General features: G+C 38.4%; 2 protein-coding genes across 3 annotated transcripts; one reads left to right on the top strand and one right to left on the bottom strand.

Annotated features, from left to right (window-relative positions):
- Nucleotides 1-49,444: 49,444 nt before the first annotated feature.
- LOC131677448 (beta-alanyl-bioamine nonribosomal peptide synthetase ebony) lies at nt 49,445-130,814 on the top strand. 2 transcript variants are annotated; one of them, XM_058957281.1, is made up of 7 exons: nt 49,445-49,850; nt 110,746-110,984; nt 127,597-128,058; nt 128,279-129,337; nt 129,406-129,799; nt 129,885-130,148; nt 130,213-130,814. In XM_058957281.1, exons 2-7 carry the CDS (start codon nt 110,855-110,857, stop codon nt 130,544-130,546), a joined length of 2,643 nt encoding a protein of 880 aa, XP_058813264.1. In that variant the 5' UTR covers nt 49,445-49,850; nt 110,746-110,854; the 3' UTR covers nt 130,547-130,814. The 2 variants fall into 2 exon arrangements, with proteins under 2 accessions (XP_058813264.1, XP_058813265.1); XM_058957282.1 differs by lacking the exon at nt 49,445-49,850 and adding an exon at nt 71,117-71,505.
- A 6,242-nt stretch (nt 130,815-137,056) lies between these two features.
- On the bottom strand, nt 137,057-143,308 carry LOC131677447 (negative elongation factor A). The gene is made up of 5 exons (XM_058957280.1): nt 143,057-143,308; nt 138,907-141,655; nt 138,534-138,700; nt 138,303-138,458; nt 137,057-138,223 (listed from the first exon to the last, which is right to left on the bottom strand). The coding sequence occupies exons 1-5, from the start codon at nt 143,264-143,266 to the stop codon at nt 138,011-138,013; spliced, it is 3,495 nt and encodes a 1,164-aa protein (XP_058813263.1). The 5' UTR covers nt 143,267-143,308; the 3' UTR covers nt 137,057-138,010.
- Between the last annotated feature and the right edge of the window lie 871 nt (nt 143,309-144,179).

Genomic DNA, 144,179 nt, shown 5'->3' with positions numbered 1-144,179 from the left:
CCGCGTTTTCGCTATCGACCACCCGTTCATAATTCTTGCGGAAAACTTCTCTGAGCGGTGCAAATTGTGTCCGGTTTGTCTGTAGAGAAGAATGGGAAAAGAAGAAAACGGCAGATGCATTTCATCATGCTAGAGTGATATTTATATTTGGTTTGAAATAACACAACAAACAATTACTTCTCCTTTCGGTTCTTGAACTGATGTTTGACTTAGTTTCTAAAAGCTATTAGGTTCATAGGCACACACTAAACAGCAAAACGAACGATACCTTTTTATAGCACAACGCACGTTAATGGCCGCTTAGTAAAGGAATAAACATTGATGAACTACGACTAATCTTTATGGGCAAATAGGTACAGTTTAGTTACTTATGAGGGTCGACTTTACATTCTGATAAGTAAGTGAATTGTCTAAATAGATAATAAAGCGTATGATCGCTAAACGATAATTACATGAACTAAAATCACCTTAGTATCACCTATATACACTTAATTTTTTCCTGCCAAACCACAACATTTTTCTCATATTTTAACGAGATCATAAAAACTGAAAACTCAGTACAGTAAAAGTGACATTTGTTTGCAGACATTTGGGAAGCATTTCGCTGAAAATCACCGAATAAATGTCACTTTTCTGATGCATCAGTTCAAAATTTTACTCAATGCACGATTGTGTGGAAATTATTGAGTTGAATTCAGTGCGTAACATACGAACCTAACACGGTAGCCCAACCACGTGTAGCACTCATCTTCTAACGATAACCCATAAGTGAACTTTTCCCACGTGTAGCCGACTACGCTATTACCACGGGCTGGATAATATAGCGTGAAATCTCGGAACTAACCGAAAATTTAACACAGCCTTTTTATTACGGCAATTCGTGGGCGGCATCGTTTCGTTGTGGGTGAAATATCCGAATGAAACTGTCATACCTGAACTAGACATTCTGTCCTGTGCTGTACGCCGCCGTCGTGTTGCGTATGAAGGTATGTACTGTGCTCACCTCCAGAAGCATTCGGTGGCAACAATTCCGATCCGACGCTGGTAAATTGAGCAATTTCCGAAAACATGATCTTGTTTTATTTCCCCTTCACAACCGGATTCCATAAGCTACGAGTCGACACCAATTTATGGTAGGTAGGTAGGTATCCAACAACAGAAGCTGAAGCTTCTCGCGGACATATGGTGCTACGAGTTGTGTTGTGACACTAGCAGAGTAGGCGGAAATACCGCCTGTAAACAGTGTGGTAGCTGACACCTTCTCCGTGAAGGAAGAGTTTTCGCTGGATACAAACCAATTCTGTTTCTGGTGTGTGAGAGAAGTGTACCTAGTGATGTTGCTTTGTCTGTTGCAGTTACAGCTAAGATGTGTTGTAATTAGGTCTTTCGACAAATTGTTGCAACAATATAATTTCGCTCGAAGCTACCGGATCTACGCGCTGGATCGCAATTGTTTTGTTCTGCAAGTACTTATGATTCTGAATAAAAGCGAAATGGTTTTTTAAACCATCCGAACAAAGTAATGTAAATAGCTTTTTAATGTAGAATACATTTAAGGTTTCAATATAGGGGTCCCGTTTCAAAATATCGGCTGCGGCGCCGCGTCAGATTTTGAACGTTAATAACTTTTATCATACTAAACAGAATGATTTGATTTTTAGGCCAATTTGTTGCAAATATGTTCCTCTATGCTGTATTAAAATTTGAAGTATGTATAACATGCACTAATAACAAAAAAATGTGTTTTGAAAAATCTTTCGAAAACGACTCGGAAAAGTGAAATTTTTCAGCCCATTCCGCACAGAGCCGTCAAAATCGTGGACCAACCGAGCAATAAAATAATGAAAAGTTTATATATAGGTCCACTACATGTTTGTTTTATGATTATTCGCATTGGGTTGCTTGACGAGAGCAGTTGGTGGGGGAAAGACGGCATATTCCTTTGGTTAGGCCATTAGAAGCCGGACGGAAAGGAAAGGCTCATGCACGGCACGAGAACGAGCGAGAAAGCGATAGTAGTGCATATTAGCGCGATTATATAAATATCTGTCGGTCGGTTTTTCTCATCATTCGTATTCGTTCAAGCACTAGCAAGCAGCCAGTCCACCGAAGGAAAGCAGTTGGCGATGACGACGGCGGAAAAAGTGCCCCAGCTACTGGTGACTCATCGCAACCCGATCAGGAACTGTCGCCCTGCAAGAATTTCGCCCCAACTAAAGGGCAACAGAGAAACTAATCTGTGTTCTAATAAGAGTTAAACGGGCTCACCGTGTCCGCGGGGAGTGCGTCTGAATTATGCTCCCGCAATAAAACAATAAACGGTTCTTTACAGGACCAATTAATTGTGTTGTAATAAGAGTTAAACTGAAATTTACATTTTATGGTGCATAACAAATAATTTTCAGAAAGCTATATAAGAAATATGATGTGTGGAAAGAAAGAAAGAGAATTTAAATTATCCTCTCTCGCTCGTTTTCGTGCACTGCTTTTTCATTCCTTTCTGCTGCTACTACCATCATAACTAAAACGAATGTGCGTGTTCCCCCACCATCTCATGGCCAGTGTTGCCACAATTGCATGTCGCTATAACAATTTGAATTATTTTATTGTTCCTCTCTAGTATTGATAAAATATAGAACGTGCAAAGTACACTAGTCGCATGCTTTTATTCGAACTTTTTGGCAGCCTCCGTTGATTAACTGCATAAATCGATTTGTTTGTGCAGCTCCATGCTAGTAGAAAACTAAATAGCCTTTATCAGCGCTAACAAATAAGACAAAAGAATTTAAATTTGCGAAAATCTTCTCCTTCCTTCTTTTCAAATCTGCAACATTCTTTGAAAATATTGTTGGAATGTTGTTATTGAAAAACTGAACATGCAAGTTTGCTAGCACTGGCCACTAGATTGAAGGCGATGGAAAGACAGAATATTCGTTTTGGTTATGCTAGTATTGGTAGCCGAACGGAAAGGAAAGGCACAGGAATGGCACGAAAACGAGCGGGAGAGCGATAGTAGTGCTTTCTCGTGTTTTCATATATGAATATTGGTCGGTTGGTTTTTCTCATCATTCGTATTCGTTCAAGCACTAGCAAGCAGCCAGTCCACCGGAGGAAAGCAGTTGGCGATGATTACGGTCCGCAAAAGTGCCCCAGCTACTGGTGGCCCATCGCAACCAACTACCGATCAGGAACTATCGCCATGCTAGTATTTCGCCCCAACTAAAGGGCAACGGAGCAACTAATCCGCTGGCTAACATTCCAGCGTCTGGTTCGTAAGGTTGTGTATTACTTCAAAGTCGAGCTACGCTTACAAAACTCAGCCGTAATGAAGCCAGTGATGCCTACTTGGTCGGTTTGTGGGAGTGGGCGTAAATTACAATAAAAGCAACGGTTCTTTTCAGGACCAATCAATTGTGTTCTAGCGAGAGTTAAACTGAAACTTTCATTTTAAGGTGTGTAGCAAATTTTCAACAAGCAACATAATACGTTGTGTGGAAAGAAGTAGCTTGCACATGGAAAAAAAAATTAAATTATCCTCTCGCTCGTTTCGTGCACTGCTTTTCCATTCCTTTCTACTGTTATTATCAGTATTACCAAAACGAATGTGTTGTTGCATGTGTTTAAGAGAAACGTTGAAGTCGCATGCTTCTATTCAAGCTTTTTGGCAGCCCCCGTGAACTAACTGCATATGATTTTTTTGTGCAGCTCCGTGCTAGTAGCAAACAAAATGGCTCTACTAGTGTCTGATTCGTGAGATTGTGCAGGATTTCAAAGTCGAGCTAAGTTTATAAAGTTCAGCCGTAATGGTACCCGAAGAAGCCAGTCTTGTCGTTTTGTTCGAGGCTACAAAACAGTTCGCTAGGCACGTAACTATCATGCCAAAAATATCCAACGATCCAGCGCATCACCATCAACACCAACGCCGATACCAAAGGTTCTTTTCAGAACCACCGTTATTACCATAGAGAATTATTTGAAAATTTCCCATTCAAACGTGATTCTGTTGAATATTATTAGATTTAAATTAACGTCTCGAATTGAAATCACGACGCTCTGGTTATGTGACAGACATTACCCACCCATCTTTTTTTATTGTGACCACGACTAACGGTTTAATATAGACACCCCATTTCAATATTTCTGAAGGAACAGAAGGTCGAGTTTGGAAAGTTTGTAACTTTCATTGTACTTAACCAAATTACACAATGTTCGCACTAATGATTCAGAAATATGATCAGGAATCTTCTGTTAGATTTGTAAGTATGTATAATTTACATGAATAAAGAAAAATTGATTTTCAGGAATCAATTATTATCTGTTCTTCCATTGGCCAGTACTACGCGACTTCCTCATGCTAACAATTAATTTCATCGTTAGCCATCTCCCTCACCAAGGCCAACAACGCCAACAAAACTGGTACCTTTTCAGGACCACCATCATTTTTGTAAAGAATAATTTGAAATATTCCTCGCCCAAATCACCTTTTGTCCGAAAATTCCAATGAGTATCAACATATTTGAAGAACGTGTTCCTTATGTATTCTACATCTCTCCGGTTATGTCGCAGACATTACCCACCCATCTTTTCAGCTCGGAAAACACGCTTCTTGCAGATGATAGCAAACTACAACACTATGAGATAATTCACGACAACGATTTTACAAAGTGTCTATGTCCAGTGAGTAACGTGTGGGTTCAAAGCTAGCCGCATCTAGTCAATAAAGCAACAATAACAGGGGAAAACGTTTGCAAGCCAAGCTAAAATAAAAAGGACACTAACGATCACTAACAGTAAACAATATTATCGGAGCTTTTCCAAAGGAAACGTGACAAAAAATATCGTTAGCTACATTCGACTTTTGCCAGATTTGAAATATATAACAATAAACAAGAATTATGGCAAAAATTAATTTCCCATCATTCGATTAATCGATTCAAACTTTAAACTCGTTTTTCTCGAAATCAGTACTATGCTATATTTCTCCTAGGTGGAGAAAATTTTTTGGGTAAAGAGCTATTTTTTCTCCACTAAGGAAAAAATTGTTTAAAACACTTTGCGCGTAAAGGACACGAAACCTATAACTAAATTAGTTATTGGAGGCGTTTCGAGTTCCTCTCATCAGAATCCGACACTAACTTAGTTAACGGACTAAGCCGTCAGACTTAAGAAAGGATTTCGGAGTAGATATTTCAATTGTAGCTGATCTATTACAGGGCCTTTAGTGTAAAACTGCTTGTTTTAATATCTCGCAAGTATTTTGAGATCCTCTCCGAAATTTTTACACAATATTTTTAACATGATTCAATTTGCTTATAATAACTGCAAAATACATAAGTTATATAACAACAATTTACAGCCAAGTGAACATTGTGGGACGAATTTAAATTTTAGTTGTAAGTCTTACATAGAATGACCCATTTATCAATAATTCTAAAATGAAGGCAAAATTACATAAATCTGCTATTAAAGAGCAAAATTATCGTAAATCACCAAAAATCACAAAACCAAGAAAGCAGAAATCACAATAATAATATAACATAAATAACAAAAATAGCAAACATAATTAAATACAAATGTCAAAACAGTGAATATAACAAAAACAGCACATACAACAAAAAATAGCAAAAATTACATGAATAGTAAATATAGAACAAAAACTCACCAAATTAACAATTTAAACAAAATATGGAAAAACTATAGAAAATAATGGAAAAAAATCAAAAATAATAGCAAAATGACCAGAAATCGCAAAAAAAAAGCAAAATGTGAAAATAGCACAAATGGAAAAAAAAACATCGAAAATAACAACTATGACAGGAATAGCAAATACAACATAAACAAACAAACAATAGTACAAATAACAAAATTAATAAAAAAAAATAGCAGCAAAATAACAAAAAAGCAAAAATATAAAAAAATAAATACAAAAATGCATAAATAGAAAAAATAGCACAAGAAGAATCGAAAATATCAACAATACCAAAACACCAAAAATAGCGAAAGTAACAAAATTAGACCAAATAGCACAGAAGTAATTTTTTTTGAGTAAATATCGAGTTTTTATTGATCGATTGCGTCAATCGAATACTATAATTCGTTTATTTGGCTCATGGCGGTAACTTAACCTTTCCATGCCCAACCTTTCTCTAGACAATGTAGGGTTCCAAAGCTATTTTGCCCTAAAACTGCAGTGGTCGAAAAATATGTAAACACTGTTTTGATCAAGATATGTGCTTCTCTCGCAGTGCTAGAAGCTACATAATTAAGACCTTCTGATACTCAATACCATTCTCTTAGAATATTTATAATAATCCGACTGCATGAAAATGACAGACTAAATTGTTAGGTCTTATCAGTTTTTAATAATATTTCAAACCAACGAAGATATATCGAAAATTTCAATTGTCGTCGTTAACTCAAACAGTCACTGGCAGCACTGTTTCAGCAAAATGCAAGCAGACCAATGACAAAAACTTAATTTCTTATCAAAACCAAAAAATAAAACTATTTAGAAACGTTATAATAGGGGGAAGTAGGGCAATTCGAACCGCCGGCCAATTCGGACCCTCAGCTGTTTCTCAGCTATGGTAATATTATGAAAAGTGTATACATCATTTTCATGGCTGTCATGTAGCTCTGTTCTGTCTCACAAAATATTGCGGTTCTTAGTTTTCGTGTGTGTGCGCTAGGGGCAAATGTTACTTCGGGGCGCTTTTTTTGAAAAAAGCAAGATTTTTGTTGGCAACAACAATTAATTAAATCAAGTACATTATCGTGATTTTGGATCTGCCGGATAATATCTTTTATTTATATCCTATTTTGGGCGAGACTATCAACTATTACTTAGGCCAAAACAGCAATTTATTTCTATTGCAAGAAATCGAAAAGAAATGGGTGGTCCGAATTGGAACAGGGTTGGGGTAATTCGAACCTTTCATGTACTTTTGCGCAGAACCTTTTATACACCATACTGTAATAGATTTAGAAAAAAATGTGCGCAATTGATCAATTCATCAGGCTTTTAGGAAAAAATATTTATTTTTGATTCGGTTGACACGTTTCAGTTCTACAGCTCATAAACCCTTACTAGGTCCGAATTGGCCCAGTTCCCCCCACGAATCACGTTTTGGTTAGAAAATGTTAGTAACATCTGTGAGCGCATATAGGGTGCCAATACTAACTTTACAAGAAAAACAGATAGAATATGTACAACTTTAAAAGACTTTCTGCAAAATCCATGTTCTACAACTTTGTAGAAGACACCTAATGTCCATCTCTCTCCTTTGAAAAAATAATGTTTGCTCCCTCTAGGCGGTAACATGTGGCACTAAAATTTTCTAATCAAAACATGACTAGTGTTACATGCTATCATTCTTCTAAACATACTTTGCACTTACGAGACACCAGTGCAAACCCGCGGTCATTGGTATTAACTTCCTCACTGATGGTACTGGTTGGTGATGTTGGGGTGCTGGATGTTGCGTCGCCAGTTGCTATTATGGGCTGAACAGCTGCCACAAACTGTTTGTTGCTCAAGTGTGTAACATGCCAGGGTAACAATTTAGCTCTGGATGGAAAAATATCTATTGTTTGCTACTCCCTTCGTAGAGTGTATTTGTTTGTGCAACATAACTCACCGCTGTTCAGTATGCTTGTTCATGTTTTTGGTTTAATTTTTTTTTTAAATCTTAAACATGAACGTTGTTTTTTAGTCCTGATAGGTGTAGTAAGTTAGGTTGTATAATAGATAATAAATAACATAGGGCTTAGGTAGGTCACCGCGGAGAGCACCATGCGCACATTATGCCGCACATCGGGGACGACAGCTATGCAGTCTGTGCTTGTTTCGGTTGAGGTGGAAGGTGGCCATCGTTTTTAAGGGAATTATTGATGGACCACGACCTCGAACAGACGTCCAGAATATTTTATTTTCTTTCGAAATAGTTTTCCGCCATCGTAGCAGATAGTTGAGTGCGCGCGTGTAACAGTAAAAAATCCTGTCGCAAAGTTCCGGTTCGTGATACAGTGGCGGATCTTTGAACAAAACCAAAAACTGTTGCTTAAGGTCAAGCGATGCCAAAATCACAACAAAAGTTCGGTTATGTTCGGCTATGTTCGGGTTACGTTCAGCATCTGTGTGCGGCTAGAACGTACTATACCGATAGCAGATGGAACGCACACAAGCGTATCGTTCAGCAATCAGCTGACTGATTTTTGCACCACGTGTTTCATTTGTTTTGAAAAATAAAAAGTTACAAATTTCCCAAACGGATCAAAATTCCGTAAAGAGAATCTGTTCATCTGCATGTGCTAACATGCTTACATACAGTGATACAATGTCTAGGCAATCTGAGATAAGACATTTAAGTTACAAACGATTTTGTCTTGCGCGTAAATGCAATGTTTTGATTTTGACGATGAAATAAAAAGAAGAAGCAGAAACGACGGCAGCCATTTTAGCTGCCACCTTGTGACTCTATTCAGCATGTCCTTAATCTGGCTGAAGATCACATGTAAAACCTAATTTTGGGGTGCTGAGTTCATTTAATGTCGAAAGTTATAAAAAATAAAAAAAAAATCATGATGAATTATCGAATCTAGTATATTGCAATTTTTAGGATAGATCTTTTTTTCTGATTAGTTATATCGATAACAACATAATAATTGGATAAAAGTGCTTTTAATATAATAAGGTGTTCATTTACGTTTGATTCAACTGTTTTTGGAGCTTATCACCACGAGCCTAAATATACCAGGAAAAAATAAAAATATCATGGGCAAACGAAACCTTACAATAAATAATAAATAATATGTAATGTAAACTATGAGCACTGCACATATTTTACCATGATTTTTGAAAAGAATTCTTTGTGTAAATAGGGTAGTAATATTAGCCATGTAATATCCTGAGCACTAAGAATCAGCTGGAAAGTTTGTCAAAATAGAAGGGCTTGTTCGCGAAAAAATCTAAATATGTGAAAATGGTTTTCAATAGGATGAACACCATACTTTTTTGCAATTAGAAACCTGTTCGTGAACTCTCTCAACTAGCATGGTAATATTTGATACTCTGAAACAATATACAGGATGTTTGGTTCATGGTTAAGAATCTCTCGAGGGGTGATAGAGGATCAAATTTGGGGGAAAATCGTTCTACTCATACCATCAAATTTCAACTGTTACAGAATTATTTTACTTTGTCATCAATTGAATTCTTTGTCCTTAAATGGCACTAAATCAAAAAGTAATACAATGTATACTTCAAGTCTATTAGTTTCATTGGAAAGGTGAGAAAATTTCATATTGGGGTCCTCATATCCTAGTTATTGGGTTTAACTGACATTTTAGATAAAAAATTGCGTTTTTATCGAATTTTCATTTTAATGCGACGGGTTGTTCGAAAAAAATACATAATTTGTTCTTTGACGTGATACACTTATCTCTTCTTGTTTCCAAGTGTTTGGGTTACTTGGAGATTTTTATCTTATTTTTTCTTATACTAGTTCAAAAAAAAAATTATGTCTTTGTTTCCAATAAAAAAAATATACAAATATCGTTTAGTTAAGTTAATTTAGTATTCTTTTAGAAGTAAATTTGCAAAGTTAGTGTTATTATTAGTGTTTTGTGAATAGAGAATCAAAATAGTAATTAACAAACATCACCATTATTATTATCGAAATGATGCATTTCAGCAAGTTTTACAATTCCTTCTTCGAGTCTATATCATTATTTCTTTTCGTTACATTGCAAAAACGGCGACTTCGAACCCACTGCATTTCTGTTTATCTCATGTATCTACTATTAAATTGCAGCGAAATAAAAAAGGGAGAGGGATAAAGTGTCAATGAATTAGTTGGAAAGAATAATAAATTGTGTTATTAGTAATTAGGCAAATTAATTACAAAACTCCTCGAAAAACTTTATTTTGAATTATTTTACTGTTGAAACGTCACTTAAAACACTTAACGAAAGGATATTTTCACATAATTTGGTAGAAAGTTTTCTTGACTTTACAATGAATTCTTGTTTATAAGAATATGAAGCATATTTTTGGGGTAGAGTCTTTTAAGCACTTACAAGTCGACTACAGAAAAGGTTTCAAAAAAATCAAAAAAATGATAAGAGTTACGAATACTATGTTGAAAAACAAAATATGGGTCGTCTTGAAACTCAACTTTTAGATAGTAGCTATTGTTATGTTCATTACTCATTATTGTGAGAAATCTTACCAAAACCTCATTAAAACGCAAACCTTTGACTTCTTTACCACTAAAAGATTTAAGATTTAAAAACACTACACTTCTAGAGCTAAATTAATTTAAAAATCAACAGATCAAAAACTCAATTAATTCTGTAACAATTAATGGTTTCAATAATTTTGAGAACGATAGCTTTTCTATATTGTCGCACCATTGCAAGATCATTTAACCACGAAAAGTGCAAATTATCGATTACTGTTCCTTTTCAAAACTGTCTTATACTTGTATGTTAATGTAAATCTGCTCCAAACTATAAACTAATTCCAAAATAAGAAAAAAATAAAGAAACAAAATGCAAATTACACATTATATTCTTGAAACAAACTTGATGTAAAATAGTACCGTTTTCGAAAAATTGAACACATAGTCATCAACTACTAGGTAATCAAAAATACGGGCAAAATTAATGGGACAAAGAGTTGCATTCGATTACTAGATTAATTTTTCATAATCTATAACCTCTTATCTATTAACTTCATTATTATATTACATATTTCGAAGAGAATTTTTGTCACAATGATTACTGACATAGTTAACCCCACTTTTTGACTGTCCAAAAATACTGTTTGCATGGACATTGAAATATTCGTTCAAAGTATAACGCACAGAATTTTTTTTAATCTCTCACTATTAAGTGAGTCAAAAATCTAAGAAAACTTATCAAAATGTAAAACTGCAGCAAACCCGCCAATAAATCTGTGAAATTCTTCAACTTGCTTAATGTGTTCCATATTGCTCGTGTATAACAAATGTTTTCTGGTATTCTTATTGTTTGCACAAAACCTCTGATTCACTCGAAAAAATTCCAAAAAAGCGCAACTTAAATTTTCTAACTTTTCACGGCTTTTGTAGTAAAAAGAAAAAAACGAAACATATCTTCCTCATTTCCTTCTTCAGCAGTTTTTTTCTCACTCAAAAAATAAACAAACAAATCTTCCGATGCACTCTCTTCCTAACTTCACGCACATCCCTTTCACGACGTGCATTAATTTCCTTTACCTGATAGATCAATGACGCCAGAAATCCATAATCCAACTCTGCAACGATAGCAACTGTCGTTAAACTTCCAACGCACTTTTAAACTTCATCCCGCCCTGCTAGGCGATAAGAACATCTGAACCCCCATTAACCAATCGCCAGTCGAAAATCCAATTTATTCGATCTTAAAGTACCACAAGTCACAGGTAGAAATAGATTGAGGAAACCATGAATCCAAAAGTAGTTAAACACCAGAGATAACCAGATCAGCCACCGGAAACTAGACACACCGGCGCGCGAACACTATGTACTGCCGAACAACTGACGCTCTGCTCAAGAAAGAGCATCCGACCGTTTCGACACTTGAATCGAAACTGAATCCGGTGCTGTGGTTGTACCGCCTTCTCGACCATAGCTTCGAGTGAACAGCCAAGCCACCCGCTTCACCGGGCCACACCGGCACCGCCGCCTGGCTTGGTCACATCGCGTATTGTCTCGACGCACGGTCGTAAAAGAAACAACACTTGCCTAACCTACCGCGCGCGCCGGAGACGGAGACACGGTACCGTACTGATTTTGCTGCAACAAAACAAATGCCGCCGCCCGGTAGCAGTAGGAGAACGCTTATCACCCACGAGAGAATGTGCTTATGTAGCGTGTAGTGTTGCAAGCTTCAAGGCGCGCGGCTGAGAATGTCACGCCGCTCATTAGTGACGAGTTTTCTTGTCACGCTGAATGCGCGCCAAAAGCGAAACTGCTCGAATCGTGCAAGATGAATGCGCCACACAAAATCACGCTTATCATTGGCAGTTTTTTTTGCGTTTGATTCAAGATCATTAAAAAGAGATGCGGATATTTAACACACACACACACACATATATATATATATATATATATATATATATATATATATATATATATATATATATATATATATATATATATATATATATATATATATATATATATATATATATATATATATATATATATATATATATATATATATATATATATATATATATATATATATATATATATATATATATATATATATATATATATATATATATATATATATATATATATATATATATATTATTGTATTTTTGCGTATTGTTTTGCTAAATTTCAAATTAAGTCATTTTATTTTATCCAGGAAATTTCAATTTTACAGTTTTGCTGATTCTTCTTCATTACTAATTCCAGCGAGTTTTAGTAACTTTCTCACGTTTTCAAAGAAAAGAAATGAGTTTCTCAGAAACAAAGATGAGAAACATGTTATGACCATCAGGATCTAAAAGCGAAGCGGTCAGAGTAGCGGTGTTAAACGCCACTAATAGTTTCGTTCGTCAGCATTAGATTGAATTCGGCGTTTCTCTTGTAATTGATGTTAAACTTTACTAAACGGTTGAAATTATCACAACACTAGCTTCAATTAGCCGGCAAAGATCCATTAAAACCCCGCTACGTGTCGTCTAGACCAGACAAATTCAATGCTGCTAATAACGCGCTCACAGCAAAGTCCACCAAAGTACAACACACTCCACTACCCATCGTCTGCGGCTAGGCCAGCCCAGTACGGCCCGGTTCGTCTAATGGTGTCAAAAGAAAATCGAGACGAGTAAAAAATCACTTGTTTGGATAGATTCCATTACACGAATCGATTCGTTTTTATTTTTATATCAGGTTTCCCTCAACCGAAAGAGATGATAAACGATTGGTTTTTTTTGCACTCCTTCCTATTTTGGACATCGAATCCGCCGAAATGTTCCCAGCTACCGAATCCTGCCACTAGGCGGGGGGTACAGATGCATTTTTCGTGTATTCTATCAAACACTTATCGCTCGCTAACTGGATTGTAGTGGGTACAGGGGCGGAAAAGTTCCCAGGCATCACTCTTCTTCAATGGCGCAGCAATATGAGAGGGTATCACTTTTTTCCAAACGGGTGAAAATTAAGTGCCGAGAATAGATCTATTAGGTATGTGTTAGGAGCGTAAATGGGGACATTTGAAACGACGAACTCGATAGTCAATTGACCGAGGGGGCGATTTTCAGGATCTGAGAAACCCGCCTACATGTTATTTCGAGTTTGATCCAGTTACTCAAATCGATTGGTTGCTTTTACCGCTATCAATAAGGTTGGATTCAAATTAAGCGCCAGTGCGCACCCCTTTGAACAAGAGGACGCATTGGTGTTCTCCGATTTTCATTAAACTTTCAACTTTTTTTATGTATATGGGTCATTTCGCGCGAAGTGACCAAAAAGAATGCAAACTTGAAATCGACCTTATGTATTTAACCCATTTTCGCAGAAATTGTTGTTCTAGGGCCATTATAAATAATGGTTAAAACAATCATAATTTTTGTGTCAATTGAACCACCCCTCGACCATAGGAGAACCCCTCCCCCTTTGACCAATTTGCCAAACCCTTAATTTTCTTTTGATTAAATCTCCAGTTTTGTTTACTCTAGAGTCAACCCTCGAGAGGTTTTTGAAAGAAATTGTTGAAGGAGTCTAGAAAAAATATAGAAACCGAACTGGAGCTATAATCTAAAGAAAATTAAGGGTTTTGGCACCTCCTCCAAAGGTCCAAGGGGTAGTTCAATTGACACAAAAATTTGGATTTTTATATATTAGCCCTAGGAAAACAGTTCCTCCAAAATGGTTTCAAATCCGTGAAGGTCGATTCTGGCCCGTAGCATGCGGTTGGTCATGGGCGCCAACCTTAGAGGGGCGCTGAAATGTTGATCTATTTTCTAAAATAAGTAAAGATAAATCATAAATTATTGCTCGAACGATGTCCACCTCCTTAACCCTTAAATGCGCAAAGTTGTTTTAAAACAACATAGCGAAAACCATCTCAAAATTAGCGTAGTAACGTATTAAAGCTGTGGGAACATTTTCAGAATTTTTTTGAAAAAAATGGTTAGCGCCATTAAGGGTTAATGCTGTAGAATAGAAAGTTAGATCGTTTATCATCGTGAAGAAAACTCCATCCCAAACCCTGAGAATTGAAGTCTGCACCAAGATGCATCTCTGGTTGAAATGTTTCACCTCAATTTTCCAAGACCAGGAGCTGTTTTCTATAGCTTATTGTCAGCGCTTCCTCGAGCTCGCCTCTCAAAAAAATGATAACATCTACAAGGAATCTCATGTTCCTATATTTTTAGAAGCAGCAACAGGTGTCTCAAAAGGGGATCGTATTCTTATATTTAGTGCAAAAAATGACGCGCGGTATGAACACGCAGACGAATCTTGTCGAAGAACATTTAATTAGGCAACACAAAGGCAGGCGCGATACGAGTTTGAAGAAACATACAATTTCGTCCCATCCTGTGCGATCTTTCATAAACTTCACTCACTGGAGAAAGGGGTCCTTGAAACAGCCAACCCTATTGACCCGATGCATGATCAGATCGAATCAGTAACCACACCATCGATCTCAACTATGTATATGGACATGTAAACACGATTGTCTAAAACTTTTCAGTAATGTCAATTAGTTGTTTTAGACAAGGGATCACTATTTTGGGACAGAAATTCCGAGAGATATTGTGATCGCCTATCGTTACTCGTTGTATGGATGGATGCTAATTCACCAGTTCACTGGTTCCAAAAATTGTCTCCTCAGTTTACTGGTCTTGATATACAGTCTCCTGAAGAAATGTCTCGTCCGTCTCCATCCTTCCGTCAACTGATGCCACGCATGTACAGTTCAAGATTTGCGGCTAGAATTTACATAAAATGAATAACAGTCAAACACGACCGTTGTGCAATCGAAACTTTTGGATATCGAGTATGATAGAGGCGGGTTGTATACCCCAATAAATGGTTTGCTCAGTAAACGATCCTCTCGTATAGTCGTCCGAAAAAATCCGTCCGTCGCCTTTAAACATTTAGCCTCAACTGCAGTGCTTTCTTGATGCTCTAAATTAAAGTCTTTTTTCGGGGACATTGAATTAGGGTTCAACTGAGAAAACTTGGGAAATCGGCCATTTTGGAAAACGAAAAAAGCAATTTTTTTTCACACACCTTCACAAAAATCAATCAATAGTACTCTATCAATGCCCCGAATGCCTTGATTCATTTTCATGAAGATTTTTAAGCATTACTACCCGGTTAGATTGCCTTAAAGATACATAACTTTACATTCTCCGCTGCATATTCACTGACACTGCTGCTGGCGCCGACAAATGCCGCAACGTTAAACAATTTCCGGTCAAGGACGCTAGACTTGGGCGAGCACTGAAAGTTTGATTTGATTCATAAACTAAGTGCAGGTAAGTCACATATGTCAGGATATATGTGTGCAATTTCCAAGCTCACACAAAGTCGAACTGAAAGGGGCGCAAAACGGAGGCTCTGCCAAGGGCGCAAGAGAACCAAGGTACGGCTACTTCGATTACTTCGCGCGAAATAACCCATATATAGGATGGACAAAAATCACCTTAGTAATTTAACGTGATAAAACGGGCATCGATAATAGCTCCGAAAAAAAGGTCGAAATTTTAAAATTTAATTTTTTATTTTTTTTCTGAAAGGAATTTGGGCGGGTTGAAAATAGAATATAACTACATTTTTCCAAAAACTTAATATTTTCAAAACATCTTTTTACTCGAGGTTCCTTTTCAACCCATTTTTCATTCCATCATTTTCAGACACTTCAGACAATGTGATGTATTAGAGTCCTATATTTCGCAGTTAAATCTGGGGTAGAAATGCTGCTACGTATAAGTTTGCCGAAGGCAAACTATCTATCGAACAAATAGTTTTATGAACAACTGATGACATAAAATAATAGTCTGCATTCAACTACCGAAGACAACAGCCACGTTACTCACTCTACTCTCTACTTCTACCCAAACTAGTGCAAAATGAACGATAAAACAATCACTCCTTTCGACAGTTCGCAGTTGCAGTTTTCATGTCTTGTTTACATGTCTTTAGATGACTTTTAGAGGTTTTGAAGTCAAATATTTTAACTAACATATCAAAACACTAGATTTTATTATTAAGATATATCTTTTTTATACTTTCAATTTCAATTTTCAATTATGACTTTGACTTGCGAAATTTAAACAAATTTCATTGCATTTTTTCTCAATTATAACTTTGATTCATTGATATCGGAATTCCAAAAAAAATATAACAAATTCAATGTCGTACTCCAATCTTAAAATAAAATTTTCAGAATATTATTTGAATTTTAAATTATTACTGCTAAAATTATATTTATAGAAACAAACTCGTTTTTTTCTAAGAAACACCTTAAATCTGGATTAAAAAAGATGGGTGGGTAATGTCTGCGACATAACCGGAGAGATGTAGAATACATAAGGAACACGTTCTTCAAATATGTTGATACTCATTGGAATTTTCGGACAAAAGGTGATTTGGGCGAGGAATATTTCAAATTATTCTTTACAAAAATGATGGTGGTCCTGAAAAGGTACCAGTTTTGTTGGCGTTGTTGGCCTTGGTGAGGGAGATGGCTAACGATGAAATTAATTGTTAGCATGAGGAAGTCGCGTAGTACTGGCCAATGGAAGAACAGATAATAATTGATTCCTGAAAATCAATTTTTCTTTATTCATGTAAATTATACATACTTACAAATCTAACAGAAGATTCCTGATCATATTTCTGAATCATTAGTGCGAACATTGTGTAATTTGGTTAAGTACAATGAAAGTTACAAACTTTCCAAACTCGACCTTCTGTTCCTTCAGAAATATTGAAATGGGGTGTCTATATTAAACCGTTAGTCGTGGTCACAATAAAAAAAGATGGGTGGGTAATGTCTGTCACATAACCAGAGCGTCGTGATTTCAATTCGAGACGTTAATTTAAATCTAATAATATTCAACAGAATCACGTTTGAATGGGAAATTTTCAAATAATTCTCTATGGTAATAATGGTGGTTCTGAAAAGAACCTTTGGTATCGGCGTTGGTGTTGATGGTGATGCGCTGGATCGTTGGATATTTTTGGCATGATAGTTACGTGCCTAGCGAACTGTTTTGTAGCCTCGAACAAAACGACAAGACTGGCTTCTTCGGGTACCATTACGGCTGAACTTTATAAACTTAGCTCGACTTTGAAATCCTGCACAATCTCACGAATCAGACACTAGTAGAGCCATTTTGTTTGCTACTAGCACGGAGCTGCACAAAAAAATCATATGCAGTTAGTTCACGGGGGCTGCCAAAAAGCTTGAATAGAAGCATGCGACTTCAACGTTTCTCTTAAACACATGCAACAACACATTCGTTTTGGTAATACTGATAATAACAGTAGAAAGGAATGGAAAAGCAGTGCACGAAACGAGCGAGAGGATAATTTAATTTTTTTTTCCATGTGCAAGCTACTTCTTTCCACACAACGTATTATGTTGCTTGTTGAAAATTTGCTACACACCTTAAAATGAAAGTTTCAGTTTAACTCTCGCTAGAACACAATTGATTGGTCCTGAAAAGAACCGTTGCTTTTATTGTAATTTACGCCCACTCCCACAAACCGACCAAGTAGGCATCACTGGCTTCATTACGGCTGAGTTTTGTAAGCGTAGCTCGACTTTGAAGTAATACACAACCTTACGAACCAGACGCTGGAATGTTAGCCAGCGGATTAGTTGCTCCGTTGCCCTTTAGTTGGGGCGAAATACTAGCATGGCGATAGTTCCTGATCGGTAGTTGGTTGCGATGGGCCACCAGTAGCTGGGGCACTTTTGCGGACCGTAATCATCGCCAACTGCTTTCCTCCGGTGGACTGGCTGCTTGCTAGTGCTTGAACGAATACGAATGATGAGAAAAACCAACCGACCAATATTCATATATGAAAACACGAGAAAGCACTACTATCGCTCTCCCGCTCGTTTTCGTGCCATTCCTGTGCCTTTCCTTTCCGTTCGGCTACCAATACTAGCATAACCAAAACGAATATTCTGTCTTTCCATCGCCTTCAATCTAGTGGCCAGTGCTAGCAAACTTGCATGTTCAGTTTTTCAATAACAACATTCCAACAATATTTTCAAAGAATGTTGCAGATTTGAAAAGAAGGAAGGAGAAGATTTTCGCAAATTTAAATTCTTTTGTCTTATTTGTTAGCGCTGATAAAGGCTATTTAGTTTTCTACTAGCATGGAGCTGCACAAACAAATCGATTTATGCAGTTAATCAACGGAGGCTGCCAAAAAGTTCGAATAAAAGCATGCGACTAGTGTACTTTGCACGTTCTATATTTTATCAATACTAGAGAGGAACAATAAAATAATTCAAATTGTTATAGCGACATGCAATTGTGGCAACACTGGCCATGAGATGGTGGGGGAACACGCACATTCGTTTTAGTTATGATGGTAGTAGCAGCAGAAAGGAATGGAAAAGCAGTGCACGAAAACGAGCGAGAGAGGATAATTTAAATTCTCTTTCTTTCTTTCCACACATCGTATTTCTTATATAGCTTTCTGAAAATTATTTGTTATACACCATAAAATGTAAATTTCAGTTTAACACTTATTAGAACACAATTAATTGGTCCTGTAAAGAACCGTTTATTGTTTTATTGCGGGAGCATAATTCAGACGCACTCCCCGCGGACACGGTGAGCCCGTTTAACTCTTATTAGAACACAGATTAGTTTCTCTGTTGCCCTTTAGTTGGGGCGAAATTCTTGCAGGGCGACAGTTCCTGATCGGGTTGCGATGAGTCACCAGTAGCTGGGGCACTTTTTCCGCCGTCGTCATCGCCAACTGCTTTCCTTCGGTGGACTGGCTGCTTGCTAGTGCTTGAACGAATACGAATGATGAGAAAAACCGACCGACAGATATTTATATAATCGCGCTAATATGCACTACTATCGCTTTCTCGCTCGTTCTCGTGCCGTGCATGAGCCTTTCCTTTCCGTCCGGCTTCTAATGGCCTAACCAAAGGAATATGCCGTCTTTCCCCCACCAACTGCTCTCGTCAAGCAACCCAATGCGAATAATCATAAAACAAACATGTAGTGGACCTATATATAAACTTTTCATTATTTTATTGCTCGGTTGGTCCACGATTTTGACGGCTCTGTGCGGAATGGGCTGAAAAATTTCACTTTTCCGAGTCGTTTTCGAAAGATTTTTCAAAACACATTTTTTTGTTATTAGTGCATGTTATACATACTTCAAATTTTAATACAGCATAGAGGAACATATTTGCAACAAATTGGCCTAAAAATCAAATCATTCTGTTTAGTATGATAAAAGTTATTAACGTTCAAAATCTGACGCGGCGCCGCAGCCGATATTTTGAAACGGGACCCCTATATTGAAACCTTAAATGTATTCTACATTAAAAGTATGATGCATTTTTTTGTAAATTAGACTTTCTACAACTTCATTAGAGGTAGTATGGCACTATCTAATATGGTTAGAAAGTTAATTATTTGATCTTGGTAAAATACGGACTACCATAGCTGTTGTTCAAACAAAACTACAAAAACTGCTCCAAAGACAAAATAAGGCTAAATTGTTCAAGTTTAGTAAAAAGGTAAATTTGCATTCTGGAGGTCTGTGCAATGGAATTGGTATAAAAATGATATAACGATTGTTTTATAAAGAAACCTCAGTAGAAAATGTTAGTATAGAAGTGGGCGCATTTTTAATTTATTTCACTTATTTAGTAGAACACAGTCAATTTCCAACCACCAGATACTCAGGAAACTTCTGCTTCTGTCCAAACTAAGACAAAGCGTAGTATCTTCTGTGCATTATCTGAAGAACAAAGGATACCGTTACTTTTAATCTTGCCTGCACCGAAAAAAAAAATCTGTTCATAAATTCATGAACAAAAAATCACAAATTCGTAAACTGAGCTATTTTCGAAAATCGTGTTCAAGTCCCTGAAATTATGAATAAGAAACCTCATATTCATGAAAGTATTTGTGTTTTCCAAAAACTAGTTCGCGCCAAAGCTATGGCGTTAAATTCCAATGTTTGGTTGGGTTACTGAGGTTGCTTCCTTCCCTGGATATGTTTAGTTGTTGTTGTGATTCTTTTTCATAATTTTGGAATACCCCAAGGAATACACTAGTTTGTATAAAACTTTAAAGTATATCAACTAAAAGAACCGACCGACATATAAACGATATTCATGATTTCAGTAGTTACGACTTTCGTAATTTCTCACCACGTTACCGTGATATTTTATTTACGAGTTTACTATCCTTTTGCTTCAGGCAGATTCGAGCGATTTATTTTCATAATTTCAGGACCTTAGTCACGATTTTCGTGATTTATATTCACGTGACTGTTATATTTTATTCTCGAGTTTTGTATCAAACTTTTCAGCACAGTGGTTTTTCACGCCAAAAACGTGCGAAAAATCATTCGCCCGAAAACGGTAAATCGTACGGCAATAACAGCTTCTAGGAGGTTTGATGATGATCAAAGACCTTCATGTTGATGATAAAGTGAACGTGATCTATTCTCATTGAAGTGAGATATTTGCTACATTTTTTTACAATGTATTGAAAACAAGATGAAGTCGCCACAAATGTCAAAAAACATCTTCGCTGAAGACCAAAAATCTCTATTTATAGTACACTCGATGTTACTTAGTTGTTTGTGAATGACCTCCTAAAACTTTTATTTAACACAACTTCTAAAATTTCGTAGATAGAGGTTCGGTACATCCCAGAAAGTTATTTGTCCTATCAAGATATCTTTCCAGAAGAGATTATCGGTCTATCTAATGCGATTTAAAAGTTGTTGGATATTTTTTGGTAAATTTAACATAAGTTTTAAAAGTACTTTATAACAACATTCGATATGCTAGAGATTACTGAGTATGAAAAGTTATGAAAATGTAGAGCCATAGTACTCAAGTGAGAGCAAAGATGTGAAACATACAGATCGGAAAACTAGAAGTGGAAGAGTCATTAGGAACAGGCTTAAAATCTTATGGACTAATCTTTTGTTTTCTGCTCGAAAAAGTCGAGCTTAGGCAGTAGACACAGTTGGTTGACTTGAGTGATTCGTAGTTATGCTGCCTAAGCTCGACTTTGTCACGATTTCCATAACTTCCATTCACGTCAGCGACAGCATAATGGTTTGAGCATTGGGCCAAAGTCCCAAGGGTTGCAGGTTCGAATCCTGCCTCTGGGGGAAATTTTTTCAAATAATTGCTTTCGTATAACTGACCATTTTGATCTGTTTTCCCCTTTGGATACCACTAAAAAATCTTACGAAAGCACTTCCTAAGACAAAATAAGGCTACATTATTTAATTTTGGTAAAAAAAAACAAATTTGCAATCTGGGTAGTGCAAGGATATTGTTAAAAAATGGAATAAAGATTGGATTGTAAAGTGACCCCAGTAGAAGAAATTGGTATGAAAGTAGGAGCATTCGTTTTCAATTTATTTAATTTGTTCTGTATGCACTTAAATTTTATTTTTTTTATATTGTAACGACATATAATTACCAAGGGACTGGAAGGTGAAGTATTTTTCAAATATTAAGAGCCATAGTACTCAAGGGAGAGCAAGGAACTTTTGGCATTAAATGCGAATCACCTGAGTCTGCGGCATGTCCGGACAAGCGTAAAGTCAATTTAATGACTTATGCTGTCGGAGCCGACAAAAAGCTAAGTAACCGGGAAACTCTAAGCTTGTTCATTGACCCTACTCCACGCTTTTCTAAACTTTCTTACTTCAAATCCTTGCTCTCCCTTGAGTACTATGGCTCTTAATATTTGAAAAATACTTCACCTTCCAGTCCCTTGCTAATTATATGTCGTTACAATATAAAAAAGGAAAAAGATTGACTCACTATAAGTCGTTAATAAAAAAGAAAAAAAGAAAAAAAAGCACTTAAAAATATTTACATCTCGCAAGATGCACATAAAAAGATCGTCACAATTCACTTGATTTTACATTCAAGAACATGTAAAAATGCGCGTCGTTCACAATTCTCCACGAATTCATACATGCATCCAAGTTTTACATCCAGAGAGGCACAATATTTTATTTCACATGTCAAAACATATAAAATTTCATTGTTAGACAGTAAATACGTCGCAATGTTGTTTACATCAAATCTAATGTTCATTTTTTCTAAGTGTGTGTAGTTATATGGTTATTCGCATATATGTAGAGAAAATATGCTATTAGTGCAAGCGTCATGTCCAAGCAATGGGGGTATTGTTGTAATCTAGCTTGCACTTGAAATGTTGCCCACTTTTAAAATGTCTCTGTTCTACTGCATTTCACCTGTTTCTGCCAATGAAATGAGTCTAGCTCGAACAAGAAATGTTGCCTTAAGTTTTTTATTTGTTAACTGGGACTGAAAATTAAATTAATTGAACAACAAAAATCAAAGATTCTTATTCTGTGTAGCATCCACAAATAGAAGCACTCATCGACAAAAAACTAAGTAAGATAGGGTCATAGAAACAGGTGTGCTTCGGGCGTTTTCCGTTTTTGCATTGTATGTTTTTAACCTTTTTCCTCGTTTAGATGGAGGGATTTTCTTGGCACTCAACATTCGTTTTCACATTTCACCGTTGCCATCAGTGTCGACTACTTACCTATATGGTTCAGACAGTGAATAATGGAAGATTTTGCTTGTCTTCTCGTTAGTTTCCTGAGGTAAGGTCTTTCATCACCGAGGAACGAATCTTCAAAGTGGTTTTTATGCCGTTTCAATTGAAGTCGGTCAATCGTTACTGGCACGGGAAGCTTTGACGTAGATGAAACATGTTTAGGAGATCGAATTCAACTAATTTTTTAACGGACCGGTGGCATGACGTTCCGACTAACGATGACGGAAGCTGACTATAGTACCTATATTCTTAGCTGAGCGGAGAAACTGACGGGAGCTAATTTCACATGCCGGAGCTAGTCGAGCATGACGTCACATAACGGTTTCCTTTCGGATCAATGAGGGAATGGATTGCGATTATGATTGATTCGTGTGTGGAATTCTACACCTGAAAATTTTAAAGTATTTTATTTATTATAATTGAATTATCTGTCACTTTAGAAATTTCTTGAAAAAATTATTAAAAGGAGTGGAACTTCCAATTTTTTGAAGAAATAATAATATATTAAATTAAACTTTTTTCTGATTTGGACTCATTGGTCCTTATTGTTTTATCCACGCCTGTAAATAAATTTCAAAAAAATGTCTTTTTTATTTTGTTGCTTTCTAACTTGTTATAATGTTCTGCGGTAGCCGCGTAACGTAACGAAAAAATTCAAATTTAACTTAGCAGATAAATTCTCTCACAAGTTGATTTGGCAAGGCTTATGAAGATGTGGAAGAAAAGTCAAAAGTTTCACCACTGAACGCACACCTTTAGAATGAAAAATGTCTCCAGAAGAATTATTCATTCATTCATTCAATTACACGAAGGTACCGTGAAGATCTGGCCCGACCTGCCCATCTACCATTGCAAACGGAATGTAATAGAATGGCAAAATAATGTAAAATTGTTGATAAGCAAATTTTTCAAAGGGACGATAATCTGGAATTTTTGGTGGTTGGATAAACCAACAAATTCTTCACATTCTATTCCCTTCGAAAAAGTTTAGAAAATTATCAAGCGTAAATAAAAAAAACCTGTTTTAATCCACCTAGAGGTGCAATTGTGCCTTTTTCATTTCTCCAAACTATGATTTAATAGCTGGTTCGTACAATATAACATTATGGAAATGTCTTTCATTCTTATTACACTTGGTAAGTATATATAAGAGCACCTTTTTGCATTCATCGCGGTATCGGTTTGAATCGGAGTTTTCTATGTGATCGCACTCCACAACCCGTAACTCCGGAGCCGGAAGTCGGATGGAGATGGAATTTAAAATCAGTTTCCAGGGACGCAACACCTTTCATTTGAGACTAAGTTGACCAAATCGGTCTAGCCATTTTCTAGAAACCAATATAATCGTTATTCTGAATATAAATGCTTCTGGATCCGTTGATGATGGCCAGTGTGGCCAAAGAGACTTTGCATGACTGTTGGTGACCTAGATCTACAAATTCAACAGTTGTGTACATTTTGGAAAAAATTTCACCTTCTTACATTCATCGTAGATCGTGCTGCGTGATCGTACGTATCACCCTGTAATTCAGGAACCAGAACTCGGATCCACACAAAATTCAACAGCAGCTTTCTTTTAAAATCAAGTTTGTCAAAATCGGTTCAGAAAAATCCGAGAAACCGATGTGGACAAATTTTGTTTTGTAACCATACTCTTCAACTCGTAATCCGGAACAAGATGTCGGTTGAGAATGAAATTCAATAGCAAACTATGGGAATATTATACCTTTCATTTGAATCTTAGTTTGTAGAAATCGGTTCCGCCATCTCCGAGTAACCGATGTGGACATATTGTTAACAAATCCGCACATACACACACATACATACATACATACATACATACATACACACATACATACACACAGATATTTTGCGATCTCGGCAAACTGAGTCAAATGTTATATGAGACTCGGCCCTCCGGGCCTCGGTTAGAAAGTCGGTTTTTGGAGCAATTGCATAACCTTTCTGTATGAGAAAGGCAAAAGAATAATATTTAATTAGCTTATTCAGCATGAGTTCAATGTTATCTTCATGTGATTATATTTCGAAATGTTGGTGGAATTGGTTTGAAAGTGAAGGGAATGGGGGGTTAATAGAGTGGGAGTGGAGGATGCGTCAGAAATCCTTCATCTTATTTCGGTATACGGGGTGGATGAAGGAAATGCGGGCGTGAGGGTGGTCCAAGGGGAGGGGAGTGATGAAGGAAGGAGGTGTAAGGGCAAGGCGGTGGGGGGGGGGTTGTGCGGCGACGGAATACTCAACTGCATATTTTGCCTTCCATTTGAGACTTGGTTTGAGAAAATCGGTTCAGTCATCACCGAAGAACCGATGTGACTTTAATTGTGGAATATGGCCGGAATTCCGGACTTCCGGAATCGTCAATAGTGAACAATATATTCAAAGAATGTTTGATTGGCAATCAGTGATCTAGATCTGCGATTAGAAGTAATTTGGTGACCATTTCAATAGTTTTTAGCCTCTGAGGTATTACGATTGTACCGATGGGAAATTCCAGTGTATCCTTACTAACACCCCTGTAACTCCGGAAGCAAGAGTCAGAACCGAATGAAATTCAGCAGCAGTCAATGGTATTACTGTATCTTTCATTTGAAATCAAGTTTGTAAAAATCGGTAGAGAATTCATTGGGGAATGAGTGTGATATTAGCTTAGGAACTTGGTGGGCTCCCCGGGGGCGTCATGAACCGTCATAGGTGGCCAATGTGGTCAAAGCTGCTTTGATTGATCATTAGTGAACTAGACCCGCAAACTAGAGTAATGTTACATCAATTTTAATATGTTTTACATCATTTGAATATCATGGTGGTACCAGTTTATATGGGAATTTGCTGTGTGACCGCACTCTTCAACCCGTAACTCCGGAACCGGAAGTCGGATCAACTAAAAATTCAATAGCAGCTTATGGGAGCGTTATACCTTTCAGATGAAACTAAGTTTGCGAAAATCGGTTCAGCCATCTCTGAGAAAATTTTGTGAGTTTAAATGACACACACACATACACACACACACATACATACACACACAGACATTTGCCGATCTCGACGAACTGAATCGAATGGTGTATGACACTCGGCCCTCCGGGCTTCGGTTAAAAAGTCGATTTTTACAGTGATTGCATAGCCTTTCTTTATATGAGAAAGGCAAAAAGTGTTCAAACTTCAAAAAAATCTGATTCGGAGATGTGGAGGAAAAAGATTGCCGATAATGTAGAGAGTAACGGCGCTGAATCCCTCTGGATAAGGACTTGACACGTCTATCGTTTGTTTACCTTTTATCTGTCAGTGTCAATCCAATCGAGCACGAGACCTATCAATGGCCCTCGTTCCAGAAGGATTCGAAGCGATTTTCTTCGGATTGAGTGCTTTTGACAGGTCTCGTGCTAGATTGGAATGACACTGACAAATAAATAATAAGAAAAAGATAAAGATGGCGAGTCTTTATCCAGAAAGATTCAGCGTCTTTATTGGAGAGTACCGCTATAAAATATGTGAAGCATTCAGCGGAAAACACCGGCTGACGAATGATTTTTCTTCTTCATGAATCAAATTTCTCAATGCTTCAGACATAGATTGGTACCTAATGCTAATCGAGAATACTGTCACCCGGTTTTTGTAAGCGTTCTCGAGACTTGCCATCCAGTTTGCATTTCAACAATGAACTAAGCATTCCACAAACAATACCGGCGAAGGACAACGTTAAGCTTTGAAAATAAAAACCCTTTTCATTTCAATCCGAGATTCACCACCATCATCCAACGCTGCTTGCGGCATATTCAGAACGATTCCCTACCATTCCGTCGGTTTTGTCGGATATGATTGATAACATATGGCGGGGCCGAAGGAAAAACTGTTGAATGCTCGCCGGAAAGTTTTTCCTCACACTGGCCAAACAGTCTGCCATGCCGGTAATGAGAGGAAAAAAAATGTGTTTGTGGCTGTGATGCAAACGATGATACGCTAGAAATGGAGCGTGCTGCCGACGTTGATCGATGGTAATTGGAATGGTTTCAGTTTTTCCTAGCCGGCGAGGTATGTGTTCACTGTTCATAGTTCATTTTCAGTTACTTTTTTTTCGAACTCGCAGTGTTACCCGTTCTTACGGGTACTCCGTGCCGTCGGAATAGATTAAAACACGACGCACACAAATTAATTACTGTCAAACCGAGCAGTAAATATTGGCATTCTTCCGGACTCGGCAATAACTTTGGTGCCATTTATTGCGATCATATTGGCCTGTCAGATACGGATCACACAGTCAATTGAGCGTATAATGTATCGTTCGGATAAAGCGTATTTTTGGTGTTATTGACGTTACTACAAGAGAGAGAAAGTAGAAAACAAGTGCGTAACTTTTCCAAGCCAACAGCAATTTTACTGCGAATTTGATTGATTGTGTCATTCATCTTTAGACACTTGACAGAGCAATAAGAACTGTTCGTATTGCTATTCATTGGCTGGTTTGTGTACATGTTGACAAATACGTGAACTAGTCGTTTGCAGTGGTGATTGAGTGGGTGTTAAAATGAGTTATTCATATGTGTGCCTCAACCATTATCGTCATAAATTCTAATTATTTACACGTCTATGAGTTTGGCGTAATATTGTTTGTTTAGGATAAACGATTATGTCGTTATGGTGCAGACTTGTCGTTTGATGAGTTCAACGAGTTAATCGAAATCACTTTTCTACTAGAGCCCAAATGCAAACCAAATATTTGTTAAAATATTTCTCACTATTATCTGGGGAATGATGTGAAGAAGAACTGTGCAAAGTTTGAACACGATTGATCCAGTATATTTTTTGTTATGATATACAACGCAAAACAAGTTATTGACGAATTGAATTGCCTCCGGAAATTCACTCTAACTCTTTAAATTTTCAGTATCGGGCAATTGAAATTTTAGGAAATGTTATTGAATAGTAGCATTATTATACAGACATTGAATGAATATATTAACACTTTCTGTATCGCCACATTTTAAAAAAATGGCGCCTTTTTAATGAATTAACATTTTGCCCCTTAACAAACTTTTTGAGTCTTCTTTGGATTTAACAAATTGATGAGAAAATGGTAAAGAACAAACTTTTTGAATCTTCTTCGGATTTAACAAATTGATGAGGAAATGGTGAAGAAGATTGCTATATCAAATCACCGACGGTTAACGGTCACGACACTCACATGCTTTTCGATTGATACGCACCGGTGTAGTGGAGTGCACTGATTTTGCATGTTGTTTGCACTTTCGAGCAGAAGTGCAGAAAACTCTGTTCGAAAGTACAAAACCAGTGCACTCCACTACACCGGTGCACTGCCATCGAAAACGGCATCAGTGTGCTTTCTGCTTCTGCCTGAGCTAGCGCGAAGCGAATGACAAAAATCGTTACTTTTACTTTGTATGCCTTTTCTGAAGAACAAAAGAAACTATTACTTCAATTCTTACCGTAGTGATCTGTCGAGAAAAGAGAAGCGCAGAATCAAGACGTGGTGCTCCAGGCAAATACCATGGCTGTTGACTTCCGGTAATTCCGCATAAGACCGGACATCCCAAATAACAATTGAAGTTTTATAGCACGCTACAAGTGCAATATAAGTTTTATCAGTGGCTATAAAACTATGATTAAAGCACAATTGTTACTAGGGATTCGTGATGTGGAACATTTGCTGAATGTGAAAACGAAGCTTGGGCTTACTGAAGTCGCCCATATTGAGCTCTATCCAGTGAGGAATTCGGTGCAGAAAACGTTAAATAAATTGGCCCAAACGAAAAAATCCGTTTTGCCTAACAATTTGAAACACATGGGCGACAACGATTCAATCCAGATTTCCATATATATATATATATATATATATATATATATATATATATATATATATATATATATATATATATATATATATATATATATATATATATATATATATATATATATATATATATATATATATATATATATATATATATATATATATATATATCTATATATATATATATATATATATATATATATATATATATATATATATATATATATATATATATATATATATATTTATATATATGGACGATGGAAAAATTGAGGATCGCATACAAGATCTTACCACTTGCACAGTGGCCATTGATATATTCATGTCACATTTGGGAGAAATGGAATGCAAAGGACATATGGATGAACTACTTTATGGTATTTCATATAGTGTTTTGGTCACAATAACGAAGTATAGTAGAACGGGGTCATATAGATATAGGGGTACAATAGGAACATGACATCGCTCGTGTTGCGTGAATTCGATACGTGATATAGGACATCGTTGACAACTGTCATTTTGGCTGTTACCGTGGATCAGCTGTATTAGTTACTAGGGTTGTGGTACCGGTAATACCAGTACCGAAAATCCCGGGAATGCCGACCCATTTTTGGTACCGTAATACCGGTACTGAACAAAAGCCAGTACCGGTATTTTCGGTACCATACAATTTTTTTTATGAAAACTCTGTAGGGGGACCTGTTTCAAAATATCGCTCTGCAAGATAACTTTTAATTATATTAATTACCTTCTAGATAAATCGTTGAGCTAACACCTTTGTGGGGGAATGAGATGGGGCCATCATCATAATAATTCTAGAAGTTAAACATTACTAGCTCTCTTTGTACTGAACGGTATGTTTAAATTCTTGCTTTATTTTGTCGAAATTAAATTTTAACGATCTTGCACTAAATTTCAAAATATTCACATCTAGCGTAAAATAGACATACAAATTTGCTATGATTTTTTTATTAGCGACATTCTGATTGGTTTCTATTATTCACTGGGTGGCGCGTAGTAAGACTGTAGTATAAGTCATGTACGTATTTGGTTTGCTCTTAAAACTTTATTTATAAAAGAACGAACAGCGATTTAGTAGCTAACAAATTTAAACTTGGTGCACTACTTCAAATGGGGTGTATTGTAACTATTGGTGATTGGAAAATTCAGCAAAACTCCATAGTTTATAGGAAAGTAAGGAGCCTTGGTATGCAGGTCAAATCCAATTTACAGAAAAGCAAAAGAGGAAATGCGAGCGACCTGCTCGGATTTACTGCCATTCTCGCTTTGATTTACAGTTGTTAATAGGGTTTCGTATATTGACCATCTGTTGAAGTCGACAAAACTCGCACCGCTTAGCACTTATTGTTTCAAAGTGGCCTATATTTCGAAATAAAAGAAGATGCTGCATACGAAAAATATCTTCTACTGAAATGAGTCATGCCATTCCAAAGCAATTAAAAACAATTAACATGTTTTTTTGATCAGCACAAGTCAATCATCTGAGGATAAGGTCATCAGTTTGAGTATTCAATTTCACTTTGAAGCTTCTTTCGAATTTTTTAAAAAAAATATTCGAGTACCGGTACTTTACCGGTACTACCGGTACTGAGGGCTTCAGTACCGTAGTACCGGTTCTCGCTAAAAAGGGTCGGTACTGCGAACCCTATTAGTTACGACGTCGTTTATTTTTTTCGCGTGTTGTTCTGCGATAACCAGGCATTGCATTTATCGCTCATATGAGTAAATGCGCCCGGATAGTTTGCTACTGCGACAATAAAAACTCATATTTTCACACGAAAAGTTATTGGCACTCTCACAACTTCTCCGGATAAATACAACGTGTTATTTCTCCGGATAAATAAAACAGTCGGAGAATGAGTGAATGAGATTATCACGGTATCATTTTTTTGCTCGCTGCTTTCCTGTCGTTATTTCAAAACACGAAAAAACAAGTCTATCATACTTCTTTGCCGCTTTTCTTTGTAATTAAGTGTATTTTTTTAGGTTTTTATTGATTTCCACGAAATTAAAATTTTATCACCTTCTCCGGTGAGAAGGAAAAAGTCAAATAAATTTTATCCGGAAAACCATTCTCACGCTATTTGTGGAGACGGAGAATTTTGCAACTCATCTTATCTCGGAAAAGTTGGACATCGGATAAGCTTCTTCTCGCGTGAGTGAGAGAGAATTACAATGCCTGGCGATAACGCTTTGTCTTTTCGTTCTCAGCACACTACCCATGATCGCATATTTGTCCCGTTTTCTATGGGTTTTCGTATCTTTATGGGACTGACTTGCGATCATAGGCAGTACAGCACATTTAATTTATGTAAAACATGGTCAACTGCGTTTTTTCTTACGCAAAAATTAAGAGGGCGTCGGGTGTAGTGGGCACAAAAATGGATTTTTTTATTCGCTTAATTGTCAGTATTGAACTTCTAGAGCAGTCTTTCGTAATCTCGGTGGCCACGCTGAACTTTTTCCAATCTATTGGCCACAATTTTCAGAAAAACTGAGAGCGGCAAAAATACAGTGTAAACAATACACTCTAAACCACTTCTACCCAAATTTTCAAGAGAAAATACCCAATGGGTTATTATTACAGCGTTTTTTTCGTGATGCAATTTAACCCTTTAATATAGTCTTTCTCGAAACCGCGTTTTTCAAATTGGTGAACACGATAACTCAAAAACTAATCAACGAATTAACTTGATTTTTTTATTAGAATGCACAATATATGTACCCTGTCGATGAACTACAGAAAACGAATAAAAAAAATTCTTCCTATTATTTTGTAGAAAAGTAAGCTAATTTTACAAAATATGAGATTTTTCGGTTTTTATGAAGCCATTTTCCGAAACTCTTCTATTTTTTTCACCAAGTAACTACAACTCTAAGTTTTACAAAACTTATTTCAGTTCCTGTGTCGGACAATTTTATCAAGAGTTATCGTGTTCGCCTCGGCGCTCATCGACGTGGAAATGGTTGGACATCTACTCTTGGAATGCTAGCATGTGTGGCTCCGCGTAACTGAAAACATTTTTTTTTCATACACAATGAGTGTAAAAATAGATCTTAACATTACACAAAAGATCCACTGTTTCCTTGCCTTCAAAGTCGTAAAACAAAATAACTTTCGGTTTGAGTACTTTAAACCAGACGTCCCCCTTAATGCTGTACACGAGTTTTTTTGTATTTTTCGATATTATTGGTTTTGAAAAGAATAAACATGAAATATATACTTGTGGGCACAATAGCACCGACGAACCGACGTGCCACATGGAACAAAAAATGCGTCAGATGTTGTCCTAATTGTTTAAAACAAAAAAAACGTTGTTACACTAGCGGCATCTGTATAATGGTTCGCGTGGTAGTCTTCGTCGATAACACAACAGTATGCACAAACCAAGGTGTATCGACGTTGTACAAGGTATGCTAGAACGAACAAATTTTCTTTTAGCACGTTGAAGATCGTTTTTCTAGCTTTTTAACAAAACAAAACTGTCTGTTACAAGCAAAAAAGTAACAGAATACATGCATTTTCAATGAGTTCTGAATACTATTTTGATGCATATTACCACTACATACGCAGCTGGAGGAATTTCTCACCTTCTGTAATATCAATATACTTATCGAGAAGCCTTCCCAGATTCAAACATGGCGGAGCGATCTGTCGTAGTTTGACAGTAGTGATCGCTTCATTTCGAAACAATCGTTATTTTGTATGGGAAACTTTTCGAATGCCTCTGTCGTGCAGGTTCGTCGGTGACTATAGAACACTACTGTAATGTAAATTTGAATGATTTGACAGGAAAATGGTGCATGAATAAAGTCAAAAAGGAAGTGAAGAGGACATAAAGAATGCAATAACAGCTGTTTAAGATAGCGCTAGTATTCAATCTACCTCTAAACAATGCAAAGTTCCGTTCAAAGCATTACGTGCTCATGTGAAAGGCAAGTGCTCGTCATCAATAAAAGCGCATCAGATATTTAGCGTGAGTTAACAATAAAATAATTTAAGGTGTTGTTGAAGTAGATAATCGAAGAAGACAAGATCAAAAAAGAGAAGGAAAAGGAATCCAAAACAAATGCTTCGAAGGGCAAACATAATCGTCCAACAGCTATGTAACTACGTGAGCCGAAATGCACAACTTCCATTACACACTCTGGTGATGACGAGAGCACCGAACAAATCATTCACAAGTACAAAACCAGACGCAGTTGCTAATTATTTTGAACAATTACTGCCTTGGGCACTTCTACAGGAATACATGTCACGTTTCCAAACCATTTTTTTGTTTGGTTTGCATAGGATGGCGGTAACGCTTTCGGACATGACGGCACAGGTGGCCACATTGTTTCTATATATAAGTGCGGTTGTCATTTTTATTCAACAAAGCAAGATATGAAACAGAAAAACATTACAAAATGATATAGTGGGCTTTTCTGTTTCTGTAAGTTTTGTTTCGGTTCGGTCATAATTATATTTTATCGGTAGTCGAGATAAAAAGTGTCCCTAAGTGGTTTAATCGAAAATCAAACTCAAACGAGGTCATACTCGGCCTTGTCTCTCTTTCCATCGTGCGCCAAAAAATCAGGATACTCCTCCGAATGTTTATGTTTACTTCTAGGGTCCCGGACAATATGTATAATTCAATATTAATTCGTCAAAAGGGCTAAAGAGCTTTTTGTAAACAAACTTGTTTCGCTCATTATTCCGCTGCAGAGTGGAATTTCATGAAATATATGCGATAATCGAAATTTTTACCCTTTGTAGAAGTAATTTCAATTGTTTTCTGCATTGAAATTATATTAAATTAAAAGAAATCATCAAAATAAAAGTATGTTTATAAATCTTATTCGCCCTTTTGCAAAATTAATATGGAATTTTACTAGTATAAATGTAATACAATCAAAAGTAATAAATGTTCCCACCTGTCTTTCTCTTCAAATTTCGGGTGCGTGCGGAAACGAAGTGACACATTTGGCTTTGTTTCAAAATAACTTCACTAGCGCCACATCCGGTGAGATGGCGCATTTTTCATAATTTTTGCTGGTGGCTGCGTTTTCAAATGCGCACTCTATTTTGACAAGTTGTCTGTACAGTGTCAACTTTCACAACTCGTCAGCAGTGTCAATTTTGACAAACGGATTCATCAGCCTTGAGTTTCACGGCTATCATGTATCCTGCTTATTTATTTTCTTAATAAACTTATTAAACTACAGTACCTAAACTTAGACCTAAACGATGTTTGTTCACACCTGATTTTGGATACAAATTTGTAGCAAAATTTAGCACCAAGAATTGACAATTGGTAGCTACAGCTGCAGCTGCGTTTACCGAAGAAATCAGTTGCAATCCACCTATCTTATTAGTTACGACTAGATTGAGTATCGCTGATTGGTTTTCCTCCGCATGATAATCGCCCAATTACATTATAAGACTGATTAATTGCCATATTGGTTGACCGATTTTTGTTTGCCGATTGCGAGTAGCGAATAGTTTTGAATAGCAAATGTTCTGTATCCACATTTCGAGTTGAGTGCCGCTGTTGAATGGGACTACAGTTGACTGTGCGAATCCGTACCGAAATCAGTTTAGTTTTTCAACTGAAAAACAATATTTTTATTTGACGTTCAATTTTAGTTGAGAGCAGAAGTGAACGCCTACCACGATCAAAAAATTGAATCTGAAGGACGGTTTGTCAAGTTTGGCAAGACTGATGATTTGTCAAAATTGACATTGGACGGACGACTTGTCAAAGTGGGGTGCGCATTTGGGAACGCAGCCACCAACAAAAAGCTGAATACCGTTTTTTTACATAGGTGTTGAAAATTCATCTCGTGGTACGTCTATTTATCTGGCTTACTCTCTAAAAATAATTGCTAGTGATTTCCACGTTAAACAAAACTCGGATATAGTGCCAGATATTCGCGAGATTAAAATTTCTTATTTAAAGCTGTCCGCATACGAGGTAATTGGCCACCCGTCACATAAAAATATTAATTATGGATTTTCCTAAGTTATCTAAATTAATTATGGAATTCGCGATTCGACTTCGTATCGTCAGAATCCGACACTAACTTATTGGCAGGACGCCGGATTAACGCTAGCTCCAAACACGAAAACACTATTTGAGTTTCTGAGCAAACCCCTAGTCCTGCGTGATATCCTCCGATACGGCGCAAACTTTGTCCTGTCACTAAGTTAGTATCGGATTCTGATGAGACGAAGTCTAAAGACAAATTCCATAAGTAACTTAGTTATAGGTTTTGGCACAAATGTGATTTAGAATAATGTTCTCCTTAGTGGATGAAACAAATAGTTTTAACTTAAATTTTTCTAGGCTAAGAAGAAATATAGCATAGTGTATTTTTTTAACTATTTTAACGTGGCAACAGCAACTACGTGTGAATAGTTGGAACAAAATCCATAATGAATAATCCTGTCTGTGGGCCGTTTAAATGGTAATCAAGCATGCTCGGTAAAAAAAATATTTCAATTTGTTGAGAATGATTTAGCCGAGAAGAAAGTTTTTGTTTGCGCATCATTTCAAACTCAATATACTATATTACACGAGTTTAATTTTTCTGATATGACGAAACGTACACAGAGCAGCCATAGGACTAACTGTAATGATTTTGTTTTGTCTTCTAATGAACAAAATTACATATTATTCATTCAATCAAATAAGTATCGATAGATGATTGCTTTCACTTTTCACACTTTAGGAAGTTTGAAAACGACATGACGATACAGCGAAAAGACTTCAAATGGTAATCACGGAGAGCGACTAAAATGTTGCAACTAGTTGGCTCTATAAGTTAATAAGTTAGGATAAACGTTTCGATTTGTCTTCAGTATGTGACATTCTCTCGTTCATTTTAATTAGTTATGGAATAAAAAGGAACATATCAGAAATCAGAGAGAAAAAGAGCAATCGAAATCAACTCAAGATTGCTACTTCTATCTATTTATACATTCAACACGAATGCTTTCGGAATTGCGCTCTGATATTCTCATTTTGGTTAGAACGATGCGACATTTTTAAAGCATTTATGTATTAGGTACAATTACTTTAATTAAAAATGTTTCCCAAATGATGGTAAAGCAGACCGGCAAGTATTATTACATTTTTCAAGAAACCGAATATCTCTTCGAATCTTAATTAAACTTGTGAGAAAATTCAAGAGCCAATTATGTTTGGTCAATTCAAATACCAAAACGCTTACTGAGGGAATCGAAAAAGAAGTGCCTACGCGCGAACCCAAAGACAAATGAGCTCCAAAAATTCTCATTTATAATGTTCATAATCTTTAGTTTTACGGACAAAATTTCAAACTTTTAGTTAGGTGGGTAATGTCAGCAACATAATTGCGAAGTTGATAAAACCACCATGTAAATTATAGAAGTGAATTCAACTGCTAGAAAGAACTAAAGAGTCAAGTTAGTTACGGAATGTGCGTTTCGACTTCGTCTCTTTAGAATTCGATACCAACTTAATGACAGGACTAAGCCGGATTGACGCTAGCTTCAAAAACGAAAAAGCTATTTATATTTCTGAGCAAATCCCTAGTCCTATGTGATGTCCCGCATGAAGAGGAGTTCTGATAAATCTTATGAGGGGTATTGAAGTCGAAAGCTGGTTTGGTTTAGCAATATGCACTATGATATATACTAGAAAGTGGTTCATAAAGGGTGTCCCACATCAAATTGCATCACGGAAATAACGCTGTAGAAAATTACCTAGTGGACCCACCAAACTTTTAAACAATAAAATATAACCCAGTAGTAAGGTTTTGGTATATTTATTTCATTCAACTTCTATACCGTAAACGTATGCTCGCACCTTCCGCTTAACTGAGCTCATTAGGTTCTGTATCAAATCTGTCTGCAGCTTCTTCTGTACGGAAATCCACTTTTTTCTTCATGTTTTCCTCAGGTTTTGACCTTCTTGGGATGCTTCCGTAGTGCCTGCTTCATATTTGCCCAGTAACTTCTACGGGCCTTAGTTCAAGTGCGTCCTTGGATACGAAAGTGACTCCATTTGAATAGTGATACGGAGCTAGATCCAGCCAGAAGATAGTAGAGTCCTCGTTTTTCTTCAATAGAGGAAGCAGACGCTTCTGTAGACACTCCCGTTTACAGTCCCGGTAGTCACGAACGGCGCTCTCAGATGTCACACGAGCATATCGCTTGCCAAATCATGTTTGCAAACTTTGAATGTTTCTGCTACCTTACATCCTACTAAGCATCGAACTTGTGCTGGGTGGTGCCCCGGAAGCTGCCGGAAGTCCGCCTTGACAATGATGAGACAATGAAGCTTCGTCAGCATCTGGGTGTACATTAGGATTCAGATTAAACACTTTCACTACACGCTTAGGATCCTGATCACTAATAGAACATCCATTCTGATCGCATTTCTCCTTCCGTTCGATGCTCAGAGTTTGGTAGTAACGCACGACTCACCGTTGACTGCACGATTCCGAGTTGTTTTCCGATGTTCCGATGAGAGATTTGAGGATTTTCCAGGCGCTTGCGCATAATCAATTCGCAACGTTGCTTCTCGGGTGACCCACTCTTTCCAATTTTCGAGCGATAAAAATATAGTCTAAAAAATACACTCTAAACTACTTCTACCCAAATTTTCGATATTCAATGGGTTATTTTCTACAGCGTTTTTTCGTGTATAACTGTGTATAACGTTTCGTGAGACGGGTTATAGGGTTTGATTCTTCTATATCTTGCAAATGGGTAGTCTAGAATACTCTGCATTTTCAAGCATCATCAGGAAGTGTCATATTCGGATAGTCCTAAAATACTTTGAACTCTTGAATATCCGTTGTTGTAACTAGAGAAAATTGTAACTAGTAAATAAACCATTCTTGTAACTGGGAACATATTTGTAGCATTGACATTCTACTGTCACGTTTCCTTTTCAAAATTTTATTCTCTTTTCAGTGGCTAACTCAAGCCATCATACATTTAATACATTTATGTATTACATTTTAAGCCTCTCCCGAAACGAAATTCTGGCTACGAGTCTGCTTTAAAAACAATAATGTGTTCACGATCAAATTTCTATAAATCGATAGACCCGCATAGTTGGCGACAGGCAAGATCTAGGGTCAAATTTTCAAATCAAAGGTAAACATAGAATTTTTAGTTTGCAAGTAATAATTTCTACTTATTTTTAAGGAATACTAATGGAACTATGATTCCATTATGATAAAGATACTAAAAATAGCTTAAAATACCTGGAAAAAGTTCCAAACCTTAAGGAGTCCGTCTTAGGCACAGTTCCCCTAACGAATAAACTCAAGCGTGGCTACTCAGCACTGTTTTGTCTTTACCCGAAATTACATGTGTTCCAAATTTATTCAAGTCTTTGAAACGTGCCCAAACGAGCGGTTTTTTTTGCTCCGCCCAGCCCAGTTTGTTTACCTACGACGGCTCCCGACATAATCCATGCGCACGAAAACCGCCAAATAATTGCTTGCAAAATAGGTATCAATTTCATATCTTCGCACGCACCGCAAGCAGCAGCGTTCCGAGAAAGAAAGCAGTGCGCGAAACGTAAACCGCCGCCAAGGCAATAAAAAAGATCTACCTCAATCGAATGGTGCCGTCCGATGACGGCCGGGGCGAGTGGAATGAACCTTTTTCGATGCAGCCTCCCTCTTTGACCTCTACGTCTGCCGAAGTGCGAAGCGGGCGCACGGTTGGCAGCTGCTGGAGGACCGAGCGAGCGAGTGTGTATGCGTTGTTAACCCTCTCTTCTCGGTCAGTCGGTTGCTGGGTGAGACGTTCACACAATTTTCTGGTTATCGCTTTTATTGCAACGTTTAAGTGGCATCATGTGTGATGTTGTCGTGTTTTGAGTTAACGTTTTCGCACGAATATTATGGAGGACGCCCGGTCAGTCGTAGGCCTGCCTCTTATGCGGACGCATGGATGGTGGATTCCCCGAGAGGTGGATTTATAAATGAATTATATTTGAGTCGGTCGAAGCATGGCGTCACAATTATGACGAATTATTCTCTTTAGAATTCTACCGAGCTGTGTTTTCTGGAATCATGACACAAATAGTAAAGTGACTTCAAAAAAGAATTTCGATCTATTTAGTCACATGTACGCAAGAATGAAAAAACTGAACACGTTAACATCATGTGGAAATCTATTGAATTATTTCAAACCACAAACACGTGAAATGCACACGATTGCCACTTGAATATCCATTCGAGTGTGAGAAATATAGGTTTCAAATGAAATTCATGCGAACATGGTGTGAAAAGCACATCAAAATCATAAGAAATACCATTAACTAAATTGTTCAAATGAATTACACGTGAATTTCACTTTGTTTTGCTTATAGATTTCATGAGCAGAAAGAAGAATTGGTGATTCTCGCGTGTTTTTTTTAAAAGGGCCAATAAGCATACTGTCAAAATTCACTTTGAGAGGAAATTCTGGACAAACCATTAAGCGCCGATTATAAATCACAACAGTAGAAGAAAGAGAAAACTTTTCTCTTTCATAAAATGTTAACATCCATTCTCGGCGAGCTACGGTTTGTCCGGAATTTCCTCTCAAAGTGAATTTTGACAGCATGCTTATTGGCCGTTTACAAAAAACACGCAAGATATCAATTGTTTTACATGTTTTTATTTTTTTAGTCATGTGGAAAGTTCATACTTTACGACTAAATAGCATGGCAATGAACATTCAATGGATAAATATGTCGTATTCACGTGGAATTTGTTTGAATTCAATTTGAAACGCCATATGAAATGCTTTTTAATGGATTTTCATGTGAAATTCAAAGAGAAATCATTTATTTTTCTTTTTAACGCACATGAAAGTGATGTTTAATTGCATATGGTTTTATCGTGTCGATTATTTTCCGTGTACAGAATAACCGGAACGGATAAAACGGAACGGAAAAGAATACACTGTAAAACTGGAGTCTGGATACAATATAGAGTCCCGTACAGAGGAATGCGCAACACTGCGTAGAATACAGACTATTTATTTTTTCTGGCAACCGGAATATTTGCTGTAACTTTGAGTGACTTCGATCAAATTACAGAATAAATTCATCTGTATCGATTTTGTTGGCTATTTTCGGCAAATTTGAGACTAAGAGAAACGAAAGTAATGAAATTGAAAGACGGATAGGTATTCTAGAGCGAATCAGTTATAAACATAGAACGGAAAACTAGAACTAGGCAGGCTCATATGGGCATGATCGAAAGGAAATGTGAAGAATTCTTTGCCTTCTGCAGAGTATCAATTATCATGTTTTACCGGCCGGCGTCGTCGGTAAAACATGATGATGAGTTGTGTTCTACCATAGACCATGCGGTAGACTTGGGTGCAACGCCCAACTCCTACTCTGCAGAAGGCAAAGAATTCTTCACATTTCCTTTCGATCATGCCCATATGAGCCTGCCTAGTTCTAGTTTTCCGTTCTATGTTTATAACTGATTCGCTCTAGAATACCTATCCGTCTTTCAATTTCATTACTTTCGTTTCTCTTAGTCTCAAATTTGCCGAAAATAGCCAACAAAATCGATACAGTAGAACCTTGCGGCAATTAAAACATAGTAACACAGAATAAATTCATACTGAATGAAAAATTAAGCACTTTATCGTGGCAAACGAAACATCCCAGCGAAAATCATTTCAAACATTATTTTATCTGATTTATTTAAGGCTAATTAATCAATTACTAAAGTGTTTAAATTTATTCAAAGAATTCGATCCAACGCAGGACTCAGGTCATTTGAAACGGATTTATCTCGGATGATCGTGACACTCATATAGAACAGTAACAAAACCATGTAACTGTGACAGAACAATAGCATTTGCGAATCTATCAATGCAAAAAAAAGCCTGATAGTCGTTCAATGGCACTGTAGAGGTTCGAAGAATCAATTAAAATATGTATTCATCACGTTATTGTTAACTTGTTGATTTTAAGCAAAGTATATAAGAAATGAGAAAAGGTAAATATATAAACAAATAGTGTTTCACTCGTATTATTGCAATATTTTTACTGCCAATAACAATACTCCCCTAGCGAGCATGCATGGGGGCATAGCTAAAGAAGTATGTTTGTTTACTTTGCACGATATGTAGCCGGTGACATGTTCGATAGGTAGAATCGGCTTCATTCTGTGCGAGCCTTTAAATAAGTAAACAACGCCTTTGTCTAAAACAATATTACTTAAGCTATCAGTATACACAAAACAAAATAGACTGCACGGAATATACACTGCAATTATACTACATTTGTACAAAATGTATGAAAAATGACTTTCGGTACTAAAATTTTCAATTTTTTGGTGTTCTGCTGAGAAGAAGAAATTACCTTTTCAGCGGTATGCTATGTAATGTTATTTTGGTAAAAATACTATGCTGTTTTGGAACAACATGAAAACAACCATTATTTTTCCAATTTTTTCATGAGAAAATATGATGTTCGAAAACATTGCTTAAAAAAATTCATACTCTTAAATGAACCTACAGCATAAAATACTATTTATATTCATCACTACGCATTCGAACTTTCTTCCTCTTACAACACGATTAAACTGCAAAAGCAAATATTAATCATCATATAAATAAAGTTGAGAGAAAATAAATTTAAAGGATTGTCGGTTTAACCTGGTATGTCTAGAAGATGGCACTTTGCCAAGTGTTTCCAACCAATAATTTATAGTGAAATTAATGTTTTTGAGGCGCTGACCTTGAAAATATAATTCTACTGATAATTTCAGAAAGAAGGTTAAGCTTAAGGTGTCTGTTGTACTCATAATTATTCATAATTTTTCGCACGAAACCAATTCATAATCACAACAAATTCATCCATAAAAACTCTATCCGGAAACCAAAAATTTGATAATCTTCGCACATTTACTATACTTTTCTCACGCAAACTTTAAGCTGTTTATGGGACACGAGAGATTGAAAGGCTGAGATTTTAGAGGACCTTTTAGGTACTTTCAGCAGCAAAATTTGAATTTAATTTTGAGCCAGGCTGCTTTCTCGCTACAAATGGTTGCAACGCAACAACGAGATGTTGCACAGCATGACAGTAACCATATCGCACAACTCTACATGATCGCATGTATTGTGACTAGCTGAGCTTTACAAGCGCTTGCCTTATGGTAAAAGCTCGCGTTTCGCCTTGGTGCTTTCTGCCGGTGCGATGTCTGGCGACACATATTGAAAGCATCATTCGATGCTAACTGTATCACGGTGCGAAATGTATCCCTGACTCCAACTGAACAAATCGGTGTACGATGAAATCTCGACAAACATATGATTACGGCCTAAAAGCCAACTGTCAAAATCCACTTTGAATGGAAATTCCAGACAAACCGTTACTAGTCGAACACAGTTCACAACAGTTTATGAAAGAGAAAACTTTTCTCTTTCGTTTATTATCAACATCTGTGATTGGCGTGTAACGGTTTGTCCGGAATTTCCATTCAAAGTGGATTTTGACAGTTGGCTTTTAGGCCGTAATCATATGTTTGTCGAGAAATGGAGTAAGATAACCTGGAATCGTTATTGGTCAAATCATTGACCTTGCTATTCCCGTTAAAAATGAAATGGCGCCGAATGATTTTGGGAGGAAAACGAAAAAATTTGCACCGCCAAAACCGGTTGAGGTTTGGTATTTCGTGAGGAAAACAAACCAAACTCCTTTGGTTTAACTTCGCATCTGTGGTTGTAAATGAGCTGTCAGAAATCTAAATAAGAACTAAATTTATTGCCTGAATTATGTTCGATTTTTGTTACATTGAAGCCCATGGACGCCATTCTTCTTGTCGTTGTAGTGAAGTACACAGAAACGCGGAAACGAATTAATGGTTCGGAATGCAAATTTAGACGCAGGTGATTTTTTATTAAACATGAGTTGATTTTTTTTATCAAACGATGTATTGAATCGTATTAGCGCTACGGTTTTTATACACTCGAATAGGAAGTGTTAATCATTGATGCACCCATTTCTTGCTTATTAGGTATTGCTGAATCATGCCTTCGAATTCATAGCTTGTTAATTTACCTGAAAATGATGTGGGCCACTTTTTGAACATTCATTCTACGAAATTAAGCCTAAAACATAGTTTGTTTGATCGATCAAATCTAGAGAAAATTTTCAATAGGACGTAAGTAACATTGAGAGCCTCTCTTTGTTTACTTTCTCTTTCGTTTATTACGACGTCATTGCAACACTTTGCACTAATTTTCCAATACATATCGAAAGCCGACGGTTTTTACTAGAATATTATGCAAAGAGTAGAGTAGTATATGTTGAAATGCCTGAGTAATGAACAGAAGAGAAAGACCCCAAAGAGAATCTCTCATTGTTACTTACGTCCTATTCTAAATTTTCTCTAGAAATAATCAATACGGCTTCGAAAACTACGCAAAATATTTTCAGCCACTCTAAACCGCAACGTGCGTGGGACTGTATGAGTACCACAGAATCACGATAGCATCAAGGGTAACACTGTCAAGACAGTAATAATCGGAAGAGAAAGTAAACAAAAAGCGGTTCTCATTGGTACGTAGGACCATTTGAATAATTGTGCTTGAATTTTGCATGGGTTCCCAGCGTGAAACAAAGAGATTTTGAATGATAGATGGACATTGAAAATGGATCGTCTGCCGATTTGGGTAGGTTTGAAATAGAAACGTGGTGGGGATACAAATTTGCCCGTACGCAAAGTCAATGAAAACATTCAGATAGAGAAATCTGAAAAAATGAATTTTCGATCGTTTGTCAAAAATGGGTCTAATCGAGCAACTGTCTATACTAATATCGTTGGACGTGTTTTCGTGCAATATCAGACTAGGCTGTTTTTCCTACATTGTTCTCTGTTTCATCGTAGAAAAAACAATTTCAGACCGCACTTGCTTAAACATGAAGTGTAGTTGATCGAACAACTGGCTAATGCCAAACACTTTCGCGAGTATTGGAGTGTGCCATTTAACACCATAAACACTGCATGAGTATGTCCAAAATGAAGAATCATATAAATCTTAATCTTGAATTCGTTTTCAGACGACGTCCAGTAATCCTAAATCATGCTGTTTTTGTGTAACTTTATTGTATATTTCTTGTGCACACAGTTTCGTAGATCATTACTGAGTTTCCACTTAATAGATCGCTCTCCTTAAAAAAAAGACGTGCATAGTTCTTCCTTCTGACTGCATCAGGTAGCCTTCGGCGATTCTTTTACAGTTAATCCGCGAAGTAATTTGCTGCTTGCTGAGATTATTTAATGCGAAACGCGATGATCAACAAAAACAGTTTAATTATTTCCATTGCAAAAAAACGAACTCCAGAAGCTGATATTTCCTTATTTTTGTTGTTACTTCATGCAACTTCGATCTCGTTATTTGGTTTTGTTGTGTTATGCCCACTAGTCCAATTGAGTAAATTTGAAATGTGCATGTCATCTGCCGTTTTTGACATTAAAAATGTCTTACTCCACTATCTGGGGCTAGGTGTCATTCTAAAATCTAAACTATCTCCCATGTAACGAAACTATGTAAGGTTTGCACGCTTATAACTCCGATATTACTAGATGGATTTTAATCATTCATACACCAACCGATTCAGAAACACCTAACTTAAACATTGGTAATAATTTAATATCTCCCCAATAAAAGTAGACTTTTGGAAATTGGTAAAATTAAAAAGTTCACGAAAAACGGGAAAATTACCATTCGTGAGGCAGATTTCTCAGACACAGCCGTCAAGAGAGGGCAGCTTAGTTGCTCAATGAAACACGAAAAGTCATAAATAGAAGCAACGCATGCCCGTTTAAATCAGTTGTTGCTCTTATCCCATACGAACAACATCGTCTCCGGGCGATGCAATAAGCGCTATCGATTTTCGGTAACGTTGGCATTTGCACACACTCGCACCTAAGTGACTAAACCATATACGGTTAGTTTATAAATAGAGGTGACGCGTACCCGTTTGAATCAGTTTTTGTTCTTATGTCGAACGGGTAAGATCATGGCTGCAGCGTCTGGGCACTACAATAAGCGGTAGACGCTATGCATTTTCGGCAGCGGTGGCCGTGTGCGGATTTGTCGGGTACCAGCACGGTGTCACAGAATGATTTGCAAAGTGGGTGGGTGGGGTGGTTTGGATTTAATTCAATACGGTGTGTGCTGCTTAAGAGTGTTGCGTTTGAAAAAAATATATTTATTTTTATGCATGCGTGTGCGTTGTAACTTGTTAATCCATGTTTACGGCGCTTTGTAGCTGCGTAGGGTAAAGAGGCTATTGGTTTCCATGTTTCATATTTCGGTTATGTTTTTTATCAGTAAGGCATCTGACAACGTGCGTCTGTAGTTATTGCACTGTTCAGCAGCGTAGTATTTTATATAGGAGAGTACACTCAGGTTTCTTTACGCGGATTTTGAAATTTACGCGGTTTTCATTAACGCGTTTTTTTTTAAATTTACGCGGTTTTCTTTTACACGGCCTGTATCCCCTGCGTGAAAAATCTGAGTGTAATTGCATCGGAAACAATCACATTCCCAGCAGAACTTTTTGTTTTCTAATTTCAAACACTTTTGTTTCGTACTGCACACAACGGAAAATTTTAAAACAGAACTTACCGTCCAAGCAACAGTTTAAGCGGGTGTTCTTTTTCGATTAAAATTCAAGCCATGTCTTAAGCGTTACTGGACTTAAAATTGTTTTCCCAGTTTATCCAGTCAGAATATCTGTCCTACCCTATGTATTTAAAACACAGTTCTAATTGCGTTTTAAAGTATACAACAAATAGAACGGTTGGGTATACTAATTTAAATTTTAAAATAAATCTGTTTTAAATTATGAAACAAACCGCTGTACTGAAGATATAATTATGTCAGTCCTATTACCACATAAAACACCTATATAACATAAAACGCTGCAGAATTGGTTTAATAATACAATGTTTACACTACAGAGTTATAACACGTTTTAATAATTAGCAACAAGAAAAATGTCACCAAGATAGCATAAAAACCCGTTTTAACTGGTAGTGCGAACGTTGTATAACAATGTAATTTATCAAATAATTTCATTTGTTCAACCACTAATCGATCAAGAAATACTTAACCTTAAGATTGTTTACTTAAGTGCATTAGTACATTATTGAAAATTTAAATGGAAAATGAAATTTCATATTTCATGAAGAATCTGTATATTTCCGTTGGCGGGCGTGGGCTTCCTCATCACAGCTCTCAATATGGAACTTTTCTTTTGAATATATTTTCTGGACAGACCAGCCTATTTTTACTAGATGAATCAGCCAAATAATGCCAATCACCTAGTGAGATACTTGATTAATTGTAATAATAGATTACCGTTAAATGACCTTCAATAAATTATGTTTTAATGGGGAGGGTATATAGCAAATTGTAACATATGAAAACAGGCGAGTGAACAAGAACGTGAGTCGATATGTGTGTGGATAAAATTCATTTGCACGCTCTTATAAAAAGCTACATTTTTAATGTCACCGTGGTCGTGTCCTGTACACAACCCTTTAATTTTTTTTTTTCTGTTAGACATAAGAATCTTGAATCAGTACCTATATGTTCCAGTTCATAGCATCCTTTCTTAGGTGATCAATCATAAAAAGCGAAGCATTGGTATTACATGCCGTAGTGAAACTTGACCTTCTTAATGTATAGAACGATTGCAGGGCTAGTGCTACGATGTTTCTGACCACTAAGAATCCTCTTCCTGGCTGGTGCTCGAATATACGACAAGTGGTTTAGGGCTTAACTTAGAACACCTGAAAAAATGGCCATCTTTGAAAACAAAAAAAGCAGTTTTACGCGCTACATTTCATGAATCTGAATACTAAATAACGTGTGTAAGAATATACTGCTTTTTCGTCTTTCAAGATGGTAGTTTTTCCAAGTTTTCTCAGTTAAACCTTACGAGACCAACGCCTAACCCTCAGAACCGGCACACCCGAGTATAAATGAGTATAAATTCACATCAAGATAATCCATAAGTGTGGTAATTACTACTAGTGACACTAATTTCAATAAGGTGTACGGCGTAGTAGATTTTATAATACCAGATTAATTATTAAATCGAATTAAAATGTTTGGAAAACTTCAGCAACATTTAAAAGGAAACACTATTGTAGCACATGGAATAATAAACATATTTTGGAGATATTGATGACATATTCAGCTTTTGAAGACTAACAATATGAATTATTAAAATGATGATGTTAACTATTGAGACATTCGAGAAATAATCGAAAAATCGATCAAAAATGTTAAATTTTAAATTAATTACTTTGAAAAGGTTACTTAACCTCATTAGCTGAGACATGAAAGGACATCATTCAATAGGAAATTTTCTCAACTATTCAAAGGACCCAAAAGATATGAAATAAAAAGTATACTTTTTGAGTTAGAGGTATTTTAAGATAACTAAGTTTTTAACACAAAAAGTTCAATAACGTAGTAACGGTTGAGATTTGATGGTATGTATAGAACGATTTTTTTCTCCAGATGTGACAGTCAATCACCCCTCGAGAGGTTCTTAACCATGAACCAAACACCCTATATATATATATATATATATATATATATATATATATATATATATATATATATATATATATATATATATATATATATATATATATATATATATATATATATATATATATATATATATATATATATATATATATATATATATATATATATATATATATATATATATATATATATATATATATATATATCTATATATATATCTATATATATATATATATCTATATATATATATATATATATATATATATATATATATATATATATATATATATATATATATATATATATATATATATATATATATATACGCTTCTCATAATATTACCATAGCTGAGAAACAGCTGGAATCAGCCAGCGGTCCGAATTGGGCCACTTCCCCCTATATATGTCCACATTGAATTCAAAGTAATACGCTGACTAAATGTATACCACGCTTGCTTGCCGCTTCAATTTACTGTCGTTTGGAAAGCTACGGCAGTCATTTTGGTTCAAGCGAGTTCACGGCACTACAAACTGTTTGCGCCTACAGTCCGTCGTTTGAAATCCGTGCGCGGAGACGTTCGACGTGGAGCAACAAATTAGTTACAAATGGCGGGCCATTTTTTATTCTCGATGGATTGTTGTTAGCTACTAAAAGTAAAATTTGTACTTCTTTTTTGCGAATGAAAAATAGGTCAAGAAGAAGGTCAAGTTGTTTTAAACAATTCATAAAAAATAAAGTTTGTTTCTGAAGATACTCCGCCAAGTTTTCGTTAGCAGTAATAAAAATAAAAAATACATTAAAATTAGGCATTTTCGAAAAATTCCACAATATCCTCACTACTGAAGCACCAAATTAGCGTAAAAGATTCGGAGAACAAATTTCCAACTGTTGGACAATATTCATTTCTATAAAGTATTGTAACCTTCTACCCTAGTTAGGGAACAAAATAAACTGCAGTATTGTCAATTGCAAGATTATAGACCAGTGCAACAAAACATGATGTTTTCTTCAAGTTCGTTTACCGTGACGGATCCATAACACTGAATCCTTTTCCATCTGGTCACAAACAGAGTCACTTAACCAGTTTCTTGCGATTCATGATTGGTTTTCGATTCTTTTTTATCTCTAGTCTCCCAAGCCATTCTTCGAGGTCTACGAATGCCCACACTTCGCTGCGCGTGGCAATTCCGGTGTGGGTATGAGCTGCAAGTTGTCTAGGGAAACCTGCGCAATAACAACCTGCTGACTTGAAGCCCCCCTTACGCCCGATCCGTCAATCGTGTGTTAAGAACAGCACGCGACTTGTCAGTCCGCTCATTCCACAAATTCTGCATGACTGCAGAGCGCCTCTCAACCTGACTGATTAACGATGAATGCATAGATTTATTTTAGCACCTTCGCTTCGCTATGCGGTTCGCGTTCTTTTGTGGTGCTCGCGAGCAATGCGAACGAACTGGCTCTCTCTCGAGTAGCTGGGCAGTTGCCGCTCTCACAGTTTGTTGTAAACTTTGCTCTGTTTGGGGGGCTTGCTTAATCCGAATACTTGGAGGTAATCAACTTTGCTTTTCGGGTGGAATGTAACTCCACAACCCAAAACACTGATTATCATGCATTTAAGCATGATTTTAATGTGGTTTTGCATTTCAGATTATTTGAAAAAATCAGTATAACCTATCTTTTACTGACTTTACGTTACTTTTACTGACCGAGTGTACGTCTCTTTGTTCGCTAAGGTATAACGACACATAGTAAAGAGGCATAGATAAAGTTCACATCACGGCATTAAACAACTACTTATCTTCAATCCATGTTTAACCAGATTGTTTTAGCGTGATTCTCTCCTTCTACTGGTGCGCGTCTTGCAAGACACAATTTTCGTTCCAATTTCGTGCTACCATTTTTCTCGGGTAAGGAGACCGGTGCAATAATGTATTTCATCCATAGACAGAAATAGTTTGGCCTGTACGTGTATAGTGCGTCTGTTCAAGTTATTGGCTCCCTGCAATCCGCTCGCGCTCTCCGCATTAACGTCCCGTAGAGATGCGACCGTGCGCGGTCCGGTATCGGAACAAAACACTCCGCCTCGCTTGCGAGGTTTGCCACCACCGCCGTTGCTCCTGCGCGTCGATGATTCAAAGCCTTCAAAGCGCGCCAGGTCAGCTTTAGAGAGGTCTCATATAAAAGCAAAAGAACGTCGTTCCACCTCAATTAGTTTGTTTTTCCGATTCCGATCAGAAGCACGCGTTTCTCGTCCCACGCTTCCGCCCATTTGGACCCAAACAGCTAGCACCCAATAGACGACGACGACTATCTTGGAGCGTTCAACGTGATTGGAGTGTTTTTTGTGCAATCGAGGCCACTCGCTGTCAATTGGTTCGGTTTGTTCCCGCAGATAATAACCAGTCGAAGAGCTTTAGTGTGAAGTGTGAAAATATTCTGGCTACTGAGAAAAGGCGCATTCTGTGAATTGAGTGAAAAAACGAAAATACGAGTGACTGAAAAAATAATTCTGTTGAAGAACATTTTCCTTGAGTAAAAGAAAACTTTCTGGATAGTGACAACTTGTGCAGAATAGTATCGTTGGCGGCTCTGGGCGAAAACAGCAAAAGTAAGCGTTTTTTATTACTCCTAATCGGATTATTTACAATCAAAAATACCTGAGGTGATTATTGATGTTAGTCCACATTTTATGTGATAGCATTAAGTTGTGGGTTGATGTGCAATGAATAAAATTATTTAACACAGCCAACTAGCTATTTGGGGAATGCACCAATCACGGTACCAACGATACACATCAACAGCTTTTAACTAAAAAACGTTGGAGGGTACATGTGGAACACTGGTGCAGCGCTAGCACATCAAAAGGACGCTCCGAGTAAACCTTGGAAAAGAGAAGTGGCATGCGGCGAAATACACGAATGAGTCGACCATCGAACAAAGATTGTCGATCTTTACGCTTTTTCATTGTTCGTTTAGAAAACGATTATATGAATTATGATCTTCTTCTGTGGTATGTGATCTGATACCTGCTGGCAGCAGTAGTCTATACTAAATGACACTAGAACCGCCGCGGAAATTTGTTCGTAATTGTTCGCTCATTGTGCACTAGATTTTGGGCACAAACTTAGCAGTTCGCAGGTACGCATAAGTATTCGATTGGATCGATGCAAAATCGGAGTTGGTGATCAAATGGTGGAATTTGTACTTCTTTTCTGTGATGAGTTTTTTTTTTGGAATGTCTTTCACATTGTTTTCTGCGTCTTTTTAATCATTTTAAGCTGAAATAGAAAACTGCAGTTGTACATAAAACTCATAATCCACACTTAATTAATGAACTTATGCATAAATGTTCATGTTTACCGCATATTATTATAAATAAGTGTTATGGACAACAGTCTATTAACAGTTTACTGAAATTTTTGGGCAATGAAATTGTGGTGAAATTTTTCTGTCTTTCGACGACAAAAAATAGTTGTGTATTGAAGCATATCATTTGAAAATGTGTATTAAAATTTTCAGAGCTGCTGGAAATTTTTCATTAATTGCATTTGGTAGATATAGGATCAAAATTTTGAGAGCAAGTTCAGAATTACGAAGCTGTCGATAATATATCTTTGAGATTTAAGGGAAAAAATCAATTTCCAAAATTTGAATTGAAGACTGCTACCAAATAGAGAAGACCTCACATAAAACCCCATTTGATAGACTCCAGCAGACGAACCAAATCAAATTCGAGTAAATCTTCTTAAACATATTTTTGTTATCCTAAAGATGCAAAATACGTTAATATAAAAATATTTTCTCTTTAATTTTTGCACTTGAAAGACTAAATGACTAAATTTTACTAAATAATCAGAGAGACCTGACCCTGGACATAACTAAAGAAGATTTTTTAATGGCTTTGGTCTATAAAAAAGAGAAAAAAATGTCCCTACCTTGTCAAAGTCCCAATTTCGTCAGCCTAAAATACAGCAAGAGACTAATTTAAAAGGGTCTTCACTGCATTCAGAAAATTAACGAAGTCTATAACCTAGAATAATGTAAAATATGATCGCGTACGGTTGCCAGCTATTGAGTTCATCTTTAAATTTGTGCAAAGGCGATTTTCAGAATTAGATAGTCCCCTGTCGCTATTCGCTAATAGCCATAATTTTTCGAACCTCGAAAAAAAAATTAGAGGACCTGGGTAGAAGAAGAAATACCATTGCATTGGTTAAAAGACGTTATATGTCGAATCCACAAGAAAAGACACGAACTCTGGTCCCATAACTATCGACAATTCTCAATACCGGCTTTAGAGCAAGTTTGTTCTATTTCTTCCGTCTTGACTCTGTGCATGTGCACTGTACGCTATGCTCAAACCACCCTTTGAGTGTATGGCAGTCAGACTGTAACGTGTCGAATTTGCCAATAAGCTGCACAATGACTCTAACAAACTCCAATTCAACCACATTCCGTAATGCAAGCAGCAATGAACGGTAAAACCTCTACGACTACATTCACCAGGAAAGCAAATAATTAAAAGGTTGATTTCTCTGCTGTAGTCATCGATGTCGAGCTAGTAATTAAACATGTCTCTGATCATTTAAACGTCTCGCTAGACATCGTCACGTATCGCAATCCCAAATCCACGAACTGTGACCTCTACAAAGACGGATTGGCGACTAGGTTTCATGGGTATCTTCCAACGATTGAATCTCCTTGGAGGAGATCTTGGACTAGGATGAGGTCGTGAATAAAACAATCGCACTCATAGTAGCAATATACCGGGAAGCTTGTCCGCTTCGATTTTGCGTGCTTCTAGAGGGACATCTTGATGGAATACCGAACTTGTTCGACTCAAAAAGTTACGTAGAAGACCTTGAAATCGCAGATACAGTGACGGGTCAGAGGCCTTTAAGTTGGCTCACAAAAAAATACCCTTCGATCCTCTGAGCGAAGTGGTTGGAAAAGCCTCTGCACAAATGTCTCAAATCTCAACGAGACTAGTAGATTAAATAGGTTACTTTCGAAATCGAAAGACTTTCCTGTCAGTTCCATTAGAACTACTAATGGCGAAAACTCGTCTGACGAAGATGTAGTACTCATCTGTCTTTTTGACACACACTTTCCAAACTGTACAGAGACGACTGCCCCTGAGTTCTTTTTAGGTAGTTCCGATTCTTGGGTATTTGCTCATAGAATTGTAATAACCGACTCGATCAAATGGGCGATTGAAAGTTTTACTCCATATAAGTCTCTGAGAAAAGATGGAATCATTGCAGTTTTAGGATATGCAGTTTTAGAATAACATTTCAAGCATATTTTGAAATAACTTCCTACTTGTAGTCTTGCAACAGGGTATATTCCATTAGCGTGATGGGAAATAACTGTCGCTTTTGACCGATCAGTCTGACCTCCTTCCTTCTCAAATCACCGAAACGTTTAATACCACTACATTCGGGATGTTAGCTTGGGCGATCACCCGCTACATGCAACGCAACACGCAGCTAAGGAAGTCTACTACCACTCTGTTACACAATGTTCTCTACAACATTGAAAAAATCTTTTTCGCAAAAGCAACCAAGTTTAGGAGTTTTTCTTATGTTGAAGGTGCTTTTGATAACGTATCTTTCGAATACATTTTGAAAGCAGCACGAGGTCATGGAGTAACTTCATATATCACGAACTGAATACACGCAATGCTTAGCAACCGACATCTGTGCTCATCGTTAAGACCTTCTATAGTTACCAGGTCATTCCAGTTTTACTGGAAATGAATAAGCGGATGAATTGGCTAAAACTGGCGTTGCGACTGACTTTGTTGGCCCAGAACAAGTTGTACCATTGTCGATAAGTTGGATAAAGAACAAGATTCGCTCTTGGGCTGCATCCGAACATGCCACCAATTGGCGTAGCTTGCAAACTTGCGTCCAGACGAAAACATTTCTGCCGGATGTGAGTCCGGAAATGTCAAAGAATTTGCTGAATTTTTCCAAGCACAACTGCAGTATTCTAGTCAAGACTCTGACTGGACATTGTAATCACAATTATCACATGGCTACTATTCAACGTATTGTGTATTATTCGTGTGATTGTGAATCCGATTACGAAACTTCATATCATTTGATATGTAACAACCTTGCAGTAATGCAACTGAGTATCTTGCGTAGCCGGATTTTTGATTCTCCTTACATAGATGAACCTATGTACAGAGAGCTGAAACTCTATTATACTATTGTGCCTAAAAAAATTCTATCACTATGTGCGGGGCTGGAAATCAAACCCAGACGAGTGGCGTATAAGGCAATAGATTTACCAACTACGTTATGGCCTCCTGTGACCATAGGCATTAAGCCGCTGCACAATATTGGCTATACATTTGCACTAAGGTGGCATTAAAGCCCCCTTAAAATGCAATCAAGCTCTATATTAGCATCATCAAAATGTGTTCAAAGGTGTTATACTTCAGCGATAGACTTTTAAACTAATATCCTATATAAAAGATGTTGTAATATTTACGCAGCTGTACATAGCCGAGAGCATTGGTTGCAAAAACACCCTGAAACACGTCATGAAGTACGCAGAAATTTTTGTTGGACTAGATAAGGGAGTTTGAATGGGAAATTTAGAGTAAATCTGCCTTACTCCATTATTCCTTCTTCATGGCCAAGAAGCTCTTTATCCGCAAACAACGCAATCAAGAATCAGAATATATTGGCTCAAATGGCACGTTCCTCGTATGTAGTTGGGAATTTGTTCCTTGCCGTGTTTTCTTATCATTTCCTGAGCGGAAGGAAAGAAGCCGAAGGAGGGAGGAAGTAGAATTGGAAGGATGGGGTAAAATGATAGCACATTACAGTATCTACCTAGCGAATGAAATTGTTCCAATCTCATTTCACGTCAGTAGACACTAGTACCAGCTCGTTCCTCCATCAGAGAATCGTCAGTGTAACCGGTTAATATCGTTTGTTTTTGTCTCTCTATATTACCAGACAACCATTCCTCTCGAATAGGAATCTTCACATGAAATGTCCTATAAGGAAAACTGTAAGAAAACCCCATATTACCATTTGTGACCGCAGTCGTATATGACTGGTAGCAAGATCAACATGTTAATGTTCCAAAGACCAGTAACTTGCAGTCGGAATGCACGTGATAGTGCTTCTTGTTTGAGATGTATGTGTAACGGTTTGATATATAGAAGGACCTCAAGGGCAGTAGTCGAAGTTGTGGTGAACGCCATTAGTGCCATTCTTTGTAGATAATTTAGCTTTGACTGGACCGTCATCATCCCCCCCCCCCCCTGCCACCACACAAGGCATCCTTATGACAGTATTGGACGTATTTGACTTGATCAGTACACAGTAGCTCAGAATATAACTATAAAATAACTGCAAGGGACGAAGCCCCGTTGTTATTCGCTTCTTCGTGAAAAGAATCATTGAAGTTGTGTTTGGATTAACTGATAATTTAACATGTCGACATCATTTTTCGAAGGTCCCAATGCTTGTTGCATTAAGTCAAAGATTGTTCCGATGCAAGGACCAGTAATTAGTATTTGGTAATCGTCAGCAAACCCGTAGATTGGAAATCCAACCTCAATGAGTTTCTTCAACAAACCGTTGGCAATCAGGTTCCATAGCAAAGGTGCCCGAACGCCACCCTGAAGTCAGTCGCAAATACTCAGTTACCTTATCTCTGCCTGTCTCGGTGACGAGCAAAGAATACGGTTACTATGCATTGCGGTTATACAACCCGAGCTACATGCAGATACCCTATAACCGCAAGTCGCTTCCAAAATAGACTGGAAGGACACATTATCAAAAGCGCCTTCAATATCTAGGAATACACCCAAGTTAGATTGCTTGAGCGAGAAGCCCTTTTCAGTGTTGTAAATAACATCGTGAAGCAGAGTGATGCATGTTACATTTTGTTCAGTGGATATTCAACTACGTTCCTGATATGATGATCGTTTATCGGTTCCAAAGCTTTTAGAAGGAAAGAACTTAAGCTGATAGGCCTGAAGGTCTTGGCTTCTTCATAGCTTGAGCGCCCCATTTGGGAATAAAATACGGATGGTATTAAGAGAAACTCAACGTATATTTCTAACCTTCAATTGTTTACATATCTTTTCACTTACCATTACGAAGTGTCCCATTTTAGAACCCTTGAAGTAAAACACGATATATTAATTTCATCACTGTGATGTTCATGATATTCATCGAATGTAATTCTTAATTTTTTTACGTCTATTCAACTATAGGTGTTCCTTCATTCAATAGTACCCAGGGACTCCGAGTGGTCGTAAGGCGGCTCTGGGTGTAGGTACTGCAATTACGAAGCGATTCTTTGCAGTGCACCGATCCATCCGATTCATAAGCCGGAAAGTTGAGCTCATTGATTTTCCTGAACAAGCCATCAGCGACCCGGACCCCTCCTGAAAATTTTTAACTTGTTGAAATTTTTTTAATTAGTTTAAATTTTATATTAGTTCAAAACTTGAAATCATTTCAAAGCAGATTTGGCCACCAAAACTGATTTTCATTAAATGAGATTTTTACGTATAAAGTATTGCACAATCTTCATTTGAGCGACCGAGTCACAGGGACAGAACATGCTTCGTATAACCCGTTTCAAATATATTAGAATATAAAAATCGGAAATAAACTTCAAGCCCAAAAATCGGACAGAGATCCTTCAGCATAAGAATCGCTTAAAAATATTCACCCGTAAAACTCGGCAAGGATGATCTTCCTGTATAAAAACCGGATCAAAATAAATAAATCGTTCGCAGAAGCATCCATATATCGTGATGTCCAATATTAAAAATTCGGCTAAAATAACTACTTTGTAAGAATCGGATATATTTTTTCCGGTTTTTATACTGATGGTTTTTTTATCCAACTCCTAAAAAGGAAAGTCCCAGCCCGATATTTATGTTTGAAGTTCATATCCCGTTTTTATATTCTAATATATTTGAAACGGGTTTTACGAAGCATGTTCTGTACTTGCGGTTTATATTTTTGGTCGATTATTTCAAAATCGAAATTTCAGACCTTCTCCGATTTTTTTCAGGGTCCGTCTCTTTCTTGAGGATACCGCAAAAATAGTTTCCTAATATCCATTGTGAAGTTAAGTCAGGAGTTTCCGAAATAATGGGAAAGACTCACAGCATTTTTAATGTCAAGGAATCTCAAAATTGCTTTGGTGAACGACGTAGTGATCTTATTATTTTGCACAATATTAACTCATTAATAATGCCTTTTCTACGTTATCATTAGAATAATAGCTGTCATTCAAATCATCTACAATATTTAATATATTAAGGAAGGGAAGATCTGAGTAATTACATTGGAAATCACACTGGATATTCTCTTTGAACAACTCAAAGTCATAAATCCTAATTAAATCTAATCCAAACGAACAGCCACTCATCCCACCTATCCTTGTACCGTTTTCCGTGTTGCCATGAGATTTCCGAAATTTACAGAATCCAAAAAATCCATTTCCTTTGCGCAGTTCTTTTACTGTGAGTTTTTCGTATTCTCTTATCAGATCAGATTGAACGGCTCAACCTTCAAGCTATCCATCTATGTAGAAGTTCAATGCATTCTGACGGCCACACAGCATCGCGTCACTGGTGTGGGTATACAGTCATAAGTCATAACGGCCTTTACTAGAGCACTGCACTACAGGAGTTTTGCCATTCACCATCGAGAGGAACATAATGAGATTGGCACTTTATTCGCCTCGAGTTGCGCATATAGAGGTATACGTACATTTAAATGATTAAACTCGAAACAGCTGTCGCACTTAAAACCACCGACTAACAGGTATAACACTCGGAAATAATTTTTCACCAGTTTTAGTAGACATTTTTAAATGTTTTTAGTAGAGGCTGTCGTCACATATGCGATGAAGGTGCCACTGACATATGTGCAATTATATGGGTGACTAACCACTAGTGATAAATTGTTTCAGAGCATGAGGGATAACCTACTTGCAAGTGAATGGTTGGGACCTGAGACGGAATTAGCGGAGAAATGTTTTCTTTTTCTTCTATTGTTTATTTTATTTTTCGTCTCACACAGCCTTTCCTTCTACTTCACATGTTTTAAACGTCATTTGACAGTTCCCGCTGGATGCATTTGACATATAGTTTTGTCGTATCAGCGGGTCCCGTCAATAATTGAGTCCGTGTATTGAAGGTGAGCTTCAGCCAGAAATACCGAAACAATATTTTTGGAAGAATGTTGTCATAGTGCTAGGTCTCATTGTCTATGATAGAACTTCCAAGAAAAGGAAACGACTTTGAATACGATGCAATCAGTGTAGATAATGATCAATCATCGATTAAATGCTACCGTTGATTAGCTGAATGTATTGTCTTTTGGACGAAATCATCTTAATAAATGGCTTGCTTTGTTTGTACTACTTACTTTTGCGTATGAACTAAGATATTGCAAGGTTTATTGAAATAGGTTTGATGCTCCTGCACACTAGGAATAAGGAAAGTTTATCGAAACAATAGGTATTGTTGTATTAAGCACTAAGCAATGCTGAAAACATGCATAGTCATCAATTGACTCTAGCAAAAGATCGCTGGTGTTGCATTTTTAATTATCAACAAAATTAAATGCATTTGTATCCATCAAGACAAAAATTAAAATTTTTTCGTAGCTTGTGTATCGTTGAAGTCCTAGATCCAACAAAACGGCCAAATCAGTGAACCAGCGAAAGGCATTTTTTTCTGCGAAGCTAGTGTAAAACTTGCACAAATATTGGAAATGCTCTTTTTTAGATTAGATGCAAATACGTTCAGAGAGTTCCTTCACCTAAAATGTCAATCGAGATATTCGCACATTGATTTAATGAAAGTTGTCGTTCACTTAAGTGTAAATTTGCAAGTTCAAGTATTACCAAAAAAAAACAAAAAATGATCCATACAGAATTGGCAAAAACGCTTACTACGTCCAAAAATGATCTATAATAGTATGTTCCAAAATATTTTATGCAATATTTTTACAGATAGGATAGACAAGCCCTTATTCATCTGATTTGTCAGGATGCCACACTATTTTGATTGTAACTCGGCTTATAGTGATTGGATTACGCTTAAATAGGTGCTTGCTTCGTTCTTGTGAAGCAGTATCATAGAATTGATTCCATTCAACTTATTCTAGGATAATTTTTCTGTACAAAACATGGTAATCCAATTTTGTTTTAAAGTGAAGCATTCAAAAACTGCTCCTTTTTGAAAAATTGGCTCTTGTGTCAAGATGTTCCAAAAGAAATTATGTACAGTCATAAACCAAACACAGCTGTAAAATTTATTCGAATCGGCGATGGTCATATTTCATGGTTGGCCGCCTTCTCATGGAATCCCTCAGTTGCCAAAAATATAGTGGCAATAAATTTATTACTATTAAAAAATGTAGAAACGTGAGATGAATACAGGAGCTAAGATGAATTAAGGCACAGTAACCCTATTTGATATAAATTAAGCGTAGTCACGTTATAGGCTGATACTTTATGCTATGGTTTATCTCAAATACAGATACCAGATTGAATTTCCATTTACTAGATTTTTATTCAGCTCGCCTAACTATCGTTCAGGTAAAATGACAGTGACTGACGGTTTGTTGTCAGAACTCTTGCATTGAAATTATCCCATCACGTAAGAATATGAGTATAAATTGACACTACTGAAATTATTCAGATCAGCTTCAGGCAGTACTAGTCAATCTCATGTAAACAAGATTTATTGTAGTAAACGGTCTCGAAAGGTGTCAGTTGTCAAATCAAAGCCAAACACATATCCTTCTTGGTATCGCCTACATATAGAATTTAAGTGGTCGTTCGAACCATGTATGTAGGGGAATTATGGTTAAAACCGACACCTTAAGCATAGCACTTTTTCTGGGTTACCACAAAACCAATCAAATTATAATTGATGCGCAGAATTATTCATCATAAAATTCTCAACGAACCTTAAATTTGTCAGCGCTTCAAAAAATTAATTTCATTAAAAATGATTGATTGCAAAACTTGGAAAACAACGTGGCTTCTTCTAGGCACTGCGGGTAAAACTGACACCCCATAGGGGTAAGATCGACACCCCCTTTAATTTATTATCTCTCCACTTTATTAAAGTCTTTATCTTTATTAAGTGTGAAGTGTGAGTATGTGTGATGCAAATATGTGCTTTTTGTAGCTTCATCAGGTAGTGAGGGGAACAGAGTTCGAAAGCGTAGTATTATAAACAAGAGTATTTTACGCTATAGGATTATTTCTTGGTATAGATATTTCCAAGTAATCCTTACGCACATAATTGTAACCTTCAGTGTCATTTTATTTCGTAAGAGAAGATTTGCAAGTATTCTACATTCTGCTACTAGGATTCATTCATTTATGAGTGACACACACTTCTAAGTAAAACTACCTGGTTCAGACATTGATTTTTCGGGACTCTGATCACCAATGATCTACCGGGGTATACAAAGGATCATTGTCTTATTGTGATAAAGTTCATCTATGACAAACCAAGAGAACACTGGAAATTCGGTTTGATGAGCTTTTTACAGAAATTGCAAAAGCTTCGATAGAATCTGATAAGAAAAAAAGAAAAAAAAATATGGTTTTTAATGAGACTTAAGAAATAAACACAATTAAAGTATTTCTGTGTATCTCTACTATTACTATAGTGTGCTAACAATGCAATTGAAGTGTCACGAAAGATCCCAGCCTTTTGTATTGAATCGTAAATAATCACAACCATTTTAACAGCGTATCGGTTTTACCCTAACCAAAAGAGTGTCGGTTTTACTCCAACAGCGAACATTTTTTTTTTAAACAATAAAAAATATTTAATACCCTAAACTTCTCTTCAATACACCCAGTTGATCACGAAAAAGGCCGATAATAATAGGTACTGAAAAAAGGTGATTTGAAAAGCTTTTGTTCGGTTAAAACCTTCAAATCTACAAAAAATCTTACATCCAGACGAGTATACACGCTGCTGTCGCATGTTTTGTTTATTTTATGACATTCAACGTACTAACGTAAATCCAATTTGTCTTCAAATGCTCTACATAGTCATACTAATAATAAAGTATTACAATGAAATGAATTTCTAGGGAAAGTTGTTGGGTGTCGGTTTTACCTACAGTGCCGGTTTTACCCATGATTCTCCTATCCTTGTCAAGTTGTACATTTCCAATATCATTTGAAAGTCCAGTAACATCCCAAGGCTTTGCATGCGTAGGCGATGATAAATGCACAGGGAATAAAACTATTTTCAGTGTGCATTGATTCCCTTCAACTTATTCTAGGATGTTTTTTCTGTACAAAACATGGTAATGGCATTTTATTTTAAAGTGATGCATACAAAAACTGCACCTTTTTGAAAAATTTGCTCTTGTGTCAAGATGTTCTAAAGGAAATTATGTATAATCATAACGCAAACACAACTGTAAAATTTGTTCGAATCGGCGATGGTCATAGTTCATGGTCGGCCGCCTTCTCATGGAATCCCTCAATTGCCAAAAATATCGTGGCAGTAGATTTATTACTATTATTATTATTATTTATTAGGGCTTCAACAACGTGGGTCATTGACCCATTTAAAAAAATAATGTACAACTCAAGAAAGATAAAAAAATCCGAATGTTTTTGCTGCCGTTTATTCTGGGCGCACTGCTTTTTGTTACTCGTATTAATTTTCTTTCTTGGTGATGAGCAATGCTTAGGTTTACCCTTTGTCGCTTTCTGATCATTCCGTCTGCTTTCTCCCTCGCTCGTGTTTGCGTCCATGTCGTCGTCACCAGAATAGTTCTGATTCTCACTGTTAGAAGTTTGGCGCTTTGTGTGCCTACGAGTGACTTTGGTACTGACGTATTCTTTCTTGTTTATTTCTTCCCTAGGTACGTTAACTATTGGCTTGAAGATATCGTGGAATATTGTTTGTCCGACATTTATTCTTTGACCGGCTGTCTATGTTGAAACAGTAGATATCGAAGGCTGTTTTATGGTGTTGGTGGTAATAGATTAATTTTCTTTGGTTGTTTTGGCGCATGGTTTATCCTAGTGTGCCCTCTGGTAACAGAACTGGCACGTAGGCGTCTACACAGGGCATATGAATAGCGTTCTTTGTATGTAGTTAACGCCTTGGAATGATCAAATTAGACTGTATAGGTTGGCCGCATTCGCACCACCCGAGCACCGTTGAGAATGCCAGGGAATAAATTTCTCCAAGTGTTGTTTGTGACGGACTCCACTTCTCCATACTTCGACTTGAATCTTTTAATATAATCCGTACTGGTGCTCGGTGTCAGATCGTGGAGGCGAATTTCCGTAAAAATTAAAGTCTGTCTATCTACACGGGGATCTTGTTTTCATATTCGACGTCGTGTTGTATGTTGCTATTTGCCATGAAGCTTTCTGCCTCGACTAAGGAGTCTAACGCAAGTAGTACAACTTGTCTCGTATGGTGTAACTAGATGTGTGAAACTTCTGTAAGAACAAGTTCCTTTTTCACCTTGATCAACTGTTTCACCTCGCGAACTGCGGGTCTTATACGAGTTTAATCGCGATTATGTTTTTCTGTAATGGATGAAATGTATTTTGTAGTTCACTCATTTTACTCTCAGTTGAGGCAACAGAACTTTTCTGTTTGTATATGTTACACTTAGAGAGAGGGAGAGTTAGAGCGGCAAGACGCTAATAATATTTTTTTTTTGTTTGCATGCTTTTCGCAAGCGGTGCACTTTTGACTTCTGATCTGTATGGGATGAAGTAGACTGGGGCAGTAGATTTTAGACACTGCGTGATTCATCGTAGAAAAGACTACACGATCTATCACCACCTACCACAGTAGCTTCAATTACTTACTTTGTCCCGTTAAATGGATTGGGATGAATTATTTTTTAAATCTCACGGGTCAAGAGCACAGATTAACCTATGTTTTACATATTTTTAATGTGTTTGTTTCTGTTAATGCCCATAGACAAGCACGACTTCTGTTTTTTTTTTTCGTAACAACGACATACCACGCAATTTAAGAGCCTTTTTGCAAAACTTCGAAAAAAATAGAAAGTAGAGTTTTTGAACATAAGTAACTTCCATTCTACTGAACTCAAATTACACACTGTCACACACTAATCAGTCAAGAAAATGGGCACCAATGTTGTACTATATTTCGCAGTATGAATAGGGCCCCGTACACGAGGCGTTAGTAATGTCATTACTGAGAAGTAATGTCACTTTTAATGAACGTGTAAGACGAGTAATAATGGAATTCCCATACAATTCCAGTAATGACACTATTTAGTAATGACACTTTTATTGCGCGTGTAAGGGCCCCTAACGGCTCCTATAAACAACGCAAAACTGATTTCGGCAAATCTTTCGGAAGTAACGCGAAAACCTGAAATTTTCCAGTCCATTTTTAGGCAGAACAGTCAATATTGAGCACCTAAGAGACCTAAACGAAAATTGGGAAGTTATATTAGGCTAATAGGCATACTAAATTTTCGTCGCTCATATAAAGTTGTACATGTATTTTTGTGCTTTATTCTACTTTTGCTAGTCGAATAAGAAGCGCATTGAGGCGTGGTCAGACGGTATGAAAAGAAAGCATCCGGTTAAAATATTGTTTTACTGGGTACATTACCAAGGGGATTGCTGTTCATAACCTTAACAAATCCAATAATTACAACAACGCTTCGGTTGAATGTTTGATCAATTGGGTTTTAATAGAATAGTTCATAATAAATATCCTAATGGAACTATATCGGAGGAAAACAATAGGAATGGTATCGCGGGAAGTTAGGAAAAATTCCAACAGCAGAATACATGGCAACATTTGAAACACCAAAACAACCTTTCTGATGGTACAAAAACGACGAATCCCCTTTCCCGAAAAAAATAAAGAAAGAAATCATAATCTGAACGAGCTTACCATCGAACACTTCTCACCTCCCACCTCTGTAGAACCACTGCACTGGTGCTAACAAACTTACCGAAGGTGGCGCACTTTTCCTTTCTGCGCCTTCCTTGTTAAACACGCAAACGACTGGCGACGAAACAGGGCTACTCTGTGGTACCAATAGAAACTCAGAAAAATGTGGTCACTTTTTAATGCCGATTGCGTATGGAGTGGAAAAACATCTGTAAATTTGCTACCTCCGCCGAGTCGTTGAGCTTACGATTACGAAGGATAAGCACCATATTCGTTATCCCCAGATGGGGATTGAAGCCAATACATGTCACAGACTATTGATTTAAACTATACTAGCCACTATTCTAGCGGACCAAACAGAACATTTTTTCATTTATCAAAACTTGACAGGGGCAATTTTTTTCGTTTGACGCCTACGGTCACTACGATCCTTCTTTCCAACCTATGGCACCGTGCATTAGTTAGCCATAGACTGCCCATGATTGCAAATCAGTCCCATAATGATACGCAATCCCATAGAAAATAGGACAAATATGCGATCATGGGCAGTACATTAAAGCCCAAATAAAATATATGTAATATACGACAGTTACAAATGGACGAAAAGGAGTATCCTAATATGTATATTGAACACGGTTAAATTGATCAAGATGCGTCTCACTCTCCTTCATGCCGTGATCATCTTTACCGTATATTCTTGTTTTAGTTTATTGAGGTTTTATCTATTTGGTAATTCGCCTGTAGCTCCTGCTAATTTAATCTTAAAGTGTCCGTCTTTACCCACGTTCCCCTTAAACTTTACTCACTTTCCCCTACACTTCAAATAATCAGTACATTGAACACAAGTGTTAAAAACTTGATTTTGCCGCAACTGGTGTGACACTTCGACACACGTCAATTTCCACAGACGCCCCACTAGCGTTACATATGCATGCCGCATTCAAATCAAGCGTATGACAAATGGTTATTGAATGTAATTTATATTGAATTCAAGTTCGCATTGATTTGAATATGATATCATTCCGTATAAAAGACATGGGAAATTCAATTAAATCTTTTATTTTATTTGAATATACAAGTTACAACTTAACCTAATTATGAATAGCTATCTTCGTACACAAAGCCTAAATCTGCACTACGCAATCTAATGTCCTGCATAAGTTCATCCGCTTGGGAATCTAAGAACTGGCTAGGCATCCACCAGATACAAATCAATATGTTAATAATATATTATGCTAGAATTATTTTTATTCGATACGCAGCCCTTAATTTTCAAGCGTAATTTTATTAGAGAGCAAATGGAAAGCTCTTGATTTTCAGTGTCGCTTGAAACAATAATCTCATGTGTCGATTTTCTTCGAAACAGGTGTAGGTTATTTTCAGTGTAGAACATTCTTATCCACTATCAAGGGTTTTGGGGAGGTTTGATGATGTAATTTGAATAAAAACAATTCGATTACACGATGATCCTCGTCAAGGTACGATTTACTGTATACGGTACGTCAAAATTTGGTACATGCAGCTAAATAGAAGCATCTACACACTGACACAATATAAACGGTAAGTGAAACGCATCCAACTTATCCTGGTGGAACGGTGATAGCAAGCCGTTCCGTTAAGTCTTATGGATGAAACAAAGGCTGTTATTCATTGAAAAACCCGGGGGCAGTAGATTGCACTGGAGTTGTTTCCACCAGAAGAGCAGCCACTGGGCGTGTTTCATTCCCACTTCTGCTAAAAATCCATTGCCCTGGAGTTTTTCAATGAAAACGGTATAACTAGTTTTGGTAGTTTTGTGATATATTCTAAGCTAACAAATTTGGAGACAAATATGTCAAAAGTTACTTAGTACAAAATTTAATCTAGACGAGCACGCGAAAAGGACATAAGTCCAAATGAGAGTCTCTCTTTGTCTACTTTCTCTTTCTCTCTTCTGTTTACGTCAATAACTCGGCCGCTTTTACGTTTGCGCCTTAACTCTTACCATGATATTCTAGACGACATCAGAATCTTTCGATATTTATTAAAATAATGCTGGAAAGTTTTGTTATGACGCCATAATAATCGAAAGAGAAAGTAAACACAAAGAGACTCTCATTTGCGCTTATACCCTTTTCACAAGTGCACATCATTTAATGAGAGCCTCTCTTTGTTTACTTTCTCTACGACGAATAAAGTACGATTCACACGATACATCAGGCTTCCGTCACCGGTACGGAACGTCAAGATTAGTTACATGCAGTTAAATAGAAGCATTCACACACAGCATCAACGGCACGGAACGTTTTGACGTACGGCATGTGTGAACGGGCTCAAGAGAAAAGTATTAAACTTATCCTGAGGGAACGGTGACGTTCCGTTGACGTTGACGTAAGCTGATGTATCGTCTGAACCGTCCTTAACTCGGCCACTTTTACGTAAGCTTCTTCACTCGCTTTGTAATATGCTAGTCGAAATCAATGTCTTTAGATATATACTGTTAAGCACTATTTACACCTATCCGATTCGTTTCAGTGCCGGCCCAGTTCCGTGCACGGACACCAATATTCTTTAATACAAATCAAATACGAGCATTCACACTTGTCCGGCACGGCACCGTCCCAGACAAGTGTAAATGCTGGCATTTGAATTGTATGAAAGAATATTGGCGTCCGTGCACAGTACTGAATCGGATCGAAAAGGTGTAAATTTGGTTTGATAATGGCAAAAAGTAACAATTGAAAGAGAAAGTAGGGGAGACTGAGGAGACTTGATCCCCGGGGAGACTTGATCCCATCATCGTAACTCAAAGGCGGATCAGAATACATTAATCGAATATACTAGAAAGTTGCGTAGTTTTATCTGAAAATAAATTTCTTTAACAATTTTTTTCAACTTTTTACTAAAGTTTGCTGAAATAGATGCTGATGGGTTCACTTGATCCCTTCAAATTCGTGAAGATTTTATCCCCATCTCCATTCTTCATACACACCACTGAACATAACCAAATTCACACCAGAAGAATTAGGTTGTACACCAACCGACATAACCCCACAAAATGAGCCGGATGAACTTCGTTTCACAATTCTCGGTGGATTGTTTACATGGGAGTTACGTGAGTTCAAATGTGACAGATGAGCACCAGTTGCACTCGCACTCACGCAACTGACAAAGTAAACAAACCACCGAGAATTGTCAAACATGAACTACATTCATCGTGAGTTCATTCGTGACATCATCTTGTAGAACTCAATTGAAATCATTGTTGCCTGACAATAACAAAAATAATTTGTTAAAAATTAACGCTTCATCATACAGAAACTCTACTGTAATTGTTTACTACAGTATACGTAGCAACCATGCATCCCACATTTGACGTTCCTCAACCATAACAACAGACAGCTTTCAAATAATTGCACGGAGATGTAGGGAAAATCAGGTGAGAGATGCGTAATATATAGTAACAAAAAAAAACAATATCTAATCACAACAATCTAATCAATACCGCAATCCATTCATAACATTGAATTGTGTAAGGTACCTATTTTTACCCTATTAGGGAGGGTACCACATTATTTCATTATTTATTAATTCGAATTTTTCAGTTTTTTTGCTTTGTTATTAAAAGCCAATATAAAACAAAAATGTCTTGAGAATGGTGAAATTTTTCTGTTTAAGCGCAGTACAAACTCTAATCGATTACTAGATTATTAATTATCACACTACCATTTTAGCCTATGCTTTGAGCAAATATGGCAGACGCTCTAACCAAAGGCTTCAGATGGTTAGGGTGATAATAGAAACATGCCATAACTAGGACTATAACCATACATGCTCTTTTAAACACACTTTCAAAGAGGAATCAAGTGTCCTCAAATTAGGGATCGTGTCTCCGCTAATCTAAGAATTTTCCATTTTTTGTTGTTTTCCAGAAATGCTCATAGCTTATGTCCAGTGTAATATTTCCATGCATTTTTTTATAATTAGTAGTCAGGCCTAGAAACTTTATAAAACGACAAAAAATACTTAGTTTTTTATCATTTCAAGGAGTTGGATTGAAAAATAAAAAAGGGGATCCAGTCTCCCCTACACAAAACGAAGCTTTCATTTTCACTTAAAACTTTTAGACATGTTTGTATTCTAGAATAGTAGAAGGTGATAGTTTATATTTTAAACGTCATATATCTCAATATGCGAAAGGCAAAAAAACAAATCAAAAATGCGAAGCGCATAACCCACTCCACAGGCCTATATTGTTCAGTAGTCATACTTCGAATGACATTGCTATGAGTTTTCTCATCAAACGTGAAATGAGCAGTGATTCACAATTACTCTGAAACCCCCCGGCGATCTTTCAAAACAGGAAATATTCATCAATACAAATTCCCCGCAGCGGGAACCTGTACCCGAACCAATACAATCGCAGCGAAATGGAGCGTCATCCTAACAGCCAGTGCTATGCATGTTAACTAGCATTTCAATTATCCAATTACATCCAACTGTAATGATAATCAGTAGAAATTATGCAATGAGAATCTGTACCAGTCAGAAACTGTAAACCGGCGTTTCCAAGCAAAAACAAATAAATGTTAGTTCCCTTTCGCGCTAAGGCCTGTCCGCCCGGTTTACAAACATGCACCCGCGAGCCGCAGCAGTACCGCGAAAGGGGACAAAAGATTGTCGTCTGGTGACGTCAATGGAAGTTGTAAAGGTTTTCTCCATACAGGCGATCTCCACAATACGCCAGCTTCCGTTAACGGGATGAAACATCGACGACACGTCAACGATCTGTCAGGAACGGTTGAATGAAATTCTCTCCCTCGTATACGAAATCACAAGTTCCGTACGTCAAAACTTTCCGTGCCGTTGATGTTGCGCGTGAACGTCTCTATCGAGCTAAGTGATGTTTATCATACTGAGATCTCGCATTGTTGTACTACCACCCTCCCCTTAAGCACACAGGGGGTAGAGTTGAAAAAATCAATGCTCTTATTTGACTGAGGCGAATAGACGTGTTGAGTGTCGTGCGGAATGGGCAAATATTCACTCAGCCGTCTGTGTGTCTTATTTAATTGAATATGATAAATTTACATTCATTTCACTAATGATTTCAAATCTGAAAACAATAAGATTCGCTTTACAAGGCAACAGTTGACCTCACTTTTTGACAGTTCGCGAGTACTGTTTAGGAGAACTGGGGGTAAAGTGGAACAATTCAGGTAATCGTCCTATGCTTTGATCAGAAAAACTAGAAAGAGGGCTGCCAAGACTACGTTTTGGATCGATGGATTCGGGTTTAACTTTCAAAAACAAATCTAATCGGTCAACTGCCTATCCTTATTGAATTGGAAGTGTTACTATACAATACAATCCTCGGGGCCCATATTATTGGCTCGAATCAAAACTCGTCGAAATGTCAATTGACGATAGGTTCATCCGCAGTGTTCATTTGTGTTTACATTTTGCTAGCGTTGCCAATTTTATTTTGTGTCCAGTACCCAATGTGGCTACGCCACATCGCTTTTGCGCGTGTTCATTCTAACTTGAATCGGTTGTGTCACCGGAGCCGGAATACGAATTAGAACCAGCCAGCATTCCGGCTGAGTTAAACTGGGAAGTCTTGTAAAATTTAATCTGGAAATAAAAATTTTTTGGCAACGCTCCAGCACTCCGTTGATTTCACCACCTGGGCGCCAGGTTGACGATATGAAATGAACTTTGTTTTCTTTCGACAAGTTTTGATTCGAGCCAACAACATCCAGCCCAATCCTCGAGGGTCCCTTTTATTGGCTCGAATCAAAACTCGTCGAAATGTCAATTGAGGATAGGTTCATCCGAAGTGTTCATTTGTGTTTACATTTAGCTAGCGTTGCCAATTTTATTTTGATTCCACAACCCAGCCACTACGCCACATTGCTTTTGCTGTTGTCCACTTCGTTACCCCTCAGTCGGACTTAAATTAGAGATAGCCCCAATGTTTGAATAAGCCGGGCAAACGAGTGGATCACAGGTTCGCTAGCTTCCAAATACGGGTCGACGGCCACCTCGCCCGGCGGATACTCAGGGGCTTTGCGCCGCTTCAGTTCCTAGGCCTCGTTTATGCGGCGCATCGTAAGGGTATCGGATGGTTACTGGAACCCAGTAAAGTTCAACCAGAAATGAGCCGGAATTCTGGCTGGTTCTAATTCACATGTCGGCTCCTGTGACACAACCGAGTCCAACTAGAATCGGATGTGTCACTGCAGGCAGGATTATGAATTAGCACCAGGCAGTATTCCGGCTGAGTAAGTTTCCTAAAATTCAATCTTGGAAATAATTTTTTTTTTTGACAACGCTCCAGTATCGAACTCTAACGTTTTCGCCACCTGGGCGTCAGTTTGAGCGACGGAATGAAATTTGTTTACTTTCGACAAGTATCGATTCGAGCAAATAACATCCAACCATGTATGCCATGTCAATTCTGCCAAAAGGAAAATCAACACTCAAACATTATCTTTGTGAATACCTTATTTTTCGCGTGTTTTTCGAGAAGGGCCAATAAGCATACTGTCAAAATTCACTTTGAGATGAAATTCAAACCATTAACCGCCGATTAGAAATCACAGGAAAAAAAACTTTTCTCTTTCATAAAATGTGGATTTTATGGATTTTAATTCTCGTCGAGTTACGGTTTGTCCGGAAATTTCTCTCAAAGTGAATTTTGACAGCATGCTTATTGACCCTTCTCAAAAAACACGCGAGATTTATTCTCATGTTGGATTTTCACGTCATTTGCTATTAGACATGGCAATAATTTGACGTTGAAAATTGTCTATTGCAGAAAATTGTCATTGCAAACGTTGCCCCTCGGTCAATACAAGAGGATCAATAGTCAATCAATTTTAATTTAAACGATGACGTCCCTGACCGGAGATCGAAGAAAATACGCTACGCGAGACGAAACAGCGCTGGGTCTCGTCCGTGCCCAGTTTTTTATTCGCTGAATGCATTTCCATGGAAGTATTCTCACTAGACGTGCCCACGGAAATGCATTAAGGAAATCAAAAACGTGGCATATCACGGCGTATTGAACAAGAGCACTTAAAATAGTTTATATAAATATAGCATCCAATCCTTCTGACACAACCGACAAGCTAGTACTGCTCAGCAATTTACTTTGACGCAAGAACCCATCTAAAGCGACTAATCCGAGAATGATTTCTCGCGTGTTATGTTTTTTTATCTGGTTGGCCTTAGTAGGAGCAATAAAACTTCCATCAAAAGCTTTTATGAGGAAGTGATTCGTCAAGATTCATCGCCAACCGATCAATCAATTACGTATTCATTCAGCTCCCATGAATGCATGAATGAATGGATGGATGAGTACTTTTTTTGCTGATACCCTGATAGGATGCCGCAACCCTTGTTTTGATTGTTGTGTTGCTGACAAGTGCACAGCCTCAATGGTTTCCCTACGACACACAGTCGTAAATGGAATCAAAATTATTCAAATATCTTTGTTTGATTTATGAATAAAAAGATCGTGCTAAATGGCTAAACATTATTTGTAATCTATTAATTAGGAGAAAACTGAATGATTTATTTCAATCATCGCGTTCTTCTGAATTTGAAGTAGACTTGATAAAAAGTATAGAAATAAGCAGTACCATACTGTCCCACAAAAAGTAGTTTGGACGGCATCTATTTAAAATATTCCAATATCCTACAGTGACTGTGCTTATCGGGTTAATGAAACAATTTGCTGCCGTATCAAATGAAAGTAGGTTTTACGAAGTTCCAGGGCACTGAGACTAATTAGTGTTGACCGTTGAACGTACCCGATCGCCGGCATCTCCTACCGGGCTTTCGCACAATCACACGAATTCAAAGATCATCTTCTCAGATCAGCAATAGTGCTGCTCGGGAATGCTATTCCTAGCTACGCACGTCTCATCGCTTCTACGAGCTCATTGAAGTAGCGGGCGCGAACTCGAGCAGACGTGTGATTTTCCCTCCCCTGGAGGCAGTTTAATAAACATCGAAATAGTGTACCAGCCTACGGGCAGAACAGTGTGTCTAGCTAACTTAATAGTTTGTTTGCCTGGAGGTCAATGAAGTGATTCCGCCGAATGCGACAAGTGTTTCAACTGTGCAAGTGGCCGTTTCAGAATGTGTTTTTTGTTCGAATCTGATACCGACTGCGAAGTAATTGTGCCTATCAGTGAGGGTTGATCGGTCAGTACACGTATGAACATATAAATTTGAGAAGGCGAATTCAGCTGAACGGACAACTAATTGTTCCAAAAATCGGATCACGGTATTTCAAGCCAGCGAGTATAGAATTTGTCTTTATATTCTTCCATTGGTAAGCATTAGGTAAACTAGTCAATCGGGTCAGGACCGTCTCTTTACCATTCGGGCACCTTGGTACGAAAACGGTTGGCTTCGGCATATAACCTTGAAAAACAGAAGTGATGCGATAAATTTCTATGGAAGACGATTATTCATTACAAGTATATCATAAATACACCGACTCCGTCCAGCTCAAGCATTGACCTGCGTCAAATACTGTCGGTAGTTACTACTGAAGACATTATGTCCAAACAACCCTGATAGCCTAGATAAAACAGATTACAATTATGTCCTCGGACAGATCATTAGGCAAAATCATATTCAGAAATACAGCATCCGAAACCGAAGCCATTTGTTGCACACACTAATCATACTTCAAGCGAAGCAGAAGTTGATTGTCGTCAATAATTTGGAGTATTAATTTTTTCCCCAAAATCAACAACAGAATGATTCAATTTTGTAATGCTGTATCAATTTCAGTTTTTTTTGGTAGATCATGATCACGATTAAAATTATTGTCAATATAAGCTTTGTACATTTCCCTATTTGCTGTATAAGTAAACACTGAGCTAATGGGATTGGCAAAGTTAATGTAGGGTGATCATAATTAAAATCAGCATTTGTAATCAATTCGTTATAGATGTGACTTTCATCTGTTATAACCAAATCAATTCTTTATGGATTCCTTACAAACGAATAGCATGTAGATCCATTTGGAAATAAATTTGAATGATAACCAGCAGAACAGGGAGAACTTGCATTACCTATCAGTAAACAGCTAATCTGAAATCTGTACATCCTACTTTCTCCAACGAAAAAGGAACGACAGAGAAGCCGATTTTAGCAAAAAATAATGAATACGAAAGACAGAGAAGTCGATTTTACCAAAAAATAATGAAATATTCTCCAAAGCCGACTGAGCTTCATCCCATTAATTTTGAGAGAAAAAATCATTCCCTCTCATTTGTATTTCGGCAGCGAAATAAGGACAGCATATTAAAATTATCTACTGGTGTGTAATATAAGCAACTTGGTGTCAAAAGAAGGTCAAATGCGATGTTTGGTTCTGTATTCCGGCTCCAGTGACTCAACGACTGATACGCCGGGCAACGTGACCACAGACCCGCCGTCGGAAGCAAGCGAATCTGTGATCCACTCGTTTGTCCGGCTTACTCAAACATAGCGGCTATCCCAAGTTTAATTCCGGACAGCACGCGCAAAAGTAATGTGGCGTAGCCACATTGGGTGGCGAAATCAAAATAAAATTGGCAACGCTAGCAAAATGTAAACACAAATGAACACTCCGGAAGAACCTATCGTTAATTGACATTTCGACGAGTTTTGATTCGAGCCAATAATAGGGGGCCGATAGCCATTAGCAGCCTCAAAAGTTTCTGGTTTGATCGGATTTTTTGCGGACACAATTCTAACTCTGTGGTTCATTCATCACCGAAGCATGACTTATTCTCTCGTAAAACCGGTCCGGAAGGAGAGGTTCCCAATTAGAAAAAAATAACATTTGTTTCCAGAACCAATACTAATTACTCCAGAACTGGAAATCAAGCAAATAGAATAATTGAGTAAGAAAACAAAAAACAACCGGCAAGGCGCGAGCTGGCCATCAATAATTCATAAGTTCACTCGTATGGGTGTAAGTGTAATTGCTACCCGGCACTTTGACTCCGAGCAATTTTGCTTATTCGGCCGGGCAGAATTGTGCTCCCGTTTATTGGTACAATGAATGGGTGCCGATCAAGTGATTGCCAGTGCTAGTGGAAAGAAGGGAATATAATATTCCAGCTCATTGCTTTGTCTTCTCATTATTTTCTTAATGGAAATAAACCGGGAGAAAACAGGCAGATTTAACATCATTTCCGGACCGAACCTATCTGACGGGGACTACAGCTCTTTAACACTTTACACTCTTTTTACTTTTTCATTTGGTTTCATTGGAAAAATTCGCGAAAAAAATTCTTTCACCATTAGGCGCTGAGCACACTACCAACAATAGGTACCTATTACTGTTATGACGCTGCACAGCGAACTATTCTGGGGCAAGCATATGCGTCAACAAGTCCATTCCGAGGAACTACTTGCCGTTCTTGACCTATTACATATTTCGCAACGCACTCAGTAAGTTTCCATAATGCATTGTACTGTGAGTAGCCATGGTACATTATTTTTGCAAACTGGTTTGGGATCTACTTTCCACAATTTTGACCGGCTGAGACCTTCCTACTAATTCCAGTAATCAGCAAGCGAAGATCTCTTCCTTCCTTACGACCACAGTCGGTCCACTCTATGGAAGACCATGCACCCAACTGTAAACAGTTTCATTCACTGGACCAGCATCAATTACATTTAATTTAGCTTCACAATTCGTTTCATAGTTCGGAGTTAAAAAAACGCTTTCCGGTTTGACGGGTTCTGAGTTTGGTTATTATTCTGTCAGAAGTGGACATATGTAGAGTAAAAATAAATCAGTCCTAGGTATACATGGTTCTTTTACTCTTCTACCACGTTCGTTTCGTCCACGGTCTGCCACTAGGTATATTTCATTGATTGCAACCTTGCAATTCGTGCCCAGTGGATTGGAAGTCAACTGGTTCTAAGATAGGAAGTCGGTAGATTATTTTGGCGCTGATGAGTGGTTTTGCAACAATTTTTGTAGGTAGGTAGTCTAGTCAACCTTGTCGATTATTTTACGTATTTTTTTAATGATTTTGTACACACAGTATTAACTTTCAAAAGAAGGTTACTGTTTCTGTATGAATCGATTATGGTCTACTAGAAACTACACCAAGTGAATATTGAAGTGGAGATACTCAAAGGTAATTTCAAATATGGTGGGGATACTAGAAAAAGGAGTTTTGTGCTTCGTTGATGTCGACGACCAAACTGAAGTACTGTGTTTGGATAGGACCACCGTTGAAGATGTTAAGGGACATGACATAAACTGAAAATTAATTTGATTGAGAATCTCTCCCGGTGGATAAGGTCTCCTTCAGGTCCATAGTCTGGATTGTAATCCTGGGATAGGCATGAAAAATGAATGCATAAATGAATACGTTTCGTCACTAAAAACTCAATAAAATTTTTCAAGGTTCAGTTATAGTTTACTCTAAAATTCATCCATACAAACTTACCCTTATGCTTATAAAATATAGTTATTTTAACGGGTGCTCAATTAAAAATGAGAATTTTTTCAATCATGAAGTTAAAAATCAAAAACAAAATTTTCAACGAATTCAGTATTTTTTATTAAAACCTTATGTTTATTCTTAAAAAAACGTCAACGAATAGGGTAACCAACCAATTTTGGACCCCTAGAGGAAGTGAAATTACGTGAACGTCAAAAAATATTTGCTTGCCTATGTTTTTTAATGCCATACATGCACGAGTCTGCTCCAAAATTACTGTTCTTGAAAGAAAACTGTCAATGGATGTTTTATACATTGACATAAACTCGAAAATGGCATTTCTTCACAGCATGAATTTTTCACATTTCGGACCCTTCCACACTAATTTGGACAGTGTTCCAAGCATATTTTGGACACACTGAATGTGACTGAATATATTTTGGAAACAGTGAAGTTTTTTCTACTTAACTGACCTACTGACTCGTTCTCTTTGCAGTATATTTAATGCATGAAAGAAGAACATAGGCAAATCAGTGACAGCCAATCAAAAATGGTACATGAATCTTTATATGGAAGGCTGACTGCATGAAGTATTTTTTTAGTTCTATCATTATGAGAAATAGAAAAAACTTTCGGTACAATTAGATTACTGCAGATTTAACAAAGTAGCATTAAATGTTATGCAATAGAGTTAACAATAATATATTTCGTGTAACAATTTATCTGTAGCAGTATTATGGAGTAACATCCTCAAGTGTTCAAAGTTCGTCAGGTATCTTCTTGCACTAAATATTAATTTTTAATTCTTTTATTTACGAGGTGGTTTCTTGTTATTCTTTCTAAGCTCAGTTTTACTTTGTTTCTCTTCCTTTACTTTCCGTTTTTCTTCAGTTTTCGCCTTGTGGTATTCAACTGTTCGGCGCAATGTTAAAACAGCAGGACTACGTCGCTTGAATCGTGATGTTCCTGTTCGTGTGAATGTTTCAGGCAATTCTAGGAATTCAGCAAGCACACTCTTATTATCATTATTTAGCTGTGATATGTCTCTTAGACTTGTCAACATATAGCTCGTCGAATTCAACAAATTCCAACTACAAATGTTATTCCACATGGATTTCAGAAATCTCCTCTTTGGTCATATTATGGTCTTCAATGGAATGTTCCTCAATCGTTTGATTTTCGACATCCATTGGTTTGAACATTTTTAAATAATTTGACCAAAAAGAGCAGGCGACCTACCGTTACGAAATTTTTCACTTTTTGATTATTCTAACTCGATGAACAAATAGCTGTCAAGAAATAAAATCCAGGGGTGTCCAAAATAAGTTGATATCAATTTTTTAAGACATATTGTGGACACCATTTATTTAAGATTTTTTAGATAAAACATTACGAAGAAACCTTTTCAAACACGTAACATGCATAATACCAAATCAGGCAAACTAATTAAATCGATAAAAATATTATAATTGTACATTTAAATCCAATTTGAAAATGTATCATTTCCACCGGTTCCTCTTGGCTATCGTTGAAAGATGAAACGTTTTCGGTAATATTTCTGAAAACTGCGGATTCTGTTAAATTTTAAACAATTAGAGATGAACTAATGATATTGAAACTTAATAGACAACCCAAGGAATGTAAGTGCTGCATCAAACCAAACAAATGCAGAGAAACTCGGCAGTGTAGGAGGCAAATACATTAAAAGGGTCCAAAATATGTAGGGGTCCAAATTAGATTGGTTACCCTATTGGAGAAGGGACCCTAGTCAGCCGTACGACGCTACTTAATCGCGATGATCTCACAAGAGCGCTGGACGGCATTGACATCCATCTTCCGGATACAATTCCGGATCCTGGTGCTCAACTGCTTCGTATCCTTGGCCCGCCAATTATTTTTGTACACTAGGGCACTGAGGGAGCCGAAAAAATCCTCAATGGGACGGCACTGGGGCAATTTGGTCGGGTTCCTTTCGTTCGGCACGTACGGTATCTTATTCTGCGCATGGTACTCCAGCGTCTTCTTGGCGTAATAGGAAAATGCCTTGTTCGGCCAGAAGACGTACTTGCTATCCGCATGATGCTCCTTTAAGAACGGCAGAAGAATTTTCTCAAGACACTCCTCCTGGTACACTTGTTGATTGATAGCCAGACCGCTCGGCCTGAACCACGGCTTTGAAATCCATCTGTCCGATATGGCGATGCGCAACATAGTTTTTATTTTTTTTAATTTATGCTTAAACTTATACATATTTTGCTTCGGGGAGTGTGGCCGACTTGTCGCTGGAATATTAGCTGTCATTTCCTGGAATGTGGGTCTCCGAGAGCGGAAAGTAACTTTCGTCGTCCAGCACGAACGACGGCCCGCGGTAGTTATTCGTCATCCATCCGCACTGCGATTTCACGATCGCTATCTGCTTGTCCGTGTACTCGGGGGACCGAGTCTTCTTCCGACAGATGATGTCCTCCATCATCACGTTCACGTCACGCCAACTCGTTCCGTTCTTGTTGTCGAACAGTTTTTTTCAACGCTTCCTTCTTCGTCATTATATTCGCCTGACGGCCGTTACCGGCCTTCGCTACACGCTCAGGGATACTAGGATCCGGTAAACTGTACTCACGGGCACATTTTCGTCTCGAAAGTGGTTTACCGTAAACTTTTTTCCACGATGACCATGCGTTTCGTAAAACCGTACAACACGCTAGCGGAGTGCTTGCTTTTTCGACGCCATCTTCGATTGAACTGACAGCACCCGAGCAAAAAGAAACATGCACCCATTTCTAGGGAGTCCAGAGAGCAACTCTCTTTGAGAGAAAAAAAAAATTATGCTCTTTACTTTAATTACACAAAGGTATTGAAATGATTCTCATTTTTTTAATGATAACCCGTTATGAAGGTATCGATTAAAAATCGGAAAAGTACATTTTCAACCCCACACCCTCCCCTTAACCGCCATAGCCCTTTCAGAAAAACCAAACAGAATTAGATTTTATCGAGATAAATTAGAGTTAGAAAGATTTTAAGATTTCGACCTATTCCGGGACATTTTCCAATGCCCATTTTACCCCCTTTCCATCAAAGTAAAAAATTTAATATTTAATGGAAGTCCATCCCATATGCACTAACAAACGCTGAAGTTTTCATCACAATCGGAGAACAACAAACAAGTAGAACCAGTGACAAAATTTAGAAAAACTAGCTCTAAAAAGAAAATAATTTTTTTGATAATTTTGTTAGGAACTTAAATCTTGTTAAAAATTTACCAGAACAGATCTGCATTATAGGTCGAAGATATGTTCGACTTATTATTAACTCACGTTGAAAAAATATTAATTGCAATGAGAGTGAGAAGAATGGCAGATAGAACTAAATGATCAAAAAGAAAACAAATAAATCAGTCTGGGGCCCATTTTCGTTTGCCACATTGAATATATGGAAACGATGAAAGAAGCGCTACAATGTAAGTGATATTGTCGTGACTACGCCTTAACTTTCAATATAGGGGAACCTTTCCAAAACTTCGGAAAAAGGAGAAAGAGCTTTTGAACTTTTGTAATTTGTATTGTACTATACGTATTGTATGTTTGCATTAGTCAGTCGGAAAATCTTTTCACCAAGTTTGTGTTTCATTTCGAAGTCTGTATGACTTCTAGAAAACGAAGATAAAACTTATTTTTAAATAATCTTTCGGGCGCCACGCAGAAAACCTAAATTTCCCAGTGCATTTCAGCCAGAGCCGTCAAGAAAAACCAATTGAATATTGGGACGTTATATGTACCTATGTATTCTCGTACTTCATTCGTCGTTCGGCAGTCGAATGAGAAGCATGTTGATATGCGATCAGATGGTTTAGTAAGCAGAAGCCAATCCGATTTTTATCGCCCATACTATGTCGCGCGTGTTATTTTTGAGCCTCATCGCTCCAATATAGTGGCGCACGTATTTTTGTGTCTCATTCGGCTTTTGCTGATCGAAGGTGAGATAACATAGTTCGCAAAAGTTTCCTATCGCATGCCTCCACGCGAGTCTAAGGGTGCTTACAGAGTGGCCGCGAGAAGCTGAGCAGGAGCTGGCACTGACATTAAAATGCGAGATGCGAGAAACCTGCTTGCAGCATATCAAATGGAGCCTGTCAGAGTAAAAACGGGCAGTCGGCGCCGATCCGCTCAGCTTTCACTCTGATATCATCCCTTTGGTTTGCAGCAAGCAGGTTTCTCGCATCTTGCATTCTAATGTCAGCATCAGCGCCAGCTCAGCTTCTCGCCGCCACTCTGTAAGCACCCTAAGTCTATTGATGACATTTGATTCTTAGACTGCCAACGACTGGATGCTATCAGCCGATAGTAGCAGAATGAGAGGGTGCGATCGAATCTAGGCATGAAGATACAATCTAATTTGAGGTTCCGTTATTGCAAACATCATAACTATTGGTCTATATTCCCTGTTTTAGTCGGTAGTTTGCAACCCAATAAATATATCGAAAGAGAAGAAATAATAAAATTTCTCTAAAAAACGGCTGCTATTAATAATGATCCGGTAAATTACGCAGATAAGATTAGCTTTTCTAGGCAATACTCCCACGGTCGGCTGTTTGGAGTTCAAAATGCCTTTGTTTAGCTAAACCATAAAACTTAGATTGCACTTGTAGCATGCTATATAAACCCAAGTAACAATTGGGTATTGGTAGCCGGCTACCCCGAGGTGTTTTTACCTCAAAAACAAAACAAGATCTTTTCTTTTTCGACTGATCGTGTGCTCGAAGACTAACCTAACAAATACATAATAAACTATGCGTTACATGCAGGGGGTGTCACTCCTGTCATCTGCTATTGAGATATACAGACTTTGACAGTAGTCAACATATGTGGGCCTAGCCGGCTCTAGGCCCATGTCGCCCGTGCAATAGCATTGGGTTGTTTTGATTTCAACAAAGGCATATGTTGGCTAGGACAAAATGGCTGCCTAGCAGGGGCCTGGTTACATGTCGCATCGCTTGTTTGGAGAGAAACCTAGACCTATACTCTTCTAAATGTCCAACTTCACCTATGGAAGAGTTTGATGAATATAGCTTCTATTTCCCGATGGATTTCAGTTTTCCGGAATTCGGAAAATAAAGAAATCATTTCCTGGGAAATACCACTATTCCACAAATACTGAACAAGCATGAAAAAGAATCGTTACTTGAAAACATGACACCATTAATAAACTTCATTGACAATAGTATTGATCGTGTAAGGGTCAGAGCCTAAAAAAATTGACATTTCTACGTGAACTTGAAAGAAAACAAAATTCAATTCACCCCCGCTGCGATGAATGAAATGTTTGCTTCGTTTCTCTCGTCATTCGTTCTCCCGACGCAGCGCAGTCAGGTTCGAACATGTTCGGTTTCAGAAGCAAAGTGAATTTTGTTTCTATGCTAGCACTGGGATTATTGAGCAAAAGTGCACCAGATATAGATTACGCAGTTCTCTTAGGCTCGAAAATGTAGAAGATGCTATCTTCTGCCTTCAAACTGTCGACATAATAACAAATGAATGCTTTGGTTGGTGAATGAATTTATATTTCCTCTGCACTCAAGCATTCGATTCTGCATGAAATTTCAGTCAGTTGGAAAGTGAATGAATGAGGGAGGCGTTGAATATGAATGTCGGTTTCGGTAAATGCGAGCAGAAATAGGTAACTGATTTTGAAATTTCGTGGCTCTGGTAAGGGTCACTATTAGATTTCAATTGTCGGCCCTGAGTATAGTAACGACATGCTGGTTGTGTCTCAGACAATTCCCTTCCATTTTATTCTCCAAGATTCCTGTTGCTTTTCTTTCATAAAGAGAAAGAGTATATACTTTGCCATCGTTGCTCTCACAGGCTACGTTCTGACGAGAATCATGAAGATACAACTAGGCGCAACATTGTAGTCGCAATCTACGGTGGCCCTCTGTTGTTTCGTCCAGCCATGTGTACAATACAGTCCTGTTTGAATAGCTCCATCGTTATACAAGTGTAAACTAGACTTGCCACACACCATTCGTGTATGGCAGATGCAGCTATTCAAACAGGGCTGCTATGATTATTTATAAATACCACTTTGAAGTAATGTTGCTTCTTTAGTTAATAACTTTTCTCAGTTCGTTTTTCACAAACTTACAATGTTCCACGAATGTGTTCAGCAGAAGAATACCGTTAGAAATATAAAGTGTTCTCATTAATTAATGGATGAGGTGATTTTTTAAGAATTTATTTTCAACGTTAACCGATTTTCCGTACTAATTTCCATATAAACTTTGAAATTTTTTGAGGGTCCGTAGACACAACCGATCGGTACCAAAATTTGCACAATTGCTAAGAGCCATAAAATATAGGCAAATAGTCAAAAATTGAACCAGTCTAGTGTCCACATGAACATTAGAGTGGGAACCGGTTAAATGAAAAAAATTGCTTTTTACAATAACTGCATTTTTGCGCCCGTGGTTTAAAGTATACGTTGGATGTCGTATGGCGAAATCGACTAAAACTTCCAAGAGTCGCCCATTGCATTCTAAAAATAAATGAATGTATAATTTCCAAAGAAAATTTATCAAGAAAACGAAGTCTCGAAGACTGCGAAACGATCTGACGCATGTGGTAAAAGTTATTAAGGGGGGTAAGGGTTTCAGCGAAAAAAAAATGTTACGAATTTTTTAGAACTTTGCGTGAAGCGAATTGATCAAAACTTTCGTACATTATAGTGTATCATTTCAATAACATTCTGTAATTTTTTTTTTTGCAAAAATACCGACAAACGACTCGGTGATGAAGCTTTTTGTAGAACGTCTCTGAAGAAAAAAAACATGATTTGCGGTGTTACCTGCCATTCAAAAACTACTTAACCGATTTCTTTCAAACTTTTCAATTATCGCATGGCTATTTTTCAGCGCGCTGTGCATTATTTATGTGATCTTTATGAATTCGATTGCAGAACTTCATATCATGTGCCTATCTTGCAGGAATGCATTTGAGTATTTGGATTTTTGCGTCTCCATCAATAGACGAACCTATGTATTATTTTCTTCTCTTTCTTAAAATTCGTTTGACTTTAAGTAACAAAAAACAAAACAGTTATTAGCCGATTGCAACAAACCCAGGTGCATTTTTTCAGAATTGAATTTTCATTTAGGAGAACCTTTAATATTACTACAAAAAACCGAATTTAAATATTTTTTAAAGATCGGTAAAATTTAAATTTCATCCCAAAAGAACCTTTTGGAAAAAAGTTACATTTTCATTTATTTATTTATTTCAAGTCGTCAATCAGATGTAGACCGGTTTCTTACAATAATTATTAAACTAACTTAACACTAGTTAAAATTTTGGTTTACTTTAAACTGCTGCTTAAGTTTTGTTTTCGACATAGTGAAGTCAATGCTTTCGCAATGTTTGTTGTAAATATTCATCATTTGGTTTAAAGGGCCAAACTTGGCATAATTAGTGCGATGGCGAATTGTACAAAAGATGCTGCGGTTACGTAGTTGTCGAGAAGGAGCATAAAAATTTAGTTTCGATAAAAGTTCGATTGAATCAATACGATGTGATACAATGTCGTTTACAAATGATACCATAGAAAATTCACGACGATCTTTCAAGGTTTGAATGTCAATTAGCATGCACCGTGCTTCATAAGATGGCAAATGTAGTCCAGTCCAACCTAGTTTACGAAGAGCGAACATCAAAAACTGCTTTTGTACTGATTCTATCCGGTTTGCATGCGTTGCTGAAAAAGGCGACCAAACTATACTACAATATTCTAGTGTTGAACGCACATAGGCTACATATAATGTTTTTATTGTGTAGGGATCTTGGAAATTATAGCTGAAGCGTTTAATAAAACCTAGTGTGCTGTTTGCTTTGTTAATTATTGTGTTATAATGATCTATGAATGTTATTTTGGAATCTATGATAACTCCTAGGTCTCTTATTCTGTCACACTTTTCTACTTGTTGATTTCCCAATAAGATTCTATTGTTCTGTATATTATTCTTTCTACTCAATGTTATGGAATTACATTTTTTTACATTCAGTTTCAGCAGGCTTTTATTACACCATGTATAAAATATATTTACTGCGTTTTGAAATGTCTGAAAGTCTTCACCATTTCTTATTTCTAGAAATAGTTTCATATCATCAGCATATATAAGAACTTTTACATTTTTTAGAATGAAGGAAATGTCGTTAACAAATAAAATAAAGAATAGCGGGCCCAAATGAGACCCTTGAGGGACTCCTGATGTAACTTGAATTGGGATTGATTTTATCCCTTTAAATCTAACAGCTTGTTCACGATTTGTAAGATATGATTGTACCCATGTAAGAAGTCCTGGCTCAAACCCCATTTTTTCTAATTTAAAAAGTAGCATGGGTATGTCGATGCGATCAAATGCTTTGCTAAAATCTGTATAAAGAGCTTCAACGTGGTTTCCGTTATCCATTGCTGTTAATGTGTAGTTAATGAATTCGAGTAGATTTGTACTTGTAGAACGCCCTTTGAAAAAACCATGTTGCACATGGGTAATTCTGTTCTTGATTTGGTGGAATAAATTTTCATTAACAATCGCCTCGAAAATCTTGGGAATGCACGAGATGATAGCTATTCCACGATAGTTACGCACATCGGATTTTTTACCATTTTTAAAAATTGGAACTAGGAAAGAGCTTTTCCATGTTTTAGGAAAACAACCTGATTCTAGAGACATGTTAAAAAGCCAAAATAAAGGAGCGGTTAGTTCTATTGACAAAGTTTTTAAAAACACCGGTGGAACGCCGTCAGGTCCAGGGCTTTTAGAGCTATCCAAGTTTTTTAAGGCATCCATGATTGTATGTACTTTTATCTGTTTGATGTTAATATCTCTTGAAAGTTCTGGGAGGAATGAAAAGTATTCACGCTCTCGATCCTTCTCTGAAAATGTAGTGTAAACTTCCTGGAAGAATGTTGCAAAAAGATTGCAGATTTCCTCTGAGTTATCGCCTACCTTTCCATCAAGATGCATTTCTGTTGGGAAATAATCCGATTTTATTTTAGTTTTTACGTAATTAAAGAAGTTTTTTGGGCAAGTTTTTATATTGCGTTCTGTTCTTGCATTGTACTCTTCAAACGCGATATCAATGGCAAGGTTCAATTGATCGCATAGATTTAAATAGTTTGTTAAGTTATCTTCGCTGTTGTATTTTTTGTAGATTTTGTGTGCTTTCTGCTTACGATTTTTTAAATTTTTGATTTCTCTATTAAACCAGATGGGATGTTTTGAGTTATAGTGACGCCTTCTTCTTTTCAATGGTATATCTTCGTGAATGACTTCAAATAATATTTTGTAGAAGATGTCTACGGCAGCTTCAACATTTTCTTCATTTCTTAAAATCATTTGCCAGTTTATTGCATTAATTTTTTGCCTCAAGCTTTCATAGTTAGCGGACTCGTAATCAAATACCTCCTCAAATTCACTATCACCAGGTCTGTCGTTAACATGCAAGAATATAGAAAACTCAATGGCTGTATGATAAGCTTCATTCTTCCATAAGGGAGTAAGTGATTCCGTTACACAGAAGTCTTCGTCTATATTCGTCATTAATAAATCTAAATAGCAATGTCGCTGATTTCTTATGTGATTTATTTGATTAAGTCCTAAACTGGCAGATTTATCGCAAATGAACTGCAAAGTTTCATTTTCCCCTACAACAGGAAGTAGGATGCTCTCATTATCAGCATCTGGTATGAAATCAATACCGCGTTGATTAAAATCGCCATATATGTGAACTTTTACGTGCGGGGAAAGACTATTAATAATGCATTCAGCAGCATGATAAAACTTTTCGTAAGTCGTTTTTCGAGCAAAATTTGGAGGAAAATACACCGAAGCGAAAACGTGAGTTTCGTCTTTAACATGTACTTTCACCCACACATGCTCGAATTCTTTTGATTTTATAGTTTTGATAACTTCTGCATTTAGTTTTGCTGAAATCGCAATCAAAGCGCCCCCTCCTGACTTCTTACCAGATACATGACAATCACGGTCATCCCTAAATACATTGTAATTGCTCCCGAAAACTTCTTCACTTCTCACCGTTTCGTCCCAACTAGTCTCAGTTGCTAAAATTACGGAATAATGACAACCTAATATTTTGTTTTGAATCACATTCATCTTAGCTGCACTTTTCATGCGGTTAAAGTTTTGGCAATAGACCAAGATTTCTGTTCTTGACTGAGATTCTCTTGGAGAAGTGTTAGTTTTATGGGAATTAATTAGACCTAGCTCTACCTCTTCTAAATCTTGAATCGCAATATGATTTGTCAATTCATTATTATCTTGCTCTAATGAGCGCGTCGATAGCGGCAAAAACACTGACAGGCGCCAATTCCGGAGGGGTACATAGGTGTGGCAGCAGCTGTTCGATGTGAGGTGCTAGGTTGGTCGGTAGGGCACGGGTTTAAAACATCGCCTCTCTGGAATGCAATGGTAGGTCTGAACGAAGTTGAAGGTGGCCTCGAAAAACGTTTCTTTGCCTCAGCCAGTAGCTCTCTATCCAACGGAAGATTGTCGATGTCGCGGCGTTTGTTATCGTGGTACGCAAATCTGCTGTGGTTGTAATTACATCCGTTATTTTTGTCGAAAATTGTGTGGTGTTTGTAACCGTGATTCTTGCGACGCTTAGTATTATTATTACTGTTACGGGTGGTGTCAAGTGCATTAGCGGGCCTCTGTTTATTCCGTTTCTTCTTTATTCTTGCTTTCTCCGCCGCTTTTTGTTGATTGAGACGACGCAATTTACGTGCGTCGTATTCGGACCAATCAGCCTTCCATACCTTAGAGTTGCCAAGGAAACGCCAGCCTGAGTTACTGGCTGCCTCGACGGACATCTCAGCCTCTAAACTAGGGGAGGATATCTCCAGCTTGTTTAGGTTAAAATACAAGATATAGCTATGTAAATTGTAATTATTTGTGGCCATTCAGATACTATAGGAAAAAGATGCTTCAATAAATAACTCCTAATTCCGCCAATTTGTGAAATTTTCCTAGAAAAAAAATTGAACCTTTGAGATGTGTTTACAAGTATACCTAAATTTTCTAAAAGCTAGAGCTTGTCTTTCCCTTCGAAAAAAAATCACGAAAACAGCTTTTTTTGTCTCTATAATTTATTATTAAATAGAGTTGATATGCGCTATTTAATGAAAAAATGTGGTTTTGGAACTAAATGTCAAAAAAATCATTTTTTTTTCAAGTTTACCGATAGCGAATCTGCTTTCATTCCTGAAGATCTCTCACGCTCAACAACGTTCATTTATTAAAAATTGATTGAATAATACTAAAGAATGAATGAGAAAATACCCTAGAACCCTATTTTCTCGAATTCTAACGAAAATCGCAAATATGCCATTTGATTCCCAAACTGTTTTAAAATTACAAAAATTTGCAAACAAAATGTATATTTTGCGGCAGACTAACAAAACTACTATTAAAATCAAGGGATTTTGAGGAAAACGTCATAAAACTCCCACTTCCGCATTTGTCTAGAATCTAGCATGTTTCCATTAAAATACATTTTTTTCCTTTAAAAAAGATATAAACTATAATTTTCCAGGAGGCTGTTCTAAAGTTATATAGTTTAATGTGTATTCGTCATATTTTAAAGACAACGATTAAAAGCTTCAATCGAAGAGGGTCCGAAATTGTCCAAATGATGTGAAATTCGACATTTGGGTTTACTCTGACAGTTGTTTGTCACAATATGAAGGGTGAGGTCCTTTGATAATTCAAAGATGATGTTTTTTTGCAATGCTTGCGGCATTAATATTCAGAAGCTCTTCCCATATGAACACTTACTAATTACGAGTAATTGATGCAAACAAAAGACTGACATCATCAAACATGCCTCGTTACTACACTCAACGATTAGGCAATCCAAATCGGAAATACTTTTCATGACTATTTCCCGATATAACTTCCCGCACTCACAAAGAGGAGTTGGATGTTCTCATACGGGTTCTAGGCTTTTGGCCTTACGGGAGTTTCCGCTTCCGTACGCTGCGCTCCGATTGCTACAAAGGTCTACAAATTTCAATTAAATCCTAAAACAAGCTCTCGTTAAAACAGCTTCCCCGTCTCAGAGCCCATAAGAAAGTCGGAAAGCACAGGCAGAGGTGTTGTACCTTTCTCTCTGTTAAATACCTATGTTAGGCATGCAAAACATTGTAATAAATTGAAAATACGATGTTCTGCACGTTTAAGCATTGATTAGAATCCGATGTAATTAGTCGATTACACATAACAATTACAATTTGTACCAGCCAACGACCGTCTGAAACATGGCACAGCATGATGTTGAAGCTGCAGTTCACTGCTGCTGTTTGGTTTTGCCGATCTGCTACCGCACCCCCTGGCACTCTCTCCACCTCGTTCTTACTAGCATTTTACATCAAACGCTGAGTCATGTGCTCAATCACAGAACAATCCAATCTAATCTCATTTTCTAATTAATATTCTACTTCCTCATTACATGCGGACCGGCCGCCCGGCTTCGCGAATAGCAAAAATTCGTTAGACAATTATTTACTGACCTGTCAAGTTTCGATCTGCCGTTTAGTGGGCAACATTTGAATTCCGCGGTATGTTTTAATTGCAGTTATAAACTGATTCGAGCGATGCGATTATCGCCGTCAATTAACCCTTTGCAATAATAAATTAATCAACCTGGCGACCCATCAGAGAATCTGTACCTATGGTTGCTAACTTGAAGTAATGTTCCTCCTGTTGATCATTAAAATCCGTCACGGACGCAAAGAATCGTATGTGTATCAAAATCATCGGAACACGACCGCTCCTAAGGTACGATCTTCCCAACACGGGGGCGATTTCGTTTTCATTGAGTTTTCCTTCGCCCCAGTAAGATTCACCGGTGCCGATGGTTTTCTTTGTCAGGGTGAACGGTAATGACGATGTGCCACGCTTCGATACCTTTCGGTGCCTGTGCGAATGGCTCAGGGGGTCTTCAGATGGGTTGGAGGAACAGGTTTATGTTGTTCTGACTACGTTGACCTGGTTCGAATTCAAACTTCGCCTATAGGGTTGTAAACTTACCTACAATAAAAATTATAATCCAATGGGTCGATCAGGATTGTATCTTTATGTGCTTCAGTACTCGAAGTGATCGAGGCACTTAACCGGATAGGTCGTGTCACATTTCCTCACTCCGGCAGAAATATTTGCTAATCGAAATAAATCGAAACACTGCATTGAGTATGAAAATGGCAATAAATTCAAGATCCTTGTGTATATGGACTATAGCTATATCGAGGAAAAACTACAAGATCTGTCACCGTTAATAAAGCACGTCTGTTGAAGAATTTATGATGTGATGTAAGGACGTTGATACCATTTATAGCTTATATTGGAGTAATTATTTCCGAGGCATAGAGAATGGATTCCGTGTGTTAAAATGGGGGAAGCTTTCTTAAATATTTCTTTATCAATTCTGGCTCAAAGAAACTCCCCATGCATAGGATACGTATTACGTAATGTACAACGAAAAAAAACCTTCCGCGTTAAACTTCGGAAACTTTCTCATTCAATGTTGTCATTTGAAATATTTCACCGACAGCTGAAACGTTTCACTTCCATTACAGTTTGACTGGGAGATAAGGAACTTCACTTTCTTCCGTGGTTGTTTACGCCCTAGATGAACTTTGAAAAATGACGTCAAATCAAGAGGATTTTTATGTACGTCAAAAAAATTCTACGTTGTCGGTACGCGATATCGCCAAAAAGCCAAATTCCCAATCACCCATACTGGTCCGAAATTCGTTAAATAGCGTCAAATGGATATGTGCCGCCGCTTGCATGTCACAGGTGAAGTTGTGAGTATACAATTTAACTCATTCTTAGCGAACTATTGCTAAAAAAAATTGTCGGAAATCAGCGATGAAGAAAACTCAACCGATCCGCAAATCGAGACCTGTTAATATCGAGGAACTTTTCACCTCGCTTCTTGAGTTTGGCCCTGGCTGCTACTCTGTTATCGATCTGGACTAGCCGAAATTACAAAGGGAATAGATCAGTAGATAATTATGCTTGGAAGTAGCGAAACATCTTTCAATACGCAACTCCTAGTAATCCTAAAGTGTTTATGATGTTGATTAATACCGGGGCGGCCAGGCCCGATGGAAGATCGCAGAGGGAAAGGGAAGGAATGTTAGACCGATAATTGCTATTGCTAGAGGCCGTATATACTACTGCGTACTCCACAAGTATCACGTGAGGAGGACATTTGTTAGTAAGTATAGGGATGCGATTCTTCATGTTCTTGTCATTTTTCCATCAACCTAATTCCGCTACGAAGCCAAAGACCGACACCCGAGAGGTGACTCCCACTATCTGGACTAGATGTCGACCCATCAATTCATGGACCGGAAATCAACGGCTTTACTTCCCTTCCGAAGGAAGACGTGACAACAATTTTTTTCACCTCAACGACCTCGGCTGAGATGGAAGATAGAACCCAGACCAACTGGGATGGGTGGCGGTCACGCTTTCCCCTCAACCACCGGAACCGTTGAGGAACTTTCCCCCCCCCCCCTCTTCTGTATCCAAATCATTGGCTCCGAATCTCCCAACGGTTATCAACCTCGGAGTCAGCCAGTCCTCAATAAGATGAACAACTCTACTTCATGGACCAGCCGGCATCACTCTTCATCGAACTTGACAGGCAAACCAAAGCCAAAGGGTTTGACCCGAGACTTCGGTTTTTGGGAGCCATCTTCGGGCCTCCGGATTTTACATCAATTCGTCCGGGTCTGGCGGGACGACGGATAGTTTTAAATATTTGGGGTACTGAATTCATTTGTTCAAAAAGAATTCCTCCAGTTTTAACGCTGGCTGCTGCTGCAGTGGTCCTTACATGTTAACCAGTAAGGAGAGCTTTGTCTACATTGTTGCAACCTCCATGGCGACTGTACTAAGGAATAACGGATTTTTGTGTACCTCTAAGAATTTCGGAAGATACCGCAGAGTGATTCCCATACGATGCCGCTTTCTTGAGGCTTCACTCCGATTTTGCTGCTAGCTGTGAGGAAATCAATCTTGGTTCGGCTTATCCTCTACAGCGAGAGTGAGTGTTGGTTTTGGATTGTTCGCAGTTACCCAGTCAAAAGGGCAAGTTGCTGGCTAACGGGGGGCTATTTGCCAACTCGGATGCGCTAATTGCCCTTCAATTTGCCAGCAAATTGCTGGCAATTAGGGGGCTATTTCAAATGCAACATTTTGGCGATTTGCCACCGTCATTTCTTAGCCGCTCTACCCGCCCTTAAATCGCCCCTAAATCGCCCAGGGAACGCGCCATTTAATCCCCCTAATTGCCTACTATGAAAATTATAAATAATTATTATTTTCGGATTCATTATTTACTCACATAAACTTATCACTACACTAGGTAATCACCACCAAACTATAGGAAGAATCAATGGTGAAATTGGAATTGCACACCAAAACTTATCGCAATCTGACTATTATTAAGAGTTTAGATCAGAGATCTTTTCCTACTATATTTACACACGATTTCACAATTTCCCACATTCGTTGGCTAAATGAAGTGCACTAGACAAACAAAATACAAGCGAGAGCACGCCAATTGTTTAACAAAACTATTTTAAGCTTAAGCCAAACATGAGCCGCCATGTTTGAAAAACGCAAAAACAACCAAGTCTTTTTTAGCCGCCAGAAAATTTTTCTAAGTGTTGAAATCGCCTTTAAATCGCATTCGAAAATTGCATTTGTTCCTAGGGGCAATTAACACAGGCTTTTTTTTTTGACCGGGTAGCCAGGGAAATAGGAATTGTACATCTGTCGAAACGGACAAAACAATTCACAAACACGGACGATTTACCGCATGTCAACGGCATACAGTGGGCGCATTATGCTTTACAGAAACAAAAGAATTTACATTTCAATTCAGTAGATAATACTATGTATACTCATGTTTCTCGTGACGCCTATACCAACTCAGTAAAAATCTCCTGGGGAAAATCTAACCAACGCACAGTGGCGGATTTGACCTGGCCAAAAGTCGAAAATTGCATAGAAGTACTTTGGGGTCTAGTGCATATATTGTCCCTCAGATGATGCTGCCGCATGCTATTTTAAGTGAAACACTCCAAAATTTGACATATTTGAGGTGTTGACACATCCAAACAGTTTAAACCATCGCGTTTTGCTCATATTTTTCATCGAGCGCCCGAAATATCAGTATTGTTCAAATGTATCTAGATTTTGATAAAAGTGTCGTTTTCAAATGTGTAATAATGGAAAGTTATGCTGACGGTTGTGTTCTTTATTTACATGTATTGATGTCAAAACATATTATTTTGTTTGTCTATAGAAAATGTCAATAACTTTCACGCTTTTGTAGCAGACGGTTTCAACAGACATTTTTGCTAAATTATTGAAATACTTTTTTGTCCACGTATGTCCACTATGTTTCAAGGCAATTTGTGTTCCTTGAACGATTCTCTATTTGGTACATAATAGAATTCTTGCCCGAATTTGCCCGTTTATGAGTAATCTTTGATTAACTGGAGAGGGAGATGGATTATAAGATTTTCAGTTTAAAATTTGGACTCGTACTTTTAATTACTGCTGCACCCCCGGTTGTCATAACGTGTCGAACAATACTGAATTTTGATTAGGAAGAGTTGTGTATTTAGTGGTGAAAATTTCATCGAGATTCATAAACACATTCAAAAGTTATCGAAAATGGAACGCAAAAGACGTAAATAATTTTGGTCGTGCATATTGAAATCCAACGAGGTCAACAGAAGTAACACACAAAAAATAATAAAATTTAAACGACATGTAAATCAATACGAATGTAAACATACATAGCTTGAATCAAAAATTTGATTGAAAATTAGGTTGAATTCGATGCACTCAATGGGAGCATCAAAAAGCATATGATTTTACACATTCGTTCGTGTGATATTACATGTCACTTATTTTACAGCAATATTGAAGTAAAATTACATAAAGGTGCATTGGTATTCCGTTTAATGAAGCTGTAATTTTCAGTCAACGTGTAAAATTAAATTAAAATTCGTTGAAGAAAGCACGACAAGTTTTGTGTATTTGTGGCGTAACTTAATTTTACATTTATATTCATGCCCCAAATATGTGCATGAAAATAAGTTTAAAATTACAAAAAAAAATTTCTGTGAGTTCGATTATGAATACCATGATTAAACGTTATCGGGGAACTATGACCTTTGATCATGCAAAACAAAACAAATCTAGAGGTGGAATATATGACTGGATACTACAAGCGAAAAGAGTAGAGATTTGCAAAAGAATACTGGGATCTCCGGCCGTGATTTGGCCAAAGAGCTCACTTTGGCGTACAGTCCCGTTTGTCGAATTTGTTTGTGAGAAAGTTGACAGTCGCAGCATGTCAACAAGCATGACAACAAAACGTGGTTGCTCAAAACTATAACAGGAAGCAGTACTAGCATGTTCTGACCAAGTATAACGCATGAATTTAAATGGACGTTTCATCGTATAATAATGTACTTTGGACAAACCCTCGGTCAAATTTAATTTAAATAAAACTATCAATCTTAGTGAATTTCACATATTTTCGTATTTTTCTCATATTTATTTTTAGTTACTGCAATTTGCATGCAAATTTGTTGTCAATTTTCACTCCATGCATTTTGTCGCAGAATCGGCTTATTTTCTGTATATTAGAAAAATACTATTTCTCGTTCTTTGAGAAATATGTGCATCAGCAATTGAACAAAAATCGTACAGAGTTTAAAAGTTTTGTAACTATGTTGCATAATATTTCAAAATACATAGTTTGAAATGACTAATAACATCAATTCTCATAATAGCTACATTATCTAGACATCCAAACCTCTTAATGCGTGCAAATCAACAAATTCTATCATTTAGCTACACACTATTTAAAATTCGATACATTATAAACGTTATTGGTATACACTGGAACCATTAAATCTTCATTCGTGAAAATTTACTTATATTTAGATTAAAATGTCGGCCATTTTGAATGCGCCATTTTGAATTTTGAAAATCTGACATCAAAATCGTAATCTGCGCCCCAAAAAACCGTGGTATTCACCTTTGCAGATCAATCAAAACCATTTTCGACTTTTGGCCAGGTTTTTAGGGAAATCCGCCACTGTGCAACGGTGACAACTTTAATTTGATCATATTCATATTATACATTTTTGACACTGTCTAAAATAGCATGGAAGGGTCTAAAATGAGAAAATTTCATGGTGTAAAGAAATATAACTTTCAAGTTTATGTCAATTAATGAAACACCCATTAACAGTTTCCCTTAAAGGGTAGTAGATTTTGAACAGTACCATGTACACACAGAAAAAATATTTTGTAATTTTAAGTTTCTTTTCATTATTTGGAGCATGAGTATAAATATAAAATAAAGCTCCACTACAAATACACACGACTTGTCGTGCTTTCTTCAACGAATTTTATTATAATTTTACATGTGGATTGAAAATTACAGTTTCTTTAAACAGAAAACCAATGTACTTCAATGTATTTTTACTCGAATACTGCTATAAAATGAATGACATGTAATATTACACGAATGAAAGTGTAAAGTTTGATGCTCCAATTGATTTTATCTTAATTTTCGATCAAATTGTTTATTCAATCTTTGTATGTTTACATTCGTATTGAATTACATGTCGTTTAAATATCATTATTTTTTGGTGTGCACATTGCAAAAGAACATAAGAAAATACATCTTTTTCGACGTAAACTAAGTCACTTATTTTAGGGGTCCGAAATTGGTTGGTTACCCTAAAACTAATGCATTCTTATGATCTGTAAGTTTGGTTACCCCCGACATTCTCAGATTACTTGTAGGACCGTTCGATGTTGATATACCATAAAATTTGCCATCCAACTACCCCCCGTTACAAATTGAACCATGTTGTCGCACCAATTAATCATGCAAGAAACTGCAATGATCTTGATCGTGAAAAGCATATCGCCCCCGGTACATACAACTGTGATTTTGTTTTGCTCCATCCGCTTTGCCCACCGGTCGTAACAAGGTCTCTCAGACACTACATCCAAATAGACCGTTATAATTTGAAGGCTTTATTTAGGTTCAGCCAGACACGCTTTCCATCATCAAATCAGTAGCAGCTGTAACTGTACTGTTGTACGCGTGGTGAAGAAGGAAAAATACAAAAAACGTGAGAGTTTGTTGAACGCAACACTACTAAATGATTTACAACATGCGGTAAGCCGCAGAAGTCAAAACGATACTGACACCTTGTCTCGGATCGGAAACGTACTGATGTGCAAATATTTCTTATTCACAGTAGGTTGTTGTACCCAGATCCACCCTATTCCTATTAGCATCCATTCAAATTTTTTGATTCGGGTAGTGCGTGTTATCTCAGCTCAACGCATTGTTTGATGTAGTAGGTTTAATATTTAATTAAATTAATATTTGGGCAACTTGCAAAAGGATTGTCCAGAAATGTTATTTCAATTGCTTCAATAATTGGGTCAATAAATCATGAATATTATTCATTTATTGACACAATTAAAATTATCAAATTAACAGCCCAATTACCGAATTCTCAGTATTTCGAATTGGATTACTGCAATTCCGGTAATTGCGCTGACAGTTTGAATTTTCAGCAAATTTAATCTATCAAATAGGATTCAAATTTCATCTTAGATTGCTGAACGATTCAGCTGATGAAAATTTGGTGTGCATGTAAACGCGTAGGGTAAAAACAGGCCAAGCCCCCTATATGGCGATCTCGTGTGATTTGCATAGCAAATATGAACTACGTATGTGGAAGCTTCGCTAATGCTTGTGATGCTCTGCAAGGAATTATCGGCTTAATTGAGTCGCTGAGTATAGCTGCGTTATAAGGAGAGAACATATCGTTGCTGTTTATGGATGTGATTTCAATTTGGAAACCCCCGAAGAAATGGTCACCATGGGATTTTTGTGTTCGGTATTATCGCTTTAACTAGACGTGGAAGTGAATGGAGTTTTTTCCGAGCAAACATAATTGAATCATGCATTTTTTTCGATACTCATTGAACTTATTCCAGCAGGATAAATAATCAATCATTTTAAAGATATCAAAAAGAGTAATTAGTGCTTTGAAAAAAAAAAATCTTTAGCCGGTACTACACTGTTTGCCCAATTGCCCACAGCCAGGAAAATAAGCAAATATTTCTTCAAACATAGGCTGATGTTCTCTTTAGAGACTTGATAGACATTTGGCAAATGTTCAGCTAAATTACTAGCGGCTTTAGAATTGCTTGTTGTTCACTAGCAATATGAGTAACTGCGGTACGAATTGGTCATTCGTATTAAGTGCATGATATTAAGCTTCAGCTATTATTGCTACAATCATAGGCGGCTCCAGCCGAACGGTAAACGGGAGCACTTCCCAGCAAACAACGAAAGCCTTTATTAAGAAAGAACAAGCTGAACACGAAATGTACAAGCCATTATCCAGCACAATTGTTTGTTGGGGTGTGTTTGGAAATGGAATTTTAGAAATGCATTTCCAGATGTGCATGGAGTGTGTCAAAAAAATTGGCAAACCGTAGAGAGAAATTATTTAAGATGTTCCTCGAGGAAGCCACTAAAGACTATTGATTTTCATCAATGATATTGATTCAATAAGCAACAATGTACTAAGTAAACTCCTTAACACTTAATAATGGTTTACAAACACTGGATCAGTTTTCTATTCAATAAAAGAGGCACGTGCCACTCCGTGCTTCCCATTGGGGCCACCAGTGGCTACTAGGAATGCGCTGGACTAATATAGCCATTTACTAATAAAATAAAAAAAACTGTGCCAGTAGCATTCAAAAAAATACTATACCAGTGCTATTCTGACACGCGTTCCAAACATTGCAGATTTTTTTTCACTTAACGTTACCAGGAAACTGTTAATAATTTGTACTTTTGATTGAGAGTGATGCAACAATGCAGGTGTTATTTATCCATTCACCAAACCGGAATAGCACTCATTAAGATGTGAAGATTTGCAAATCCACAAATAAGGTTTCTGATCTGATTATATTGATACATTATTTGATGGTATAACTAGTTCTTCGCGGTATGCAAGCAATACCAGATGACCTTCTTAACTTACCTTGACATAGATTTCAGTATGAAAGTTCTACAAATTATGCAGACCGAATCCAGAAGGCCTGATTTACCCTAAAGCGCGACGTTTGCATTGACACTCGTACGAAAAAAAGCTCCGTGTTCTTTCGATTTCAGCGTTGAGTGAACTAATCGACCAAAAACAATGACTAATGTAGTTTTTTTCGCCGCGCCATAGAGCCACGCGACAACGCCATCCTATTCGCGCAAAAAGCTACCGAAAACGTAATCATTCACTAGAGTGACGGTTCAATGTTTCTCAGTGTCATGTCCGTGGTGCGTTGATTTACATTCTAGATAGGATGAACTGGATTCAGCCAGCTACTCGAACCCGAATAGAAGGTTTTTCACTACCGGGAGGATTAATCTGATGCGGACAAAGCGGTTTTAATGTTCCACAACCACTATTACATCCATTTACTGATGCCGGAGAAGGCGAAGTTCTAGGCTATAGGTCATTGCTACTGCAAATACCAGCATCGGTTCTCAGATAGGTATCTTGTTAGCTACTCGTAAGTGGTTTAATCATCACTTTTGGACCCATAACCTACCTGGCGTTAAGAATTTTGGAACGTTTTGAAGGGGTTGGGCTGCAGTTAAGCCAAATCTATAAGTGAACATATCGTTTGTCTAGTTCAAAAATTTACAAAATATTGCAAGTTTTGGCACCAATAAACCTAATTTAACAAACACTATGATAAAAACATTGATAGTACAATTTTGAACTTTGACTGCTAATTTATCTATTCATACTGAGTAGACAAAATGATAAACCGAACCGGTTCTCACCCATCTTGACAAACTTGAATAATTTTCGCATATTCTGCACTGTCAACAACTTAACGCTGGGGTATTGCATTGAAGCTGCAACTGATCATAAATATGTTAAATAGTAAAACCTAATAAATGAAACAATTTCAAACGAATAAAATAATTATTTATCGCGGTATCGAAACAACAAGCAGGCTAATTAATAGCGATAAAATTTCAGGATCTAGAATCTAGCTCTACGAATTGCAATGGAAACTTTATTTATTGTTTTGTAATATTTTAACGACAGGATGGACATTGAAAATAATGTTTAGCAATATAATTTATGCCATTTATTAAGGATTACTATTTTATTCAAGCGCACAGGCGGTCTCATGTCGGAGTCGTTAACAGTTAGTACATCTTAATCTGAGTATTCTTCGAAGCTGATTCGTGAACAGGCGAAGGCCTTTGTACCACCAGGTTGAACCAGCCCTCAGAGATCGAAAACATTTGCGACACAGGAAGGCTCCCTGTGTTTAATTAGCGCAACTGCCGGAACCTACTCGAATTAGATTTTAGTGTTTCTGTTCGGGGTTCCCAAAGTATTCACCGGTCGTTCAGCGTCAAAATCGATACTGTTCTCGTAAGAAAAGGCCATTATTACTGCGAATGAATTAGCGCAATTTTCACCACATTAACTCCTATATTAACAAAGACTAGAAAAATATTTAAAAAAACTTACTTGTAATTGAATTCACTTCTCGGTATTGCGATATGAATTTTGCAATTTAATCAATGGTAGTTACACGTCACACTATTGTTTTAGCTCGATTGCGTTATCATCTAGGTAAACAGGGATCTTAATCTGAACGTCTTCGTACTCAGAGCAATTTTTAAAGTTGTTTCGGAAGATTGCTATAGTAACTAACTTTCTGGCATTCTTTAAATGATGAATTTATATCTAAGAGGCATCCGGAGAAATAATTTCAAAGAAAACACACCAAATCATATACCACTTCACGAACAGTGGGATGAATCATGCAACATAAAAAATTACGTTCCTCAGTATTATTTTTTGTTCTCTCTTATAGCTAAAATTAAGAAACTAAGTAATAGTCGTTTTATAACATATCGTGCCAAGTGAAAGAACGGTTCCAACTTCAACAAGATTTTTTTTTAATTCGTTGAACATTCTCAAAAAATTCACTGAAATGCGTAGAACTTCAGAAATTTCAGTTATTTAGCAAATAACTTTGAATTCAAAGCGATTACCTATCCCAAGTAGCATTTCTAGTTTAATAGCACACTACAAGTGCATTCTAAGTTTTAAGAATAGCTTCAAGAGTGCCATAAAACCTCAATTGTTACTAGGGGTATGTTTTTATACACCAATCGATGGAAATTATTATGCGCTACAATTGAAAATTTATTTAGCAAAGACCTTTAAATTCGAAGTAATGACCTATACAGTTTTATACACCAATGAACTGTAATTGTTATAGGCTCAAGCTTCTAGAATTTTTTTCGAGTTCATTGAAAATTTCCACATCCTGAGATATCATGATCGCCACAAAGTAACTTTTCAAAAAGAATACAATTCCTAGATAATTGAGTTTAACGCTCGCTGCAGCGAGTCAACGGTCCCGCGTAACAAATGGTCAATATGTAGCTATCTATAAAAAACTGTAACCCAAGTTGCAGTGATCCGATCTAAATAAAATGTTAATGATAAATTCTCTCAACATATGTATATTAGGAATATCTAATTTATAAAAATTCGGTTTTGTTCGCCCTGACTTATCTAAACGTATTCAGGAGATATATACGGACGATATTAAATTATGGAAAATGCGTATTTTGCGCCATTACTTGAGTAATAGAAGTTATTCTGATTACCTACCACATATAGTAGGTTGGGTATTAACTTGTTAACCTTAAAGTTAAAGTGATGACCTGCTCATTCTAAGAAATCAATCGATTGAAGCTTCGAATTAAAAACTGTTCCAAAAGTTCTAAAGAATTGTCCCTCAAACGATTTTAAACATTTTCATACCATATTATGTATGGCATATCTCGATAAATTTCACGTTAGAATAGGAAAGAGTAAGTTTCTGTATTATATACACATTTGTGAAAATATTGTAGTTCTTTGAACTAAAATCATGTAATTCATTTTCTAGAAATTTGTCCGTCGCATTATTTCGAATATTTTGTATCATAATATGCATGTGTTATTGCGCTAAATTTTATGTTAGTATTGAAAAGGATTCATTTTCTATATGTTTCGGCACAGCCTTATTTATGGCCGCTCCCATTGTTGCCATCCCTATCATAAACAAAGTTAGTGAACACAATCTCACTCCTCTCACTCGCGATGGTGAGGAAAATATGAAAGGTGCTAGTGGATCAAGGCGGATACAGGTGGGCACATTTTTTCTATCTGTGAGTGCGGTTGTCATTTTTCTTCGATCAAGCCGATAAAACAGGAAAATATGAAAAAGAAAAGCATAAACAAATGACGCATTGGGCTTTTCTGTTGCCATAATTTTTGTTTCAGTTCGGTCATAATTATTTCTTATCGGCAGTTTCGAGATAAAAAGTGTCCCTAAGTGTTCGAATCGGAGGATCTTTACTCGGCCTTTTCTCTTTTTTCATCGCGCGACAAAGAAGCAGGACGCTCCTCCTGGATGTTTACGTTTACTTCCAGTGCCCTGGGTGCCATGTTTATTTTTACAAGTAAAAAACTAATACACTGAAATGTGCCAAATGTTCCCACCTTTCTTTTTGATTGATTTTTATGAAGATCTGACATACGGTGTGGAAAAAACTGCTTTTTTCGTTTGCGAATTTTGCGCATTCTCTGTCCAACCTTAAACTCCGGCAGTAACCAGTTAACATGACACAAAAACGGGTGCCATTCACAGTAACATTGCGCTCATCCTCATTTTTAAAGAAATACAGAGCAATGATGCACATAATGCGCACTAAGCCGATGCTTTATGTGGATAGTGTTAGCTCTTGCATCTCTTCGGGTTGCCTTTCACTCAAAATGCGACAAATCTATCGTGAACCGACAAATGGGCGAAACTAACAAATGTACACAAACAGAGATTTGATTAATATCTGAAAGAGGAGTAAACATACTTTATAAAAAATATAAAAACTCATTTATAAATATTTCACACTTCATGAAAATCAATAAAAACAAAACGGCGGATCCGACTTTCAACTGAAAACAAAAAGCCAGGCGGGTTACGCCTCTACATTTCTAAGATAATGTATGTATGAAATTGACAGCATCATTGTTTACAAGGTCCGTAAACAGAATCGCCCTAAACAAAAACCAAGTGCTTGTTACGCCCAAGGGGAATAACAAATTTTCCCCTCCAGCCAGCACGGCGAAAGCCACAATTGATTTTTGTTTTTTGGCGACACTACAGGGCGAAATTGAGAGTCGTCAAAACAAGAGGGCGACTCAAAAATGGCCTAATCAACATTTCATAACAACACTCGGCGAAATAATCTGTTTTCAATTTTATCAACGAGAACGCTATTATATAAAACATTTTAGTTATGCTTCCGAAAACTAGTATTGTTTCAAAGTGTTTCAATACATTTGAAGGCGCAGTATGCAAACACTGTTAAAATACGATTTAATTTTCTGAACCGAATTTTCAAAGCTATTTTTCTCGATTCGATATCATTGCGACTTCGGCCCTTTAGTCGATTCATGATCGAATTCTTCTCATTGACCTAACTAAAGATGGGCATTCAGTTTGATGAGTGAACCGTATCCGATTCACTCGCTAAAATGAATCGATTCTTTTTTTGATCGATTCAGTGACTCGTATTTTGAAAAATTATTGAGATAAAACGAGAAAAAATCCAGGGCTTTCGTGTTACACATATTGCGGATCTCCCACCAACCTGGACTTCGCACTTTTAAAGTGCGAGTGATCAAACTTCTACTGAAAACTGCGAGCTGTCAAAACACATGTATTTCAAGTGATAGAGATGGTACTTTCATAGACAGACCAGTCCAACTAACCAGTCTAGGGGAAGAATTCAGTAGAAGAATAGCAAGTGCGCAGTGAAGTTAGAATCCAGTTTTTAGTGCCACAAGTAATATTTGAAGTAATTTTCTATCATAGTTCCATTTTCAATGATGGACTCAATTCATTTTATGTTAAATTCATTGCCAAGCGACTCTGTCAAGCGCAAAATTCCGTAAAGATAGGATCCCCGGGCATCCTAAGGTAGAGCTACTAGCGATTAAAATGATCCAATCCAAAATTTCCAAACAAAGGAATTAATATAAATTGGAAAGATGTTACATTTGAAGGCTAAAAATAAAAGATACTGAGTGGCGTGGCTCTTAATAGCATTTGCATAATGTAGCAGTTATCTGAAAAACTTAACATGTGGTAATCTGACCGTCATAGTTGCATGACGCTGTTTGAGGATGAAGTCTCTTGGCCAATGAGAAATGATAAATTACGGTGGATTGACCGTCGATTATTTAGCTGTTTTCTAAACCATTGTGTTCACTTAAGCTCAACAGTTATTTCGCAAAATAAAGATCGTGGGAATCGACTCCTGATTCACCATCATGCGGTGTTAGGCCCCATACAAAACAGACTCAGACATCGCTTCATCAAGAGTGTAGTAACTTCTCCTGAGAAAGTTGGATTGATTTGCAGTTTTCGACAAAGTTGTAGCAAATACAAATATGTATTTGGTTGTAGGTAATAAAATTATATTTTTATTTTCAGCGATAAACAGTGCCACATAGCGGTGAAAATCCAGCTTACTATTATTTCTCTATGTAAATTGTTTAAAAATGCCATACGAGCTTTGAACACGTTGGTCCGGTAGCTAGACTTGTCCGAATTGGCTAAAATTTTGGGCACACTCTCCAGATGGGACTAGGAATCGACCCAGTTTCAAAGATTAGTATTTTTTCTGGGCTGTCTAGAGCATATATCCCAAGTTGAGTATATGCATATGTAGATCCAGGGTCATGGTCCTCAGGGTCATTCGTTTCCTTTCGGGGTAGAGAAATCTCTAACCCTATGGCGTGGTTGGGAATCGAACCCAGGTGAGCTGCGTACAAGGCAATCGATTTACCAACTACGCTATGTCTGTCCCCCCAACATCCATTCTGTTTTCTTATTCAAAACCTTCTCGAAGGTACTATGAAATTTTCCAATTATCTACTGACATACAAGTGCAATGCAAACAATGTGTGTATGAAATATTACATTAGTTTTTAAATGTCATCCATTTGTATAAACTCGCCGCTAGCCGGCGCTATGTTCTACCAGAAAACCCTTAGCTATCGGTATACGGACCTTGCGTACAAAATTGGTTACAATGCTTATCCACGTATGCGAAATTGAATGCAATGGTGATTTATAACGGATTTTTATACGAATATTTACATAAGTTTTCCAGCAAAATTTGTTCTAGCTAAGATATCTATTCTCTGTGATATAATCAATTCATCACTTTTCTTGTGTATTTGCTTCTCAATCTAATAACTTATTCCTAAAGTTTTATTACGTTCCACTTAGATTAAACTAACCAATCCCAATGGAAATATTTGTTGTCGCAGAATAATGCACATGTTGCAGCTAGGTCTACACAAATAAGGTACATGTCGCTATCAATTGAAAAATTGTTCACCCATGCAATTATCGTGTTAACTACATAATTCGAACAGAGAATGCGCAAATTCCGATGAATGAAACTGCCTGCTTTACCAAGCGCTCCTCCAGAACGAACCAATTCACTCAAGTGAGTACACGTTTCTCCATTCTCGGTTGAGTTTATAGAAAAAAAAGACGAGGCACTGCCTGGTATTGAATCGAATTCTTGTGGCCAACGGAATGAAACGAACTGAACGACGACGGGCGAATGAGAATATATAGATTCGCTAGCTTCGGTTCTTTGCAAATCAATTCGGGTACATATTTTTGACAGCTAAAATGAGATACCTAAATAGGAGTGATAGAAACAATGTAAATGCTGTGTCATTTTCGACAGGTGTTTGTTTATTTTATACTGGACAAGCCTGGCAATTTATTGCGCAGAATACTCTATCGGTGAAGGTGTGCCCTTATTTTCGGAAGGGGTAAAGTGAAGCTATGCTTGTTAAGTCGAATTATGATTGGAGTAACACCATCAAACCAGTCATTGAAAAGTAAAGTGAAGGTACCGTGTACATTGCGATATGGGCAGGGGCGGATCGAGAAAAAATTTTCGGGGAACGTCTGAAATTTCGATTTTGAAATGAACATTGGACAATACGTGATATGTAATAACCTCATTTAATGAAAATCAGTTTTGGTAGTCAAATATAGTTTGGAATGGTTTTGAGTTTGCAACCAATTTAAAATTAAAATAATTTAAAATTTCTCAAGTTGAAAAATTTTAGGGTCGAGGGGGGTCCGGACGCCCACGACCCTCCCCCTGGATCCGCCACAGAATATGGGATATATTTCTATATTTTGACAGAATTTGCAGCCGATTCTTAGAATATAAGAATGGGCATGTAGAAAGAATTCCTCCAATGTTAATAATCTTTCCTGGTATAGCTTGAGAGACTAAAGAAATTCTAATCGGATTAAAACAGAACTTTCCAAAACCATAACGAGATACAAATTGTGCTTGCTGATCTTTTTTTTACATGCAAGGTACGCAAAGCACTGAACCGCTCCATAATTGTACCTAAACGCAAAAACTTACCGGGTGTCGCTACACCTTATTCAACCCTGGATCATAAACACGGTAACCTTTGATCGAAAATAAATTAACGATAGAGCGAGACAAATTGGTAGAAAAAAGTACACCTTCAACGTTCTCAAAACGTTCCGCTCGAGACACTTGCCACTCGCTCGCTCACATCAGCAGCCACACACCAAATAGGAACTCGAAGGCGCGTGCTGTCTAATCAAAACAAATCTGTACCCATTCTGAAATTATTGATTGATGGCTATAGTATCCAGGAGCGCTCCTGATGCCGCTTAAAATAAATCGACGACGTTCAAAACGATCTCCGCTTCACGACATCCGGACATGTCGTGTTTGAGTTGCCTGAATCTATGCATAAATTACAAATCTCCCAAACGAATCTAATAGATTCCGTTGCGTGGTGGTCATTACGCTCAGCTTGGTAATCAATCTTGATTGGTTTGTCACTTGCGGCGTGAGGTAAAAGTAAAGGATTTGTTTTAATCGGATTGGATGCCTATATCGTGCCAAGTGCGATGTGGCATTTAACATAACATGTGAAGCATAAATAAATAAATTATCAGCCTATAGCAGTCATTATTTAATAGCTGGTATTCCACACATTCCAGCATGAGGAAATATGATGACAGTAATTTCATTTAATACATTGCTGATGAACTCGAAAAATAAGCTTACATCTAATGAGTTGTGTTTTCCACAGTTTCGTTAATTATCGTTAGACTGCCCAGAAAATGATTGAAATTCTGAAAACTTGATCGATAAACCCCTGAGTCGATTCCTAGTCCTACGAGAAGCGCTTTCTCCAAATTTGAAGCAAATCGGACAAGTCTAGCTACCGGAGTTTGTATGGGATTTATCGACAATTTGCATAGAGAAAATCCACTAGCTCACATTTTCACCGCTAGTTGGCACTGTATGCATCAGATTATCACTGATAGTAACAATAAGAAAGATAATCTACTTGTCTATAACTTTCCCGAGAAATGCGAGTCAATCCGACTTGGTCACAAACATACGCCTGAAATGCTTCTTTCTGGTCCACGGGTATCACTGTATGAAAGCAATGCACACAACTGATGCTGAAGTTATAGAAATGGCCCATGATCATCACTATATACATCATCTCGCTGATCGCCTGCCACTTGATCACGAGTTGGTACATTTTGTCTAACACAATGAAGCCAGTTTCCAGTTCGTTAGAAGTACCGCCGAACTGGAAAAATATAACTGCTCGATGCCCACTTTCCATACTTTCTATAACGCTAAGTAATGTGCCTGCAATGCTACGACTCTTACTTTGTGATTTGGTAGCTCATTGTGCAGCTTTTGATTGAACCCTTGGAAAGCTGGTGACATGCAGTTCTGTCTTCGTCATATGGATCTTTACCGATTATTCTGATCTGTATTTCTTTCTTGATTTTTCATAACTATGTTAGGCCGCATCAACTCCCTGTGTCGACTGAGAATCACCGTAGGTCTTAGGGTTTCGGAGCTGAGTGGGGATAAATCTTCATAATGAAATGAAATATCCAACGGCTTGAATATTCCATGCGTTCGTTAGTAGATACTATTTCGATTTCGTAAAGGTCGGGCTGTACGCCGATGAGTGTTCATCGTTGTTTCTCTTGTTAGCCTGTCACCCATCAGTTTCGTTGTCCCGCATGGCTTTAAAAGCGGCAGCCGTTTATGTCTGAGTCTGAGCCTAAGCTTGAATCGCGGTATCAAAAAGAGATCGGACAAAATCTTGTTCTCTTTCTCCAGATCGTAAAGATCATGGATTGAAGTAGATCGGTTACCATCATAAAGGCAACCCCATGCCGCACCAGAAGAGTTAAGAAATCCTGAAACTACCCAAGTAATCATAAGCATTTAGCCATTGCACAATATTGGCTATACATTAACTATGAAATCAAGCTATATATTAGCATCATAAATGCACACATGCACAGACGAAATTTAGCGCTATCGCTTGCTTTGTATATGTATATAAAGCTGATATAAGGCGTACATGCTTCAAAGATCTTTAAAGCATGTATGCTTTACATCTGCATTTAGTGCCACTATACAGCAAATATAAAACCGATATGATGCTATTATAATGCTGTGCGTTAATTCATTATGCAATTCCTCTTGAGATTATATTCTGCATATTTCAATTCATTCGAACATATGCAATATATCATACTATGTTGCGTTTCGGCTTCGCCTCTTCAGAAACCGACACTAACGTATTGTCGGAATAGATTAGCGCCGGTTTGACGCAAATCCCTTAAAACTAAAACACACTATGTGTTTGAATCAAACGACTGATCAAACGTGATGTCCCGTTCGAGCAGAAGTTCTGTTTATGCCGATGAGACACAAGTGAAGCCGAAACTTGTCTTGGCTTAGCAGGCATATGCATATGCAATATAGCCTAGATAGCAAAAACTGCGCACTTGCCGTGCGAGACGAGGCAATGTACCTCTGTTGTAGACTTACTAAAGTTAATTTTCATAAAAAAATTACATGCCGTATGAGAACGAAATTCCGATTGAGATATTCATTACAATGCATTAGAAGGAAATCAATTACGGTTCCAAACAGTATTTTAGTATTTTTCCTTTTTGTTCATTATACCGAAAAGGAAACATAAAATATCGTTGCAAAATTACATTGCGGAAATGACAGCCAATTAAAGCTTTCTAATAGCATGACATTTGTGCACTGATGCTATAGCATTAGTACAGCAAAAACGGACTGTCAATCTCTGCACAGTAAAAGCACTATATTTCACATTTTCTGGCATTATATCCGGATACATCGCTACCCTATATGTAGATCTAAAGCAGATATTAGGCTACGTTATAATGCTTATTGGTTACTTGAGTAATTACGATTCGGGCAGGAATTCTATGATATCATGAAGCTAGGCAAAGATCTAAGCTTTTGGTTTCAACTTGACAACCGGTACATTTGATGCATGCTACCGAGGGAAGTTTTTTCGACCCAGACGAATAACATTAAAGTCGTGGAAGTTAAGCACAATATCGAACGTTAACCAAAATTCGCATTATGAAAATGTTCCCACTGGTGGGTCATTAGAGTCGCCCTCGTTACATGAGAGCTTAGGATTTCCTTGAAAGTGGTAGCGTAGCACTCTTTTGCAATTTTGCGAGAGATCTTTTGAATGGGCCCATAAAGGGACGTGTTAGTGTATTCCCCGTGTAGATTCTCTGCACAGTAAAACACTTTTCAGCATTGCTACAATAGGTGGATGTGTGATTCAATTAATCGCAATTAAGTCAGTTCGTGATCCGCGATATTAACAGACGGACAGGCAAACGAATCTTGTACAAGAGGATGTGGTTTTTCAAAGTAGAACCTGTAAAGGCCATCGGATAAGAATTTGTTGTTGGGGAATGATTTCTTTTCATCCCCCATAATTAATACCGATTGCTAGCAGGCGCACCAGTATTTTCACCGGTTGAAGTAAGCGGTTTTAAAAACTGCCAATCTTGTACTACATCAGATTCTCATAAGTCAAACTCCGAGCGTTGAATACGCGTTTAATTTCGACTTTCGGAGCGGGTATGTAGACATCAAAGTCCCGGCTAAAAATCTCGTAGTAAGCAAAACTTTTTTGAAATTAGTTGTCACGATCCTGGTACGAGTGGAGCATAATATTTTCGGATATCGTTTGTGTCGGAGGGGAACCTTAAGAGTCGATTCTGATTCGACCTCCGGTTGGTCGTCCGAGTAGGGAATCGATACCATCAGAACAAGAAGAGGTGCTGAAGGATAAGAGTCACGGGTGTGCGGAGTTTAGGCTCAATGGGACATGGCCATGAGGCGATTGGAGGTCGAGAGATTTTACCCGTTGGCGGTTTTCAGGGTCGAATTCTTATTTCTGATGCCGGATGTTTTTAGTGTGTGTGAGGCATTGTGATCCGCTGTCAAAGGGGATCGACTTTTTAAGGCTGGAACGCCTTTTGGGTTAGTTTGGGAGTTGGGTTTGGAGATGCGGTACGTTTTAGATTTCAGGTGATTTCTCGTGGTGAGTGTTTTCAGACTTTGATCGCTTTCAGGTGCGTCTTGATCGTGACCGATTGGAATCGGGTTTTGCGACAAGTCTCGGGATGCTCTAGTTATTGCGGTGAATCCGTTTAGAAAATTGAGGATAACCATAGGATTGGTGTCCTATTGTGCATCCCGCTATCTCGCCAATATAAAAACACCCCGATGATTATGTCAATATGTTAGAACCTGCGCATTTATATACGCAATCTTAGTTACGATTATTTAAACTCCAAATCCCATAGGATCGTATAGCGTGAACTAGGAAGCCCCAACCTTCGGTACATACCTTCTGTGCACCACTTAAAAAATAATAAATAAAAAAATGTATATTTGAACCTCGACCGCGCGGAAATATGCGAACGACAACAGGATTATAGACATACATTTATACACGCGAAGCTAACTACATTGTAGCACATGTGACATGTAAACGCTAATATTTAACAAATACGCTAACCTACAAACGCTCGAGGCCTTCGCGATCATCCACGCACTCCTACATCCGCGATATCGCAAACATAGTAAGCAGCACTTATAAATGTACAAACGCAGTCTTAAGCGTAAACCTAAATACGCCCGCGCTCGAGCCATCATGAACCGGTCACGTCCGGAAGTCTCTATCCTCGATCCTTGCAGTTGGGCCTAAAAAAATAACGCTCATATCCACTAGACAAAGAAATCCCGCGATCAATTAAGAACACACACGAACATGCTAATGGCCACACGGTTATAAAATCTAACTTATGCACGCGAACACGTTAACATATAAACGCTTGAGCCGTTCGCGATCATGCATGCACATCTACACCCACGATCTTGTAAACATGATAACACTCCGGCGGTCCCTATCGTAAACCTACCAGCTACCGTTTATGAGCGATCATGAATCGATTACGCCCGGAAGTTTCTAGGCTCGGTCCTAGCAGCCTAAGTCCATGCCTTCAATTGATCCAATAAAAAACCTGTTTAGGCAAAAATGAAAATAATGTTGCTCTGCTATGCTTTTAAACCAGTCAATTATTTCAATTAATCGATTATCCCTTGGCATTAATCGATTACGATTAAATTAATCGATTCAAATTGAATGCGGGCTCGGAGATGTGGATAGAGCTATTCTGAGCCTGGACGAAGCACACTGCCAACTCGGTATAAAATGTAACGATGGTCGCTCAGGGAAATTGTAATGGTTGCTCTATCTACGGTGCTCGCAGACGCCAGGACGAACTCATCGGTCTAGGAGTAGCCATTCCTGCACTCAGTGAAAACGTGTGATTTGGTGATAGCGTATGTCTCCCCGGCCACCAGCGCCTATTTCGGTGTCCAAGTGGTGGGGCTAACTACTTCTGATAACCTCCTTTGAATTGTGCTGTCTACGGAGCTGGCAACGGAGTTGATCTGAGTCATTGTTTCTGAGCCAACGGTAACAGCGTTGAGCAAAAATGCGGACGCTGCTCTAAGAAACACAGCGTACGCAATTACTTGCCGTGCGTGGTCGTTCAAAGTTGAACTCTATCCGAACCAAAACCAACCGAGTTTATCACAAATTCCCAAAGGAAAAAATGGATTAACCAATTTGCACATAAGGAGCAAACCCTAACTTTGAAAAGTTGGATTTTAATGTTTCGTGTACCACTCGTCAGTAACATACGTTATCTTGCTGCCAGTCAGACGAGATATCCAAATTAACACCAAATTGGCGTCACTTAGACACAAAATCCATTTTTTCCTTTGGGAAAAAATACTCGCAAGCGTTTGGCTCTCATGCTAAAAAAGACATTTCGTTTCCCTATACTCTTCAACGACCCAGAGTTTCTGTGCTTGGCTAGCCGAGACATCATTCGGTACGAGTCAGTTAGTTTAGGAGTTCACACACATTGTGCGATCTGTTTGATTTTAATGTCTAACTGGCGCCAATATGGTGTTAGTTTGGACATATTGTCTAACTGGCAGCAAGTTGGTGTTGAGTTGAGTAATGAATAATTCAATAATACGATCAAAATCTCCAGTTTTGTAACCTTTCTGGAAGGACTGGACTGGATACCTCTCCGTAGAAAAAATATGTAAATGACAAATCTGAGTTTCTACAAACATGGCAAGTTATATCACAACAAATAGTATTATTACATCATCTTTATCTTTAATTCTAATAAACGTTTTTTTTACCAGACATACGTCGACACAAATATAATGCACGATAAGAAAGACTATCACAAATTCATCCCAGGCTCAACTTTTTTCGTAAAACCTGTCTGAGTAGCTAAAAGTGAAGTGAGCTTGAACAGCGGTTTTGTGTTTTTTTTTATCTCACAAGATCTTAGCAATGAGAACGTAACTTCAAGATCAACCACATCCTTCAGTTCTGAAGTTGTGCCGGAACGAATTGGTCACAAATCGCAGAGTAGTAATATAGTTCAAACCATTCAATGTCGTATATCAACGCAGAATGTAGTCAAACAGGCCATAATTACATGCAAGAGGAAGGAAATGCTGCAGAATAAACTTTATACACATGGTTTTACGATCAGAGCCCTGAGGTCTTGAACGAAGGGAATTAAATTAGAATGCTTTTCCGTTTCTTAAATCTTGTAATTTTTTTACCAAATAATAACTCAAATCTTGGCAATCGTTAAATCAGATCTGAATATATTAAAGAGATAGTAACTGATAATCGTCAATCATTAAACTCAATAATTACGCGGCGCATATTAATGCCTATTTAAGATTCAATAAATAGCTTTATGTCCGTTCATTATTCACTACGCATGCGATACGGGTGCAACAATGTTGCATTTGGTTCTAATCATTTTTCCTTTAGATAGCATCAAGCTAAATCATAATAGGGTAAGGAGCCTATTTTCGCCGAGTTGCTACTATCACTCATTTGAAGCTGTTGGTTAAGGTGGCGTCTGCAATCATTGATCAACGCATTGGGTCAAATGGTAGGGCGACAATTGGGGCGATTCTAGTTTTCGTTACGCTCAAAGACGAAGGCCGAGTAATTAATTAATTAGTGAGATACCCTCCTTAATATGATGAAAATAGGCACTTTATCCTAATTGTCACCGTGCCGAAATAGCCATAAAAGATATTTTTAATTACGCAAAATGTAAATCGAAACCTTTAGCACAGATAACAGACGTTTAGGGTCGTATTCGAAATGTGTGTAAATAACTGTAACTGGCATTTCGACTAAACACGCTAAGCATGAGTCACGGATATAGATTTGATAGTTCCTACAGTGTTTCAAATAAATTTTGTTCTCGTCTGTTATCTGTGTCTCATAGTTACTTAACATTAATTAATTCAACACCTCCATCTTTCTCGTTTTTTTCACAGGCAAAACCCTATTACAAGCATCGATATAAATTAAGTAGAACCGGCACGCATCTAGACTGCGCGAGAGGATTACGTTAGGTATACAAACAGATCCAGTACCGACGTCAGCATGGGTACTCTGCCACAGTTAGCCATAGTCAAAGGACAGCAGCGTAGTTTGATTCCGGCACTGCTGCATCGGACTATCGAGGCCAATGTGGATCGCTTTTGTGGAACAGATACGGCACTGATTTTCAACGGTTCGTATAATATTGCAATAAATTCGATTCATATGTACAAACTTGTCCTATTCACTAGCTATGAATAATTGGTTTCATTTCAATTGCAATGATTGAATACCGTATGCGTGATATTGTTTGCATCATACAAATTGGGTTACCGTCGTGTCACCTATGCATAGAATATCTTATTTTCCTTCTATAGATGCACTTAAACTATAATAACACGATTGTAAGCTGTGACCCTGTAAAGTTCAGTTGGAAAATGAGCCAGAATTCTGGCTGATTTTATTTTGTATTCCATATTATTCAGTAGGCGCGTCCTGAAAACCAAGCCTTGTTCTAAACGCCACTGAATACATCAATCCTCAGAACAACATTGACGCATACTTGGAGAGATATGGACCCTTACTACATTATTAGAACTTGTTGTGCGTTCTGGAAGCATATTAAGGCCATAATTGTAGTAAATGGAAACTTGATAGATGATTGACGTAGTACATAACTTTAAAACTTTTAAACAAATAAAAAAACGGAACCGATCTTTAAAAAAACATTGCGTTGCCCAAAGGCGCAAACATCATCACGCATACGGAAATGATGATGAACGGCAATTAGGCAATCCATGAGACGTTTCTGATCAGCTGATTATTTCTTGTTTACTTATTCTGACGTTACTCCGAGGGGTGCGACGTCCGACAATATCGGTAATTCGATCCAACATCAAACGAATCGGACTAACAAAATTGTTCGTCGGACGAGTTTTTCTGTTCGCAGGAGTAGACTTGTTGACAGAACCCACCGCTGAATTGTCAAACAAACGTCTAATGGATTGCCTAATTGTACTTCATGAACCACAAAATCTTGAACAACCGTTTTAGACAGTTTTGGAATAAAGACAAAAGTACTTTTAGATGTGCTAGTTATGGAAAAATAATAGCTTTCTGAAAAAAAAGAAATGTTGCGTATTTTTTCTATTTTTTTACATTTTAACGTACATTTTTCACTACATAAAAATGTATGTTAACTGTGGTGCAAAATTAGTGGAACGAGCAGTATTTTCCAGAACAAAGCGGTTTTTAAGGGGGTGCTAAAATCTTGATCTGGATAGGAGTAGCATTCCCAGGTACACATAAAATTATTGTTTGACACTGATAAAGAAAGCCAAAGCAGACAGCAAAAAGGTACATAACTCTACCAAAGGCACCAGAAGACTATGGTACGGTCCTGTTTGTCCAGAATAAACAAGGAACAAGACTAAGACTTCAAATTTCAACAAAAATAGTGAACATTTTTGCAAACTTTTTCCGTTCGTTTTCTCAGTTTCACAGGAACAAGGAAAAGGAAATGTGGTCAGGGGCAGTAAAGCAGGTCGCCTTTATAAAGCTGTAGCAAAGATCGTGGAGTAAGCTAGATCAATTACCATCGAGAAGATAAACCAATGCCGTGCCATGAAAATTGCCAGGCGTTCCACAATATCACAAAATTAGCGGTTCCCAACCTAGGTCCAACCATTCCTGCGCTAAGTTATATTTCTGGTTGAAATGCACATGAGATTTTTGGTGTTCCTGGAAGCTTCATTTCTTCTGAATTGTCTAAGACCAGGTGCTGATTGCTTCGGATTTCTGTGTTTTTCTTGACGGTATATTTAGCGACCTTTCAAGAGTGAGAGCGAACAACATTATTCTTGCAAAGACCCATTTGCTGGAATACTGCATGCATGACGCGCGACACAAACAACCAACCATGTAGACGATCCTTGTCGAAGAAGACGCGAAGCAGTCTCGCAAAAGGTCGCTAGTTTGAAAGGACATGCCATTTTGTCCCGTCCAGTGCGATTGTCACTCAAAATCTTCGCTCATTGGAGCTAGAGGTTATTTAAACCGACAATCCCGTTCATCAGAAGATCCACGCATGCCAAGTTCGAATCGTTAACTACACCATCGATCTCAACTACGTGAGCGGGCATGTAAACGCGTTAGTTTATCATGAAAGTCTAGTCGCCAGTAACGTAATTTGTTTGCTTTACAGAAAATATTACAATTCTGAAGTTATCTAGGCGAACTTTCGCGATATCTGGCACAGCCGAATATTTCTGCGTCTTACGTAATATTAGACTACTTCGCAGACTATATTTGATCCGAAAGATGATCGGATACGGAAGCTCGGAGTCGTTGGCGACGAATCTTGTTCGATATCCATTTTAGGATCATTTGGGTGAATTCAGGAGAATTTATTTATGCACTGACCTAGAGCCAGACGCAAATAAAAACTGAAGAATAGGAAGGAAGAGATAGAAATCATATAATTTGAAAGACAAGTCTGAATTTGATACTAAAGGAATAAAGTGGTCATCTATCTTCACACATAGTTCCTAAAATTATTTCGACGGTATACTTGACATACGGTAGAGTGCCAATACTTATGGTCTTCCTGAAATTTCAAACCGGACACGCCCCAAAAGTATTGGTGCCTCAAAAAAAGTCCTCATACAAAAATTGAGCACAGTCGAAAAACAATGTCATTATAAATAGTGGCAGCGTCTAAAATCCGCATTGTAGCGATGATCATTCCTGGTAAATATAAGTGCAATTTATAAGTGTATCAAAGGAGAAAGTATTATTAAGAGTAATCTTCATTTTCCTTTTGTTCAAGGCTGCGTCTACACACTTGACGCGCTTTTCAATCCGCTAAACAACAGAGATCGTCGCAGCCGAAAAGAGCAGAAGTGGTTGCCGACCAATGTTTTATATACAGGTGTGGCTAAGATGGCGCTTTGGTATTCGTGAGATGAATGTTATATGAGTGGTGTCAGTGATCACAGAATAAATCGACTTGCTTTCGTCATACCATTCGGTCCGCTCCCATTGAATAGCGTGAACGCCATGACGTCGACCCGTTGTGGTTCTGGGTTGTTTACATATTTTTGGTTGCCAACACTAGCAAACCGTGTGTTCTGCTACACCACATTGGCTGCCAACGACGAAGAAAATGAATCCGAAGTTGAACCTAATCTACTGACATTAAGCAAAGTGATTCGTGGTCAGAAGAAGACGTCTTCGTCGATGGAGATGTCGATATTATACTTGCCAAACGTCCTGTCAATACTGTTTATAAACATCAACATTGATATTTGTCATTTGTCATTTGCTCTTCTGAGAAAATATACTGTTTTTCAATGAATCAAACAACCACCAATGGAATCTTAAAGAACAATCCTTAACAGCTGATTTGTTAAAAAATTAGAGTATAAAAAAGTGTTCTTCAACATTTTTTTTCTTTCACCGACTTCGGTTTTCTAAAATAAAAAATGGTACACAGAAACAAAACCTTTATCGCTTTCATGAAGCCAAAAATTTTGCCCTCCTTAGAAATCATGATAATGGTTTGTCATATCATGATGAAAAAGACGAAAATCATGAACTATAACAACCACTGTAACACATACCGGCAATTTTTGACATATGAGAGCCTGGCTACCGTTATTTAGGGGCAATCATTCAACTGTTTTCCGTCAGGACATCATATTGAATGAGTCAAGTCGAACAAATGCAGTTTGTGTGAAAACGAATGGAAATTCGCAGATGGTTAACGGTGTTTAATTTAGCAGTTTATTGTACCGTCCGGACGTTATAGTCACGATGTTGCTCGTTTAGCAGGCGAGCAACGAATGATATAAACGTTCACGCGGCGCCTCTATTTGTGAATTCACATATTTAATTGGGTCTCTCAGGTACGCACCACCATATTGACTACTCTGGTTAGGATTTTAGAAAATTCGATTTAAACCTGCATTAGATGGCAAACATGTTGTGGATATTTACTATAATAAAATTTCTTTCGTGGAATGGCTATTATAAACACGAGCAACAATCCAAAATTTCAGATTGATCTGTGAATTGACTCTCGAGATATGCTCACCGCAAACTATATCAAAATATAAGCGAATCAGAACAAAGACAAAAAAAAAATTCAATAAACACTACTGCACTATTTTTTGCACTGAAAAGTGTAATTGATGATGGAACGTGAATTCATCACTAAGAAACGAAATAACAGACAATGTAGTATAGATTAAGAAGGGAGAACCGGCTCCAACCGGTCTACGGGGAATATAATGGTTCTTGTTTTCAAGGATAGCAAAGAAATTATCTCATGGTCAATTAACTGGAAGAGAGAGAGAGAGAGAGAGAGAGAGAGAGAGAGAGAGAGAGAAAGAGCAACCATCGATTGGGAGTACTACTCGTAGCTCCTGGACCATTTAGACTCTGAAATTACAGAGAAACGTCCCGGTTTGGTAAATAAGAAAATGCTGTTCCATTACGACAAGGTCCTCATTCACATTTGTGTGATATTAAAGTTTAAATTGAATAAAAGGTATGAAATCTTCGACCACCCACCCTATTCACCTGCCCTGGCTCCATGTGATTTATTTTGAATCTCACCTCAGATTCGAAAACGCCGTTTACTAGTTTTTTACAGGCGACGATTTTTTTGTGGAATAAAAGAGACATGAAAATTTTGTTGGATAATAAATTAACGCTTGTCGGAGTACATGCTTTTCTCATATTAGGCCCAAGCGACTTTTCAAACCACCCTATTAGTTAAAGATATATTCTTTGATTCCCTTTATCGAGATCAGTTGAAATTATGTACGACAGGTTGCACGAAACGGAGAACCGATTAAAAATTATATTTACTGTAACCATGGACAGCACTACCAATCACTATGCATAGATATGCAAATAAGATAGCAAAAGCACCATCCAACACAGCTTAATTTAATCAGGTTTAGTCGCTAATTAAATAATTCAACAACTCATTACGCACCAAGTCGTTCATTCAACAGTTTTCCAATAGGCAATATACCATCATCAATCAAAGCAACCGATCCAGTTTCCTGCGATTCCTCCCGATCGCACTTTGCTTATACAGAACTAGTTGCTGCGGCTCTTAGAACATGGCCAGCGGTCGCGTGGCTGTACGATTTCCTCATTAAACTGCGGACAGACACGGCCAGCAAACGATTTATGAGCTATTGCGAAATCTTTGCGCACACCGTTTTGCGCAAGTAGCCACCGCCTATCAGTAACTACCGCCGTTTTGCCTTCGGCTTCTAACTGAATCCGGCCGGTTGCTGCTACCCGTATAATTGGAATAGTTGGCAGCTGCATTAAACGGAACGATAGGGTGGTCAGTAGTCCGATACGCTTTTCCGTCAACTTAACTGTCATATTACACCGGATTACTGATCCCATTTTTTCATCTATATACATCAAACAGGCTCTCAAACTTTTCTTACGTCGTGCCATGATCTTATACATATCTAGTGGTCACCCTAACTGAAATCCGATATCGAAAGCTAAAGAGCGAGCAAACTTGTGCTTAAGACAACGGTAACTGCGAAATTTGTCATTAAGCTCGTAGCGCCTCAAGCAGGTGAATTCAATGTGAAGAGGTCCGCCAATGGGACATCGAAGGCAACGGACTTGAGTTCAATTCTCCATACATTGATCGGCGTATTCGAAATGCAGTTTCAAAAATCTTGAGATATCAAGGTTCCAGAGGCAAAAGTAGGATAAGGTGTCGTTGTGGATTTTCACTACACTCTAGAATATTGTGAAGTAATGTTGCAGAAATGATTAAGCAATACAGCCCTGTTCGCCATTATGGTCAGTGGTATGTAGTCAGCATATAAAAAAGTTCCATTTACGATGCCAGTTGAATGTCACGATTTTTCCCAATGCTCCGAGAACTGCAGTGAGGTGTACTCGTAGGTGTTGAACTGCACCAAGGGGTGCATGCAATTTTATACTATTTCACTTTCGCTGGCCTTGAACTAGCAGCGCTGAGACGGTGCCGGTTGTTGACTTTATGGTTGAGTAGATTCGCTAAAACCGTAGCAAATGAGGTTCGTCGCTTGGTTGGTACGCGAGCGTTCAGCTCTAATTGATGCATGGCACAACACGGTGTACTTATATGCAGAGCAGATTTTCTTACGAGACTAATCATTCTAGCACCTGGGACATGATTGCATTTTCGCTGTTCTAAATGATGTATTGACATGGAATGTTGACGTTTATTAGAGTTATGGTCTAGTGAAAAATAAAATGAATGGGAAATATGGTAATAAGGCCTATTTTGACCCTATGAGAGAAGGTGCCGCATTTCATTAATTACTCTACAATCGGAATCAATAGATTTGCTTCGTTTCTAAGAAACAACATAATAACAAAAATGGCGAAATATTTGTGTTTGGACGCAATGAAAACCCGAAGTGTCCTAATAATCATCCTAACATTGCCGCCAATGCGATGAACGTAGATGACAGACACTGATCTATCCAGCGGCTGATACTAAGAGTATGACGAAAATATGCTCATTAATCGCGTTCAGAGGCTTTACCGCAGTGAAGGATAAAAGCGATTGTCAATGTGGGGTCCGCGGATCACTAAGGGGCCGTGAAGTAGATGCTGGGGTCCGCGAAGAAGAATATCTTCTTCGGATGTAAATTGGAATTTCAAGTATTTTTCGTAATAGACTAAAAATAATATATTGATAGCATACAAACTCAATGTTAAACAGTGAAGAGCCGCTACGTCTCATGATGATTCCGGAGGGAATCCGTGGCGCGAAGAAGGTTGAGAACCGCTGAAGAAGAAAGTAATTTGTGCTGGTAAAGTTTTCTTTTTATCTGAATCGCCTTTTTATCGGGTTTTTGCAATATCTGGTTTTACGTATATCCTCGGAATTCACCTAAAACTACTACGGAAGATCAGGGTTGTGCTAAAATACCGCCAATTCTACTAACGAGCAACATTATCCAAGATATTGTGCCAATCAAAAGTATCTCTTCTTTACTACTGGTGTAGTTCTTATGCGATAGTTCTAAAGTTTATCTATATTCAATCGCGAATTATGTTATCCTACTGGTACAAATTGTTGCATTTTACCCCTCATGGTACACAACACCGGGTTAAGACACCGAGAATCTTTAAGCTTGTACAGTCGTTTTCATAATTTAGCATATATACTAACATTGATTTAAATAAATCGAACATATATTCAAGTCCCCCTGTAATTGAACGTCACGTACAATTATTTGTATGTTCAATACCCTCAGCTCACTAAAACAGCGACGAACGAGCGACGTTCGGGTGAGCGGACCAGCGATAAAAGGGTAATGGACGGTGATGGACAGGCGACGGGCGGGCAAAGGACGGGCGCTTGACGGACATGGGCGGACGATAGAATGAACAAACGATGGACGGGCTAAGGACAGGCGACGGACGGGCGATATGCGGGCGAAAGACGGGTGTCGGACGGGCAAAGGAGGGCGGCGGACGACCAATGAACGGGTAATAGAAGGGTGATAGACAGGCCAGGGTTGGTAATACGATACATTTTTTCACGATAATTTATCGGCGTTTGCTCGTTAACGATAATGTATCTTCATCGGAAAGTCCGTTGACGATAATGTATCGTCGCATTCATCGTCATCGTCGATAATTGTATCGTCGTATTAATCGGTATCGGCGATAATTTATCGATTATCGCGATATATTTTGCGTTATTTTCCTGTTTATTGGAGTTAAAGCTGATGCGGTTAACTTTCAATTGTTTAGGAATAAATACCCATTGAAGGACATGTTGTCGGCTGTTGAAAATCAATAGTTTTGGACATTTTCAATGCACACGGAGGTCCGACGATGCGTCAAAAGGGATTTTTTCAACTTTTCGGGAATGTGTTTTTTATTGAAGAAAAAGTTGTTGGCAGTTGAAAATCAATAGTTTTGGACATTTTCAATGCACAGGAAGCTCCGATAATGTGCCAAATTGGATTTTTTCAACTTTCCGGGAAAGCTATTGCACAGAGGAGTCAGCAGGTGCACAGCGTTTCCAAAGTTACAAAAAAGTTCACAAAATTGTTTTGATCATGATAAAATGAATTTTGAGCTATAGTGTCTTCAGTCAAGTTTATTTACAAAATGTTTCCTACTTTGGAGAAAATATTAGTTTGGTAATTAATCCCCCTGAAGCTGAGAAGCAAATTTTTGTTTCGTATGCTATGTTTCAGCGCCCCATCTTCCTCTAGCGTTTATGTAACAAAATGCATACTTTCTTATTTTACCCTTAAATATGTAGTGTAATTTATGAACATAATAGAGTTTTAGTCATTTTTTGAATATCATGAAGATCTGTTTTTATCAATTCCTTGCAGAATTTTAGGCTGATTAAACGGGGACATTGAAAAATCGAGACATATTTTTTCTTGCTTTTTAATAAACTGTAGTGGTTAAAATATTCTCCTCTAGTCCCTTGACATAGTATCATAACCCTTTCTGATTACTTAGTAAAAATTTTCCTTAAGGATCTCTTACAGTGCAAAATTTAAAAAAAAATTGTTTATTTATTTACTCGAATTTGACTTGATTCGCATGCTAGAGCCCATCAGACGAATTTTCACATGAGGCTGAAAAAATCGAGTCAAAAAGCTGACAAAATCAGGGGTAGACAAAATCATAGGACGAAAAATCTGGGGCTGATAAAATTGTATATTTAGTATGCAAAAGACAGCATGCGACAAATGGTTATCCCTGGATATGGTAGTGCTTGCTTTACAGATTCGTATTGGTATAGCTTCGTCTGTGGAAATTTGCTGTTTCCATACCAAAATATTGCTTTTAGCGCATTAAAACATTCGATAACTCCAAAGATGTAAGAAATACAAATAAAATTATGTATTTTCTTATTCAGAACAAAATCTTGAAACATTTTGAAATTCTGCAAATTCACCAGGAAAAGTTATTTTGAAAAAAGTAATTTTCAGGGGTATATCATAGAAATCTTCACAAATGTCTATTAAAATCGACAGATAGACACATAGTCTTTTAAGCGAAGTTAATGCTTTTGGTATTCTATACAACTTTGCTAAATAAAGTTATTTGTTTATTTTCACAAAGGATTTGTTTCTAAGCTTTAGGGAGAATAATCACCAAACTGATTTAAAATGCGAAACAGTTTATAAATAAACTTTGCTGAAGACACTATAGCTCAAAAATTGTTTTTTCGTAGTCAAAACAATTTCTGAAATGTCCAAAACTATTGATTTTCAACTGCCAACAACTTTCTCTTGAATAAAAAAACTTTCCCGAAAAGTTGAAAAAAATTCCATTTTGATGCATCGTCGGACCCTTCTGTGCATTGAAAGTGTCCAAAACTATTGATTTTCAACTGCCAACCACATGTCCTTCAATAGGTAGTAATTTCTAAACAATTGAATGCTAACCGATTCAACTTCAACTCCAATAAACGGTAAAGTAACGCAAAATGTATCGCGATAACCGCTGATGAATTAGCGACGATGACGATGAATTCGACGATACATTATCGTTAACGGAGTTTCCGATGACGTTGACGGGTGGTTAACGTTATCGACGATGACGATGAATTATCGATTAACAACCCTGAGACAGGCGATAGATGAGTTAAGGACGAAAAATGGACGGGCGGTGAACGGTTGATGGACGGGTAATGGACGGTCAATGGACTGGGAATGGATTATTGATAGACAGGCGATTGACGGAAAAAGGACGGGAGAAGAACGGGCGCTGAACGAGCGATGAGCGTGCGATGGACGGACAATGGGCGGAGTATGGATGGCAGATGGAGCGATTGCGGGCGTGAAAAGAGCATCTTTCAGGTGTCAGTAGAGTAGCGTACTTTTGGGATGAGATAACCGAATTGATAGAATCAATTACCATAGGCTCTAGCATTGGAAATGTTGTACTCGACTAAACTTCACAAGACATAGTTACCAGCAAACCACCCTTATTATGACGAATACATAATGGAAAAACAATTGAATTAGAAAAATCATTCTATCAACTTGAATTACCTTTGCGATTGATAGTGATCGGTTCTATGAATAGTAACATTCGAAAATTATATCAACATTCTATAGTTATTAATCCGTTCATTATTAATTTTGTGAAGAAACAAAATATAAAATCAACTTAATCATTTTTCCACATTGATGTGCGTTCCAGGTCAAATCTAGACCAACATGAGAAAAGGGCGGAAGTCCAAATGAGAGTCTCTCTTGTTCACTCACCCTTCCGTCAATAACTCGGCCGCTTCTACGTTTGCTCCTTAACTCTTAGCATAATATGCTAGAGAACATCAGAGTCTTTCAATATTTATTTAAACAATGTTGGAAAGCTTTATGTTGACGCCATAATAATCAAAAGACAAAGTAAACACAGAGAGACTCTCATTTGGACTTCCGTCCTTTTCACATAATGGTCTAGAAATGATCTTCTGTCTGTGATGATAAAAACAAACAACAATCTGTGCAACTACTTCATATAATCTGGAAATGATTGATAATCTAGGAATCTGGTCGTGTTTATGTGCAAGACACGACATGGTAATTTTTCTGATAGATTTATTTCACACGGCTCACCAGCGTAAGCACCACTGAGCCGTTGATGTTTTATGTTTTTAACAATAACCGAAAAAATAAAAAGATATAAGAGAGTAAGTAAAAAAATTAAAAAGAGTGTTAAGATCCTCTTACTTGGTGGTGAAGTATTAATTGCAGTATCCACCGCAGCTTGGGGATCATTCGGTTTGCCTTCTCTCGCGTTATCGTTCACGTCCATGTCGTCATCGGTACTGTTTTCTTTCTGTTTGTTTCTTGTTCTTGCGGGTCACTGTTGTAATTCCATCCCCACCGGCATTTGCTTCTTTATTGGTGAAGCTGATTGTTCGATTGGTGCCACTTGTCGTAGTCATTGTCCCCTCGCTATCGGTTGATTGGGCGGCTGATTGTGGTTTATCTGTAATTGTCGTTGGCTGCATATTTCTGTAGTGGCCCGTCTGGTAATAGAACTGGCAAGCGGGGGTCTGCCCGGGGTATGTGACCAGCGTTGTTTGCTATAGATTACGCAAAAAAGGTGAAAAAAGTTCTTAAAGTATCATTCCTAACAAATTTCACTACAACATTCGTACGATCACTCTCGAAGCGATCAGTCGATTTTTCCAGTCCGTTTAGTGTATGGGACAAAGAATAATGCTAATCCGCGTTCAAGGTTATCTTGCACATTATTCACCGCTTCGAGGTTTTGGATTTTTTTCTTCTTGTGTGTGTGTTAACCGTTAACCAACCAGCAGGACAGTAGCAGTGTTTTGTTTCATGGGCCACCTGAATGCCGTTATCCAAGATAAGTAGCGCTATTATTTTACGTTTCCCCTTCTTGGTTCTCCTACTAACGTGCACTGGGCAATAAGCCGGTGCAAAAATGACTTCCCCTGACAATTGCTCGCCTCAAGGAAAGATGGAAATCAAACCAAAAACGACTCCCAGGCTGAAGGTATATCCATGCTCGGCCACCGGGCCTTACGTGATCTTCTTCCGGGTCAAAGACAAAAAGTGTTTGAATTTACTGATGATTTCTTGAAATCTGATGGAACAATATTCGGCCATGACAGGAATATCAAAAAATCGCTCTTATTAGGTTTGGGTAGTGGTAAATAATTTGAATCAGCCAAACGATATTGCTGGCTATGGGCCCTTTACGAAAGATTACATAGTATATATGCCAACTAACAGGGTTAAAGTCTGCGGAGTCGTCTCCGATTCGAGTCTGAATTGCGAGGACCTGCTGACACACGGGGTTGAATGTTTTAAAGACCCCATGCTTCAACCAGTGAAGATACTGGACTTCAAACGATTGCATTCAGCATCAGCCACAGCCAACGGGAAGAAAATATATTTCAAATCAGATAATTATCGGGTAACCTTCGCCGGATCTGCTCTACTTAACTAGCTCCTCATTGACAAGGTTCGTCTGCCTGTTCGCCTTTTTGTGCAACCGGTCATGAACTGCACTAATTGCATACAATTGGAACACACAGCCACCCGTTAACAATAAGATTCGTAGTGGGAAATGCGGTGGGATTCACGTGGATGATTCCTGTGGAAGGGATGTGTGGAAGAGTGTCTCTACTGTGGGGGAAGTTCATATGACCTCTCGACATGTCCCGCATACAAACAGCGGGAGAAAAAAACTGGAGCGTTCGCTTCAGAGACGCTCTAAGCATATTTTGCTCAGCCACCGGTCACTACGAATATATATACTACCTTGTCTATTACGAATCTGATGACCCACAGGAGGGAACATCTTCTGATGTGCCTAGAAGGAATATAAAAAGGTAAGACATTTCCTCTCCTAAGCTTCGTTTGCAAAGGCCAGAAAGTGTTCCTTCAAGGTCCTCCAAAAACAGCAGCTCGAGGAAATACTGGTGCAAAACCAACTCCTGGTTTCATAAATCTAAATTCAGCAAAAGAGTTCCCTGCACTTTCTGGGACACTAAAAAACTCCAAGTGTTCTCATGTCTCAACCGGAGAAAGAAACCAACGCTGGAATAATAAAAAAAATTGGATTCTGAAATCAAGTTTGTAAAAATTGGTCAACAATTCACTGAGAAATAGGCGTCGGTAAACTTAAGAACATGGAAGTTCATCGGTAGCATAACGAACCATCATAGGCGGCCAATGTGGCCAAAGCTACTTACTACTCATTAGAGATCTGGACCCAGGATTCCAGGTAATGTTGCAACCGTTTTGATATGTCTTGCATTGCTTGGAAATCATGATGGTGCCACTGTGTTTCCAGACTCTTCAACCCATAACTCCGAAACCGAATGTGCGAACTAAAAATTCAACAGCAGCTTATAGGAGCGTTATACTGTTAATTTAAAACAAAATGCAAATCGGTTCAGCCATCTCTTAGAAACTTGTGCGAGCTTAAATGACTCGACGAACTGAATCGAATGGTGCATGAATCTCGGCCTCGTCTGAAAAGACGATTTTGGAGTAATTGCATAGGCTTGTTTATATAAAAAAAGCCAAAAAGCTTCAAGAAATTTCATGTGAAACCGCACTTTTTAACTCTTTACTCCGGCACCCGAACTCCGATCCAAATGAAAATCGATAGCAGTTGATAAGAATACCAAACTAAGGTTGTGAAAATCAAGTTAGACATCCCAGTGAAAACGATGTGTAATTAATTCAGGTCACTTTCTCGAACTTCCGGTTTCTATCGTAGGTGGCCAAAGCCGCTAAAAAGGGATTGTATGGGAATTTGATGTCTGACCGCACTCGCCAACCGGTTACCGGAACTATAGCTCCGATCCAAATAAAATTCAAAATGGGTTATTAGAGTGAGAGGGAACGAAAGACGCATCGAAATCACCTATCTTATTTTGGTATGCGGGTGGATGATGGTTGATGAAGGGAATGCAGGTGTGAAGGTGGTCTAAGGAGGGCGGGTGATGAAAGAGTGGAGGTTTAACGATAATGAAAGGCGAGTAGGGACTACGCAACACCCAATTGCATATTATACCTTCCATTTGAGACTTGGTTTGAGAAAATCATTTAGGTCATCACCGAACAAACCAATATAACTTTAATCCTGAAATATGCCCGGAACCCGGAACCACCGGAATCGTTGATAGATGACAACGATTCAGAGAATCTTTGATTGGTCATAAACGATCTAGACCTGTAAACCAAAGCAATTGAGTGTCCATTTCAATAGATTTTTAGATTCTCAGGTATTATACTTGTACCGGTTCATGTGGGAAATTCCTCTGTCATCGCAATAACAAACCTGTGACTCCGGAACCAGAAGTCTGATCTGAATGAAATTCAGTCAGAACAACAGTCAATGGAAGTATTGTAACTTCCATTTTCAAACAATGGTCAAGAATTCGTTGAGAAATAGATGTAATAATTACTTAATAACTTAGCTACTTCGATTGACTATTAGTGATATCTAGGCCCGCAAATCCAACTGATGTTACAGCCATCCTAATAGGTACTACATCATCATAACGGTGATACCAGTTTATATAAGAATTTACTGTGTAACCACACTCTTCAACCATTAACTCCAAAACCGGAAGTCGGATCAACTAAAAATTCAATGGCAGCTTATGCCCGGTCAATCCATATGGAATTTGATTCGGAATCCTGAATGGAGTCATTATGGATTCCAAATCAAATGCAACAACTGATTCTGAGTCGGAATCGGTTGTTGCATTTGATTTGGAATCCATAATGACTCCATTAAGAAATCCGAACCGGTTCCGGAATGAGTTTAACTGGGTGGGAGCGAACTACCGTTCATTTAAAACAAAGTTTCGGCAAATCGGTTCAGTCATCTCTGAGAAAATTGCGTGAATTTAAATGACACACACATACACACAGATATGAGATTCGGCACTGCAGCACTCGGGTAGAAAATAGGTTTTCAGAGTAATAGCCTTTCTTTATACGAGAAAAGCAAAAAAGTGCAAAGTCGATTCCTGTCAAAAAAATTTAGAGATAACATCGAAACTAGATTTTTTCCTTGATTTGGAAAACATTTGACAGCAACAATACGAATTCGATTTCTAAAATTTCATGTGGTACTTCGCTGAATTTTTTTGCACCGGCTTAAACGAGAATTTCAAATACGACCAGACGATTCAGTCTATATTACCGGAACCATATAATCCATCCGTATGAAATTTGATGGCAGCGTATGGGGATAATATCCCCATCATTCGATATTCCTTGTTGTGAAAATCGGCCCAACCTTCTCCGAGAAACTTATGTGAATTTGTGCATTTTGATAAGTGGCCATTTTCCCCGGGATTGCCAGACCATTTAATGGTGGCCATTGTGGCCTACGAGTTCGGAAGGGAGAGAGTTTTATACCCTTCGTTTGATACATGGTTTGTGAAAATCGTTTCAGTCATCGCCGAAGAGCCGATGTGACTTTAATTCTTGAATGTGCCCGAAACACAGAATTGACGATAATGAAAAATAAATTCAAGAATCTTTGATTGGCCATCGGAAATCTAGATCTACAAATCGAATTAAGTACGATTCACACGATACGGCAGGCTTCCGTCACCGGTACGGAACGTCAAGATTAGTTACATGCAGTTAAATGCATTCATACAAAACGCCAACGGCACGGAACGTTTTGACGTACGGCACGTGTAAACGGGCACACGAGAAACGCATTCAACTTATCCTGATGGAACGGTGACGTTCCGTCGACGTTCATTTCCGTTGACGAAAGCTGACGTATCGTCTGAATCGGTCTTCAATTTGCTATCCATTTCAATAGATTTTAAACCTCTAAGGTATTATTATTGTAGCGATTTATATGAAAAATTTGAGAACAAGTTTGCAAAAATTGGTCAAAAATTCGCTGAGAAATCCCACATTAACCAGGAACTTGGCAAGTTTCTAGGGAGCATCAAGAACCGTTATAGGGGGCCAATGTGGTTCCAGTTTATATGGGAATTGTGACCGCACTCTTAAACCCGTAACTACGGAACTTAATGTCTGATCAAGAAACAAAAATTAAAAGCTGACGAAGGGAAGGTTGTACTTTTCATTTGAGACTAAGTGTGTGCAAATCGGTCCAGTTATCTCTGAGAAACACAGGGGACATTTTTTGACACATACACACACATATATTCATACAAATCGGATTGTGGGAGAAATTCCGCCGCCGGGGAACTCTCCGCCGATGTAGACTAGATCCACCGCCAGAGACCAATTGAGTAGAACCATCGACGGGGATTGGGGCGAGTGGATCGCATCGATTAGCTAGCAGCGAAAGCGAAAGCTACGCTCCACCCGGAACCGCTACACACACTTCAGCACCTACTGGCTGGCCCGTTGAGTAGGCTAGGTCCACCTCCGGGGACTAGATCGAGTAGAAAGCTGGAAGCTACATACCTCACGGAAACAAACATTGGTATCGGGAGAAATCTTCCGCCGATGAATTTACAGTAGGGTAGATTCATCGCCGTGAACTATCAGACTATATCGGGCGAATGACCATCTGGTTAAAGCCCTCAATAAACAAATTACAATTACAATTATCGGACTACATCGTAACAAAAATTAGAACTAATTAACTCGCGTAGCAGAGGACCGTACCGAGAGAAATTCCGCTGCCAGGGAACTCTCAGACGGAGTAGGGTAGTTCTCCTCCAGATATCTGAATAGATCGCGATAATGCTGGAAATTAAATAGCTCAAGGAAGCTAGTAGCGGTGCCGGGAGAAATTCCTCCGCCGGGAAACTCTCAGTCGGAGCAGTGTGAGTTCACCACCGGGGACTATCCAAGTAGCTCGTGATAAGTCTGGGAGCTGAATGACTCATGGAAACAGAAGCTAAATGGCTCATGGAATCAACATCTAAACGACTCACTGGGACGAGAGCTGAATGGCGACGTAATGAAGGGAGACAAGAAGATTTAAATCAAAGCTCCCCCACGAAGTAATACCTTGATGTAGTTCCAAAATTCCCAAACGGAAAAAAAATGGATAAGACTATAAGGTGCATAAGGACACAAGACCATACATAAAAAAGAATGTTTTTTTAGTGTTTCAGATTCTTCTCATCAGTAACCAACACCAATTTACACTAACTATTTGTTCTTCGAAATACACTCGTACTTGATCACTCGGGTCTCTCACAAACAACGATCTCTTTTTTGCTTTAGAACGAACCAACTCTCCAGATTGAGCAGAAATAATAGCTTCTAATTTATTCGTTTTAGACGACATCCACGGTCGAATTAAAACCAACTACAACGTACTGAATTCAACGGCCAACCGGCTGGCAGTAGCAGCCATTGACGAGATCTCCAAACGTGGCAAACCGCAGCCCAACGGTGACGGCGACTACATCATAGCAGTTTGTATGCATCCAACCGATCGTTTAGTGAGCACATTGTTAGCCATCTGGAAAGCTGGTGCCGCGTATCTACCGCTGGATCCAACTTTCCCCCCGAATCGGATCGAACACATTCTGAAGGAATCGCAACCAGCGCTGGTCATCTACGAGGACTATGACAATGTTGCCGTGTTCGGCGATACACCCGCGGTTTGGTATCCTACGCTACGCAAAAAAGCAAGCGATATGAGCAACGGAAACATCCTCCCAGCGCAGATGTTGGGAGCGGGAAACAACGAACTGGCACTGGTACTATATACGTCAGGGAGCACCGGTGTTCCAAAAGGTAATTATCACCTACCCGGGCATCCTTTAATCAGTCATCGAGACAGATTGATTGCTTTCAGATGCTCATAGTGACGAGATATTAATTTTAATTCTAAAAATACAATGGAATGCTCCATCCAGAGTCCGGTTCATTTCTATGCAATGAAACTTTAATTATTGACTTGAGGAACAAGGTTAATTATCATATTCTCTGACTGTCTATCTTTTATTCACACTAGGTGTACGGTTGAACCATGCAACCATTCTCAACCGCTTGCAGTGGCAATGGAGCCGTTTTCCCTATTCGGAAACAGAGAAGGTTGGCGTTTTTAAAACAGCTCTGACCTTTGTCGATTCCGTTACGGAAATTTGGGGCCCTCTTCTGAATGGAATGCCCATTGTTGTAGTACCCAAAAAAATCACCAACAATCCGGAGCAGCTGGTCGAGCTGCTGGAAGAGTACAGGATTGAGCGGCTTGTTCTAGTGCCCACGTTGCTGCGATCGTTGCTTTTGTATCTACCCATGCAGAAGAAGAAATTGCTGTATAACCTGCGGATCTGGGTTTGCTCCGGCGAACCGCTGCAAATTTCTTTGGCCAAAGAGTTCTTTAATTACTTCGAAGAAGGAGTTCACCAACTGTGTAACTTCTACGGTTCAACAGAAGTGATGGGCGACGTAACCTACTTTGTTTGCGAGTCTAGAAAGCAGCTCAGCAACTTCGAAAAAGTTCCTATAGGCTACCCTCTGGATAACACTGTGATATATGTACTAGATGGAAAATTGGAGCCAGTCAAACCGGGTGACATTGGGGAATTATTCGTGTCCGGTTTAAATCTGGCACAAGGCTATGTTAACGGTCGCGATCCGGAACGATTCATCGATAATCCGATGGCAGTCGATGTAACCTATTCCAAGCTATACAGAACCGGTGACTATGCATCGGTGAGCAAGGGATGCATCTATTATGAAGGACGAACCGATTCTCAAATAAAGATCCGAGGCCATCGGGTGGATTTGTCGGAAGTTGAAAAAAATCTACTGACTCTTTCCGGAATCGACAAAGGAATAGTGCTCTGTTACCATGCGGGAGAACTCGACCAGGCCCTGTTGGGATTTATCACGGTTCGAGACGACTGCACGTTTCAGACTGGACTGCAGATCGAGGGTGCACTCGAGAGTAAGCTGCCTCACTATATGATTCCACAGGTTGTGATTCTCGATAGCATTCCACTGCTGGTGAACGGCAAAATCGACAGACAAAGTTTGCTGAAGATGTACGAAAATACCAATAATAATGGTAAGTTCTCAAGGAGTCATTAAAAACTCGATCTTAAAAGCTACTAAACTAAATTAATTCCTTTTCAGATGACGCTACAATCGAAATCGAGTATGACTACAGTGGCGTACCGGAGCACAAGATGGCCATGGCCAAGGATTTATTCACCACCGTCGGCGAAGTGATCGGTCGCTCCACACGCACGAAAATCTCGCTGCAGAGCAATTTCTACGAGCTGGGCGGAAACTCGCTGAACTCGGTCATCACCGTGACGCAGCTGTGCCAGAAGGGTCACGCGATCAGCATTACCAGCTTCATCGGGGCGGAAAACCTAGAGGAGATTTTGGATAAGATGTACAGCAACCAGCAGCACATTGCCGAGCACGATCAGAGTGGCAACACAGCGCAGGAATTCGAGTTTGAGTACAAAATGCACTTCACCGCTCAACCGTTGGCCGATGAACACAAAGAAGACGCAATCAAGTGAGTTGCATTGGAAACGTGCTTTCGAATTGGAAGCTTTACTGTACAGCGGCACACAATTGATTTATTTTCTATTATTTTTTAGCATCTTAACGTACAGTTTCTATGAAAAGGCCGATCTTGAGCGATGGATTAAACCATTAATTAAGGAGCAAGACTATCGGGATATTTTGGAGGACATATGGGATGTGTTGATTGAAAAACAATTAAGCTTTGTGATAAAGGACGCTAGCGGAAAGTCTGTGGGAGTTTCGTTGAACTTTGACGCTTACGACGAACCAGAACCGGAAATGGTTAACAATCTAGTGATCATATTCGAGTTCCTGGAATATGTAGAAAAACCTATAAGGTATCCAAAATTTCTATTATTTACAATACAGTGATTTAATTGCAAATTCAACCCATTTCTACAGAGAGGAGAAGCTACCACATGGAAAGAACCAAATACTGCACTCGTTCATGATGGGAACGTGTGCCGATCTGAGTGCTCAGGAAAACATTGAGGCTATGCACTTTATGGAGAGTGAGGTTTTGAAGATCGCCAACCGGCGGAACTTTGCGGGAATTTTAACGACCAACACTAGTCCATTGACGCAGCAGCTCGGTTCCAACGTGTACAAGTACGAAAGCATGCTGGACTATCAGATCAACCAGTGGGTGTACGCAGACGGTTCGCGACCTTTCGGTAAGGCACCCAATGATCAGCGAGTAATTGTGCACTGGAAGGACATCCGGAAGCAGCAATGAGTGGAAAGATGCTAGAGTTTTACAATTAATATTTATCGGTTGCATTGTATTATTATTTATAGACAGGGTAGCTGTGAAACACAATACGAAACAATTTGTCGAAAAGTGATCAAAACTAAAAACATTACAAAAGTGCACTGAATTTTTTACAAGAATTTATATACGGATTAGTTGTAGGGCAATTCACCTGCATAAGTGATATATTTTTAAGAGTTCGTACAAAGTATGAAACAAAACAATAAAAAACACAAGTGATTATGCGAATAAATTAGTCTATCTTTTCAGTTCAGTTTATGTTCGAGATATTCGAAATTACGATGCAATTGCATTTTTTTTTTTGTAATTTGCGCTTAAGTTCAGATATTTTTTAATTCAGAACAAAGGCTTTTTATAGTAAGGTTTTAAAAGCTTCAAAAGCCTTGTCCGTGACGTATTGGCACTGTGTGGCACTCACGACTCACTTTCGTACCTAACCATTAGAAATACTCCTTACTCTTTTTTCGCCATTCTTGCCCACGGAACTACATCGAGGTAGTACTTCGTGGGGGATCGTTGTGCTTTCGTCGCACCTCTTTCTTCTGCTCTATCTCGGAACCTTACCTGGTCCATTAAATGACTCGATCTTTGAGCTTTGATTTACCTCTAGACTCTTCTCTTACTTTAAACTCAGTGCGGCAGGCCAGATTAGTACGCCATACCGCAGTATTGAGGGTGACACAACCTCCAGGAGACGTCTTGCTCCTCCGATATTCGGCCTGATCGTTGCCAATACGTTAGTTGTCCTCGCAGCTTACTCACATACATAGTCGACATGACTGGTGTAATTTAACCGATCGTCGACTAGCACACCCGGGTACTTCAGCGCACGCATCGATGGAATTGAGTGTCCCCCAACGCTGATCACGATACGATTTTTTTTCGATTGTTGGCCAGCACTACCTCTGCCTTGTGGTGAGCCAGCTGCAGTTTGACATCAGCCATCCAGGTTCCACAATGCCTATTGTCTCTGTCGTCAACATCTTCACTTGCTCGAGAGCCTCGCCGATTATCGTCAGGACGTCATCTGCAAAGCCGACAATCTCGACTTCGCTGGGCGGTTGCATCGTTAACACTCCGTTATACATTATATTCCAGAGCGTTGGGCTGAGTATGGAGCCCTGAGGTACTCCCGCCGTCGACCGCTGCCCCATGTTCGACTCGTAGACAAGTACTCGGTTCTGAAAGTAACTTCTCAGAAACTTGCACAAATAGTCCGGGACCCGCACTCTGTGTATTGCTATGGCGATAGCCACCAAACTGACGCTGTTGAACTCGTTCTTCATGTCTATCGTAACCGCGGCGCAGTAGCGATTACCCCTTCTCTTCTGCTTCAGTGCTATCTCCGCGCTCGCGATGACTATGCGGATGGCGTCCACCTTTCCGGAATCCGAACTGGCTCTGCGATAGTCCGTTCACACTTTCAGCGTAGTTCGGCAGCCTCTTGAGGATGACCCTTTCCAAAAGTTTACCTAGAGTATCCAGCAGGCGTATAGGCCGATGCAATGCTGGATCTCCTGGTGGTTTCCCTGGTTTTGGCAGCAACACTAGTTTCTGGATCTTCCATCAATCCGGGAAGTAGCCATCGTCCATGCATTTCTGTAGGACATGTCCGGAAATGTCAGTATCGCGGTCTTCAGTTCCACGTTGGGGATACCGTCCGGTCCGGGAGCTTTCTTCGCTTTCAGCCCTTTCGCCACTATAAGGTGCTCGTCGATGGAGACTTGATTGTCAACAGCATTTGCACCGTCTGCATCAACGTATGGTGTAGGTGGCCATACCGTTGGGCCGTGCTTCGGAAAAAACCTTCCACGATAATTTTCAATTTGCCATCGCACATTTCAGCTGGCGCTTGATCTTGGCTATCACGACACGGTAAACGTTGCTCCAGGGGTTAGCATCTACTTCTCTGCACAGCTCCTTGTAGCACTACCTACCAAGCACTATCTTGCGTTTAAAATCGGCCCTAGCCGCCCGGAATGTCACCTTATACTCTTCTCTGACTGTCTCAGATCTTGCTCTCTGAACGCGTATTCTGGCTTTTGGGCAGATAGCACGGAGGATGCTGAGCCTTTCGTTCCACTAATACGCTGGACACTGGTAGATCCTCGGCTCCATTTTTCTCGGCATTCTTACGTCACACACCCTCACTAATGTATCCGACAGCTAATAGGAATTCGAAATAGAAGCGAAGCCTTCAGCACGAAGTGCTTCCACAAATAGGTCCTTATCGAAATTCCTTTATTTTCCTCACTCTTCGCGTTACAATGCAATTTCGCTGACCAATGGTGTAATTGCTATGTGTGTACTGCTCACTAACTCGCCAACTCATGTCATCCATCAGCGACGCTCTGCAGAATGTTACATCAATGATGGATTCCCGGCCGTCTTTACGAAATGTGCTAGCGGAAGCTTCGTTGAACAGCCTTACATCCAGCTTCGCCAGGGCTTCCAACATGCGTTGATTTCCGATTGTACTGCTCTGGTGTCCACCGTGGGGGAGCCTAACAGCTACATACGAATACACCGTTGATCCTGGCCTTCGTAGGTGCTATCCACCACCTCTTGGATGTATCCGAACCGATGTAGGTTCTATCTGAAACAACAATGATTAGACAGGAACTGCGTCAGGTAGAAGGTTACTTCTCCATGCTTCCTATTCAACCTGTTCGAGAGAGCCTGTAACAGTTGTGACCATCTATCATTTTCCGCCAAATACCAATCCTATTGTTTTAATTAGCAAGGGACTGAAAGGTGTAGTATATTTTTCAATATTAAGAGCCATAGTACTCAAGGGAGAGCAAGGAGTTGAAAGAAGAAAGTTTAGAAAAGCGTGGAATAGCGTGATATTAGCAAGCTTAGAGTTTTCCAGCGACTTAACCTTTTGTCTGCTACCGCAGGAGTCAGGATCTTTTGGCATTAGAAATGCGAATCACCTGAGTCTGCGGCATATCTGGACAAGCCTAAAGTAACTTTGTACTTCATGCTGTCGTAACCGACCTACTGCCACTTGGTCTTCGAGTCAGATCTTAGTGTTTTCAGTGTTCCTCTGGTTCCCTGCTGTGTGTAGCTTACAGAAACATCCTAGCGATAATGCGGACCGTATCCGATGAGATGGTTCTGTGCACGCTCGCAAATCGCATGGCCATGAGCCTGAAGGCACAACATAGCTTCACTCGATTCCGCTGGAGGAAGAGGGCCATAAACACACTGCTACCCAGACCGAAGCTTCGTTCTTCAATATCGACGATGGTGAACTAGCAAGGAGCGCCTCTTGGTACTGCTTAGTCCAGTGTTATTTGGCTCAATTACAGTCGTGATTCGTTGGTTGGACACTCTTCAATTGGACCTCCGATAGTTGAACCATTGTCCAACTAAAAAGCATCTCATGTCAAACATTTAACAATCTTTTACACTACTAACGTCTTCTTTCGAGAGTTTTTGACATTTGTCAGTCGGTCCAACTAGCTAATCAAATTCCTATTAGGGGCCCTTACACGAGCAATAAAAGTGTCATTACTAAGTAGTGTCATTACTGGAATTGTATGGGAATTCCATCATTACTCGCCTTACACGTTCATTAAAAGGATTTAGCATCAAAAGGCTGAAAATCAAAAGGCCGAAAAAATAAGGCGAAATTCCAAAAGGCGAAAATTCAAAAGGCCTAATGCTAAAAAGGTCGAAAAATCAAATGGCCGAAAACTTAAAAGGCAAAAACTCAAAAAGTCGAAAACCCAAAAGGTCGAATCTCATAAGGCAAACTTTTTTTTATTATTCGATTATTTTACATTGTGTTCTTCCTGATTGATTCATCGCCTCATGTTTGAGTAAATTGAGCAATCGGGCGGATAGCACGTTTACGTACGAAACATTTCCAATACAAAAGAAGGATTAATGCTCTAAAAATCCACCAAACCCTTTGTCAAATTGTGCATTCATTGCGATTTTAAATCAGATTAAAAGAATGCTCGAAAGAAGGAATCATCCCCTATGTTTGAGTAAACCGGGCAGCCGAAGTGATCACAAGTGTGCGTGCAAGAGTTATTTGGCATACAGATTCAAAGAACTGCTCATATTTGAAAGAAGGAATCAATCCCTATGTTCGAGTAAACCGGGAATACGAACAGTTATGCAGTTGTAGGCAGCTGGCATGTAGCTCAAATGTTTGAGCATAACGGCAACTTTATAAATATTTAAATAACTGTAAATGAGTTTGTTTACCAATAGTACTAATATTGTATTTGAACCAAAATTAATTAGATTATTCTTCATTACCAATTAATAAAAAAACATTTACGCCTAATGTGGGTACGCCATATCGCTTCAAGTCGCGTGCTGTCCGACATTGCTGTCGCTCCGTCGGACTTAAACTAATTTATAGCTCCTATGTTTGAGTAATCGAGTGGATCACAGATTTGCTTGCGAGGGGTCGCTGCTTCCGACGCGGGTTGGCGGCCGCCTCACCCGGCGGATCCTCAGCGGCTTTGCGCCGCTTCGGATCCTTGGTCTCGCATTATACTGGCTTCGCCCCAAAAGCTAGAGCAGTGTAACAACCGATGGTTGAATATATCATCGTTGCGTTGTGACGATGATTTTGGCAGATTGCACACTGACTTCATCATGTGTGGCTGCTGATTATCTAATAAGGGTTGCTTAGGAAATGGTAAGTAGGAATTCATACCAATCCGACCCATATTAAAACCTCAACAACATGATAGCCATCATTGCCGGCCGCCCCCATCTCCATCGCTCACGGGGAAGGATAAAGGATAAGGTAGACGGGAAGTGTTGATGCTCCACCTACTTAATGGAAGGACGACGATTCATCAGACTTCCATAGGTGTCGCGGTCTAGGATTCGCTCCAAGCAAGCGATGCGACCTGTAAAGCCTATTTTATTAGGTAGTTGTTTAGTTAGTCTTCGAGTACACGATCACTCGAAAAAGATCTTGTTTAGTTTTTGGTTCTTTTTAAACTCTGGGCAGCCGGCCACCGAGAGTGTCCTATGCTCCCTAAACAAAAACAATTTGAACTCCACACGGCCGACCGTGGGAGTTTTGCCTAGAAAAGCTAATCTTATCTACGTAATGGGCCGGATCACTATTTATTGCAACAGTATTTAGACAGAATTTTCTACTTCTTCTCTACGATATATTTATTGGGTTGAAAACTACCGAGTGATAACACAGGCAAAGAGTTATGATAGCGCGAGATGTTATAAATCAAGGAAAATATTTATTATTTTCCATATCGGATTGTTTGTGGAATACAAGTATACGAGCGATAATAACGAACACTGCAGGGAAATATAAAGGATTGTTAACCTGATGATTTTAAATACGTATTGACCCGTGATCATCGATACTAGTCAGATTAAAGTCTTATCGGGGCTAATTTCCGATCAATTATTCATTTATACGGCAATGTTTTCTAGACTAGATCTGTTCGCACCCTCTCATTCTTCTATTATCGGCAGAAGGTTGATAGCACCCAGTCGTCGCCGGTCTAAGGACCAAATGTCATCAAAAGACTTATACCCGCGTGGAGGCATGAGATAGGAAACTTGTGACAATTTTGTTATCCCACAGTTTGACGACCGTAAGTTCATTCAAAAAAACATCGTTTGAAAAACTCACAAATGATGAAGTATATAATTCGAAATAACAGCTCTTGATATCAGGAAATATAATAAGGATAATTTTAATTATTGAAAAGCTGTATGGAAAACCAAAACTCACTGGCGATCATAATAATAATGGCCAAAACAAAACATACGTCTGGTGGATCGCAGTTTTACACTATACTATACTAAAACGTAAGTCATAGCCAAGTATCCATAATTGCAAAAATGAACAAGCATAAAAATTTCAAAAATGAAACTCAAAAGAACTGCTCATATTTAAAAGAAGGCAAAATCAGTTATAAAATGTATTCAGTCGAAATATAATCAATATCAATATCAGGTAATGGATAATAACACATTATTATCATTGCTTTGTTTTTGTTTCGTCGTATAAAAAAGTTTGCCTTTCAAAATTCTGCCTTCTGAAAAGTTTGCCTTTTGAAATTCCGCCTTCCAGAAAGTTTGCCTTTTGAAAGTTCGCTTTTTGATTTTTCAGCCATTTGAATTCGGCCTTATGTAATTTCGGCCTTATGATTTTCAGCCTTACGGCCTCGACCCCATTAAAAGTGACATTACTGCTCACTAATGACATTACTGACGCCTCGTGTACGGGGCCCTAATAGATAATGCCACAACGACTAATCTCATCTCACTCTCCGTGACTTTTCTCACCAAATTCTGAAGGGTGACGTGAGACGCTCATTCAACGGCAATGCAAAATCTCAACTCACCCGAGTCGACTCTCAGAACCGGGAGAGAAAAAGTCGTGAGGTGAGTTTAGTCGTCTCACATCACACGCCGCAAAAAATAAGGCCGACAGATTTCTCAATTAAACATAAAACACTAGTTCGATACATGTTCATGCTCTGTATATGCAGCTATTGGAATATACACATTTATGGTATTTCAACCTAGGCATGATAAAATAATATTTCATTATTTTCTTAGCGTAGTAATAATTACATAATTATTCAATATTTTACTAACATAAAAACTATTGTGTTGCGAATCTACATCTAAGAACGCGGTTTGTTTCCGTTCCGTAGCCTACAGATTCAGAAGCTTCATTTGCTATGTCCAGGCACACTGAACATAACCCTACCGAAAACGGCTAGTCTATTCTATGACCGACCGTGGGTCAAACATTGCATAATGCAGCTTATCGTTTAGCCTGAAACTAGAAAGAAAGCGAAACCTAAACGATACTATTACTTGTATGCTACAAAAGTACTGTGTACTACTTAAAGGAGGTTGCTAGCTTTCGGGGGCCATAAAACGAACGTACGCAGACTTTCAATAGCGTATGTTTTGTACCTGTTCTAACGTAAATTTTCTAAACAATGTTCGGTTAATGGCCCAAGAATGCAAAAACCTTGCTTAACAACATGTTTGTCAAAATTTGTAAAAAATACAGATACTAATTGCAACGCAATAACTTTTGACCGTTGCTCAAGTTGTACTCCAACTAATTTCGTGTCCAATTCAATTGTTTTCCTTCAATTGTATTTTTTTTTCAGCCATATACTCTATAAGCACAGTACTTAATGTCCTTGACAGGATAGGTTTTATTTCATGAGATGAATATATAGATTTTGCACATATTTCGCCTATATGCCATTGATATAGTACAACAACAGAGGATTATTCTTAGTAGAAAATCATGTAAACTATGTACGCATAAATACTAGAGAAATTGTTCTCCCGTTCGCTCTCAAACACGTCCACACATCCGTCAAACTCACGCACACCCTTTATCGCTTAACCGTCTACCTTCTTACTATCACGCTTTTTACGCTATGCTAAATATTAAATAACCACTGAATTCTGCTGCTGGGCTGTCGTAGGGCCACCGGCGCCTTGCGCCCCACCAGTCGTACCGGGGCTCATTTCGTGCTGCTGGGAGGGATCAAGCTCCCGATACTTCCGGAACGTTTTCCATTCGCCCGTATTGTAATCGAGCGTGATCAGCGATTCCACCAACATCAATGCCTGCGTGTCGTCTGCCTGGAGGACTTTCTCCTGTGCAAAAACCAAAACAAAATTCGAAATCAGTAGGTACAGGGTTGTCGGTGAGGTTGGTCGATATGTGCGATATTACCTGGCTCTCGTTCAGCTTAATGGTGACAACATTTTCCGGATTAGGCCGCGGATTGTCCCGGTAGCCGGCCATAAAACCGAGGATGAGCGCTTTTTCCAAGCGAGTCACACGGTTGGCCCGTTTGAACATGTCGTGCGCTTCCATAACATGCTTGTTCTGTAAATTGGTAAAGTCGTTTAGATATGGGAAGGAACGATTTTAAACGAGGAGATTTTTGAGGGTGAAACTTACCGAAAGAGAAAGTCCTTTCCGAGCACCTTGCTGTTGTGTTTGCTGTTGACCCATTGCCACCGCGTTTTGCTGCTGAATGGTGACCGTGGTGCCCTGTTGCTGTTGTTGGCCGATTTGCGTCCGCTGGATCTGTAACTGCTGTGGTTGCTGCTGCTGGCCAATTCGATCTGAAAAATATTTATTTTAGACCAAGGATCGTAATACGTGGTAGGAAAATTAAGATTAGGATATTTCAATGTCCGGAACACGGTACAGAATACGGATCCTCTCGAAAGTTTAAAAAAAGAAAGTGGGCATAAAAAAACCGAATATTACGTAAAGCGAAACGAGCTGCAATAGCCAATGAAAAAAATAAAACAAATATTCGACTCACCTTGCTGCGGTTGCTGCACCAACTGAATAGTGGTTCCTCCTGCTCGCGGTGCTCCCGCTGCCTGAAACTGTATCGTATGCTGCTGCTGTTGTGTCTGAAGGTGCTGTTGTTGTTGCTGTATTTGCTGTTGCGGAATCTGGGTGATGATAGTTCTAGTTTGCGGTTGTTGTTGTTGTTGCTGCTGCTGCTGCTGTTGTCCAATGGCCATCTGCGTTTGACCTTGATTGGCTTGAATTGTTTGAACTAGTTGCGGTTGCTGACCAGGTCGTTGAATTAGTGTCAAACCCTGGGGCAGCATCGTCGTTTGAACATTATTGCTACCGACCGGTCGGATGATGGTCATCGTCTGGGGGGAAGTCTTAATTTGCTGCTGCTGTTGTTGGAGGTGATGCTGCTGTTGAGCTTGCTGGGAAATGTTGGTGATAAGTGCTGGAATAGTGGTTGCTTGCTGCTGTTGTTGCTGTTGGGATGGCTGAATCACTACCGGTGTCAAGGCTGGGATATTTTGATGCAAGGAACTGGTAGGGACCAAGGCTGGAATTTGACTAAGCTGCGCTTTTGTGTCTGGTTCCGACTTCACCAACCCAGGAGGACCACCACTGGTGAGAATTGTGGCACCACCTAGACCTGACACGTTTTGCAGTGGAATTTGCTGATAAACGGTGTTTCCAGAAGGATCTACCGTTCGTAAAATAACTCCTTTTTGATTCAGCACATTGGGGATGTTGGATGAATTGGTTAGGTAAATTGTTTTGCCTTTCACATTTGGAGACATGACCACCTGGGCGTATTTCGGTTGCTGCGTACTGCCTGTCATGATCGAAGTGGTTTGAACGGTCTGTTGTTGCTGCTGCTGATGTTGGAATTGCTGTTGCTGCAGAATCTGAGCAACGGACGTGGCAATCATGTTGTTACTTTGTGGGTTCTGCGCTGTAATGGTTATAGTTCTTTTCTGAGGGGTTGTTGGCTGCTGCTGAATTTGAAGTTGCTGTTGTTGTTGTTGCTGCTGTTGCTGTTGTTGCTGCTGCTGTATTGATTGAATATTGAGAATGGTTGGCTGATTGCCAGATCCAGGATGTTGGGTGGAGATTAGTGGAGGGATGTTTTGTAGCATCTGGTTGTTGTTGAGGGAAACTGTGGGAGCGGTCTTGATTTGAACGATTCGAGTAGGTGTTGTTGGTTGTTGATTTTGCTGTTGTTGAGCCTGGAGCAGCTGCTGTTGATGTTGAGCACGTGAAATGGTGGTTGTAAGCGTAGGCGTAACGTTTGCATTTGCATTCGTAATAATTCTTTGGATGTTGATTTGCTTCCCGGGCGGTGAGGTGTTAAGCACGTAAGACTGCAGCGCCGGTTTCTGTTGGATTATGGTCGTACCCGCGTTTGCAGCGGTTACGTTAGGCTGTACCTGCTTTGTGGTAAACAAAATGTTGCCACCTTGATTAATTATCGTTGTCGACTTCGGAATCGATGCCTGAATCGTTCCGGGTTGAATGGTCTTCGACGAGATGATCTCTATTTTAGGTGGACCGCCAATGGTGCTCTTCGCCCCAATCAACGAACCACCGGTCGTGCTTTGTTGTATCATTTGTACCGTACTCGGAACGGTCGGAAGCTGCTGAGTTTGCGTCTTGATTTGGGTGGTCGTGGGGAGCGTGACTGTTCGAATTAACGACGGGGGATTCGAAATCGATATTGGCGCAGAAACATTCGGTTCCGATTTGATGGTAATTTTTTGCGCTTGGGGTGTTGTGTACGCCAAAGGTGGCACCGGAGGCACTGTCGTTTGCAACATGGGAGTAGATGACACGATAGGAATGGATTGTAGCGTACTGCTCAACACAGGTTCTTGCTTGATTTCTTGTTTGATCTCCTGTTTTATATCCAAAGGAGGATGTTGAATTTGAATCGCTGGTGGAATAGCGGTAGAAACTATGGATTCTTTGCCTGTTGTCGCTGGCATCGGTGTTGCAGGTTGACTGTAAACCGTTGTGGCCGTTAGTCCAGCGGCATAATCAGGAGTAGTAGTGGTAACAGTTGGTGTCGTAGGAGATACAATGACTGGTTTTACATCCTGAGTGGCCTGTACAGTCGCTTGCTCTGCAGCTTTCTTCTGCTGTTCTTCTCGTTCTTGTTCACGCTTTCGCTTCTTGGCGGCAGCATAACCTAATGGTTGTTCTCCAATTTCCAACAATTTTACGCCACCTTCTTTTCGGCCGGCTGGCGTCCGACTGAGGCTTGGTCTATTTTGTCCTTGTGATGAAGGTGGTGACCGAAAGCCGCCGGTTGGAACCCGAGACGGGATTCCCTTTAACGGGGTTGTGTCAGTCATTTTTCGTGGAATTCCTCGAGATCTCAAAGGCACTGTTGGAGCAGAAATCTTCTTCAAACAACTCTGCGCGTCGGACGACTTTTGCAAAAGCTCCGCCCGCAGGTTTGCGCTCTTTGGTTTCCGCTTCAGTGTAAAATGCTTAACCGGGGTCGACTGCTGTCCTACCACAGAAACCAGTGCAGATTTATTGAGATACTGACACTCGAGTGGCAGTAATCCGAGATCGGCATTTTTTACCACTAATCGCCGCAATTCGTTTACCATATCGGTAAATATAGGACGCGTTTCCTCGTAATCGGTGATTTCTGTGTTCAGCGAACCGGTTGTTGGTAAGGTTTTGATCGTTTCCGCCACCATAGAAACCCATAGTTCTGAATCGAGACCGGCCACTTCGATCACCTCTTCAAGTTCAGTTTTCCACTGAAAGAAAAAAAACTCTGTAAGGATGTGCAACTTTTGGTAATTGTTTACTTTAGCTACTTTTCCCCCTGTAAGTGGAAAACATGTTTTTCTTTCGTGAATATGCTAGTTTAGTGTTGTAGATTCATAAAAATGAGGCGGAAAGCGAAAATTTTTAATAATTCATTAATTAACTTTAAAGTAAGTTGTACCTAATAACTTTGTTCATAGGGTTATTGTGCTCCCGGAAGTAAGGTTTTTGGCAAAGCTAGTTTAATGCGGCTATGCCGCATAGCCGTAGTCCTCGTACTCGTCATCGGAAACGTAAGCGAACCTGTGATCCACTCGTTTGCCCGGTATACTCAAACAGAGGGGCTATCCCTAGTTTAAGTCCGACTGAGGGGTAGCGAAGTCGGACAGCATGAGAAAAAATCGATGTGGCGTAGCCACATTAGGCATTAACAATGTTTTATTTAGTAACAATAGGATTGTATTCATCGGCAAAAATTAAATTATTGTCACTGCCTAATGTGGCTACGCCACATCGTTTCAATTGGGTGCTGTCCGACTTCGCTGCCGCTCAGTCGGACTTAAACTGGGGATAGCCCCTATGTTTGAGTATACCGGGCAAACGAGTGGATCACAGGTTCGCTTGCGTTTCTGATGACAAGTACAAGGAAGGCTCGTCCAGCGGATCCTCAGCGGCTTTGCGCCGCTTCGGATCCTTGGACTCGGCTATGCGGCGTAGCCGCATTAAACTAGCTTCGCCAAAAACCTTACTTTCGGGAGCACAATAACCCTATGTGCAAGGTTAGTAGGTAGAACTTACTTTTAGTCTCATTAATGAATTATTAAAATTTTTCGCTTTCCGCCTCTTTTTTATGAATCTGCAACACTAAACTAGCATATTCACGAAAGAAAAACATGTTTTCCACTTACAGGGGGAAAAGTAGCTAAAGTAAACAATTACCCAACTTTTTTATAAGAGAAATATTTTATGCATCAATTTGATTGGAATTTTTAACACAAATCAAGATATTACAAATTCCTTCCGATTAGAAGTATAGTACCTCTACCTTTACTGAGTTTCAGCAGCAAAAAAAATCCGCAAATCTAGTTTGCGAATCGCATTGTATCAATACAAACTAACTGAGGCAAAAATTACGAATCTGAAGCAAAAAATTGTGCAAAACAATCGGCGAAAATGCCACAACAAACATCTGAAAATCCTATTCCTCTTTCGTTCTTTCAATCATACACAATCCGCTAACCAAATTTTGAGAGCACATTCTCGCACACCACCGCACAGCGGAACCGCTCACTAACACCACCCAACCGCGATCATTATTCCGATGTGTAGAGAGGTAGCCCCATAAGATACACTGGCGCTGCTGAGTTGCTCGGGCTCATATTTTTGCTTACCTCTTCGACAATCCTCCGCGGAATATGGAAGAAACTAAGCAGCAGCTTCAGCTTCACCTGTGTCTGCAGGTCCGGAAAACACTCCTTGATGTTCCGTAGGACTTCCTTGTTCAGCTGTGATATGATAGAACCGCTAATCCACGAGTCGTTTGAGGTACCAAGCTTATTGTGTAGCCACAGGGAAATGTCGCTATCCCGCACGTTCGCCATCTTGAATAAAAACTGTGACGACGACGGCGAAGAAAAGAGTACTGCGAATGATGATGCGTGTGCGAGTATATTATGCAGTGGCAGCGCTGAGAGTCCGTTGAGTGCGCTGAGTACATTCTGCCAGAGGCGGCACTTTTTCGGTGGGGGCAAAACGCAAACTTATTTTGACGCGTCGCGAACGCAAATGTAAGATCATGGGTGAACTTCATCATGTTGTTTCGACTGGGGAGAGGACTCAGGAAGAGATCAACGCTTTTCTTGAAAAGGGCGATACTAACAGTGACACCATTCAAAGAAAATCAACAGTGAATATTTCCAGATTTGGTTTTATTTCCTATTTAAGAACTATTGTGTTTTTTACATCCTAGATTGCATGATTCAGTGATCGAAACCCAAAACTTCATAAAGTATTTGAAATTATTAAATTAAAATTTGTTTTTGCTATTGAAATTGACAAAGTGATAGTATCGCCCCTTTGGCGATTGTTTACTTTTTCGGTCCCACCTATCAGCATTGAAGTATCGCCCTTACGTTTTTTTACATTAACTACCATTTTACACCACCGATTTAGTTCGGGTTTTTTCAATAGCGATCATTGTTACTATTTACAGCTGGTATCAGCTTGATAATCCTAAAAAAAATACGAAAAAAACAGTTTCGCCTCTAAACTGCTAGCAAAAAAAGTATCGCCCTGTTTGTTTGCATGGAGCGTGGAGGGCGAAACTTTAAATAAACAAACAAAAATACAGTTTCGCCCGTTGTATTTTTTGCTATAGTTTAAGAAAGCAATATCGTAGAATCCAAATTTTTAGGTTAATTTGTTGCGTTTCAAAGCCCTCATTCGCATGTATGAAGAAAGCCTTATATTTATATTTGTAAGTATCGCCCTTTTCACAAAAAAAGCGTTGAGATG

The sequence above is a fragment of the Topomyia yanbarensis genome, chromosome 1 (genome assembly GCF_030247195.1).
Source record: "Topomyia yanbarensis strain Yona2022 chromosome 1, ASM3024719v1, whole genome shotgun sequence".
Lineage (NCBI taxonomy): Eukaryota > Metazoa > Arthropoda > Insecta > Diptera > Culicidae > Topomyia > Topomyia yanbarensis.
Note: the sequence above shows the minus strand (reverse complement) of the source record. Positions and strands in the feature narration are given on the sequence as shown.

Excerpts from the sequence above, each read along its gene's own strand:
- LOC131677448 (XM_058957281.1), top strand. The coding sequence starts at position 110,855 with ATGGGTACTCTGCCACAGTTAGCCATAGTCAAAGGACAGCAGCGTAGT. Across the intron at positions 128,059-128,278 it reads GAGCACCGGTGTTCCAAAAG|GTGTACGGTTGAACCATGCA; the intron begins GTAATTATCACC and ends TATTCACACTAG. Across the intron at positions 130,149-130,212 it reads TATGTAGAAAAACCTATAAG|AGAGGAGAAGCTACCACATG; the intron begins GTATCCAAAATT and ends CCATTTCTACAG.
- LOC131677447 (XM_058957280.1), bottom strand. The coding sequence starts at position 143,266 with ATGGCGAACGTGCGGGATAGCGACATTTCCCTGTGGCTACACAATAAG. Across the intron at positions 141,656-143,056 it reads CGCGGAGGATTGTCGAAGAG|TGGAAAACTGAACTTGAAGA; the intron begins GTAAGCAAAAAT and ends TTTTTCTTTCAG. Across the intron at positions 138,224-138,302 it reads TTAAGCTGAACGAGAGCCAG|GAGAAAGTCCTCCAGGCAGA; the intron begins GTAATATCGCAC and ends GTTTTTGCACAG.